At 42.9% G+C, this 136,199-nt stretch overlaps 6 protein-coding genes across 14 annotated transcripts; 3 read left to right on the top strand and 3 right to left on the bottom strand.

Annotated features, from left to right (window-relative positions):
• Window positions 1–4,000: 4,000 nt before the first annotated feature.
• Window positions 4,001–19,850, bottom strand: GPN1 (GPN-loop GTPase 1). The gene is made up of 14 exons (XM_081943135.1): window positions 19,689–19,850; window positions 19,480–19,573; window positions 17,806–17,845; window positions 17,532–17,598; window positions 16,667–16,704; window positions 14,797–14,875; window positions 14,611–14,705; window positions 13,091–13,136; window positions 9,938–10,084; window positions 9,648–9,730; window positions 8,316–8,355; window positions 6,902–6,995; window positions 5,464–5,583; window positions 4,001–4,403 (listed from the first exon to the last, which is right to left on the bottom strand). Exons 1-14 carry the CDS (start codon window positions 19,785–19,787, stop codon window positions 4,318–4,320), a joined length of 1,128 nt encoding a protein of 375 aa, XP_081799261.1. The 5' UTR covers window positions 19,788–19,850; the 3' UTR covers window positions 4,001–4,317.
• A 711-nt stretch (window positions 19,851–20,561) lies between these two features.
• ZNF512 (zinc finger protein 512) lies at window positions 20,562–36,573 on the top strand. Of its 2 annotated transcripts, XM_081943129.1 has the most exons (14): window positions 20,562–20,721; window positions 22,966–23,084; window positions 25,026–25,118; window positions 25,326–25,409; window positions 28,132–28,256; window positions 29,038–29,124; window positions 29,518–29,616; window positions 29,863–30,030; window positions 30,507–30,701; window positions 32,318–32,419; window positions 32,969–33,031; window positions 34,004–34,102; window positions 34,288–34,607; window positions 36,306–36,573. In XM_081943129.1, the coding sequence occupies exons 2-13, from the start codon at window positions 23,033–23,035 to the stop codon at window positions 34,573–34,575; spliced, it is 1,455 nt and encodes a 484-aa protein (XP_081799255.1). In that variant the 5' UTR covers window positions 20,562–20,721; window positions 22,966–23,032; the 3' UTR covers window positions 34,576–34,607; window positions 36,306–36,573. The 2 variants fall into 2 exon arrangements, with proteins under 2 accessions (XP_081799255.1, XP_081799256.1); XM_081943130.1 differs by lacking the exon at window positions 22,966–23,084 and having other exon boundaries at window positions 20,564–20,721.
• A 7,234-nt stretch (window positions 36,574–43,807) lies between these two features.
• CCDC121 (coiled-coil domain containing 121) lies at window positions 43,808–46,809 on the bottom strand. The gene is made up of 2 exons (XM_081940056.1): window positions 46,786–46,809; window positions 43,808–45,498 (listed from the first exon to the last, which is right to left on the bottom strand). The coding sequence occupies exon 2, from the start codon at window positions 45,486–45,488 to the stop codon at window positions 44,613–44,615; it is 876 nt and encodes a 291-aa protein (XP_081796182.1). The 5' UTR covers window positions 45,489–45,498; window positions 46,786–46,809; the 3' UTR covers window positions 43,808–44,612.
• Window positions 46,810–58,360: 11,551 nt separating this feature from the next.
• FNDC4 (fibronectin type III domain containing 4) lies at window positions 58,361–86,320 on the top strand. 3 transcript variants are annotated; one of them, XM_081942389.1, is made up of 7 exons: window positions 58,361–58,867; window positions 67,690–67,767; window positions 68,635–68,750; window positions 69,033–69,237; window positions 69,790–69,879; window positions 77,062–77,195; window positions 83,747–86,320. In XM_081942389.1, exons 1-7 carry the CDS (start codon window positions 58,789–58,791, stop codon window positions 83,780–83,782), a joined length of 738 nt encoding a protein of 245 aa, XP_081798515.1. In that variant the 5' UTR covers window positions 58,361–58,788; the 3' UTR covers window positions 83,783–86,320. The 3 variants fall into 3 exon arrangements, with proteins under 3 accessions (XP_081798515.1, XP_081798516.1, XP_081798517.1); XM_081942390.1 differs by lacking the exon at window positions 67,690–67,767; XM_081942391.1 differs by lacking the exon at window positions 69,790–69,879.
• A 139-nt stretch (window positions 86,321–86,459) lies between these two features.
• On the bottom strand, window positions 86,460–95,064 carry LOC309386704 (low density lipoprotein receptor adapter protein 1-like). 5 transcript variants are annotated; one of them, XM_081942387.1, is made up of 9 exons: window positions 93,767–94,360; window positions 91,783–91,925; window positions 90,168–90,280; window positions 88,750–88,864; window positions 88,481–88,553; window positions 88,101–88,210; window positions 87,870–87,913; window positions 87,674–87,705; window positions 86,460–87,092 (listed from the first exon to the last, which is right to left on the bottom strand). In XM_081942387.1, exons 1-9 carry the CDS (start codon window positions 93,861–93,863, stop codon window positions 86,983–86,985), a joined length of 837 nt encoding a protein of 278 aa, XP_081798513.1. In that variant the 5' UTR covers window positions 93,864–94,360; the 3' UTR covers window positions 86,460–86,982. The 5 variants fall into 5 exon arrangements, with proteins under 5 accessions (XP_081798513.1, XP_081798514.1, XP_081798512.1 ...); XM_081942386.1 differs by lacking the exons at window positions 86,460–87,092; window positions 87,674–87,705 and adding exons at window positions 87,099–87,630; window positions 92,023–92,103 and having other exon boundaries at window positions 93,763–93,809; XM_081942388.1 differs by lacking the exon at window positions 87,674–87,705 and having other exon boundaries at window positions 93,767–94,354.
• Window positions 95,065–98,782: 3,718 nt separating this feature from the next.
• IFT172 (intraflagellar transport 172) lies at window positions 98,783–134,299 on the top strand. Of its 2 annotated transcripts, none has more exons than XR_014174475.1 (48): window positions 98,783–98,917; window positions 99,152–99,295; window positions 101,254–101,366; window positions 101,691–101,730; window positions 102,102–102,167; window positions 102,378–102,457; window positions 102,998–103,085; window positions 104,609–104,823; window positions 104,909–105,032; window positions 105,170–105,265; window positions 106,420–106,581; window positions 107,733–107,786; window positions 107,988–108,091; window positions 108,193–108,278; window positions 108,374–108,486; window positions 108,630–108,797; window positions 108,991–109,127; window positions 109,407–109,514; window positions 110,575–110,659; window positions 111,087–111,179; window positions 111,274–111,351; window positions 111,443–111,691; window positions 117,455–117,533; window positions 118,329–118,449; window positions 118,916–119,060; window positions 119,138–119,227; window positions 121,171–121,268; window positions 121,529–121,664; window positions 121,734–121,850; window positions 122,603–122,745; window positions 123,087–123,180; window positions 123,263–123,327; window positions 123,415–123,595; window positions 124,715–124,824; window positions 125,116–125,245; window positions 125,739–125,837; window positions 126,631–126,740; window positions 126,910–126,973; window positions 127,376–127,462; window positions 128,501–128,617; window positions 128,697–128,807; window positions 129,142–129,261; window positions 130,133–130,228; window positions 131,722–131,781; window positions 131,869–131,967; window positions 132,173–132,238; window positions 133,889–133,980; window positions 134,128–134,299. XR_014174475.1 is itself a non-coding variant. In XM_081942383.1 (48 exons), the coding sequence occupies exons 1-48, from the start codon at window positions 98,879–98,881 to the stop codon at window positions 134,215–134,217; spliced, it is 5,250 nt and encodes a 1,749-aa protein (XP_081798509.1). In that variant the 5' UTR covers window positions 98,783–98,878; the 3' UTR covers window positions 134,218–134,299. The 2 variants fall into 2 exon arrangements, 1 of the variants encoding a protein (XP_081798509.1); XM_081942383.1 differs by having other exon boundaries at window positions 132,173–132,326.
• The last annotated feature ends 1,900 nt before the right edge of the window (window positions 134,300–136,199 follow it).

The raw sequence follows: 136,199 nt of genomic DNA, 5'->3' as shown, positions 1-136,199 counted from the left end.
TCAGCAGGTTCTGACAGGTTGTGGAGAACCGGTAGCGGAAATTTTGAGTAGCTCCGAGAACCCGCAAATATAATCTCTGGCTGGTCCCAGAGTGGGGAGGGAATGGAGATTTTGCAGTATCCTTCCCCTTCGCCATGCCCACCAAGCCACGCCCACAGAACCTGTAGTTAAAAAAAATGAATTTCCCCACTGGTACTAATACTTCACGTGATCTCATCCAAAACACTTTTGACATTCCTGCTCCACCCCTCCCCTCCCCGAAAGGATTTTGAGCAAGAAAAGTCACGGAATAAGAGGAAGGAGAGCGGGCTAAGGGCTTGCGAAGCTGAGACGCGAGACCTCCGGATGGTGAGATGGAAACAGCCCAGTGCCCTTTGGGGAGGGATGGCGAAGGCTGGAAGGGATCGCCTGCACTGCAACTGGGGGCTGTGCCAGGGATCGCCTCTCCCCCCCCTCCCCTTCACCTCATTCTTCCTGCTTTCGGCAAGTCCCGACCCAGAAGGATGGGGGGGAGGTTTTCTCTCCGAGGAGCCGCTGCACCGGGCTTGTCACCTCCGGAGTTTGGGGGGGGGGGGGGACTAGAGACGCAGCCTGGCCTTGTTGGGATGCAGCAGAGGTGTGGCTCGTTGCAGAAGCTCCCAATCTCAAGCCAGCACTCTTACAGCTTTGTCTCCTTCGGGAACCGTCTCTGATCTCCAGCTCAGGATAAAGCGGTAACCCGGCGACCGGCAGCCGGATAACCGCCTCCAATGCTTCGATTTCGGAGACGGGGAAGAGAGGCCATCAGCGCACAGGGGAATGCAAGAAGAAGCACCTGCCCTCAGGGCCCACCAGCTCTTCCTGGCGCCCTGTGTTGCTCAAGCGTTTATAAGGACCCAGTTCTGGGAGGCCTCTAGGCTGGCTGCAGGGACAAGGAATGGGCTCCTCTGGGCTGCTGGCCTCCTGGTCCTTTGGTTTTGCTCCTCTCCCTCCCAGGGTCTCCAGGAGTTCCCCTTGTTGAAGTAGGGGGCGGTCAACAGTATACAACTCTAAGGCTTACCTTCTCGGTATCAGCATCTCTCCTTAGTGGCTCTGAACCGCAATGTGTCCAGAGGGAACGTTTTCTGGGTCACAAGGATGTACACTACCAGGAGACAAGTGGCGCCACTGAGATCCAGCTGCTCCTCTCTCACCCTGCAAAGTCACCTAGGATGTCAGCTGGATCCCCTCTTCTACCAGGAACAGGCAGAATCTAAAGATGAGGCTGAAAGTTCATAGTCCAAGCTTGTGGGTTGGTTTCTGAATGTTTCATTACCAGACTAGATAATATCTTCGGGGTTTAGGTGGTGTCAGTGTTCTTCCATTTATAAGGATTTTATGTGGTCAGTAGGTCTTGGGATGGGTCAGGTGTGGTTGTGTCGATTGAGGGTCTTGGGATGGGTCAGGTGTGGTTGTGTCAAGTGAGGGTCTTGTGGTGGGTCAGGTGAGTCATCAGTGACAGTTTTGTGATGCGTCTTGTGATGGGGAGGTTACATCAGGTGAAGTGCTGGTGGGGGGATTTGCTTGAGTGTCAATGCTATCTCTGGTTAGCTGTGGGTGGTTGATTTGGATTCTGGGGGCTTCGTAGGATGGCCGTAGGTCAATGTGTCTGTTGATGGAATTGCTTGTGGAGTGCCAGGCTTTGATGAACTCATGAGCGTGGCGGGTGGTTAGCACAACCAATGATTTTTTTTGTGTTGCTCCAATCGAACTGGTGCTGCTTGGTGTCGGTGTGGTTCAAGGTCAAGGATTTGGGATCGTGGCCTTTGACTGCCAGCTGATGTTCATGGATCCTGTTTGTCCCCAGGTAGAATTGGTTGCAATGGTTACAGCTGATTTTGTAGAGTACATTGTTCCTTTTATCCTACCTTGCCTTTGGCTCTGGATAATTCCTGGCAGAGTGTGGGCGTGTTGGCTATTGCTATTCCAAGAGGTTGGAGAATTCTGGCGGTCATTTCCTACATCCCTTTTGTGTATGGTAGGGTTTGTTTTTGTGTGGTGGTTGGCTGTGGTGTAGCTTGGATGTCGCCTGTCAGAATGTGAAGTTTTTTGGATAGCCGTTACGGAGAAAGACCTCAAGCAACCATTTCTCTTCCGTTTTTCTTAGTGTTGTGGTGCTGTAGTGTATCCTGGCCCTTCGGAACAGGGCCTGGACACAGCTTCTTTTGTGTGCAGTGGGGTGATTGCTTGCGAAGCTAAAGAGCCTGGAGAGTAGCGTTTGGCATCCAAAGGAGATCCTTCTCAGGGAAGGCTGCAGCAACAAACTTGAAATTCCTCCCCCCACACACCCCAAAAATTGTCCTAAGGGCAGGTGAGTAGCTATTGTCCCCCGTTTCAAGTAGCATATTTAGGGATACTTAAACTACACCCCTAGTTTCATTTCCGGTGTGTATTTCACTAAGAGGTTACAAAGCTTTGCCACTATTGTTCTGGAAGCACCACTGCAACAGGAACTCCCCTCCACTTACTCCAGAGGGAGGGAGCAAGAAAAAAAGAATCACTTCGTTCCTTCATCTAAGCAGCAAAAAGACCCTTTAGCAGACAACGTACATGTAAAAAGACAATAGTAAGAAAAGGAACACCCTTGCAAAAAAAAAAGCTAAATAAACCTAAAATGTATTTCACTAAATCTAATTTATATGAAGCTATCATTCAATATTGCACTCTGTACCTTTCTGTCCTTGCAAATATTGATTACCCCAGCCATATCCATGCCCTGCTTTATAAATGGCCTTTTCTATTTTCTCTATTTTATTTTTTCTATTTGTCTACTTTTTGCCTGCTTCTGAAGATGTTATAAAACATCACCACTTTCTCAACCTTCTCCTTTTTTCCTCTTCCTTCATGTGTTTGGTTCTCATTCATTTTGCCTAAATAATTGCATTGCGTTTACATTCATTCGGCACCATTTAGTTCTGAGCCTGCCTCTTTCAGCATTCTCAATGGATTTAAATAGTCCATTCCCATTGCAATCCACTTTCCTATGGATCAAACTCTCATTTCCATATTACAAAGGGATAGAAGCATACTCATTCATACAGTACCCTTTTTTCCCAGTAAAGGTTCAGTCCTAACTCAAACCCCATACTTGCAGCCTTTCGTTTTGTAAGCTTTCAAAGTTACATCACTGAAAAATGTGACAGGACCGTTTTTCACACTTACGACCATTGCAGCACCCCGTGGTCACATGATCAAAATTCAGATGCTTGGCAATGGAATCATATTTATGACAGCCGCAGTGTCCCGGGGTCATGTGATCACTTTTTGAGACCTTCTGAGAAGCAGAGTCAATGGGGAAGCCAAGTTCAGTTAACACCCGTGTTTACTGATTTAACAACTGCAGTGATTCCCTTAACCCAGGGGTGTCCAAACTTGGGAACTTTAAGACTTGTGGACTTCAACTCCCAGAATTCCCCAGCCAGCATGGGGAATTCTGGGGAATTCTGGGAGTTGAAGTCCACAAGTCTTAAAGTTCCCAAGTTTGGACACCCCTGCCTTAACCACTGTGGCAGGAAAGATCATAAAATGGGACAAAATTCACTTACCTGTCTTGCTTAGCAACAGAAATTTTGGATTCCGTTATGGTCATAAGTCAATGACTACTTATAGCCTCTCTGGCTTTTTCTATGAAGAAATCAACCCCCTGCCCCCATCCTCCTTTTACAGAATCCAGCAGAAGTATTTTGTCTTTTGTATTTACAGTAGTTTTTTGGAAGAACTCTCCATGATTGCATGGGTGAGGATGTAAAGGCACCCACGTGATCAGAAGTAATTTTCCAGCCTTTTTTTGTGTTTTGTGTCTTTTTCCAGTGAATGCACCCTCAAAATGCTTAGCAAAATGACCTATCATCTCATCTCATGTTCTTGATGTCTCTAAACTCCCATGCCAGTTGTGTCTTCTCTTACTCCAGCACATACAGGTGGTGGGGGAAAGTGAAGTGCCAATAATTAAGCTAGAAGAAAAGATCAGCCACCAAGAAAATGTAGTAGAATAGATATTTGCTAATAATTTACAAAACAGTAACAGACATGATAGGTAAAATTCACAACAGAGACAAGATCCCTCAAAGTCATATTTCTTTTGCCAACAAGTGATGATGTCTCATCTGTGAAAATGATCATCCGGTTTTGGCAAACTGCTTTAGTCTCCCACTGAAAAAAGTTGCCATGGAAAGAAGTCGATAGCCTTGGGTCAAGGGAACCAGACGGGTTGCCTTAGATGGCAAAGAGTTGGGGCTGTTTCATAGCTCTGGGTTCTTCAGTTTCTGCATCCAAGCATGCAACTGTCCTTGTTCTCTTCTACTGGTTGCTTCTGGTCGAATAGTGCAGCTTAGCTTCTTGCAAGAAGTTTTGGAAGGCAGGTTCTTCATGGCTTTCCTCCGTCACTGTAGCAGAAAACAGAAGAGATTTGTCTGAAACGGTATAGGGTTTCCTGCCTAGGCAGGGGGTTGGACTAGAAGACCTCCAAGGTCCCTTCCAACTCTACTATTGTATTGTATTGTTAGCAAAGAGAGTCTCATCAATGCCTTGGGACCCAAAATGCCCTCGTAGAAACCAGCACCACCATGTCCCAAAGGTGCTTTTTCAAGAGGCCACTGGACCTTCTGTTTTTTTTTTTAAATTTGGAGACGTTTCGCTTCTGTTTTTTTATTTGGAGACATTTCGCTTCTCATCCAAGAAGCTTCTCCAGCTCAGTCATTCCCCACAATGCTGTCAGAGCTGAAGAAGCTTCTTGGATGAGAAGCGAAGCGTCTTCAAAGAAAAACCAGAAAGACCCATGGCCTCTTGAAAACGCACCTTTGGGACAACCATGACCTGGATGACTGAGAATCTCCATAGACATTCAGCATCCACATAATCCTTCGCTGGATTGTAGAATGAATATAAAACAGAGTATCTATTTATTTATTGAATTTCTACACTACCCATCTTTCTAATACAGTAACTCTGGGCAGCTTACAGTATAAGAAGTTAAAAAGGGCAAAAAAAGAATTAAAATAAAAAGTTACAACTTAAAAACCAAGATGATGGGCAGCCCTGGGTGGGGAATCTTCTCTATCCCATCAGCCATTCCAGATGTAGTGGGTCCCTGTTGAGCCCCAGGCCAAGAAGCAGAGCCACGTTTTTAGGCCAGGAGTTTGGAGGTGGATCTCACCTCTGATAGGAGAATATTCCAGAGGGTAGGGACCATAGCAAAAAAGGCTCTTCACCTGGACTCCACCAGCCCAAGGTTTTGGGCCACTGGGATACAAAGTAGGTCCTTTCCACTGGAACAAGTGGGGCAGGTTAATGCCAACCCCAGATATCCTGGACCCATGCCATACGTGGGTTTTAAAGGCAATGACTTTACTATAAAAAACTCCATGTAAAGCAACTGATGGAAAAATCTGCCCACCGTCCCTCTTAACTTGCAATTTTTATTTCCTCCTATTCCTTCCGAATTACCTTTATGATCAATGTCATCGGTATCACTGTCTTGGGCCTCTTCCTCCTCCTCCTCTGGATCCAAAGTTCCTCGTGTCAAAATCAGTTCTGATGGGCCTAATGAAGATTCTGCCACTGAACCTTTGGACCAAAATCAAACCCAAAAGCAATTATTCCATTTTCTTCCTGTGCAGTAGGATGAACACCCTGCCCTGGAGTTCCTCAAACACTACAAGGTCAGGAGGCTGTGTGTCAATGCCTAAATGAGGGCTCTGGGCAGTTTTAGAAAGTTAGCAAGGCAGCAACAATAGTTGCTTAAGTCCTACAGCTATGGCATAAGACCTTGCCAGATCCCTTAGGTAAGTACCATAAGTAAGCCAACGTATATAAATTCTACCAGTAGCCCCTCCTTTTCTTCTTCGGTGCTTCCCTGTGCAACCCAACTATTTCCCAAACTATATCCTCAAATATTGAGTGGAGCAGATAAAATGATCAGGTTGCTCCCAGTTCGGCCGAACCGGTAGTGGAATTCAGGCCTGGGTCACAGAACCAGCACCAACCCAGGCCTGCCATGCTCCCGAACCAGTTCCCTCGCCACCACTGGGCCGCCGCCATTTTGTGTCCTAGTGACTGCGTGTGCGCAGTTCACTGTAAATCGTTCTGCGCATGCATGAAGAACAATGTACATTTAACTGCACACATGCGCAGCGCGCGCCTGGCGCGCGCCTTGCAAACCGGTAGTAAAACCAGAGCAACCCACCCCTGAAAATGATGAGCCTGAACCTACTTTTAAATACTGCTTTATGGCTTGTTGGCTTATTTATTAATCAAAGTTATATAGGTGTCCATCTCACCAAAAGTGACTCCGGACAGCACACAACGAAACAAAATAATGTAAAAAATTACAGATAAAAGAATCCACGCTGATAAAAATCATTAAAGAATAAGATACAAACCGTAGGTGATGAGAGGGATAAAAATGCCGACCACAACATTTGAACCATATTGGCGAGTCTCCTGTACCTTGGGAATCCCAGGCTTGATAACATAATGAGGTCTTGAGGCCTATCAAAAGGGATGGGGCTAATCTAATTTTGGGGGGGGGGATGGATGGCAGCCGCATGGCAGAGATAGCACATCTTCTGGGGCCAACCAAATGTAGTGGGACCCTAGTTGATAGGGTCCCACAACATGCCAGATCTGCTGGGGGTAGGGCTGACATAACCAGGGAGAGGCAGTCCTTCAGAGAGCCTGATCTCATGCCATTAGGGGCTTTAAAGGTTAAAAATGGCACCTTGAATTGGACTTGGAAGCAAACTGGCAGCCAACGCAGCTCACATAGTAGAGGTGTAACATGCTGTTCTAGGAGTGCACCTAACTGCCCATTCCACTGTATTCTGTACAAGCTGAAGCTTAAAATTGTTTTTCAGGGACAGCCTCTGTAGAAGTACTCATGTACCTGAAACCGCTGGGCTGTTCTCCATAGCAATAGGCTCCATATCTCTCCGTAAACTTTTCAGTTGTTCTTCCTGCTGCTGCTTCTGAGCTCTTTCCTGTAAATGAAGAGAGAGCATTCCAGTAACACGTTTCCCCCCCCCCCCCTATGCGTTTGTATCTCAATTTGCTCTCACGCTGGAACATAATACGACATGAATGTAGTTTTCAGATTACCTCCTAGCGTCTTCATTTCAGTAAAATTCTCTTGGATCCTTTAAGTTGTAATTGTATCCCACCCCTCTCTTGCCTTTCAAGAGAGGCAAAAAAAAATGAACAGAAACCCAACCCTGCCTTAAGGACTAAAACTAAGAAGGAAGATGTTTGGAATGCTTAAGGAGTTGTCAGTGAGAAATGGCGAGAAACACAGTTATCTTACGTACTGCATTGAGCATGTTACTTTGATTTCTTTATTTACAACATTGTTCAAACTTAGCTAATTAGGTTTATTTAATACATCTACATTAAATGAAGAACTGTGGTTTGATACATTCAGACTCCGTCATCGTGGTTTATTTAGCATGTCATGAATAAGTAAAATAACTGCTTACCACTATCTTCTTATTATTCATAGAAAAGAGATCTGGGTTCTTCCATAATTGTACATTAACCCTCATCACTGCTTTGAATTAATTTAACAATGGAAAAAGAAAGGGCTCCTGGGCCTCAGAGATTTTGGTCTCTTCACCTTAGCCCTAGGATTACTTGCTTGATTTCCTTTCCTTACACTTCTTTTATCATCGGATAGGCGAATTCGTATTTACATCTGAAGAAATGCCTTTTGGGACTGTCTATGGAGATTCTCAGTCATCCGGGTCGTGGTTGTCCCAAAGCTGCTTTTTCAAGAGGCAACTGGACTTTCTGGTTTTTCTTTGGAGACGCGTTGCCAACTAGAGGCACTAATGAGATGGTTGAATATTTTGCAAGGTTGTAGGTGACAAGAGTTGATGCTGCTAACAATTGGAGCTGAAGAAGCTTCTGGGGTGAGAAGCGATATGTCTTTAAAGAAAAACCAGGAAGTCCAGTTGCCTCTTGAAAAAAACACCTTTGGGACCTTTTAGAACTCCAATGTCAGGTATGAACAACCAGACCAATGTAGAGTTTAAACTAGCTACTCGGTGGTTCTCTTCCTATCACACAGAATCTCCCCATATTGGCAGCTTTTGTCTGGGAAAGACCAGGTAAAGCTCAAAGGTATTTGGGGGTGTTCAGACCTCTTATGTTTATATAGGAAATCCAAGCTAATTCCCTGCTTGAGCCCTCCTTCCAGCTGGGGCAGTTACTCTCCAACATCCAGCAACAAGTATGCAGACACAATTGGGGGTGGGAGAACTTACATCAGTACATCTCAGAGCATCAAAGTATATGCATGTACTTACCAATTGCTTTCTTAGGCGCTCATATTCTGGTCGATATTCTCTGAAAGAAGGAAAAAAGGGGCTTCATGTATTTACTACTGAGCACTATTTTATAGATACATACATATATAAGTGCATACATTCCAACAGACAATGTGTTTATTTGTTGAACATATATGCTGCCCATCTCGTCTGGTGGCAACTCTAGACAGCTTACAAACCATTAAAACCATTTCACATAATAAAGTTCTTCTCACATGATCAGCAGTACCGAACGGACATCACTGTTACAAGTAATCATATCAGTTTTATTGAATGCTATAGAAAGAGAGGGATTTTCCCTATAAGCCTAATATCTGCACCAAGGATGAATTATTTGGTGGTGCCCGTGAAAAGTCATTGGATCTACCTACTCTACAGTACAGCAAAAGACGTGATATGGAACTGCTCAACGGTTGAGGTCTCTAATACAAACAGCAAATAATTGATTTCTGAAGATTGTTGTGAAATCTAGTATATCCACAGGGTACAAATAACTGGAAGCGTTATTTGCCGAAACTCACTCTTTCTTTCTTTTTGCGCCTTTGAGTCAGTATGATTCCTGGTGACTGCCTGGACTAATCCTTGCAGTTTTCTTGACAAGATGTTTTGGAAATGGTTTGCCATTGCTTCCTGGGGCTGACACAATTTGACTGGCCCAAGGTCATCCAGATGCCTCAGGGCGTAAGACAGAACTAGAACTCCAGAAACTCCCAGTTTCTAGCCTGATGCCTTCATCACTACAACAAACTGGCTCTCTCTAGAGCAGTGTTTCTCAAACTTGGCGACTTTAAGTCCTGTGGACTTCAACTCCCAGAATCCCCCAGCCAGCTGGCTGGGGAATTCTGGGAGTTGAAGTCCACAGGACTTAAAGTCGCCAAGTTTGAGAAACACTGCTCTAGAGTTTCTAAGCAACCTCAAATTCAGTTGAGGTTTGCAGAGTGCAAATTCCCACTTGCTCTCTGATTCAGGTGACCTAAGTGCACAGATAAAACCCTAAGAGACCTCAATGGCTCTCAGAGAGTGCTAATGACCAGATGACTGCAAAGAAATATGATCCTTCCATTTCCTTGCCCTCATCCTGTCAGAGCTAATCCTTCCATCCTCCCACCATCCTGTCAGAACCAATGAGGCTTCTTGGGTGAGAAGTAAAATGTCTTCAAGGAAAAAAAAAAAAACCAGTTGCCTTTTGAAAAAGTTATCTTAGAAACTCAGATTCAGTATGCCCCAAAACTCGAAATATCCCTAAAGATAATGTATATTATGCCAGGCTGCTCTTGCTATTTCCTTTCCTTTCCTGAAAAAAAACCTCACCTTTCATATTCATCAACAGCTTTGGATAAATGTTCAAAAAATTCATCCATCCCTGTTCCTTGTACAGCAGAAACACCCACCACCTGCAAGAGAAAGTTGTTGATAAATTGGGTGGCTTTAGAAATATGGATTCAAATGAATTAAAAGCGCTGTCTTGCTTGACTTGCTTAACTTCAACCCATCTCTTCCTATTCAATACCAAAAACTGCATTACTCAATAACATTTTTAACAAACCCGCCTGCAGACAGAACATACTTGCACCCTTTACAGCACAAAAGAGAGCACCCACCTGAAGCGAGTTGTAGAACTCATCTAAAACAAGACTCATAGACCGAGTTAAATTACTGGCATAGCTGGTCTCCTGACTGAGGGCATCTTGAAAAGCGTCAAAGTCCTGCATCCATTCGAGTGCGAAGCTATGGTCAATGATATCTGTCTGAAAAAGAAAAATAGATAGGGCGTCTTAAGTATACATTTAAGCAAAACATAGAAACAGCTTCTGCCAAAGAAGTCTTGCCAGAATCTTAGCCATTATACTTCGTTAGCTACTGGCCCAGGAACAAGGACCAATGGCCTCATTGTACCTGCTGGTTCTCTAGAAGTGTAGGGAAAGCAGACTGATGGCTCTTCATTTCATTTGCACAGAAAAACCATGGTAAAAAAATGAAAGATTGCAGTATTATCAAAACCCAACAGGCCATCTATGAACTATTGTGATCAATTCAAAACTTTACCTTTTAAGAAGGAAGGAAACAAACAAACCGGAGCATGTTTTAGAAGCATAAAGAAAATACTGGGAAGCCTGAAAATTCCCTTTTGTAAATAGTGGTAAAAAGATACGGTTATTCAGCACAATCGGGAGAAGCAAAATTAAACCACTGGAAGGATTGACATTGGAAAACTTTTTCTCTGTGCTCCAAAGGACAGTTTTTTAAGATTAATGGCTGAGAATCTCAGCAGAGTTTAGTGGAATATTAAGACAGCAAGCTTTCATGGCTCTAGTTATATTGGAACCTGGATTCTTCAGATACTTGATTACTTTGGTATCGTTCTCAAAAAAAAAAAATTCTGACTTTCTTGATGAGATGGATAGATGAATGCAGTATTTCAAATTTTATTTATTTATTAAATTCATTGGCCATCCATCTTACCACAGAGTAACTCTGGGCAGTTTACAATAGTAAAAGGATAAAATTATATAAATCTATATACACAATACAAACAAAATACTATAAAATATAAACTCATTCCTAACTAAAAGATGGGGAGGGAGGAAATGGGATGAGCAGTGGGGGAGGGGAGGTAGTCTTTGTATTTAATATGTCAACCATTCCCCAATGTGAGCCCCCCCCCCCCCATTGGGGCCCCAAGCCAACTGGCAGAGCCAGGTCTTTAAGCTCTTGTGAAAGGTCGGGGGGATTGGAGCTCACTCCAGGGGGGGCAAGATGTTCCAAGGGGCAGGAGCAATGGCAGAGAAGGCGCTTCTCCTGGACCCACCTGCAGGAATACCCTAGCCAATGGGGCCCGCAGCATGCCTTCTCTACCGGCATGGGTGTGGTGGGCCAATCCCACTGGGATGTGATGGTCCCTCGAATGTGGTTACACAACAGTTATCTAACAACACTGTGTTACTGATAGTTTTTCTGTCCCTGCTCAAATGTTGAAATCTGGCCTTTTCACAATATTTATATATTGTTGACATTTCATAAATATGTCTAAAACAATATCAAGGTTGTTGGGAGTATACTCCTAGTGTTGGGCAGGCAATATGTCTATCTACCATGACAAAAGGTTGCTGATACTTTAAATGAGTGGATGTACTTAACAGATGCAATTATCTTTGCTTTAAGAGGAAGTCAGGAGAGCTCATTCTCTCTCTGATTCTCTCTCTGCTTGTTCTATGATTGATGACTTGATGACTGGAACATGAACTGCGACTATAAGCAATTGTTGGTTCTTTGAGTTGTATTTGGACTAATATCTACTATCACTGCTTGTGAAGCAAATTTAGTAGTAAAGCTACTTGTTTTTACTAGCAGTGTCTGTGACTCTATTCGTGTGCTTCTACTAGCAACGTTTTTCTCTCCGGCTGCACATTCCACTGTGCTATTTTCTGTCTCCCAACGGAGATACCCCCTAACAAAGGTGTTTGTCCTGATTACTCAATATCAAAGAAGATTCCAATGGTGGGATCCATTATTTTGCCCTATTCCATCTCATTTTGTATTCACTGAACTGTTTGCCATTTAATGACCACTTCAACTGTAATTTCTCTTCAAAACCATTTTCTTTTTCTTGGGAGATAACGGAAAACATGAGAGTAGCAAAAATAGCACTTAGACTTATATACCGCTTTACAGTGCTTTACAGCCAGTGGTGGTTGGAACGGGCTTGCCGGTGTCCATGTGGATGCGCGCAGCGCGTGCATGTGTCTTGGCACTTCCCCAAGCCTCCACGACACTCCAGCTGCTCAGCGGAGCGTTGCGCTGTGCATGTAAGCGCTGAAGGCCTAAAAGGACGGTATGGAGCGAGGGCGGGCAGGCCCTCCGGAGCACCGTACTGGAACGGTATCCAGTGCTTCAGGCAGGCTCCATACACTCGTACCGGGGTGTACCTCCTGCAACCCACAACTGTTTACAGCCCTCTCTAAGCGGTTTACAGTCAGCCTATTGCCCCAACAGTCTGGATCCTCATTTTACCCACCTCGGAAAGATGGAAGTCTGAGTCAACTTTGAGCCTGGTGAGATTTGAACTGCCCAAATTGCAGGCAGCCAGCAGTCAGCAGAAGTAGCCTGCAGTACTGCACTCTAACCACTGCACCACCACGGCTCATATCATATCAACGTATCATACCCTAAATATAAGTTGGATATCACAATTTAGCCTTACATTCTTGGTTGCTTCTTTGAAGAAAAAAGTCACAGAAGGTCGCAGCACTTTAAACTGAACTTCTGATCTCAAAAGAGCTAAATAAGACTAAATCTGATTAATATTTCAATGGGAGACAACCTGGAAATCCCATAGCTCAGGGGTGTCCAAACTTGGCAACTTTAAGACTTGTGGATTTCAACTCCCAGAATTCCCCAGCCAGCAGAGCTCTGCTGGCTGGGGAATTCTGGGAGTTGAAGTCCACAAGTCTTAAAGTTGCCAAGTTTGGACACCCCTGCCATAGCTACAATTAAAATGAAGTTTTCCTCCCCAACACACCTTTAATTCTGGAACAAGGCTATACAGAACATCTGTTATGCTGCCAAAACTATACAACCATCTCTACATCCTCATCAGGAGTCAAGTTTGAATAGATAGCCTTCACTTTAAAAAAAAAAAAAGAGAGAGAGAGAGAAACAAGAAGGCCTGGCAGAAAGACAGTGTTTGTTTAATATTAACAGATGATCTCATTGAGATCTAGCATGTAATTTGGGCTCTGGGACACCCCACTCACCTTGTTCATGACCACTATGAATGGGAGCTTCGTTTTGTATAGGATGCTGAAAAAAGAGCGGATAATCAGAGATAAAAAGGTGTCTCAGGCATGAAACAGTTTGTTGTTTTAGTATTTTTACTGAAAGAAAATTTTACACCATCCAAAACTACAGAAACATAAGCAAAAGAGGAAAAATGATATGAAATAAAAGGTTAGAGACAGCAAAAGACAGAGGAAAGATAGCTAAGGAAGAAGCTGCAATGTAGACGTCATGATTACTATTTCCATCTTCCAAATGATACTCCACAATATCCTTCCTGCCATAAATAATCCCTTTTAATCAGTTCATCCCCAAATCACCAGTTTGTCCATTTACAGCAAAAAGTTTATAAAGAGTCTCCAGTCTTTTTTACAAAATTGTTGTTCCCTCCTTAATCAAAGGCATGCAACTGTTAACATCCCACAATTCTGTCTTTTAATCCTTGAGGCTAGAGTATGGGGTTTTTAGTATTTGGTATTCATGGTTATCACAGGTAGTATTTTAGTGAGAGTTTACCAAGATCAGAACTTATGAAGTTCATCAAAGTTGCTACATCATTTGCCTTCAGGATACCTAACTAATTACCATTAGTTATCTTGGTAAGCCCTGGCCAAAATACTATCTGTGATAGCCATGAATGCTGCTTTTGGTTTCATGTTTATGGCATAAATGAAAAAATGAAAGATGAACTAACAATAAAAGTTGCCAATCAGAATATAGGAATTTGCTCAATACATAATGGCTTTTACTGAAGCACCACTTGTGAGAATTATTAATAAATATAGCAATAGCAGTAGCACTTAGACTTATATACCACTTCACAGTGCTTTACAGCCCTCTCTAAGCGGTTTACAGAGTCAGCCTATTGCCCCCAACAATCTGGGTCCTCATTTTACCCACCTCGGAAGGATGAAAGACTGAGTTAACCTTGAGCCTGGTGAGATTTGAACTGCCGAATTGCTGGCAGCCAGTGATCAGCAGAAATAGCCTGCAGTACTGCACTCTAACCACTGCGTCACTGTGGCTCAAATATGTTGATAACAGATAACAAATTGGGCTGTAATACTTCACCACATTCTGTTCTTAACTACAATTTAACACACTTATGTTGTCTTGGCTCTGTTGTGAAGGGCTCTACAATTATTTTAAAGATTAGTCCTTCCCATACAACCAAATTTACACCTTTCTCTGCCAGATTCTTCTGCAAGACCAAAAGGAGGAGCTTTTGGGGACAACACACAATCTGAGCAACACCCCCCCCCCCCAGCCCCCTTTTGAAGTCAGCTTTCCTGGTGTGAATGCTTGGATTTTCCCTGGCTTTTAAATTTATAATATACTTTTCTAAATACAAAGAACGTTTGTGCTGGGAAAGCCGGTTGGTGCATGTAAATAAAAAGTCTGGGAGAACAAGAACTACATTAGAATTTTTTTTAAAAACAGACCTTTATCCCACAAAGAAAAAGGGGAATTGTAAGGAAAGTGGGAAAGTGCCTCCTACCTGCAAGCATACAGCATGTTAGACATGAAGGTGACAGGATTAGTGCTGCGAGATGTGTCCATCACATAAACCACCACCGATGGGAATGAGGAAGCCTAAAACAGACATATCAGGATTATTGTTAACAAAGCATGTTTCCCCCATCCTTAATTAACTCCCAACATCAGATGAATAGAAGTCACTAACCAGGGCTTCTGTGATGATAGTGCCAGAGGCAGACCAAGTAAACACTTCAATCTGCCCAGGTGTATCTATTAGGACATACCTGCAAGAAAAAAGATTTGCTCTCTCACACACTCAGAATATACAGAAGACATTTTATTCAGATTGCGCACACAGGAGTTAGACAGTAGTGCAGGGGTGTCCAAACTTGGGAACTTTAAGACTTGTGGACTTCAACTCCCAGAATCCCCCATGCTGGCTGGGGAATTCTGGGAGTTGAAGTCCACAAGTCTTAAAGTTCCCAAGTTTGGACACCCCTGCAGTAGTGTATACTTGTCCATTGCTGTCTCTGAAATTCAAGACAGAGCCACTACCCACAGAGACAAGAACCGAGTCGAGGGTTTATGATTTCTTTTCAGAACAAAGGATGAATTTGTGAACTATTCTCTTTATCAAATCAATATAAGTGACCATTTCAGTCCAAGACTGCTGTTTTAGGAGCGATGAGGCATAATTAGTTGCTCAAAGAAATATTTCTAAAATATTTCATATGCCACTCCAGCCCTGTTTAAATCTTTTTTTAAAATTCATTTAGGAATTGAAAATACTGAGCACTCATTTCAAAATATTCCAAATCACACACACAAAAAATAAAACCCACCAAATGTTTACACCTGTGCGAGGGGGAAAAAAATGTGGGACTTCTCTCAGTATTTTGTGACTGAACATGCAATAATTTCAAATGTATCCATAGCTTTCCAAAAAGTTTGAGTTTGAGTTTATTAAATTTATAAACCGCCCCCTCTCCCCGCAGGGACTTGGGGCGGTGTACAGACATCACATATATAAAACAACAAAGCACAACACGAAAACCCAGACAAACAATGTAAACATACAGTCTGTATATTAACCCAAACTAATTAATAGTTAAAAACAATCTAAAACCAATTAAAACCCCAAAATTTAAAATTTAAAAAGCCAAAAAGGTTGGAGAACCCCATCATTTGTTAGGTCATCACAATTGATGGCTGAACTGCTTCTTTTCCAAAGAGGACTTGCCACATGCTTTGCCAGTATTTGAATCTCATTTTAAAATAATGCTGAACGCCTTCTTTTTCACCATGCCTTAGTTTTAGAACCCTGGGTCCCTTTGATAGACCCATCCAAATAGGCTTTTGACATGTTGGGTATGTCAGGCCTGCAGCGGTTCCTTTAAGAATCTTTGGCCTGCCACACTCTCTCTTCTAGCTTCATCTTTAGTATGCATATTCATTAGGGGGGGGGATAGCAATGGGTAGAATGTGTTGTTTTCAAAATAAAAAATTCCTTTCTAGAAGATCCAAGGTTATTCTTTGTCTCTGCACTTTGGCACCTGACCGGAACCAGTGGAGTGGAGAAGATAGTGTGGAAGAAGAAGATTGGACCATGTGATGGATTAGTGGGTGTGGGAACAAGATCATGAACTTTAAACTGGGTGGGAATCCTAGGTAACTTCCAGAATTGGGATTCCACAGTACGATGCCAACATGTCTGTCTTATTAAATTGGAACTTTAAGGATAGCTCTGCCTTGGACTCTGATTTAATTCTGCATGATATTTGGAACGCTGACAGGGTATTTGAGAATATACCATTTTAAATTCTAATTCTAGACCTAGAGTTCTGAGCAATATCACCGGATTATTTCTTCCAATTTACTGTTTTGCCATTTTATCATTTTGTGAGTTGCACAAGTTAAACACTAAGATAACGTTAACAAGAGCTATAAATAAAACAAAAGGTAACTTTTCCTACGTAAAGCAGGTCTATTTAAAATAAGGAATGTATGTATGTCCCTTCTTAAAAAGGGGCCTCCCAGTGGCCACCCCCTCCCTCCCAACATCAGATTTGACTCACTGGGATGCAGTCTGTCTTTTTTCAATGAACTTCATCACCTGATAAAAATTAAAGAGAAAATACAGTTTGCATACAGAAATAAAACTGGACTTTGCAGAAGAGGTACTAAAAAAGTGGCTCAGTATCACAAAATTACTGTAAGTGACAAGGCTTCAATTGTGCAGCTATAGCAATTAGACTTATATACCGCTTCACAGTGCTTTATAGCCCTCTCTAGGTGGCTTACAGAGCCAGTATATTGCTCCCAATAATTTGGGTCATTTTACTGACTTCAAAAGGATGGAATATATTACAATGGCAGTGAACATCTCCAAACTTCAGCAACGAGTAGACAACCCATGATCCCTTGGGTCATCACTTCAGAGATATATCTTTACCAGATTCCTCAACATCTTCAATGCCTTCAATAAATGTAGAGATTTATCTGCCTTGAAAATAGCCCATGAACTGTGTAGCACAGTCAAATATAGCACAGGAAATGTTTTATGACATTTTGTAATATATAATGTTTTATAAAATTTGCCGAATTTCAATTCCACAGGAATCATTGGTTTCATATTTTGGACACATTTTGTAAGTTAGCACATTTGAAGATGCCTTGGTTCAAAAGTTGTCCTCTGAAGCAAGTTGTTGATGGCAATAAGCTGATCTGTAAACCAGGAGTGTCAAACTCGTGTCGTCATGGCATCATCACATGACTTTTTTTTTTACCCTTTGCTAAACCGGCCCAAGGGCTGCGAGTTTGACACCCCTGCTGTAAACTGTTTAGTGTGTGCTGTAAAGCTCAATGGGAAAGCTTTGCTATCCCAGAATATTGAATTTTTCAGAAAAGCACACCAGCAAAATCAGTTAAGCAAACATGTACCTGGTCAAATCTTGTAGCAAAAAGATTGAGGGACGTCACAATGCCACCATTTGGGCCCAGTGCATATCTGGAGTTAAGTCAGGAAAAGTTGGAGAAATCCAATTCACTGGGTCAGCATATTCCCCAGCACAATCCCACCAGAGATCAATAGAAAGCTATACTACAGAGTCAGACACAAATGGAACAGCATGAACATCCAGCAATACACACACACAAATAAATAAAAAGTGATAATGTTACATTTTGAAGAAATAGCCAAATAAGGCAAGGATACTGCTTCATCACTTCTTTGTAATTCACTGTGTCCCGGATATCTTAAAAAGAAAAAGGAAAACAGAGAGGATGGAATTTTTACAAAGTATGATTTTAAAACAAATTTAAAAGGAGCATATTGTTGGCTTACTGTTCTTCTTGAATGTATAAACAGAACATAATTTACCTTTAAATGTAACATCCTCCCCAATGTTTCCTACTTTCTCAACACTTGTTCATCTTCTTATGTGCAGCTCTAATATTTCCACAAGACTCTCTAGTTTAGAGGTGTCAATGCGGCATCACATTGTCATCACGTGATGTATCCTGACTTTTCCCTCCTTCGCTAAATGGGGGTGGGCGTGGCCAGTGTGTGACGCATCTACTTCATGGGTCGCGAGTTTGACAGCTGTGCTCTAAGTCATGGTGTCAAACTCAATTGTGTCATGAGACGTATCACGACGCATTGCGACATTTTTTGCGTTTGAGGGGCCAGGCTGGGCGTGGCTTGCATGTGACACATCCGGCCTCAGGGCCACTAGTTTGACACCCTTGCTCTAGGTAATTTCATGTCAGGTAAACATGGAAATCATAATCTAAACACACAGATGTACAATCGATCCTAAGCAACTTTCAGCAAAGATTTAATTAATATAGGACTATAGACTAATGTATGCAAGTCTAATCAGGTGTACTCATCCATTCATATTAATGAGATCCAATTCAATATGATTTCAATTCTTTAAAACAGAATAAAACCTACCATTTATTCCTTTGTTATATACAGAACAAGCCTGCAAATACTGAGCTGCTCCAATTATGCTCTGCAATCATAAGGAGAACTATTATCTTCTCACATCTGATAGCAACTCCATTTAGTTGACAATAGTGAAGGTACTTGGAATAATAGCATCCCTGTGCGGGATACACTCTGCTTGATTTATGGCACCTAGAACTAAGGAAAGGTGAAGGAGCCACCATGCCCATATTGGTGGCCATATGGGATAAACGTGTGGCAGCTTACATACTGTGCAGTTGCTTGGATATCTGCACTCCCTAAATTTTACCCTGAACCAAAGATTTGCATGTTTGTGTGTTGTCCCCAGTTCGGGTCTGAGGCTGGTGCCGAAGCCAATGAAGGATTTTTATTGCTTTTTATTGGGATTCCCCAGGGAAAAGGACTCCTGGCCAAAATGCCAAGAACAAAGAATTAAGCAAGCTTTATACATTTTCACTATAGGAGGAGCCAGGACAAGGCAAGATAATAAGAAATATCATCCACTAAACATTTTAGTAATAATTCTACAATTTGTTCTATTGGTCCTAGGCCTTGACTAATGAATGCCCCAGAAGTTATCTAAATACACATTTCATTTGCTGCAGGTCATCTCTATTCCCAACTTTTAGCTGAAGTCTGCAAGTTGTCTAACTTGTTACTTTTACCAGCTTTCTAACTACCCATAATTGTTACAAGCTTTACACATGCATATTTCCTGTGGATAAGCATTCTTGATTCTTGCCAGACACACCCCACAATTACAGTCTTCCTGATTTACTTTCAAGTGTGTGCCATGGACCTTGCTTTATTTTAGAAGACAGCCCTTCATGTGCTTTATAGCAAAACCAATAAATACTCTCACGTTTTTCTGAAGAAAATAACTGGCCAAGCACAGAGACAACCACCGTATGTACTCACCGATATTGGCCTGGAAAGGCAGCTCGTAAACGGCGGGGTCCAGATTGATGACATACGGAGGAGAATTCTTACTATGCAGGTAGGCAATCAGCCTCTATGGAAAACAAGCCATAGGTCAGCTCAAAGGAAGCCAGCAAGGGGGGACCAAGCAGCCCTCTTAAAGGCCTCCTTCCTCCGGGGCCGATTCCCCCTTCCCGCTCCGCCCGCACCTGCACCAGCGCCGTCTTGCCAGAGCCAGCCATGCCCAGCACCAGGACGCATATTGGGGCTCCGGATGCAGAACTCGCTGCCCCGCCGGCAGCTGCCATTTTGCCGCCGTCTCATCCGTTTTCTTTGACTTCCGGGGCTTTCTCTAGCTCAAAAAAAAAGCGGGGGGGGGGAGGAAGCCGAGTTTTGACCATAGAGATACAAAAGAGAAAGAGAGAGAGGTTGGAAAAGAAGAACGGCTCCCTAAACATCGCCTCCATTGGTGGGGCATGGGAACTATTCGAATACTTTTCCTCCACTCAACGGGCTTCTCTTAAAATTAGGCTGCCGAACAATACCGCCATATTATTCTGCTACCCTGTACCGTCGCTTAGAGAACATTTTCAAAGATGCCACCCTGACATCGGCACCGGCCTGAGTCTTGCCCGAGAGGAGATCATGGCCGTTCCGGCTTTTCTCTGTCCACAGCGCAGGGTGGGGGAAACGATGGACCTAGGATTGACTTGTGGAACTTCAACTCCCAGAATTCCTGAGCCAGCATGGCTCAGCCATGGCTGGCTCAGGAATTCTGGGAGTTGAAGTTCCGCAAGTCATAAAAGGGCCATCGTTTCCCCCCACCTCCGCCCAGTATTCCTGGTGAACTTTGACCCAGCCATCCTTTTCGACATAGAGCTGCGATAGTTAGAGTGGGCGATTATTATCGTCACGGAGGCGTTTCTAATCGTCAGAGCCCCCCATTCTAAAGAAAAGCCTGACTATGTTCTTGGCGGGTAGCGAGAATGAAGGGGGGCAAAGCGGCGCTTGCGTAATAAAACTTTGCGTCACCTAGGCAACCAGGAAGGGGAAACAATCGCCTCTCCGCTTTCCGCTTCCTCCGAGGCTGGAAGTGGGAGGAGTCGGTCGGGCTGGGCGCTGCTTGAAGGACCTCCTCCTTTTTGCGTGGCTTCTCTAGCTTAAGATCCCTATTATTTCCTTGATCTCGGGATCCCGCGCCGAATCGCCGCCGCGCAGGAGAAAAAACAACCTGTCGCAAAGGTGAGTCATACGGGCGGCTGCCGGGGAAAAGAGGTCGGAGCTCCGCCGTCGCCTTATAACCGAGGGGGTCCGTTGGAGAGCGAGGCTCGTGGCCCTTTTGGAGCGGAGATTGCGTCGTCGTAGCCGGCCGCCCACTCGCTGTGCCCGTCGGTTTTCCGCGGTGCTTTCCCGCTTCTGTTAGGGACTGTTCGCTGGGCGCGTTTGTACGGTTTCCGCCTTATTTTTTTAACTGAATTTATTAGCCTCCTGTTAGATTTCGGCAGCTTCGAGGGGGTCTATAAACGTATTATTTACTCTGCGTTATTTTGCGCCTTCAGGTCGGTTTTTTAATTTTTATTTATGCATTTATTTATATAGTTCGTCACTCATGTACAAGGTGACAGGGATAAGAATAAACAGGGACGGTAGAACAGGGATGGTAGGCACGCTGGTGCGCTTATGCACGCCCTTCCTGACGTTCCTGGGGCCCCGCATGCAGGTTTTTTGTGGGAAGGTTTTTCCGGAAGTGGTTTGCCATCACACGTCGTCCTCGACTTACAACCCTTCGTTTAGTGACCGTTCAAAGCGACACCGGCACTGGGAGACGTGACTCAGGACCGTTTGTCACAGTTCCGACCTTTTGCAGTTCAATCGTGTGATCAAAACTCAGACGCTTGGCACCTGGTTCGTATTTATGACGGTTGCAGTGTCCCAGGGTCATGTGATTGCCTTTTGTGACCTCCTGACAGGCAAAGTTGATGGGGAAGCCAGGTTCACTTAACAACCAGGGTTACTAATGTATGAACGGTAGTGATTCGCTTAACAAGCGTGGCAAGAAGGGTCATAAAATGGGGCAAAACTCACAACAAACGTCTCACTTAGCAACAGAAATTTTGAGCTCAATTGTGTTTGTAAGTCGAGGACTACCTGTGCTTCTTTCCTAGGGAATGTGACTGACCCAAGGTTACCCCAGACGGCTTTGTGCCTGGGGTGGAATTAAAATTCATGGTCTTCCCATTTCCATCTTGATGCGTTAACCAGTGCATCAAAGTAGTTCTATCACATGTAGCTCTTGAAATTTTAGGTAATGTGGGTAAAACATTGTTTCTCAACCTCGGCAGCTTGAAGGTGGGTGGACTTCCAACTCCCAGAATTCTCCCACCAGCTAGCCTGGCATGGGGATTCTGGGAGTTGAAGTTCACCCATCTTCAAGCTGCCAAAGTTGACAAACACTGGCATAGAATAAATGGAGTAATCATTGGATATGTTCAAGCAGAGACTGGACAGCTATCTGTTAGGAATGCTTTCATTTGATATTATCAATAGCACTTACTTATATACCGCTTCATAATGCTTTATAGTCCTTTCTAAACGGTTTACAGAGTCAACATATTGCCCCCCTCCCCCCACAACAATCTGGATCCTCATTTTATCGACCTTGGAAGGATGCTAGGCTGAGTCTACCTTCCTCTGTTCATAATGATAACTTTCATAGCTTGTCTTTCAGCAAGGTGCACAACATGTATCTGATTGACAAATACTTAGAACTTAATATAACCAATAATTACATGCCTTTGTACAGTAAAAATTTAGAAAAAGCATAGCTAATGAAATCAATCAGTTTATGGCTACCAAAGCTCAGGTTCCATGCCCTTCCAAAATTGCCAATAAAATACATTGTTTAAAAAAATCTGTAAAATGGTAACAGTTAAAACCTACATGTAACCAGATGCTTTATGTCTGTTGAATAGGGGATGGGACTCTAGTTAAAAGGCCTCTTCTAAGTTCAAGGATTACATCAGCAATCAGTTCTGAAGGAACTGCATTTATTTAACTTCAGCTCCAATTCAAGGTGCTACTTAGTTAGAAATCAGTTGTTTCATTTGGGGGAGGGGGGGGGCTATGGAAAAGTTTTTTGAAGTCACCATGGAACTCAGTAAAGGATTGGAGAACTCAACTACTTATAATTTCTGCTTATATGCTCTTTCCAATAATAAACATACTGAGTATCACCTGAAGTTGTTTTGACACTTTGGCTGCAATGTTTTACCGGTCATCGAATTAAATCATTTTCTGAGCTTGCATGATAAATTGAATCACAAGTGGACCTCATGGTCTTAGTTCACTTACTCAATAGAACACACACAAAAAGCAGACCCCAATATTAAAAGTAATGAAGCTTAGCATGTGCAAATGGCATCTGACAGGTTTATATGTGGCTTAATGAGGTACTATATGAATAGTGATGCTTTCTCCTCTTCTCAGAGCCAGCAATTAAAGGGACAGGCCTTGGACAGAATGAAGCCATTCATGGGCTAGGTACTGATTTGAGATGAAAGGGATGAAGCCTTCTGTCAAGGCTGTTATGGAAGAGGAGAAGAAAGGTATGGATGAGTTTTGAAGACAAACAAAACTTAATTGTGTGGGCATAATGGAGCTTATGGATTTTATTTATTTGTGTATACTGTGTACTAGTTTTAATAATAATAATAATAATAATAATAATAATAATAATAATAATAATAATAATAATAATAATAATAATAATAATAAATTTGAATTTATTAGCCGCTCCCTTTCCAGACAGGACTCGGGGCGGCGTACAATAGAGCATATAAAACATAAAACATATGTACAAACACATAAACATACATATATACAAAGACATACATGCACGGAGGAGGTAACAAATTACAGCACATTTAGACAGTTAAAAATCACCATTAAAATACCCCAATTGTAAAAAACACAATTTAAAATTAAAAAATTTAAAAGGACAGTCAGGAGGAGTAAGAAAAATTACGGTTGAGCCAGGCCAGATAATTGAAAGAGGTGGGTCTTCAGCTGTACACGGAAGGAGCGGAGATCGGAAGTAATCCTGATGTCACGGGGGAGGTCATTCCACAGGGCTGGGCCCATCACAGAGAAGGCTCTGCTCCTGGGTGTCGCCCCCCGACACTGTTTGGCGGACGGCACCCGGAGAAGTCCCTCTCTGTGAGCGGATTGGTCATAGGGATGTATGGGGCAGGATGCGATCCTGCATGTAACTAGGTTTTATGTTTTTATTGGATATATTGTAAACCATTGGGAATGTTTGGGGGAATCTGGTGGTAAATTAGAACCATAAGTGAATGATGCTAATAATAATAATATAACAAATATATTTGGTGTCTCTCTCCTTAGAATTAGAAGGACATTTCTCCATTTGGAATATATTGTGTTTTCTAGCGCTCTCTTGATTAGAGAGTTGTAAGTTTCTAAGAATTTGTTCAAATCATATTCATATAACAGTCCCATGTAGCATCCTTTGTCTATGAGTGCAGGTGACATATTCTGTCAGTGCTTCTTTTTAATTCAGTAATTTTAAACTTAAATTTAATTATGTGCCAGAGCCTGATTATAAAAGGAAAGGAAGCAAAAGAAAACTGTGCCTTAAAAAAATGTATTTACAATGTAACTGCAGCAATGGATACTTTAGCTGGCTAACTAATTGTCCCAAACTTGAACTCATGAGCTTAAATATAAGATTGTTTCTTCTTGGCATTTTGAATAGCCACTTTGTAGTTTGTCTTACTTTGAGACACTGGATAAACAACTAGAAAATGTAAATATTATTTGATATTTTTATTAGGATCAGATTAGATTAGATTATTAGGATAGTTGGTTTAGTATAATGGATGAAGTTAGGGTTAGCTTTGTAAATTCTATGCCCATCTTGGGCATGATGCCACCTTGATGATTTTGGGCTAGTTACTTTTTTTCAGTCGTAGCAAAGGAGGAAGTGACCAGACCTAAAAATATTGCCAAGGAAGCTAAAGGGGCTAGTCCAAGAAGTCAACAAAAGTCAATATTGACTTGAAGGCACATACCTACACAAAAGCATTTAGGCCCGTGATGGCGAAACTATGGCACGTGTGCCACAGGTGGCATGCGGGGCCATATTTGCTGGCACACGAGCCGTCAGCTCCGGCATGCATGAGCATGCCGGCCAACTGATTTTCAGCCTTCCAGAGGGCTGGGGGAGGCCATTTTCGCCCTCCCCAGGCTTCAGGAAAGCCTCCGGAGCCTGGGGAGGGCGAAAACTTCCCTCCACGTGGGGAGGAGGGGTTTGTGCATGCATGTGCAGGGCAGGAGTCATGCACAGATGCACAGGTGGGCGGGGTGCATTCCATTGTGGCTGTGGGCACGCGCACGCACAATTTTGGCATACCTTTCCAAAAAGGTTCACCATCACTGATTTAGGCGATAGTTGCATATGTCTTGAACCTATATTTGCTTTTTAAAATCTATAAACATAAAAAAGCTATCTTGGTATCTCTCCCAAGCTGGTGATTCCCACTCCAAGGCAAAGCATAAGATGGAACAAGATGATGAAGAAGACTACAAACAACTTCCCAAAAAGAAGCAAAAAGTTTCTGGTGAGTAGAGTATCCCCCATTTTCTGCTTGGCATAGATTAGGAGACCACATATATTTATTTCCTTTGATGGATTCTCAGTTGATCCAGTCTCTGGATGCTACTTTTTCTTCTCTCTTTCCGTAATGCCAATTTGAGGATCTTCAGTATTTAGGTGAGTTTTTCTAAGGGTAAATGAAAAATCTCACACTTGCTTGCCTTTCTCCCAGGAAAAAGACAGTCGGTGGGAAAACAACCTAGTCCAAAGTCTAAAAAATGCTCTAGAAAGTCAGAACCATCAACATATGCGGCAGGTAAGATGCAGAATCCCATAAAAAATATTGTAAGAAAGCATATATGAGCATTGTAGAAACAACAATTCAGAGGTATCAGAATTTAGAACTTAACAGTATTGGAAAGGGCTCATACATCTTTCCGTTTTCCAGTAGAATTTAAAAAGGAGACTTGGCATTTTACATGTGCAGCCAAACAAAGGATAACTATAATGGATTTAGACTTAGTAATAGTATCTATATAAATGCAATACTAGAGACACCTACAGAAAGTGATAAGAAGAGAATCCTATCGAGTGCTTTTCAGGCAAAGGTCCATGGAGATTCTCTTGTCATTCAAGTCATGGTTGTCCCAAAGGAGCTTTTTTTCAAACAGCAACTGGACTTTCTTGATTTTTCTTGAAGACATTTCATTTCTCCTCCAAGGAGCTTCTTCAGTTCTAGTTAACTGATGGGGAAGGAAAGATTTACGATGCTCCTTCAATGGAATGGAATGACAAAAGTTGCTTCTCTGTCTGTAGTGAAAGTGCTCCTACTGCATCTTTTTGTGAATTTGACAAAGGCCCAGTTGGGATAGCCACAGGTTTTGAGTGCTTCGTTGATGTGTTTTTGTTCTTTCTCTTTTTCCTTTCGCTTCGAGAAAAGAGGTTGTCCACTCCAAATACAAAACACCCAGCGCAGTGTTGTATATGCAGTGTAATGCAGTGAGGCATGTGCAGAATTGTACACTGGGGAAACAAAATCTCTTATTTACAACGCAATCCTTTCGGCAGTCCCAAGATGGTTCCATACTCGTTTGCACTCTGATTCAGGTACTCTGGAAACACAGGTTAACCCACAAGTGATTTCAGTGCCTCTCAGGGTGTTAACAACTGGTTGATGGAAAGGAGTATAAATTCTTCCTTTCCCAGTTTGGACTGAAGAAGCTTCTTAGAGAAGTGAAACATCTTCAAGAAAAAGCAAGGGAATGTTCCAAGGGAAGTACATGTTAAATTTCTTAGGAAGACCACGAGGGATGAGATTCTAGGGGCTCAAAGGGGAGGACCACTAAAATATAAAGATAAAGAAATTGCCATTCTTAAGCAAATTCCGAAAAAAATAAGAGATAAGAAGAGGAAGTATTCCTCCTTATCAAAGAAATTATATAATAAAGGAATTTGGTTTAGATGGTTATTGCCAGAAGGAATGCTGATCATCTGGGAGGGAAACAGAATTAGAATTAATACAGTTGTGGAGGCAGAGGCCTTCATTAAAAAACATAGTGCCCTCCTAGAGGACGGAAATATAAGAAGTAGTGAAAAAGGCGACAATACAAAAGACATGAAGGAGGGAGGGGCTGCGGCTCCGCCTGGGGACAGGGGGGAGGGAACAATAATGGAAAGACTCAGGTCACAAAAATAAATATATCTGGAATATTGTAATTGTTGATATATTAGAAAGTGGTAAAAGAGATGATTGAACACATGGTTGATACAATGTATAATAAAATGCTGTTTCTGCTTATCTTTTATCTTTTGTTTTTGTTTTTTTCTGTAAAAAGTTGTGAGAATTGGAGAGATTCCTACCTCTAGCACAATGGAGCTGCCAAAAAATTTTTTGTATGTCCACCTTCCCTTTTCCCACAAATTTTAAAAACCAATAAAATTCTTTAAAACAAAAGAAAAAGCAAGGAAGTCCAGTTGCCATTCAAAAAAAAAAAAAAGCACCTTTGGGACATTTTCAGAAAAAGCTATTTTTGCAGATAATGGCAAAGCAATTTTATTTTGGAAAGAAAGATGCTCTAGAGCAGAGGTATCAAACTTGATTTCATTGAGGGCCACATCAGGGTTATGTTTGACCTGGGAGGGGGGGGCAGCTCAGCATCACTCATGTTGGGCCACCTGTGGTGGCCCAAGCGCTCTGCCAGAAAAAGCGCAACCCTCCTGAGCTCTGTTTTCACTGACAGAGGGTTGCAAGACTGTCGCAGCTGAAAACGGAGCTTGGGAGGGCCGCGTGCACAGTTTTCACTGGCAGAGGCACCACGGGCCGGTCCTTTGCTGTTTCAGGGTGGCCCCACTCCAGAGAGGCAAATGGAGCCAATACAAATGTCTATGATGTTCATTACAACTTCTCCCTCTGCATAGCAAATTGCAGCCCAAATCTTTCTGAGAGAATAGCCTCACTTCTAAGCACCTTGTAGCTGACTTAGACAAAAGACATATTGAGTCCAATAATGCTTTACCAAACTCTTGTTTGATAGAGGAACACATTGGGAGATACTGGGTTGTCTTGCTGGAAATTATTTGACAAAAACTGGCTGGCTGTCTTATTAAGAATGCTATAAGTTGGATCCTGTATTCATCAAGGTTTGATTTAGACCACTTCCAAGATCATCCAAAACTCATTGGCTCTGCTTCCATAAGCAGCACATGAACTTTGTTCCTCTGCAGTGGCTGGAATGTAGACGCACTCGGCCTCTAATCCAGGAAGTAGCCCATTCCAGCATAATGAATATATGCTTCCTTTGCCTGTCCTCGATCGCCCAGTCTACTGCCTTGCCTGATTTTGTATCCATATCCCCCTCTTCTCTAAACTAAATTGCCCCTCCCCCCGCACACCCCATTTTGATTGTGCTGGAGGTGCTTTAACCCTGCCATTTTGGTGGTTCTGTTCTGACCTTGTCGCTCTTCAAAAGGAAGGCCCAGTTGGGTTACCTACAGAGAAGATTAAAATGTTGAATCACCACCATCCTGTGCTCTGGCAGGAAGCTTGGAAGAGCAGTGGTACTTGGAGATTCTGGACAAGGGCCGTGTCACTTGCCCAATCTGCCGATGCGTAGTGAGGAAGACGGTGGAAGGATTGAAAAAGCATATGGCAAACTGCCACCAGGTGAGGAGATGGGAAACGCAGCCCCCGTGAATTCTGTTAGGACATCCATAGAAGGGCCAGCTACTCCGACATGTCATCTTTAGTCTGGGTGATCAGGCAGTTATTTCCCTCACATATCCCAGGCCCCCGTTTCCTTTGTCTTTTGAAGTTCTGGTTAGGGCACACCAGCTTATCTACAGTGAAATGGTCAGAATGAGATGATCTTATTCAAATTTTAATTTTATATGTATTTCTATATGCCCCTTCCTCTTTATTGATCTTTCATCCAACTAAAAAATACCAAATATGTATTTCCTCATGCAGAAGAGACCCAAAAGTGCTTTCATTTTGAGTGCTTATTTCCAGTTTTACAATATTTCAGCGTTATTTTAAACAATTCTTCCTTAAATATTTAAAATTTCTCCAAAGCGAAATTCCATTGTATTGTTGTTGCGTAGTGAATGAATATTCCATGGTCAGACATCATTAGTTCAGATTCAACAATGCAATTATTGTAAGACCGGAAATTCCCCCCCCCCACCCTTTTTTTTTGTACTGTTTCTTTATTGAGTTGTATTTGCCTTTTGGTTTAGTTCAAAATCCTTTTTTTTTTAAACGTACACATGTGTGCAAGAAAAGTGCTTTAGGTGAAACCCCCCTAAATTGTCTAGATTCGAATGAGGATATTCTAGAACGCTAAGAGCAGACATCGTTCAGTACCATTGAATGGAGGGAGAGCTGGGATAGCACATAACCATTGCATCTTAAACTCTCGGCCCTCTTAAACACACTCTGTTCCTAGGAGATGTTCACATGTCAGCACTGCGGGAAACAGCTGCGATCTCTTGCAGGAATGAAGTATCACATCATGGCAGATCACAACAGCCTGGTATGGTGCAAAGTATATATGTCCATAAAAAAGTCTTGTCTAAGAAGGACCTTGGGGCTCCCAGGATAGTCCACTTGAACATTTAGGCTATCTAGCACTTGGGAATCGGGTGTGACCCTTCTGCAACAACGTGTTGCGTTGCTAAAATAATAGCTTAGTGCTTTGCTCAGAAACCCCTGTCAGTTCCCCTGCCTCAGCAGCACTGAAAAACAAGAAATTCCTCATGGAGCCCACTGGGGAGAACGGACTGAGATCCAAGGTCCTCCTCTGACTGATGTGCAGGATTTTAAACTTCCATTGCCTATCTTGTTTGTTCTTTGTAAGGTAAACTTCTTTTGATTTGCTGGAAATAACAGCCTTGGGTTAGTCTTTCTCTTCTCTGCTTTTATGCAGCCAATTAGGAAGGAAGCCAGCCAGTTGGATAAGCAGAGCGAGCGAGAGTGTTTGCGGAGAGTCCTGAAGCGCATGGGGAAGCTCAAGTGCACAAGAGAGGTGAGCTTCAGCTATACTAAGGCACATCTTTACAGCTCAAATGGACTTTCCCAAGTCCCAAGAAGAGTACCTTTGCCTGTTCTTGGGGAGTGGTGGGCTGGTGGGTTAGGCTTGTCTTCTGGATTTCTGACCATAGGTAAGGAAAAAATAATGCATCTATTATTTTCTCTCTCTCTCTCTCTCTCTCTCTCTCTCTCTCTTGGGACTCAGGAACTGACCACCGTTTTTCTCTACCTGCTTCTACAGGGCTGCACAGGCAGCTTCACCAGCATAATGGGGTATCTCTACCACACACAGAAATGTGGCAAAGCGGCTGCCGAACTGGAGAAGATGGCCTTAAAATGCCATCACTGCAATAAAGCATATCGGTCCAAGGCAGGCCTTGTCTACCACTTGAAATCTGAGCATGGACCTGTGAGTTCTTTGGATACTGAACCTGGGGAGAATGGCTGGGGGATCAGATAAGCTTCTGAGCATCTTTTTAGCCTGTCTCTTGACTTCTTCACCTTCACAAGTCATCACAAGGATTTCAAGTCCTTTTTTTTTCTAAAAAGGACATACTAGGGCACAAGATAATTGTGGCATGGGGAGGAAAAAGCCAAGGCCCACGGCAATATTCAGAAATGCTGTTGTGTCATAATATTTCTGATTGTATAACACGGGTGTCAAACTCACCATGTCACATGACCTATCATGACATTTTTTCCCCTTCGTGGAGCTGGGGTAGGCATGGCCTATGCGTGACACCTCCAGCCCATAGGCCACGAGTTTACCACCCCTGCTCTATAATACAAATCAATTCTTATTGTTCGATTCTCTTGCCAAGTCTTTGAATAGTGTAAACGGGCAGTGACGGAAAAAAGAAATGTTGCCTTGTCTTTTCCTGTCAGGTGTCATTTCTCCATGAAGACAGCAGGACAACTCCTCTGAAGGACCCAAGCATGGAATCAAGCAGCATAGGCCGAATCCAGAGGAAGTCGGCTAAGGTGGCTGCCTACTACCTGCATGAATTGGCTAATGAAGAACTTGTCAAAGAGTGGCCAAAGAGGAAGGTCTTGCAGGATCTTGTTCCTGATGATCGGAAGGTACAAGAGTTGCATGTTCTATAAAGAGGGAAATGTCCAAGGTCTGTGTAAGCCAGTGTTTCTCAACCTTGGGAACTTGAAGATGTCTGGACTTCAACTCCCAGAATTACCCAGCCAGCAAATGCTGGCTGGGGCATTCTGGGAGTTGAAGTCCAGACATCTTCAAGTTGAGAAGCTTGAGAAACACTGGTGTAAGCTAAGAAACTGAAATACCACAAGTAAAAATTCTAACTGTTTGAGAGGAGCAAATTGGTGCTTGGGGCACGTAGGTTTATTGCAGTTTTGTGACTTCAGATTAGTGGAGCATCCATGGCAATGGTGGAATTCAAATTTTTTTACTACAGGTTCTGTGGGCGGTGTAGGGCTTGGTGGGGCATGGCAGGGGAAGGATACTGCAAAATCCCCATTCCCTTCCCACCCCACTCCAGGGGAAGGATTTACTGCAAAAAAATCTCCATTTCCACCCCACTCCAAGGCAAGGATGCTGTAAATTCTCCATTCCCTCCCCACCCCACTAACCTGCTTTCCAGCTCCGTTCTCCTGAGCAGGGCAACAGAAGAAGAACCAGCTGATCAGCTGGGACTCAGGAGGCAGTGAATAGATGAGGGTGGAGCCAGCCAGAGGTGGTATTGCCGGTTCTCCAAACTACTCAAAATTTCCACTACCAGTTCTGGAGAACCAGTCAGAACTGGCTGAATACCACCTCTGATCCATGGCAACAGTTCTATTACTAGCTATGACTGTATATAAAGTTCTGGGAAGAGCTACCTTTCCTTATTCCTTCAGACAATGATTGAGCCATTCTAGGATGAGAGGGACATTTGCAGTTCTTGAGGTATAATTTGCCCTGTTTTTGAGATTATGAAATAATCCCAAGTCTTTGTTCATGACTGGGTATCCAATATGACTTATTTACATCCTTCTTGGAATGTTGCATGCCTGGAGAGAAGCAAAGAGGCACTATGGATTAGCTGTATAATCCTCGGGAACTAGACCTGAACTAAATAGAAGCGTCTGGAAGATTGTTAAATTATTAAATCAGCACAGAGTTAGTGCAAGACAAGCTTTGTTTAAATTATATGTACAAAAGCAGCTCTTCTATATCTTGACGTAACGTTTATGATTAGAATTTGTCATTGGAAGGACTTTGTGCATCATTCCCAAGTCTCTGGGGACCAGCAGCTATCTGTCCCTTTTATACAGGAAATTGGAAGTTCTTTGTGTGATTTTGTCAGGGTACTCATGATTTTTTGGAATGTATTTTTTTAGAATTGTAAATTACCAGAGTCTTTTTACAAGTTGGGCGTCCTTGACATGTGATCAATAACCCATTCCAGTTGGCTTTAGCCTTGCTAACAGTTTGCCTTTTATGTCAGATTTTTCTAACCCTAACCTAACCCTAATAAGTAGAGTTGCTGGCAAATTGAGACTTGTCTGCCTGCTGTGCGCTTGATTAGGCATTGATCTTGCCTGACATCAAAGCTCTTTTAAGAGGGGATGATTGGCTCGAACACTGTAGGTAGAAAAGGGCAGCTTCATTTAAAAAGAATATACAGAGATGACTGCGCCAGCCCCTGAACTCTAGTTTTTGCTTTTGTTCTGTTCTCCTATCTCAGCTCAAATATACTCGACCAGGGATGCCTGCTGTGAGCCAGGAGGTTCTGTGCAAGTGGAGGTCAGAAATAAAGACCTACAGGCGGGTCCATTGCCCCAACCAGGTAAACTATACCCCCCACCAGGTAAGATTGGATTTAGTGAGCAGGGAGTTTGGTTTGCAGTTAAAACTAGTGCATTTCCCCATCGCAATTTCGTTAGAAATGTGGTCCTGGTTAACTGATTCAATGGGACAGTTTCATCCTATTTCCAAGCTGGCCCAATATATAAGACCCATCTGTGAAGTCCTCCTTGGAGTTTGTGGCATAGTCTGCAGATCTTTGAACCTTTGATATCTCTTTTTCTGCCGTATATCCTCTATAGCAGGGGTGTCCAAACTTGGCAACTTTAAGACTTGTGGACTTCAACTCCCAGAATTCCCCAGCCAGCAGAGCTGGCTGGGGAATTCTGGGAGTTAAAGTCCACAAGTTTTAAAGTTGCCAAGTTTGGACACCCCTGCTCTATAGGCACAAAGGAAAGCCTCTTTCCCAAAAGCACACCAACTGATGAATGGTTGTTATAACTTGTGTGAAATCCTTTTCTCCTCATAGTTATCAGCCTCGGTCATTTGACCTTTACATAGTGACCTTATTTCTTGTTTTGTTTCTCCCAAGGGTTGTGAGTGTGTCTACGGCAGCATCTCTGGTCTTAAGGCCCATCTGGGCAATTGCACCCTGGTATGTATCAGTTGACATATGGCTGTGTGGAGGCCTTCTCAGTTGTTGCCAGGAAAAGCCCTAGGAAGCAGGGGAAATTAGGCATACGGTCAATTCCAATGTATTTTCTGCCATATCTGTCCTCTCCAAAAGATTCATATTTTGTATGGAAGACTTTGCCCCCGTAAGTGATATCAGCATGGCTCCCTCACTTACTGTATGTTTCGAAGTATAAGATGCTCCTTTTTCCCTCAAAAAAGAGGCTGAAAATCTGGGTGCGTCTTATACCCTGAATACAGCATTTTTGGCCTCCTGAAACCCTGCCCCCTTCACCAAAATGGCTGTGCATAGCCTTTAGGAGGCTTCCAGAGTGCTCCTGGGGGCTGGGGAGGGCAGAAATGAGTGAAAAACGGGCTGTGTTTTGTTTAGTTTTGCCCCCAGCCCCCAGGAGCACTCCACAAGCCGCCTAAGGGCTATGTATGACCATTTTTTTTTTGACAAAAACCGGGCCTGTTTTCGCAAAAAACTGACAGTTTTGGGGAGGTCTGCAGAGTGCAAAAACTTTTTTCTAATTTGCCTTTTAAAAATCTTGGTGCGTCCTATACTCCAGTGCGTCTTATACTCCGAAAAATATGGTAGTTTGTGGAAAACATTATTTTTGAGGACAGAAAGAACATTTTGTTTTTCCTCCCGACCGTTTCATTCTGATTTTTCCATGAATAGGAAAAGATTATGATGTTTTAGATGTATTCAGCATGACCCAGAGCAGGAGTCTTTAACCTTGGCAACTTTTAAGACTTGTTGACTTCAAGCCCCAGAATTCTGGGAGTTGAAGTCCACAAGTCTTAAAGTTGCCAAGGTTGGAGACCCCCCTGAGCTAGAGGAAAGCCACAATATTACAAAATTCCCCAGAATAAAATTTCTCACTTCTTTTCCTTAATGCTCACTGTCATTGCTAGGAATGCTAAGGATTTTGTCTTTCCTTAATTACAGGGCGAGTTTGTGGCGGGGAAGTACAAGTGCTTGATTTGTGAGAAGGAGTTTGTGTCTGAGAGTGGGGTCAAATACCACATAAACACGGTGCACTCTGAGGTGAGGAGCTGGTCTCAAAAGCATGGACCTGTCTACACAAACTCCATGGTTTTAGGCCTATTTTCCTGCCTATTCTTCAGGGGCGGTGGGGAGAGGGACAAAGGTTCAAACATTTTCCTGTGCTGAGAATCAAAGTCATCAGTGTCCACAAGTCCCAGCATTTGTATTGTGCCTCTTCCCCTCAGGACTGGTTTGATAACACAAACCCCACTAAGAGCTTTGAAAAACTGGTGAAGCTGCAGCAAAAGGAGGCTGAGCAAAAAAGGCAGCGCAAGAAGCACGTCTCCAGTCGGAGCCGTAAGAAGAAGCTGCGAAGCGTCACTGCAAAGAAGTCACCAAGGCTAGGACCAGATCAGAACCAACGGCAGGGGGTCAAAGTCAGCCACTCTAAGATGGCAGACTGTGAAACTAGGAGCCTGGAAGAAGAGGATTCTCTCCCTTTGAAATACAGTCACAGAAGGGGGAAGAAATAGCCTCTTGCAGGGATTTCTGCATTGCAGGACAGGTACAGCTGGAGTATCTTATACCTAGAGAGCATGTACTTAGCAAAACTTGTGGGGGGGAGGAAGGTAGTGGTAGGATTCAATTTTTTTACTACCGTTCTCTGGGCGTGGCTTGGTGGGCATGGCAGGGGAAGAATATTGTAAAATCTCTATTGCCTCTCCACTCCAGGGGAACGTTACTGCAAAATCCCCATTTCCTCCTGATCAGCTGGGACTCGGGAGGCAGAGACTAGATGGGGGTGGAACCAAAGATGGTATTCAGCCAATTCTGACAGGTTCGGGAGTGATGTAGGAAGAGGGAAGGACACAGGCCAAGCACTCTAGTGTAGGAAACAGTTTATTATGCATAAGGACCGAACAAAGAAAAAACAGCTTATCATGAATGATTATCATAAACAGGGTTTTATACCCCACATTACGTATACAGTTGCTGATTGCTACATTTGACATAGATGGTCCTAAGAGGAACTGGAAAATGCTTCATACAGATATTTGGTTACAGTTAATGACAGAAAAGAGAGTTACATGCATCTCAAGAATTGTGCAAACCTTATCACATTCTAACTATTGCATTTGGGGAGGAAAGCAGAAGTGAACAACAGGATATATCCGTCTGGGTCTGCCCGGCTATAGATAAAAATACCATATGTCATCTCAGCAAACCCCTTCCCGGCAGAAGGAGGAACTATTGCCTTGACCAGGATTTCACGGGCCTTTAGTATTGCAGCTTGGCTTTTATGCCTGAACCAAAGTTATAGCCCATCTCAGGAGAACTGGTAGCGGAAATTTTGAGTAGTTCGGAGAACCAACAAATAGGCTGGCCCTGCCCCTGCTGCCTCCCAGCTGATCTTCTTTTATTGTCCTGAACAGGAGAAGGTAGCTGGAAAGCAGATTAGAGAGGTGGAGAGGGTATGGGGATTTTGCAGTATCCTTCCCCTGCCACACCCACAAAGCCACACCATGCCCACAAAGCCACGCCCACAGAACAGGTAGTAAAAAAATTTGAATCCCACCACTGGGCGGAGCCAGTCAGAGGTGGTATTTACCGATTCTCCAAACTGCTCAAAATTTCTGCTAGTGGTTCTTCAGAACTGGTCAGAACCTGCTGAATGCCACCTCTGAGAGAGGGGATTGGTTTGAGGAGCGAAATCGAACTACTAATAATCCTGCTAGTTACTAGTTGGCAACTTTAAGAGATATGGATTTGCTGGCTGAAGAATTTTGGGAGTTGAAGTCCACCCCTCTTAAAATTGCTAAGATTGAAAAATGCTGTCCTAGATGAAATCTGGCCATAGAAGTTTTCCCGAGCCTTTCAGAGTCATTCCATTGCATGCTACAGGAGAAAATGTATTTAAGTTCTCAAATGTAATATGTAAAAATTTAGCAGGGACAGGACTTGGGAGTCAGTTGATCTCAAATTGCTCCCCAAATCCTGACTTCAACTATTTGAGGCTTTTTCTCCTCCTTTGTAATGTTTCAGCATCTGCAATTCCAAATGCTGAAAAGAGACCCATCTTGGAAAGGAGGGGTGTGGGGTAGCATTTTCCATCTTCCCTAAGGAACAGATATCAATAAATTGGATCAGATACAAGATTTTTTCATAGCAATCAGCCCACATTTTCTTTTTAAAGAACTGTAAAAGTGACTGCAGCTATAATTTTGTCACTTGGAAATAAGAAATACATGCTTCTTAATCACAGGAAACAGGAAAGGGAAGAAATTCTTGGCTTGAATTCACCTCTTGCAAGTTCAGTGAAGATGGAGAGTAGAGTGTCTGTGAGAAGAAACTGGTCAACAGCATGAGTAAGAAGATTTTCCTGAAATTCCACTGTTCCAGTCTAGTTGCAGTAAAACAAGATCTGTTATATACTGTTACATACTGAGCCAAGAGCTTGCATAGGATTAAGTTTGCAACATATGCTTATGACATATTATACCACATAGAAAATAAAATTACTAATCACTCTGGTTATGTGTGTTTTTTTGTGTCAAAATTATCATTTACCATTACTATATAATAAAAAGCAAAGAAGAGCTGAATTCCTTCCAGTGAATTTAACACAAGAGTGGAGAACCTGCACAAATGGGCTGGACTCATCTAGCGAGCGATTACATTGAACTTAAATTGATCTGGCCTTGCTTGTGGCTAAATTAAGTCCCCTTGTATTGTGCAAAAGTATTTCCAGAATAATTAATTGACTAAGCCTTTTTAGGAACTCCTTTCTCTTCCCACCTCACTGGGTCCCACACCCTCCTCCCTATCCCTTTTAACATGGCTCAGTCATTTTCCCTATAGTTCTCCTTCGGGAAGCAGCCAATCCACATCATGGCCTTCCTATGTGGAAGCTGTGGTGCCAACCTGGAAGTGGGTGCCATTTTGGAAGCAAGCCCCGTGTCAAGGGGGAAGATGCACTAGGCCTCCCTGGATTTTCCCCACCACTGAGGCACTCCGTGCTCCACCTAACAACCTGCACAGTTGCTTAACAACCCCAATAGCAAAAGCAGGGTCATAAAGTGAGGCGATCACGCAAGCACTTCAGTTAATCAATACAACCTGCAACCTTAATTGGCAGGCTCCATTATGGACATATGTCATATGTTGTTAGCTCCGAAGTCGTGTCTACCCAACATGACACTATGGACAACATTCCTACAGGTCTTCCTGTCCTCTACTATCCCCTGGAGTCCATTTAAACTCACGCTGACTGCTTCGATTACTCCATCCAGCCACCTCATTCTCTGTCATCCCCCTTCTTCTTTTGCCCTCAATCTTTCCCAGCATTAGGCTCTTCTCCAGTGAATCCTTCCTTCTCATTAGATGGCCAAAGTATTTGAGTTTCATCTTCAGGATCTGGCCTTCTAAAGAGCAGTCAGGGTTGATCTCCTTTAGGACTGACCGGTTTGATCTCCTTGCAGTCCAAGAGACTCGCAGGAGTCTTCTCCAGCACCATAGCTCCAAGGCCTCAATTCTTTGGCATTCAGTCTTTCTTATGGTCCAATTTTCACAGCCATACACCACAACTGGGAAAACCACAGCCTTGACTATACGCACTTTTGTTGGCAGTGTGATGTCTCTGCTTTTTAGCATGCTGTCCAGATTTGCCATAGCTTTCCTCCCCAGGAGCAAGCATCTTTTAATTTTTTGGCTGCAGTCCTCATCTGTGGTGATCTTGGAGCCCAGGAAAATAAAATCTGTCATATGTAGTAAAGCTAATAAAGCTTCTCAAGGGAGCATACAATGGGATTATTTCTCTGACAGACCATTGTAACGCATAAGAGGTTTTTATTCTGGACTGCTTGCAGATTGAGCCTCAAGGTAAGGAGTTCCAAAACACGGCATTGGGAAGACTGTCGTTTGGGATGGTTAAAATGTAATGAAAGCATTAACCTCACCCAGGTCTGACCTTACTTTCCCCTTTCTGTAAAACAGTCCCCAACTGGACTGCTATTTCGGCTTTATCCCTCAGCCTCCATGGATTATATATTAACCTGTCGTTCCCTTTGTATACGGAGTCTTTCTCTGGCAATGTGAAACTATAGTCATGCAGTAGGACAAATTCTCTTGGGCAAATTAGTCAGTCAAGCCCAATTGGTTCATATTAACATTTTATTAGCCTCGGGGAAAATAAAATAATCAGACAACAAAATAATTGAACAAGTTAAACACTAAATGATCTAAACAGAGAGCTATTAAATCTATTAGTGTATGCAGGCTGCATGAATCAGTGTCAATACTCAGAAGAATTCCATTTAAAAAATGACTCCTATGATGATTGGAAAGAAGAATTTGATCCCCACTCATATTCACACATGCTTAACTTGATCTCTGAATGAATACATTTTTTAAAAAGTTTGTATAATACAACCTCTCATCAATTGGCCAAATTTGCTACATTTGGAAAGCCAAAGGTGGATACCCCACATCGTATGCTCTGTCAATGCATTTTCTAGTTTTTATTGACTTAATAGCAGCTGGGACACTTTTGGAGGGCAGGTTGCTGAAATTGAGATACTTGCATGCATACTATTTGACATGGGAGATGAAGAGCAATGGTATCGAAGAGATAAATTTGAGGATATTTTCAATGCTGTCCTGGTAGGAGATGCTCATCCTGCTTGTATGCCTGGAGGATGCTTGGTAGTCTGTCATTGTTCAGGTTGCAGAATCCTAAGTGAGGGAATGAGAGGGCTGGTTTCACAGCAGTTATGAATGGGGGTGGTGATCCATATTCCAATCACTTTCTTTGATTTTTTTTTATCAATGTTTATCATAAAAGTTATAACCTCAAATTTTTGCTTTACATTTTTATTAATTCAAAACATTTCTATAACAACAAAAGTCAAAACTTAAAATGGAAATTTCATTATTTTTTGTTTTGAGAGTGAAGTCCAGAAGTAGTTTCCAAATGGAAACAAAACTAGATAAATTATTCTTTTTAATTAAAGTAGTCAATTAATTGCCTCCCGTTTTGGTCACCATGATGTAAAAAAGATGTGGAGACTCTAGAAAGAGTGCAGAGAAGAGCAAGAAAGATGATTAGGGGACTGGAGGCTAAAACATATGAAGAATGGTTGCAGGAACTGGGTAGGTCTAGTTTAATGAAAGAAGGACTAGGGGAGACATGATAGCAGTGTTCCAATATCTCAGGGGTTGCCACAAAGAAGAGGGAGTCAAGCTATTCTCCAAAGCACCTGAGGACACGACAAAAAGCAATGGATGGAAACTAATCAAGGAGACAAGCAACCTAAGGAGAAATTTCTTGACAACAATTACCGTATTTTTTGGAGTATAAGATGCACCGGAATATAAGACACACCAAAGTTTTGAAGAGGCAAATAAAAAAAATAGTAGGTAGGTAGATAGAGGGATAGAGAGGGAGAGAAGGAGAGAGAAATACAGTAGGTAGAGAGAGAGAGAAAAAGTAGGTAGGTAGGTAGGTAGGTAGGTAGGTAGATAGGTAGGTACATAAAGGGGGAGAGAGAGAAAGAGAGAAATAGAGAAATACAGGAGGGAGGGAGAGAGAGTGTTGGTAGGTACGTAGGTAGGTAGAGGGATAGAGAGAGAGAAATAGAGAGAGGGAGAGAAATATAGTAGATAGGTAGGGGGAGAGAGAGAGAGTAGGTAGGTACGTAGGTAGGTAGATAGAGGGGGAGAGAGAGAAAAATACAATAGATAGGTAGGGACCTGTTTTTCGTCAAAATAATTGCATGCATAGCCTTATATAGGCTTAAAGAATGCTGCTGGGTGCTGGGGGGCAAAACCAGCCCGTTTTTCTCTCATTTCTGCCCTCCCCAGCCCTCAGGAGCTCTCTGAAAGCCTCCATAAGGGTATGCACGGCCATTATGGTGAAGGGGGCGGGGCTTCAGGAGACAAAAAATGCGGTATTCGGTGTATAAGATGCACCCAGATTTTCAGCCTCTTTTTTGGGGGGAAAAGGTGCGTCTTATACTTTGAAAAATACGGTAATCAGTGGAACAACTTGCCTCCAGAAGTTGTGAATTCTCCAACACTGAAAGTTTTAAAGAACAGATTGGACAACCATTTATCTGAAATGGTATAGTGCTTCCTGCCTGAGCAGGGGGTTGGACTAGAAGACCTCTAAGGTCCCTCCCAACTGCTAGTCTAGTCTAGTCTAATCTAATCTAATTTTGCCATCTCAATTCCATCACTTATTTACCATTTGTCCTTTCATTGCGGAAATTGATAGATCTTTCCATCTTTGTGTAAATAAAAGTTTTGCTGCTGTCAACATACATAGCAACAAAATTCCATCTCCCGAGATGGTCCGAGACCGCCGTTGATTCTTATACCAGCTGCACGGTCCATATGGACCTAAACCGTCCGGATCGACCCAAGGGAAGTTCTCCAAGCCGGCGGTAAACAGACAGCCCCCAGGCTGACAAAGTCGGAGATGGCTCTGGAAAGAAGGCAGTGAAAGTGAGTCCAGCTGGTGAGATTTTTTCTTTGAGAATGATTGCCCAAAGAAAATTTTTTTTAAAGATAAATTAATCCTTTAAGTAAAAGAATAAAGCAGCTAAATTTATCGTTATTGGACTGCCTTAGAAAGTTTTTTTTCCTTTTCTATGTAATAGTGTTTTGTGGATTGAAGTGATTGGAACGCTTCCCGTTTCTCCTCTTAAGTGAATGAATTGATTTTTTCTCCTATTCTGTGCTACCTTTATTTTTTGGTTGATCTAAAACTTTTTTTTATTTTAATAATCCTTCCTCTTACTGTTATTAAATTTTATTCAAGACACTTAGAGATTTTTGCTTTCCTTAAGTTTGATACAAATAAGAGAAAGTTGAATCTGCCACTCGGAAGTCAGAACTATTTTTTTTTAAACAAAGTATCCTTTGCTCTATTTTCTCTGATTCTGTTGACGTCGTAACTAGAGGGTTTGCAGCTTGTCTGTAGAGACTGATAACAACTCAAGGACACGGACTGCTCTCTTGCAGGTATCTTTGTGGAATATTTTGGACAAGGGAAAGGAAAGGAAAGAAAAGATAGAACCCTCACTTTTTTGAAAAAATTAAAAGGATCTTATATTTAAGCAAATTCAAAACAAAAATATTTTTATACATAAAAGAGACATTGAAGGCGAGAGTGGCAGTGGATTTTAAACTTTTTCTTCTCTTCTGGGAAATATGTATTTATATACAGATGAAGAAATCCTAAGTTACCAGGATTTTGGGGGTGGAATTCTAAAGATATTGGAAGGATTTGAGAGATTTGATAAGAAGTTGGATAGATTATTGTCTGGCTCAATAAAAGATGAAGGAACTGGAGCCTCAAAAATTAAAGAAGAGAGTGAAGATATAGAAGATAAAGACAAGATAACAGATGAACCTAATAATGGAGCACCTATGAGTGAAAGTGGAAAGGAGGGAACATGGAAAAGTGAATCTGAGTATTATTACATACTTGATGATCTGGAGCTCTACTCCTCCTGTCAAGATATGGATTTGATGATGGAATTAAGAAGAGAAACAGCTTTAGAAAGACATCTGATAATCAAAGACATGTTAATTTTAATACCAGTTCAAGGGCAACAAGACTATATGAGAGATCTTTCAAGCAAAAAAGTGTGGAGAGAAGTTTTTAAAAACTTTCTAAAGAAGTTCATAAGAGAATTGATGCAACAACTGGCTAAAGAGATAAGGTGGTTTTGTTACTGGAAAGACACAGGCTGATAATGAAGGTTGATAACTCAAAATTTAGTTAACCTTTGGTGATTAATAAGTAGGATTTTCTAGACACTTTTAGAATGTTTTCTTTAAAATGTTTATTTGTTAATTAATAAATCATTTTGATAATAATAATGAAATAATAATCCCAATTAGTAAAATAATTTGGATATAAACTGTAAATTGATATAGTTGATATAGTTTACTTGGACTTCAGTAAGGCTTTTGATAAGGTAGACCATAACCTACTACTAGATAAAGTAGAAGAATGTGGGTTAGACAGCATCACCACCAGATGGATTGGTAACTGGCTGACCAACCGCACTCAACGTGTAGTTCTCAATGGAACTGCATCTACATGGAAGGAAGTATGCAGTGGAGTACCCCAAGGCTCTGTTTTAGGCCCAGTACTCTTCAACATCTTCATCAATGATTTGGATGAGGGAATAAATGGGGAACTCATCAAATTTGCAGATGATACCAAGCTGGCAGGAATAGCCAACACTCCAGAAGATAGGCTTAAGATACAGAAGGATCTTGACAAACTTGAACATTGGGCACTATCTAATAAAATGAAATTCAATGGTGAAAAGAGTAAGGTTCTACATTTAGGCAACAAAAACGGAATGCACAGGTACAGTATAGGTGATACCATACTCAGTAGTAGTAACTGTGAAAGGGATCTTGGAGTCCTAGTGGACAACCATTTAAATATGAGCCAGCAGTGTGCAGCAGCTGCCAAAAAAGCCAACACAGTTCTAGGCTGCATCAACAGAGGGATAGAATCAAGATCACGTGAAGTGTTAATACCACTTTATAATGCCTTGGTAAGGCCGCACTTGGAATACTGCATTCAGTTCTGGTCGCCACGATGTAAAAAAGATGTGGAGACTCTAGAAAGAGTGCAGAGAAGAGCAACAAAGATGATTAGGGGCCTGGAGTCTAAAACATATGAAGAACGGTTGCAGGAACTGGGTATGTTTAGCTTAAGAGAAAGAAGGACTAGGGGAGACATGATAGCATTATTCCAATATCTCAGAGGTTGCCACAAAGAAGAGGGAGTCAAACTATTCTCCAAAGCACCTGAGGGTAGAACAAGAAGCAATGGGTGGAAACTAATCAAGGAGAGAAGCAATTTAGAACTGAGGAGGAATTTCCTGACAGTGAGAACAATTAATCAGTGGAACAGCTTGCCTCCAGAAGTTGTGAATGCCCCAACACTGGAAGTCTTTAAGAAGATGTTGGATAGCTATTTGTCTGAAACGGTATAGGGTTTCCTGCCTAGGCAGGGGGTTGGACTAGAAGACCTCCAAGGTCCCTTCCAACTCTACTATTGTATTGTATTGTATTGTATTGTAAATTGGGACCTGGAGAAAAGATTTATCAATTTCACTAATACATTTTTGTTTAGATTTTGTTATAAAGATGTAATTTCTCTTGGGCACTTATAAACTTTACTAACAAACTTTTGTTTAGATTTTATTATAAAGATGTAATTTTTCATGGGTCGGAGGGGAGGAGATATTCCTTTTTTCTTTAGATAACTATAATAATAATAAGGACATGTTAATGGATAATGTTTAATGATTTTTACATGTCTTGGCATTGGTAAAAGCAATTAGATATAAGCCTTAAATAGTGAGTTGGGAAAAAAAAAGAGAATATGCTATAAAAGGGTAATTATTGGAGGTTTATAGGAATAGCTAATGAATGCCAGTAGGTGGTTGTGTCTTTAAATACAAATGATTCTAGATAAAAGCATGTTTAAATAATTATAGCTAAATGAGAATGATGGTACATTGATGGCAAAATACATAAAAAATTTCAATTTTAAAATGTAAATTAAAAATATGAAGGATGTATAGTAATGCACAAAATTTATTTGTAACCAATCGACATGCATTCTACAAGATGTAATGAAGAATGTTTTTTGTGGTTTTGTTTAATTAAAACAATAAAAAATCCCCCCCCCCCCAAAATCCATCTCCCCACCCCCCAAGTTCTTTTTCCAGCAAACCAAAAGACTTCTGGTTTCAGTTTTACATTTGTTTTAAGAATCTTCTGAATTAAAACAAAGATCTGATCTCAATATTTCTTCGTTTTGTCACAGTCTACCAAACATGGTAGAAAGTACCCTTTTTACAAATACATTTCCAACATGCATTTGATTTTTTAAAAACACATCTTTTACCATTTCTCAGGCATTAAGTACCAATGAGACATCATTTTAAAACAGTTTTCTTTCAGATTGTAGTTCAACATGAACAATTTGTCCACATTTACTCCTATTGATCAAGCATTATATTGCAACCAAAGTTCTTTGCCCATTGAGCCATAGTCTTTTCAACAGTTCACATTTTGGCTACTTTCTAATTGGATTACTGCAAGGGATTTATAAACTAATTCCTCCTTCCAAAAATAATCCAAACCACACCAGAGGTGGCATTCAGCAAGTTCTGACCAGTTCTGGAGAACCGGTAGCAGAAATTTTGAGTATTTCGGAGAACTGGTAAAGCAGACCACCTGTGACTGGCCCCGCCCCCATCTATTCTCTGCCTTCTGAGTCCCATCTGATCGGGAGGAAGAAATGGGGATTTTGCGATAACCTTCCCCTGGAGTGGGGAGAGAATGGAGATTTTACAGTATCCTTCCCATGCCATGCCCACCAAGCCAAGCCACGCCCACATAACCAGTAGTAAAAATGTTTGAATCCCACCACTGAACCACACCAACTAATCAATGCTGTGCCAGTCCCTCTGTTAAGTGTTCAAGTGTCCTAGTTGGCTTCTTGGCTGAATACAGTTTCTCTGACCATTGCAATTCACTCCTCCTGCAGCGCGAGGCCCGAGCCTCTACCACTCAACCGGCCACGCAGCTGGGCCAAGTCCTGCAAACAGCCATGCTCCTGCCACAGCTGCTCCATTTGTTTCTGCAGTCGATGCTTGTGCTCCTGCAACTTCTGGACTCGCTGGACCAGCTGCTGCAGCTCCTTCTTCAGCTCCTTATTCTGCTGGCAGACTGTCTGGCTGTGCTCCTGCAGGCACCTCAAGGCCAACTCCTCCACCTGCTGAGCCAAGCCCTCCACTTCCTGCCCTGCCACCTGTTCCTGGGCCATCTTCTCTTTCAAGGCTCGTATCTTGGCTGCCTCCAGGTGCTGCGTATGCTGCTTCCGCGCAGCCGCCAACTCCTTCTCCAGCTCCTGAATGTGGGAGGTCTGCTTTTCTCTCAGGGCTTGGACCTCGCGCAGCCCCTCCAATTCAGAGCTGAGGCGGGCCAGCTCATCTTCCTTCTGAAACAGCTGTTCCCGCAGGGCGGCCTCTTGCTCCTGGGACTGGGCAATCACCTCTTGGTGCTGCTTCTGGATTTGGTGCAGCAACTCCTTGTTCTCTTCGCTTAGAGAAACCACTAGATCTTGGCGCCTTCGGGCTCGCTTGGCTAGGTAGCCGGCAAACTCCCGGCTCTCATTCTGGAGATCCTGTGCCTCTTGCTGGAGGAAATCATTTTGTGCCCTCAGCTGTGCCCTCCTCCATCTCAAATCCTCCAGGTTTCGGCAGATGTTCTCATATTCCTGTTGTACTGGCAGAGGCAAGGCATTGTCTGGCATGGGTTCCACAGTGTCCTTGAGAGCGGCCCTTGAAGCTGTGAGCTTGGACCCGGCTGGCTGTGCTTTCTTTTTCTTTCGGGGCTTCGGAGCCATCACTGGAGAGCTGGAAAGCAGATGGACATTGTGTGAAGGTCAAGGGAGTGTTGGAACTAAAATGCATCCGGTTCAGTTCCAAGCTGGGAGAAAAATGCTGGAAACAACATGGAGGCTGCCTGGAAAGAAAGGGTCTCTTTATTGAGGAAGCAGAACCACCAACCACAGGTGATTCTGGGCAGCTGACAAAATGGAGTTGAGAGTGGGTGGGTTTTATACCTTCTTTGGGCTTTGCATTTGAGCTTCCTGTTCCTGTGCAAGGACATGTCCTTTAATATTCTATTGGCTGTTGTCAGATTCCTATGGGGTGATGGCTGGCTCTATAGCAGTGATGGCAAACCTTTTATCCACCAAGTGCCCAAACTGTGTGCATGCGCATGCCCAAACTGAAAGGCGCGAATGTATGCATGCACAAACATGCATGCACGCATGTGCAAATATATGTGCATGCGCAGCAGAAACCTGAAGGCAGTGGACTGGCGGGAAACAGGGCATCCCAACACCGGCAGTGCCGCAAGAGGCAAGATCTTTTTCTTTTGGGAGCTTTTGTTTTGTCATTTGCAGAGAAACCGAAGCTCACAAAAGAAACACCACGGAGATCTGACGTGGAGCAGCGAGGGCTCTGTGTGCCACCTCTGGCACATGTGCCATAGGCTCACCATCACAGTTCTACAGGCAAAATGGGAACTGCAAATCCTAGGTGCTTGTCTGAGCTAATTTTGTCAGCCTTTTGTTTGTTGCTTATATGAGTTTCTGTCTTGACTCGGTTTTTCTGCATGGACTACCCAATCTGCATTTCTAAAAGCTGGCCTCCTCAGTTTCTGCTTGGGGGGGAGGGAAACTGGGGCTGGCTTCTGCCTCCCTTAATCTTTTTTTTTTATTTCTCCCTTAAGGTAAATATTTTATCCTGCTTTTTAATATTTCATTCTTCGGGGGGCGGGGGGACTTCCTACAAAAGAAAGCAGAGAGAGGAAACTTGACCGAGATTACCTTCAGAGAAGAGAAGAACAAGGGCATTTGCTCCAACTCCCCCCAGGAGGCCAGATCAGCCTAAGGCTCCAGCTGATGCAGAAATCCTTTTCTACTTTCTGTGGGACTCAGGCTCAGCAGTGGAAAAGCTGGGCCAGGAAGAACTAAAGGGATTCTAAAGATGGAAACAGATATGAGTGAAAATCCAGAGGGCTTCATGCAGGAGCTTATGAAGGAGGCAGTAAGTGTGAAGGGGGTGATATGGAAGGGGTTTTTTGCTGTAGGAGGGAGGGGGGGAAACTCAACAAAAAGTGTGTAGGGAGCCTACCTGAAAGTTCTTTTGCAGCTTTGAACAAATCCCCTGTGTGTTTTCTTGTTGCTTGGAGCCTGGGAGTGGGTGGAGCCAGGGGGAGGAGGGAAGAGTGGCTTTCTTTCATACCCATCTGGTGACTCGGGAGCCGAGACTGAAAATTCAGCCTTCCAAGCTGTTTGGCTCACTGCAGCAGCTGCTCCTAAGCTGAGGAGTTGCGTGACAATACATTTCTGCACATACACAATAGATATTCAGCCCGGCCAGCTCTTACTGCTACTGCAACGTTGAGGATGAAAGCTTCGTGTTCTTCTTGAAGATTCTCCATTTGAGTGGTTGGTTGCTTTCTTGCAGAGGTTTCGTTATCTAAATTACCGTAGGTAAAATTGTCAGTGCTGCACTGCACAGCCCTGGTGATGTTACCTAATTTGGGTAATGAAATGCCTGCAAGAAAATAACCAAAGGCCCCTCATTTCAGCTCTGAGCTACCAATATCCTCCTTTATAGGCTTCTCCATCTGCTCAGCCTTTTGTTGGAAGGTGGAGTGAAAATCCCCAGTTTTAGTAATCTTTGATGAGGTGTTGGCAATGAGAGTAAGTGAGTGCTTTGATTATATACTGTATTTAACCAGATCAACTTACACATATGCATGATCCCCCTCTCTCCCTCTCCCCCTCTTTCCCTTCCCCTTATCTCTCTGTCTCTCTCATATCTCTGTGTGGGTTTCTGTCTCCCTCTCTCTCTTTCTCTCTCTTTCTCTTTCTCTCTCTCTCTCTCTCTCTCTCTCTCTCTGTATATCTCTTTCTCCTTCTCTCTTTCCCTTCCCCCTCTCTCACCTCTCTCTCTGTCCCTCTCTTTCTCCTTCTCCCTCTCCTCTCCCTCTCTTTCCCTTCCTCTCTCTCTTATCTCTATGTCTCTGTCTCTCTCATCTCTCTGTGTCTCCCCTTCTCCTTCTCCCTCTTCTCTCCCTCTTTCCCTTCCCCTCTCTCTTATCTGTCTCTGTCTCTCATATATCTCTCTGTGTCTCACTCTTTCTCCTTCTCCCTCTCCTCCCCCTCTCTTTCCCTTCCCCCTCTCTCTTATCTCTCTGTCTCTCTCATCTCTTTGTGTGTGTTTCTGTCTCCCTCTCTCATATCTCTCTCTCTGTGTGCCTCTCTCTTTCTCTTTCTCCCACTCCTCTCCCTCTCTTTCCCTTCCTCCTCATCTCTCTGTGTGTGTTTCTGTCTCCCTCTCTCATGTCTTTCTCTGTGCCCCTCCCTCCCTCCCCTCCTTCTCTGTCTTTCTATCTCTCTGCTTCTGGGAGTTGTTGAGAGTAGAGTTTTAGGGCCCTCTTTCTTCCAAGAGGTACTCTATATTGCAGGACCTTTTTAAATATGGATATTTAAGACTCCCGTGAATATTTAGGGTTCAAATGATTACTGGAAAGAAAATTGTAAGCCCCCGTGACTGTGGAGTAAAGACTTGTGCAAAGTTGACAAAGGGATTTGAAGGGCACCGTATGTCACAATAGGTAGTGGATAAATCAATATAATCCTTCCATCTTTGACATTTACAGTCTTGGATTGCAGTGTGTTTTTCCTTTTTGCTAAAGTGCTGGAGTTCGGCTCCCTGTAGGCTGGCAGAAGAGATATTCCATTTGCAAATTGCAATTATTCTAGCCACCAGGTGATAATTCTTATAGTTAATTTATATTCCTGTTCTAATTTATTCCTAACAGCAGATTACGCATTTACTTTATTCTGTTATTTAAGAGCATTGGCATTTTCTTGAGCTTGTTATCTGATTTAATATTTGATGTAATTTTATCTAAGCCTCTTTTGTGGTGGTTTTAAATAACCTCCAGCTACTCAGGAGAAATGTCAATCTTTTAACTCTCCTTTTCTTTCTTTTGAAGCAAGTACTTTAAGAAGTTCCTTCTAACTATGATTAGCAATCACATTAATCATGGCTGGTCCCACCATGGGGTGGCAAAGATCTCTTCTAGTAGAAATACTTAAACAATTCCACTATCAGCTGATGCAGCCATCAAAGACCCTCCTGCCAAAACTTCCATTTGCTGTTTCAGAAGAAACTAGGTGTCCAGAATGAGCTTCAGATTACATACAAACTCTCTTATAATTATTTTTAAGTCAATTTGCCTTTTGGACAGACCTGTTCTACCTCATTTCTTAATGTTCCATTCATACATAAGGAGACCTATTTTTAGTAACCATAACTATCCCGTTCAGAGTGGGGTCCCATGCCTTAGCCCAGCCTGTGAAATCTCTACGGCCCGGAACCCTCCCTCCCTACTTGTTTTTTAAGCAGAAGACATGAGATTGTTTTGCTACTGGAAAGATACAGGTTGATAGATGGAAGAGTATAATTTAAAACTAGTTAAACTTAGTGAAATTTAGTGATAATAGTTAAACAAATAATTGATAATGATAATAATGTATACAATGTGTAGTGTCATGATAAGCAATAATGAATATTGAATGGTACCCATGAAAGGAAGATTAGAAATTCTTTTGGATTATATATAAAGGTTAATAAAAAAGAACTAAGTTAGATATAGTTAAGTTTTGAATATTAGGGGGAAAATGTTATGATACAGGATATAGTTAAATAAAGGAGGGATAATGATAATAATGTATATATAGGTATGGGTACAACATAAGGAAATTGGATGTAAATTGCAAATAATGATTTGGAAAGAAGGATTAGAAAATTTTGTTATTGAATATTATGGATGTTTAGCAAGAATAGGATATAAAGATTCAGTGTTATTGGAGGATTTTAGAAATAGTAAATGAAATGCCAGTATGTGGTTATGTATTAAATCTTGGTATATTTTATGATGAAGGACGTTTAAACAATTATAGTCAAATGAAAATGGAGGTATGATGATGGTAACATGTATAAATATCTGAGTTAAAGCACTTGAGTTAATATGAAGTATGTTTGCTGACTGTGGAAGAGATGCACGTAAGCTTTTTTGTAACCAACTGATACACTTTCTACAGTATGCAAAGGAGGATATGTTGTGTTTGTCTTGAAAACTAAAAAAAAAAACGTAAAAAAAAGATTACATACAAACTCCTTCTGGGCAACACTTCCCCCATTACCTACACTACAAACTTCATCAGAAAAGAGATATTGGAAACTAGATGGAAATTGGTCAGGAATGGCTGAAGGTTCTTCAGGAGGTGTGCTACTTTCTTCTTCAAGGCAAACAATATTATTCAAAGAAGCATTAACAGCCTCCTGAATCCAGCTTACCCACAGTCTACCTGGAAGAGACAAGAAAGGCAGGAGTCAAGCCAAGTTGAATGTGGCAACATTCAAACCATAAGAGAACCTCTCTGCTTCTTCTGATACTTCATGTTCAAAAGAACCACAGATCATTCTACAGGACATTGTTCCATGCATCACAGGAGACTCTGTCCAGCTTGTTTCCAAATGACAATGGATATGAGCATCTTTATCTGCTAAGAAACCAGCAACATTAACTGTGGTTTGGAATTGTGGTTTGTTGCCCATCCTTCTCCAGAAGGGTCTGGGTTTCATGGAACAGGTTTGTGGGTCCAGAGTCTGTGGATGCAATGAGTGCAAAGAATTAATATTTTTTGCTCTTTATTCTACTTTATAGACTCAGACATGAGCTAGTACCAGTGTTCAGTGTCCACTTCTGGTTGTAAAGAACCAGAACCACTTCTGGCGGTACAGTGGTTGGAATGCAGTACTGCAGGCTACCTGCTAAATTCTGACTGCCAGCACTTTGGAAGTTCAATTCTCACCAAGCTCAAGGTGGTCTCAGCCTTCCGAGGTGTGTAAAATGAGGACCCAGATTGTTGGGGGCAATAGGCTGACTCTGTAAACCGCTTAGAGAGGGCTGTAGAATCACTATAAGTCTAAGTGCTATTGTATTGCTACATTTGGTTTGATGTCCACCTTCAAAAATCTAAAATTGCCCAATAACTTACCAAAGTCACATTTTAAAAGAAGTCCTTTTGCTTAGAGTTTAATAGCTCACACCATTCTAGATTCACTTTGCATAAATTTGCAGTAATGTTCGTGCTTTTTAATCAAGAGGCATACAAAGGAGGCTTAAAATACTCTCAGACTCTCTCTCTCTCTCTTCTGCAAGGAACTCTGTATATGCCAGTGACGTGCAGTCAGTAGAGGCAAGGGAGGCAGGGCCTCACCTCTCTTCATGGAATAATAGTATATAATATTATATACTATATATATATAATATTATATACATCCGTCCGGCCGCGCCTGGGAGCTGCGGAGGCAGAAATGTTGTCTGCGCCTCCGGATGACGAACCAGTTGCTTGCTTTCATCATCGGGAGGCCGACAACATTTCTGCCTCCGCATCTCCCGGGCGCGGATGGACGAAGGTAGCCAGAATGGCGCCGAAGCAGTCCGGCGAGCGAGCGAGCGAGCGAGCGAGCGAGGCAGCGAGATCTTCGGTCATTCGTCCACCGGACTGCCTCGGCGCCATTCTGGCTACCTTCGTCCATCCGCGCCCGGGAGATGTGGAGGCAGAAATGTTATCGGCCTCCCGATGAGGAAAGCAAGCGACTGGTTCGTCATCTGGAGGCGCCGACAACATTTCTGCCTCCGCATCTCCCGGGCGCGGATGGACGAAGGTAGCCAGAATGGCGCGGAAGCAGTCCGGCGAGCGAGCGAGCGAGGCAGCGAGATCTTCGGTCACTAGTCCACCGGACTACTTCGGCGCCATTCTGGCTACCTTCGTCCATCCGCGCCCGGGAGATGCGGAGGCAGAAATGTTATCGGCCTCCCGATGACGAAAGCAAGCGACTGGTTCGTCATCTGGAGGCGCCAACAACATTTCTGCCTCCGCATCTCCCGGGCGCGGATGGACGAAGGTAGCCAGAATGGCGCCGAAGCAGTCCGGCGAGCGAGCGAGCGAGGCAGCGAGATCTTCGGTCACTCGTCCACCGGACTGCCTCGGCGCCATTCTGGCTACCTCCGTCCATCCGCGCCCGGGAGATGCGGAGGCAGAAATGTTATCGGCCTCCCAATGACGAAAGCAAGCGACTGGTTCGTCATCTGGAGGCGCCGACAACATTTCTGCCTCCGCATCTCCCGGGCGCGGATGGATGAAGGTAGCCAGAATGGTGCCAAAGCAGTCCGCAGAGCGAGCGAGCGACGCAGCCTGATCTTCGGTCGCTTCCAGAGCCGGAGCGGGATGGAGCAGCCACCGCCTTGGAAGTGAGTCGCGCGGACGGAGCTTTGGGGCTGAGGAGAGAGGCAGGGACGGAGGGAGTGGGGGGAGAGGAGCCGCCCCCCTCACCCCCCAGGCAATGGGGAAAGCTTTCCCGAAATGGGGGTGGGTGTCGCGGGAAATAAAAAGGGCGCGCGCTGGGGGGGAGACGAAGGAGGCTTTGGCGTGCCTTAGAGGCGGGCGGGCAAGCAACGAAAGGAGCAGCGAGGGCGGGCGGTGGCTGCAGGCGGCAAGGCTTGAGCGGGGTGAAAGGGACTGGTGCCGGTGGAGGAAGCAATGCTACGCCGCGGTCCCCTTAATGTTCACTCAGGAAGGCGGAGAATGAGACCACGTGGTCTGCACACGTGGTCCCATTCCCCGCCTTCCTGATGACGTCACCAGCCTCCCCAGCCATAACCCTCACCGCACGTCACTGGTATATGCACACACTAAAACAAGTTTCAATTCAAGTAGCTAATGTGCAATTAAATTTGTTTTCCATGTGCTATTGGCTTTCCCTAATTCTCCTGCTTTACCTTGTTTTCTGTAGAAAATTCCTTTTAATATTTGGATATGTCCAAATTATTTCAAGCTAGAATTCCTTAAGTTCAGGAAGACCCTCTTAGCTGTGGCAGGAGCAGCATCCATAAAAACAGCATCATACAGGCAGCACTGCAACATATAAGGCACTGAATCCCTGCCTCTTTCGTGCTTTGCTTTGTGGCACCGTCATACAGTATATTCAAAAGGGACAAAGCTTGCATCCCAGGACTGTTCTTTCATTACTCTGAGAAAAACAGCAGCTCCTGCAGCTTCTCATGCATGGCAATTCATCATGATGATTTTTTTTCCAGCTTCATGTCCAACACAAGGTGGTTGTTATGTAGATAAAAGTGGAGGAGTGATGTTATGTTGTTGTGGAGGAATGATATTATGTTGATATAAAAAGATATTGAGACTCTAGAAAGAGTGCAGAGAAGAGCAACAAAGATGATTAGGGACTGGAGGATAAAACTAGAGGTGGATTGCTCCTGGTTTGACCAGGATCAGCCAAACCGGTAGTAGCAGCAGTGGGAGGCTCTGCCCACAGGCCAGGATGCTTCTGCGCATACGCCGAAGAATCACACGGCTGGGCGCGAGCGTACCTATACCAGTAGTTTAAAAATTGGCAACCCACTTCTGGCTAAAACATATGAAGAACGGTTGCAGGAACTGGGTATGTCTAGTTTAATGAAAAGAAGGACTCAGGAGACATGATAGCAGTGTTCCAATATCTCTTATTGCCACAAAGAAGAGGGAGTCAAGCTATTCTCCAAAGCACCTGAGGACAGGACAAAAAGCAATGGGTGGAAATTAATCAAGGAGAGAAGCAATTTAGAACTAAGGAGAAATTTCCTGACAGTTAGAACAATTAATCAGTGGAACAGCTTGCCTCCAGAAGTTGTAAATGCTCCAACACTGGATGTTTTTAAGAATATGTTGGATAACCATTTGTCTGAAGTGGTGTAGGGTTTCCTGCCTAGGCAGGGGGTTGGACTACAAGACCTCCAAGGTCCCTTCCAACTCTGTTATTCTATTTTATTATAGTCTTCATTTACCAATGGTAATTGGGACCAGGAATTCTGTCACCAAGCAACACAGCAATAAGGTGTATGATGTCACGAATACTTGATAATTTGTGACAGCAATTCTGGGAGTTGCAATTGCTATTATTAGAGAACTATGAGAACTCACTGTAAGTACCACTAATTCAATGTCTTTTTTAATCTTGAAATGTTCAGTGACTGAGTGGATAATAAATGAGGACAACCATACACTGTAGATGTCTTAAAATCATACATTCTGCTAAAAAAACAAATGCACCCCATATCACAGCTATCGCTTGTATTTTTAAGATATTTCCTAAAACTTTATATTCAGTTATATACCCGTGTTTCCCCGAAAATAAGACAGGGTCTTATTTTCTTTTGACCCCCTGAAATAAGCACTTGGCCTTATTTTTGGGGAGGTCTTATTATTTTTGAGATGCAGGAGGCAGCGAGGGTGGTCACTTCATGGCTGCTGCTGTGTTGCAATATTTTGGGGGAGGGCTTATTTTGGGGGAAGGCTTAATTTAGCACATGTGCTCAAAAGCCCAATTGGGCTTATTATCCGGGGAGGTCTTGTTTGGGGGAAAACAGGGTACATACAGAGTTTTGGACAAGAGCATTCAAAACATGTACATTTTCTGAGCTGAAAAGTTGGTATGTTTGTTGGAGGACTTTGAACCAAGCAACTATTTGTTTGTTTGTTTATTATAGTTATATAGTGTGCTACCAATCAAAAGAGCAGACCAGATTAGGGTATTTCAGCAAGGGCTGGCCTATAACTGTGTTGGGAGTGTGTACGCACATGGGCTGGGCCGAAATCCAGAAGAGGAGCTGCCCTGGAGCATGCACCAGAAAATGAACTTCCGGTTTCTGGCATGCGCATGCGCACCATCCAGTTAGTCTTCTGGTTACTGGTGCACATATGTGCACGATGATCAGCTGGCCAGTGCGCATGCTCATGCTGGAAAATGGAAGACCAGCTCAACCAATTTCCAGCACTGCCACATGCCAGAAGGCCAGCCGATAGTCGCATGCACATGCGCGCCAGAAACCTGGAAGAGGAACGGACAACATCATACGTGCCAGGCAACATGGCTACATGTGCCACTTTGGGCATGGATGCCATAGGTTTCCCATTATGGGCCTGTAATAACAATTTATGAGTAATCTGTATTCAGGGAATTCTAGTAAATGAAGAGCTTACTAATAAGGTATTTGTCACATCTGAAATGTAAACTCAGAACTGACTCGGGACATTTTTATGCCTAAGACAGAGTGGTAAATGGTGTCTCTATCCCTCCAACATTAAAGTAACTAGTAACTATAAAGTTACTAAATATAACTAAATATATACTAAATATAAATAATAATAATAATAAAATTTTATTTGTTAGCCGCACCCTCTCCCGAAGGACTCGGGGCGGTGTACAATAAAAAACACATAAAATACAAATATGAACAATACATACACAAGAATATAGACGTATACGTGTACGTGGAGGAGGTAGACAGATGAATGGAAACAGTTAAAATCGCAATTTAAAATCCCCTAAATAAAATTACAAAATTAAAAACCCGTCAGGAGCGATATGATCAAATTATGGTTGAGCCAGGCCAGCTACTTGGAATAGGTGGGTCTTGAGCTTTACACGGAAGGAGCGGAGGTCAGAGGTAGTCCTAATATCCGGAGGGAGGTCATTCCACAGGGCTGGGCCCGCTACAGAGAAGGCTCTGCTCCTAGGCGCCGCCCCTCGGCACTGTCTGGTGGACGGCACCTGGTGTGCACACACATAATGTGCACACACCTCATGTGTGTGTGTGTGTGACGGCACACACCTAATGTGTGTGTGTGTGTATGTATATGTATATGTATATGTGTGTATATATATATATATATATATATATATATATATATATATATATATATATATATATATATAATATTATATTATATTCAGTATCTTTACAGTTTACAATTACAGTTGTAATTGTGGTATACATAATAAATAAATAAATAATAAATAAATAAATAAATAAATAAATAAATAAATAAATAAATAAATAATAAATAAATATTACATGCTTAGCCGATTTTATCATGATGAGTTTGCAACAAAGCAAAGCACCACAAGCCCATTACAAGGGAATCTTGTACTGCTACTGGACAATCACCACCACATGGTGCCCTGATTCCATAATGCTCCAAGAGGTGATTTGAGGCAAACAGCATATTATAGAAACTGGGACTTCACACAGACATGGAAGGGTTGTGTAAATATAGAAAACTCAGTAGGCCTTTTTGCCTTTTAAATTAAGTATAATTGCAACAGTCATAATTAACAATTTGCTGTCTTTTATCTGTTAGGTCTTTCATTACGCAAAGTTGTCATTTTAATGTGTCAGAAGAGGGGGAAATATTAAATACTTGTGGAGTTTTTAAACTGTATTAAGAGAGCCTGAAATCCATGGAGCCTGAAATAACTTATAGTTTTGTTAACCTTCTTAAAGCTTTCATTGATCACTAACAGATGCTGACACAACAGCTCCCCCAATCATTCTTTGCATTGAACTCTCCAAAGTCCTGAAAGTGTTCCCTTCTGCTGAATATTTTTTTATTTAAGCCACTCTGTGGCTGGGTTCACATATATTACATCCTAAAACTGGCTGAATGAAACACTTTATCTGTGTCAATATAACAAACTAAGCCACCCCCTAAATAATTGTAATAGCGGCTTGATATATACAGCATGCCAAGATAACAGCTGGATTCTCACAGCATATTGAATCATGAACTACCCAAACCTATTTCAGCCTAGTCTCATGTGCAGTGTAAATCCATGATGCAAGAATCCAAATTATTGATAGCTGAGCTACCTCTGACTCCTCAGCCACGCCAGGCCGTTATTTCTTAATGATGTCTCTGCACCAGCTTGCTAATATAACTATTTGTTGTTGTTGTTGTCAGCAGAGGGCGCAATACACCCAAAATTACTGTTTATCCAACAAGGTAGGATTGATCAAGAGAGAGAATGAAAATGATTTGAGCAACCAGAGATCTACCCTGCTAGCTTAAGCAAGAAAATAGATAAATTCTCCTAAATAAGTAACAAAGGAAGGAAGGAAGAAAGGAAGGAAAAGAAGAAAGAAAGAAAGAAAGAAAGAAAGAAAGAAAGAAAGAAAGAAAGAGGAAAGGAAAAGAAAGGAAAGGAAAGGAAACAAGAAAGAAAGAGTAGAACTGTCATCATGTCAGTCTTTGCAGGGCAAAGCATTTTCCTTACCTCCAGTCAGCTGACCAAAGGGAAAAAGGATCATATCACTAAGCCACTTCTTGATTAATCATTGATGCTTTGAAAGATACAGATCAGAAATCATGTCCTTTCAGCTGCCGCTTAAAGGAGGATTGGGCAACTGAGAAGACCTGTGGAAGCCAGACTAAATAAGACAATGGCTTTTAAATGTCTGATTTATTTCCTGCCTTTCTGCCTTCCTTCCTTCCTGCCTGCCTGCCTGCCTGCCTTAATTTGCTTTAGCCTAATAGTTATTAGAGGCATAATATCAGTTGCTGAAACTTCCTTAGCAGCTCAATTGCCTCTAAGCAAGAAACAAACTGTACTGATGGAGACCTCAAAAATCATGTAATAGTTTACATAGGTGGGGAAATGTATCCATGTACAATATCCAGGGGGATAACTGCTGGAGGTGTACTACATTCTGACAAGAAGCACAGGTACATAACACATTTGTGTACATGTGTACATACACCACACCACCTTCACACAAATGTACATATAAAATTTTGGAAAGATGTGTATATGTGTAGGCAACACCTTTTAAAAATAAAGTTGCTATAAAATGGCAGAGAAAGAGAAAGATATACAGCTGTCAAATGTAACAAAGAACAGGGTTTCTTCATTGAGAATATTGTCAGAAGAGACAAATGTGTTTTGATGAAGCTTTTCACTTACAGTATATGTCTTGAACTGTTAGGATAACTTGCCTAAGGTTATTTCATTACTGGATATAAATGCTTTATCTGTTACACTACTTTGCATGGTTTTTCTTTTTGCTGATCTCATTTCTCAAATAATGCTATCTTATCTTATTTCTTCACATATTTGTGTCCATGTGTGCAATTGTGTTTTTTTTAAATTCCTCTATAGTTCTTTGGCGTCTCAGAAAAATCTAGTGTGAAATCAATAGAGAACATGTGCAGCTCAGTGCCAGGTCCTAGGAGCTCTCTGAGCTTCGTTGTTTACTTGCAGATGTTTCATAACCCAACTAGGTAACACGGTGTAAATCTTTGGTGTTAAACAAACCTGTGCCTTGCTTTAAGAGTTTCCATGCGACACCTCCCACTAGCTGATAACAGCTACAGAGAGGGCAGAAACAGATGGTAGGTAGGGCATCAAGGTAAAGACAGACAGTCTGCCCCTTTTCCCCCCTCCGGGCATCTTTGCCTTCCAGAGTGCAGGTCTCAACAAGTGAGCCTCCCCTGACACTTCTCTCATCTCAAACGGAGCTCAGGATTTCTCCCCATTCCCGACGCCTACTCCAGATGTGTCCTGCTGCAAAACAAAATACTCCAAGAACGCCTCAGACACGAACTGCAGGTGTCGCTTTGCTCCATAGGCGGCGTCTTCTCCAGTGCAGCCCAGCCTAGCTCAGCCCTGCTTGTCAGGGACGGGCTCCTGCCGCCTGGGTCTCCCGCAGACTCGGACGAACCATTGATTCCCGGGGGCCGAGGGCGGAGCGCCGGCGTGGAGCCAGGAGGAAGAGGGGGGCGTCCAAAACGACAGTATTCAGCGGTTCATGACTTGGCGTGGCTGGCAGGAGCGGCGGAGTTGAGTCGACGACGCCTCCTCCACAGACCTTGTAGCGGATTTGGGTTGCAACAGCAGCATCAACAGCAGCAGGAGCAGCGCGGAGCTCCGCGGAGATTCCCGGCGGCTTTGGGCCCGCCTGATGGAGCCGCCAAGCGGCGGCGGAGCAGGTGGCGGTTCGGCGCCGAGCTCCGGCGCCGCTGCTGACTGGGGGAGCGTGGCGCTCATCCCTGCGGCGGACATTGCGGTTCCCTCCGCGCGTCCCTCGCCACCTTGAGCGCCCCGGAGACGGCCGTCCAGACCCCTTGGTCTCGGAGAGGGGGCTCCCGACGAACCCGAAGCCGCGCCGACACTCCCGCTCGACTCGATGAGCAGCTGCTGCATCTGGCCGCGGTCATGGCTCCGATTCCCACGTACCTCAATCCGGCCGCCGTTCTGGTCCTGGTCAGCTGCGACCTGTGCCTTGTGCGCGCAAGTAAGTGTAGGGGATGGTGGTGGGGGTGGAAGAATCTCCCCAGTGGATCCAGACCGAGATCCCCACCCTGAGATTCCCCTCCCTCCCCCAATGGCCACTTCTTCCAAAGCTTCCTCTTTCGGCGTCCTTTCGGATCAGCCCACTTCTCCGACACTGGCCTTGGTGCTGAAGTAGGTCTCCCGTGACTTCCTGTTTCAGGGACCACTTATATAGTGTGACTCTGGTTTAGGGAGGGGGGCTCAGGCCTATCGGCCTGCCCGTGCTTCTACAGTGGCATGGTGAAAGACAGCTGTGTCACTGGACAAAAGAACAAAGTCCCTTTGGGACAATTCAGTTGTGTGAGGTTTGGAAGCAAGAAAGACCCTCAATGCTTGAGTTGCGTTGTTCTCTTCTCAAAACTTCCCCACAACACCTTTCCTTCTGCCCAACATCAAAATCCCAGCCAATTTCATTAGAATAAAAGCTTGACTCAAGGTTGTTGCCATTTGGCCTTGCTAGATCTTCTCTGAGGTCCTCGTCCAAGTGCTCTTGCTCTGCCAGCTGCAAAGTTTTTTTTTTAAGAAGTATGTACTTGGCACCTTGCAACAAACACCAAAGCGCATTCCCCCATTCATTTCAATTCTTGAGCCACACAGAGTAAGAGAATCTGGCACTTGATAGAAAGGAAGCAATCATTTGCTCCACTACACTAGCCTGAGATGCTAGCTCAAGGCGCCCATGGATCACAACCTCACTCACATACATAGTAGTACATATTAGTGGTGCTGACTAACTTGTATTTTTTATAGATGCAATGCTACTTGCTGCCTTTAAAAGGTGGGAATGGGGTGGGGTGGGAAAGCAGAAGTATGTGTTAAGTTAACAGCTCAGGCAGTGGAGGAAAAAATGTCTAAATGGTATATCAATGCATTCTCCCTATGTAGGGACATAGAGGCTGAGGCCAAAGTCCTGGCTCTGTCAATGGATAGGTCATGCATAGCCTTTTATATCTCAGAGCAGCATTTGGCTTAAAGGGTGCCCACTCCCATTCAAACAAATATATTCTGGAGTTATTCTTCTTGCTTGTTCTGTGCTCATTGCCAAATATATCTTCTTGACAGTGTTAACATTTTTATGAATGCAACTAAGGTAAAGTAGCACTATTTATATGGTTTTATAGCTTACAATAAACCATATGCAATCTGCTAGGAAGCTATTGATTTTGGTTTTCTAGCATAGCCATGTGGAAGGGATACACACACATTTAGATAAAATTGCAAAGCATCTACATTAGCAAAGCAATTATACCCCTGGCTGCTGCCAGCCAGGAACCTAGTACAATTTTCCGGATTTCTGGTCCACCTTAACTGCCCCAAAACTCTGGAAGTTTTAGTAATACACATCTGGAGATCACAATGTTGCAGAAATAACTGCATTGACAGTAAAAAACTAAGAAATCTAATTCCCAATTATTTATTTTGTAAATCATTATGTTGTAGAAATAACTGAATTGACAATAATAACTTAATTCCCAGGTATTAATTTTTGGATAGTTATATTCCACTTTACAATTGGTGTCTTCAAATGCTTTCTATTTATAAAAAATAGAGTTAAAAACCAGACATTTACAAGCCTTGCAAATTTGGCCAGCTAAGCCAAGGATTCAGTGAAAATGACCACATGGTGAGATTGAGAAATTCAGATGGACAGGAGCTGGTAATTTAAGTGATCAAGGAGGAATAGGACAAGGACCAGCAAAGGGACAAAGCTGGACAGAATAGTGATGCCAATAGCTTCGTTAATGAAACGTGTGAAATATGAGAGTGTAGCAGAGTTCAAGTAACAGAGCTAATGGGTGTGTTGCCCCATTTGTCAGAAAATCAGCAACAGATAATAAAGTGAAAACAGCTGATGCAGTAAATGTGCTACAGGCCAAATTTGCAAAGGTTCTTGGTGTTAGTATATTTCCATTAGGAGATGTGGAAAGGAGCCAAACTAAGAAGCAGATGAAAAGAGGCATTTCTAACCAACATATTGGATCTCTCTCACACACACAAAACACACAAAACACACACACACACACACAAGCAGTGTGAAGCCTTTATATAGTTTCCTCCCAGCATTTCCTTCCTTAGCTTTCACTTACCTCTAAAGCAGGGGTGTCCAAACTTGAGAACTTTAAGACTTGTGGACTTCAACTCCCAGAATTCCCCATCCACAAGTCTTAAATTTCCCAAGTTTGGACACCCCTGCTCTAAAGAATGTTGACATCTGCTGCATTTGGTTACTTCTTCTGTCTTTCCAAGCAAATGAATTAGAAAACTAAATGAATTAGAAAACAAAAAGTAGCTAGAAACATTTTGATCTTTGGGATTCAATGATACAATGTGATTCGTAGGATAAAATTTTGAAGGATACTCTTAAAAGGGCTGTTCTGATCCAGGGTTCAAATTAGACAGATAGTCAAGCTCTCCTTCGCCCACCCACCCTGTGCCCACCAATCTATTCACATTCAAGTTTTCAAACTCATACTGAACAATATGATTACTAAGCACATTCAATGCTCATCGTTTTTTATGAATTTAGAATTTAGGAAGAAAGGATTTTACTGGTTCTGTCCATTTCTGCTCTCAGTAGACAATGTTCTTGCTTAGCTTCTATGTTTCTAAGCGTTTATCACATTAATCTACTGTTAAAGGGATATATTTAAATAATGTGATTTGCTTTTAAAGCAAAAAAATGTGCTGTTAAATGTATATCCTGGGTTTCACAGTCACAAAGCAGCCTTCCTTGTGACAAAAGAAACCTTTTCCATTGAGGATCTGCCCTCTGGAATGTTCTCTCCTGCCATCACCCCAAATAGGCTTTTAAAAAAGGTTAAAAACTCAGGTTTTTCCTTGGTGTTGGGGCAAGGTTGATTGGAGATACTGCTGGAAGGATGTAATGTATCTTCTGAGTTCCTGATTACCTAATAATTACAGGTGACGTCTTAACTACATTTGTTTGGCTTCTTGTACATTTCCTAGAGTTTCAGTTGTCCAAGTTGACTAGCCATATAAATCCCTTAAAAAATAAAAATGTAACTTAAAAAACAAAAACAGAACGTCCCCCAAAATAAGGAAATCAATTCCATCAGATGTTGCCTTTCCCTCGGAAGTTCCTTTGTGGGCCCTGGCAGAGGGAACTCCATTACCTTGCTTTTAAGGCAGTTTAATCAGACTTTGCTGCTTCTCCTCTCCAAACTCCATCTGTCTTTGACAAGGAGGTGTCAGAGGAAGAGATACAATCAGAAGTGGTATTCAGCCAGTTCAGTTTGCCTGAACTGGTAATGGAAATCATGGGTCCCACCCACCCACCCCAGGTCTATGCCATCCTATTTAGGCACGTTTTCAAACTGCACTCACGCATGCAAGCCACGTACATGGTCAAAGCGCATGCACGGAAGGCCAAGCACATGCATTGATGCGTGCACGCTCACATTTGTGAACCGATAGGGAAAGTAAGTTAATACCACCCCTGGATACAATTCATTGAGACATTAAGAATGGGCACCCGCACATTTTTTATGAGCCTCACAGAAGCCTCTCTGGCAGAAGGGTAGGAAAAAAATGCGGCAAATAAATAGAAACTACCCTGTTTTTCAGAATATAAGACGCACTGGAGTATAAGACACACGGATATTTTGAAGAGGTAAATTTAAAAAAATTCAATTCAATTCAATTTCAATTTATTAGCGCTTATAGACCGCCCCCTCTCCCAAAAGGGACTCGGGGCGGTGTACAGTCCATGTCAAAGAACACAATTAAAACAGTTAAAATTACTACATGGGGAATATATATATACAAATATAAAATGCATGGATGGATAAGAGGAGGATAAAAGATGTGCAGGACTGTATTGCTAATAAATAATTAAAATAAACAGACATTAAGATCCCAATACCCAATAAAATTAAGACTATAGAATAATACCCTTAAAAACCAGTAAAATATAAATGCCAGGAGATAGGTGTTGAAATTATGCCAGGCCAGCCAGTCGAAACAGGTGAGTCTTTAGTTTCTGCTGGAAGGAGCGGAAGTCGGTGGTGGTTCTAATGTCGGGGGGGAGGTCATTCCAGAGGGTTGGGCCCATCACAGAGAAGGCCCTACTCCTTGGCGTCGCCCGCTGGCATTGCCTGGCGGACGGCACCAGGAGAAGCCCCTCTCTGTGAGAGCGAATTGGCCGCAGGGATGTATGTGGGAGGACGCGATCCCGCAGGTAACTGGGCCCTATGCCATGGAGCGCTTTAAAGATGGTGGCCAAAACCTTGAAACGCACCCGAAAGACCACAGGCAGCCAGTGCAGCTCACGCAGGAGCGGTGTCACATGGGAGTACCTGGTACTCCCCATGACCGCCCGCGCGGCTGCGTTCTGGACTAGCTGCAGTCTTCGGGCGCGTCCCAAGGGAAGCCCCATGTAGAGAGCGTTACAGTAGTCCAGGCGAGACGTCACCAGTGCATGAGTGACCGTGCGTAGGGCATCCCGGTCCAGGAGGGGGCGCAATTGGCGCACCAGGCGAACCTGGTGGAACGCCCCCCTTGCCACGGCTGCCACATGATCATCCATTGACAGCCGGGCATCTAGGAGGACGCCCAAATTGCGCGCCCGTTCCACAGGGGGCAGCTGCTCGCCCCCTATGGCCAGCGTTGGAATTAGCTGACTGAACCGAGGTGCCGGTAGCCACAGCCACTCAGTCTTGGAGGGGTTGAGTTTGAGTCTGTTGTCCCCCATCCAGACCCCGACGGCTTCCAAACACCGGGACATCACTTCGACAGCCTCACTGGGGTGGTTTGGGGTTGAAACGTACAGCTGAGTATCATCAGCGTAGAGGTGGTACTCAACCCCAAAACCACGAATGATCTCACCCAGCGGCTTCACATATGTGTTGAACAGGAGAGGCGAGAGGACCGACCCCTGTGGCACCCCACAAGTGAGTGACCTCAGGGTCGACCTCTGCCCCCCCGTCAACACACATTGCGACCGGTCGGAGAGGTAGGAGCCGAACCACCGTAAAACGGTGCCTCCGACTCCCATCCCCTCCAGCCGGCGCAATAGGATACCATGGTCGATGGTATCAAAAGCCGCTGAGAGATCTAATAGGACCAGGATAGAGGAGCAACCTCTATCTCTGGCCCTCCAGAGATCATCAACCAGCGCGACCAAGGCTGTCTCTGTGCTGTGTCCGTGTCGGAAGCCGGACTGGCGTGGGTCTAGATATTCGGATTCGTCAAGGTGTTGCGGAAATTGCTGCGCCACCACATTCTCAACAACCTTCGCTAAAAAAGGAAGGTTGGAGACTGGACGATAATTAGCCAGCTCCATTGGGTCCAGTGAAGGCCTCTTGAGTAAGGGCCTCACCACCGCCTCTTTCAAGGCAGTTGGTAAGGATCCCTCACCCAATGAAGCGTTCACCAGGCCCAGAAGCCAGCCTCGTGTCACCTCCCAGGATGCCAGTACCAGCCAGGAGGGACACGGGTCCATTAAACATGTGGTGGGCCGCAGCCGTCCACGCAACCTGTCCAAATCCTCGGGGGCAACTGAGTCAAACTCCTCCCAGAGTGGTCTTACAAGACTCACTGTTGACGGCTCGTCCGGGCCACTGGAGGGGGCCCATCCGCTCCGGATCTGAGCGACTTTGTCCTGCAGATATTCTCCAAACTCCTCTGCTCTACCCTGCAAGGGCGCCACCCGCGCCCCCTGTGATAGGAGAGAGCGGGTTACCCTAAACAGGGCGGCAGGGCGGTTATCCGCGGACGCAATAAGAGCGGCACAATGTCTACGTTTGGCCGCTCTCAATGCCACAAGGTAGGTCCGTAAATAGGATCTTACCTGTGTTCGATCAGACTCGGAGCGTGAGGACCTCCACCTGCTCTCTAGACGTCTCCTATGGCGCTTCATCGCCCTCAGCTCCTCGGTGTACCAAGGAGTTCGGGCGGATCGCTGCCGCAGGAGAGGTCGCAAAGGTGCAACCCGGTCCAAGGCCCCAGCCACCGCCATATTCCAGGCGGCCACTAGGTCCTCCGACCGAGCGCGGGTCAGGGCTACAGGTAGCGGCCCAAGCTCCGTCTGGAACCTCTCCGGTTCCATCAGGTGCTTGGGGCGGTACCAGCTTGGACGAGCTGGCTCCGCCTCCTCGCGGTGAGGGGTAGCGACAGGGAAGTCGAGCCGGAGACATGAGTGATCTGACCATGACAGGGGAGTGATAACTAGGTCCCCTATTCCCAGATCACTCGTCCACTGTTCAGATACAAAAACAAGGTCCAGTGTGTGACCACCCTCGTGTGTGGGGCCCTGAATTAGTTGGGTCAGGCCCATGGCTGTCATGGAAGCCATGAACTCCCGAGCCACCTCAGATGCTGCTCCCGTCGACGGCAGGTTGAAGTCCCCCATGACCATAAGCCTGGGGATCTCAACCGCCGTCTCTGAGATCAGCTCGAGGAGCTCGGGCAGGGCCGCTGATGTATAGCGAGGAGCCAAGTATACAATCAGCAGGCCCAACTGCCTCCCTGGGCCCCATTTAACACCTAGGGACTCACAACCGGGTATCTGAGGGACAGTGAACTCTCTCGGTTCTAGACTCTCCCGAATAACTACCGCCACCCCGCCACCCTTACCCAGGGCCCGGGGCTGATGGAATGCACGGAAACCCGGTGGGCACATTTCCACGAGGGGTAAGCCACCCTCGTGGCCCAACCAGGTCTCCGTTATCCCTGCAAGGTCCAGCTCCCCCTCGGAGATCAGCTCACTAATGAGGGGGGCCTTGTTGGTTACGGACCTTGCGTTGCACAGCATCAGCCGCATGCCCTGGCCCTGTAGTTCCTGACCACCCAGTCTGCGGGGGTTGGTACAAACGACCGGGCGTAGCCAACAGCCACGGTCTCCCAACCAACCTCGTGATTTTCTCCTGTCCTCGCATCCCCCCCTCCCCACGACCGATGTAATAAAACAACCCTCTACTGGAATAGCTTGTTCCCTCTCCCCCCCCACCCCGCTCGCTCCCCTCCTTGACTCACCTGTTCGACTGGTGCTGGCTTCTCTCCCGGCCTGGTTAACCCACCCACCCCTCCCTGGAACCCCCTAAGAACAGTGTAAAACATTTCGATAAAAAGCCCCTCAGCTTCCGTTTCTTCCACCTCTCGGGGTTCGCAAACCCGTCATCAAGGCAGGCCCTTGAAAGCGCCAAGGGCCATACCTGCGAGAGAGGGGCCTCTCGCAGGCGGAGCAGGTCTAGCCTTGAGTAGATTGGTAAAATATTAAAACCCAATTGGGTAAGGTGCAGATGGTAATAGTTAATAGTTTTTGCACTCTTCAGACGTCCCAAACAATCTGCATGCCTCATTTTTTGTGAAAAATGGGGCATGCAGAGAGTTTGAGAGGCCTGCAAAATGCTCCTGTAGGCCGGGGGAGGCCAAAACGAGCAAAAAACGGCCCATTTTTCATGAAAACGGGCCCGTTTTTTGCAAAACAAAAGGGCATGCATAGCCTTTAGGAGGCTTGTAGAATGCTCCTGCGGGCTGGGGGGGCAAAAACAGCCCATCTTTTGCTCTTTTTTGCCCTCCCAGCCCCCAGGAGCACTTTGCAGGCCTCCGAAACCCTCTGCGTGTCCATTTTTGTGAAGGAGGCAGGATTTCGGGAAGTCAGAAATGCTGTATTCAGTGTATAACATGCACCCAGATTTTCATCCTCCTTTTTGGGGAGAAAGGTGCGACTTATACTCCGAAAAATAAGGTACATACTCAGTATGACAATATGAAATGCAGTATCATTTATTGACATTCATAATCAATTCCTGCCACTGCTATTTCCAGGCGGGCAATATTTCTGGAACTCAGCTTCACACCTGCTCAAATGGCAGAAGCTCCTGAGAATGCCTAGGTGAGAGACATCTAAGAAAGGCATCCCTGTTCCCCATGGAAACAAGGGAGGGGCACCCTCCTCTGGCCTGGATTGGCTAGTGAAGAAAAGCCCAAAGTTTTCTTCTTCTGGGAGCTGGGAAGGGTCCAGACATTCACCAGTAGCCCTACTTCAGGTTCTCAAGGTCAGCAGTCCCATGTCCTGAGAAGCTTTAGCATTCCTTCAGTGAAGAAAAATCTCCTTCTCCTTTGCTCCAGCCACAGCATCTTTCTCATCTGAAAAGAGGGGAGAGAAGGAACAGCCACCCAAGCCCAGTGATGGCTGTTGGTACAACTTGGCTGCCAGCACTGCTGCATCCCTGGCTGGCACACCATATGCTGCTGCCAGCCTCCCATTAGCAAATTAACACTTGCCGGAGAATAGAGTTGATCCCTCCACCTATGTCCTTGGCCTGGCAGGCTTGCACTGGCTGCTATGGGCTCCTAGCCAGGCTGATGGATCTTGGCCATGTGCAGAAAAGCTGAATGCCATGAATATCAAGTAACTTTTGATAGCAGCCAGATGGGTGGGATCTTTAAAAACTTTTCTTAAGGAACCATGAGGCCGGCCCTTACTTCTGGATCAGTTCAAGAACGCTGTGTTTGCACATCTTGCTAAAGTTGGCTAGTGTTAGCCTTGGTTAGGCTTTCTCGTGGCTTATTGTGTGGTGCAAACCCACCCTGATTCATTACTTTATAATTGTGCAAATCTAGAAACTGGGTTAATCCAATAACCAGGTTAAGCATGCTGTGCTGAGTTGCATGGGGCAGAAAGGAAATTGCACCTCTGCTCAGACTGCAGCATTCTGAAGCTAAGTAGAGCCATGGTGGCTCAGTGGTTAGAGGGCAGTACTGCAGGCTACTTCTGCTGACTGCTGGCTGACTACAATTTGGCAGTTTGAATCTCACCAGGCTCAAGGTTGACTCAGCCTTCCATCCAGAGGTGGTATTCAGCCGGTTCAGACTGGTTCGGGCAAACTGAGATCGCAGGTAGGCTTGCCCACCCGCCCCGGCTCTATGCCATCCTCTTTAGCCAAATTTTTGAGACTGGGTGCATGTGCAGAAGGTGCGCGTGCAAGCAAAATAGATGGGCGGGAGGTGCACATGCGCACAAACTGAGCATGCACGCATGCAGCGAACCAGTGGTAAAAATAAGGGAACCCCGCCGCTGCTTCCATACTTCCAAAGTCAGTAAAATGAGGACCCAGATTGTTGGGGGCAATATGCTGACTCTGTAAACCGCTTAGAGTGGGCTGAAAAATGCTGTAAAGCAGCATATAACCTGTTTCCCTAAAAATAAGACCTCCTGGATAATAATCCCAATTGGGCTTTTGAGTGCATGCGCTAAAATAAGCCCTCCCCCCAAAATAAGCCCTCCCCTGAAATATTTAACTGCATGCACAGCTGGTCCCTGCCATTTCCTGTGGGGGGGAAGTGTGGGACATGCCACATGTGCCCCACATGCACCTGCCATCCATATGGAATGGCCTTACGGAGGCTGCTCCTGCAAACTCTAGCTACCATACCCCTTCTCTTAGTGGTGGCCGCAAAAAGAATTGCCAGCGATACTAGGGCTGGCAAGAGTGTGCCAGAAACAGAGACAGAATGTCCGGCCCTCTCTGGATCAGCTGATTCGCAGGCAGCAGGCCAAGATTAAGGGGCGTTCTCCACCACAAAAATAATAAGACCTCCCCCAAAGTAAGCCCAAACGCTTGTTTGGGGAGTCAAAAGAAAATAAAACTCTGTCTTATTTTTGGGGAAACACGGTAAGTCTAAGTGCTATTGCTATTCATTATGAGCAATGGAAGAGAGCAGCCAGTAAGGGTTCTCCCCCCATCACTTTCTTGCAACCCACAGATCGGCCCCCATCGCCTGTCAACGTGACTGTTACACAGCTCAAGGCAAACTCGGCCACCGTCTCCTGGGATGTGCCAGAAGGAGACGTCATCATTGGCTATGCTATTTCACAGCAGGTGAGCTTGCGTTGAGGCGCTCCTGGAAGAAAGCCTGTCAGGGGACCAAGTAGCATCAAACCTTTACACCCCAACCCAGCCAGAACCTCCCATTTCTAACCCCTCTATGGGCTATCCCTTCCTTCCGTTCAGATGCATCCCTTCCAGATTAGGACTAAACCGTCCCTTAGAGTAGCAGTAACTCTCCTTAAGCCGCCTGGTGGAAGTAGGCAAGGTGAGCCTGAGGGCTTGTCCCACAGCCTGCCTGGCCTCCAGCTTTAACAACCTTCCTGGTTCTGGCAGCGACAAGATGGGCAAATGCAACGATTCATCCGGGAGGTGAACACCACAAACAGGGCCTGTGTGCTCTGGGATCTGGCAGAGGATGCAGACTACATCATCCAGGTCCAGAGCATTGGCCTCCACGGAGAGAGTCAGGCTAGCAAGAGAGTCCATTTTCGCACGTTAAAGCAAAGTGACCGACTTCCATCCAACAGCTCAAACCAAGGTAAGCAAGATCTTTTTGTTAATTAGTTTGGTGTCATCAAGCCAGGCTTTGCTCGTTATAAACAACCGTTTGCTGTATCAAACGTAATCCAGCAACACCTCCTATCTTATTCAAGGATATTTTGGCAATTTCTTTAATCCCCATCTGTCCACTTTATCCATTGTCTTCTTCTTTTTCTGCTTGCTTCAACTTGCTTAGCTTTTTTGATGTCAATCATTTGCTAAGGTTGGCCATGGGGCCAGTCTCTGTATTGGATTCTCTCACCAGCGTCCAGCTCATCCCAATGAGAAACAAAGCCCAGCAATGTCAGCCCCCTCGCCTCCATCGGCTACCTTGCACTGTTCTCCTCATCAGTCCCCAGTTGCATAGCCATAATTCTTACAAGCCAAAGGCTAGTTAGCGAAAGACTGTCTTTCCTAGCTCCCTGTCACTCCAGAGAGCCGACCTGCTCGAAATGTGAAACAAAGCAACCCTGGAGGTGCTGAGGAATTCTCGTCTAACTTAGTAACATGAATGATCCCCTTGCCAAGTTCCAGCCTTGTGTTTCTACAGGAGACATCACAGTGGAGGGGCTGGACAAAGAGCGGCAGCTGCAGACCGGGGAGATAATTATCATTGTGGTTGTGCTGCTTATGTGGGCAGGTGAGTTCTCTTGGGTTCTCTGGATTTAGGCAGGATTGTGGCTGGAAGACTTGGCATGCACAAAAAAGGTACTTTTCTTCAGCGTGTCTTTAGGATTGGCTACTACTTTGGTCCATGGCTTTTGGAGCAGCAAAAGAAATGTCTTCTACAAGTTCCTGAGGGCAAATGCTTGCAAAATTATTAAGGCATTTGATGTAGGCCTTAAATTATGACCAAAATTGAGCTCAAAATTTCTATCGCTAAGCAAGACAATGGTTAAGTGAGCTTTGCCCTATTTTATCACCTTTCTTGCCACAGTTAAGTGAATCACCGCAATTGTTAATTAGTAACACACTAAAGTGAATCTGACTTTCGCATTGACTTTGCTTGTCAGAAGGTTGCAAAAGGTGATCACATGACCTCAGGGGATTGCAACCATGATAAATCCATGCCAGTTGCCAAGCGTCCGAGTTTTTTTTTAATATATATATATATATATTATTTTTAAACAAACAAAAAACATAAAACACATACAACCTTCTTCTATTTCATATAGTGTGTCGTTTGGTTACAAGATTTTGTGCGTCCTTCCCATGGTCACCACTTACAATTATATATCGAATCACAAATTGTTCATTAGATAAATATAAGTACATTATTATTAAATGTCAATTTTTCAACTGCAATGATTATTCCTTAATTTTAAACAAAATATTCTGAATATTGAATCCTTACATACAACATCATTTTGCATCAATAATTCAACTCCAATTATTATTCCTACATTCTAAACAAAATATTCTATATATTGAAATCATACATACGACATTATAGTGTTAGACCCTTATAGTATTGCAGATATCATACTATTATTCTTAAAATATAAAAAGTTATCCCACCTGTTCCATTACCATGATTTTTTATCTAACCATTGATAAAACAAATCCCAAACCTTGTAAAATTGTTCATCTTCTTGTTCTCTAATTTCAAATGTAAATTTACTCATTTCTGCACATTCCATAATTTTTTGAATAGTTTCCTCCTGCGTTGGTATTTTCTCATTTTTCCAAGTTTTTGCAAATACAATTCTAGCTGCTGGTAAAACATTTAAAATCAAGTATTTCAAGTCTCTATTATATATTTCTGGTAAAAAATTACAATAAAAAAGTCTCTGGTTTAAAGTCTATATGTTTTTGGATCTTAGTCCAATATCTTTTAGCTTCTGCACAAGTCTACCACATATGTCAGGGGTGTCCAAACTTGGGAACTTTAAGACTTGTGGACTTCAACTCCCAGAATTCCCCAACTGGCTGGGGAATTCTGGGAGTTGAAGTCCACAAGTCTTAAAGTTCCCTAGTTTGGACACCCCTGACATATGGTAATATGAACTCGGTGTCTGATGACATTTCCAACACTTTTCTGATTTATTCTTGAACATTCTTGCTATTCTTGTTGGGGGTAGATGCTACCTGTAAAACATCTTATACAAATTTTCTTTATATGCTGTTGACATTGTCATTTTGTAATTTTGGGACAACAATTTCTGCCACTTCTCTAATTCAATCCCATGCCCAAAATCCCCCCCCCCCAAAGCTATCATAGTTCCTTTAACTTGTTCTTCTTCTAACTTAACCTCTGGTAAGTGTCCATAAAGTTTTTTAATTACTTTTTCATCAGTACCCATCAAAATCTTATCTAACTCAGTCATTTTATCATAAAAACCTTCCTCTTTATGGTCCTTGTCATATCTAGATTGTATTTGCACATATGAAAACCAGTTCATCTTTATACTTTTCTTTTCCAGTTCTTGCATAGATTTAAGTTCACCCTCTGCATTCAATATTTCACCATATCTAACTCTTTGTTCCTTTTTGTATATTATTGCGTATGAAAAGACTTCGATAGTTGATAGCCAGACTGGAATTTTTAAATAATATTGTCTTTTAATCTTCTCCCAATTTAGTAACAAAGCCTCCCGTAGGTAATGTCTTCTAAAATACCCCTGTGTTTTAGTTCCCTTCTCCATAAAAAGGCATGCCATCCCAACAATAGATCATGCCCTTCAAGAATCAAGAATCTGGTATTCCTTAGTGTTATCCATTCTTTAACCCACATCAAACTTGCTGCCTGGTGATATAGTTCCCAATTGGGCAGGCCCAATCCTCCTCTTGTTCTTGCATCTTGTAACAATTTTAGTTTTATTCTTGCTTTTCCCCCCTGCCATATGTACTTCAACACTTATTTTATTTAAGTCATCAAAATATTCCTTCCCTAGTCTAATTGGAATCGACTGGAACAGATATAAAATTCTAGGTAGGATATTCATTTTAATTGTAGATATTCTCCCTATCATCGAAAGTTGTAGATTTTCCCATTTCTTCAGGTCCATCGTGATCTGTTTATAGTAGTTGTTGTCTTTAAGAGCACTGCATCTTGCTGTTAAATATATCCCCAAATATTTAACCTTGTTCGTAACTTGCATCTCAAGGTTTTTGCCAACTCTTCTTTTGGCTTGTTGGCATATTCTTTGTCAAGATCTTCTTTTTGTCTTTATTTATTTTTAATCCTGCAACTTTTCCATATTCTTCTATTCTTTCTATCAAGTTAGGTGCTGTTTCTAATGGAACCTCTAGAATGAAGACCAAGTCATCTGTGAATGCTTGTAACTTGTATTCTTCCTTTTTGATTTTCATTCCTTTTATTTCTTTTCCTTCTCTGACATTTCTATTTAAAACTTCTAACATTAAGACAAAACGTAATGGTGATGATGGGCACCCTTGTCTCGTCCCTTTCTTTATTTCAATAGACTCTGTCAAATCTCCATTTATCATTATCTTAGCTCTTTGTTTATAATATATAGTTTGTATGGCTTGAGTAAATTTCTCACCAAAGCCTGTCTGTTCCAGTTATAACAGGATAAAGCGCCAATTCACATTGTCAAATGCCTTCTGAGCATCCAAGAACATCAATGCCAATTGTTTTTCAGGATGTGCCTCATAATATTCCAAAGTATCTAAGATTATCCTCATAGTATCTTTAATTTGTCTCTTTGGCAGAAACCCATTTTGATCAGAGTGAATGAAACTACTTAAGTATTTTTTAAGTTGTTCTGCCAATATTGAAGCAAACAACTTATAATCTGAATTTAACAGGGAGATTGGTCTGTAATTCTTAATTTGTAGTAAATTGACCTCCTCCTTTGGTAAAAGTGTAATATATGCTTCTGACCATGATTTGGGTATTCTCCTCTCTGACATCACCTCATTCATAACTTCTAATAATGGAAGAGACAACGATTCCTGCAGAGTCTTATAAAATTCCTCTGGACAAGCGTCCGAGTTTTGATCATGTGACCATGGGGCTGCTGCAACTGTGATGTGAAAAACAGTCATAAGTCACTTTTTCATTGCTATTGTAGTTTCAAATGGCTACTAAGTGAATGGTTGTAAGTTGAGGACTAACCGTATCTGTCAACTCCTAAAGTTGTCATGGTGAGGAAAGGAGGGGAGCACATTCCACGCATACTTTCGGCTAGAGTCGGATCTCACATTACAGCAGCAGGCTTGGGAGGGGTACACCTCATTGGTGAATGTGATTTGTAATACAGACTGAGGGGAGGGAAGGAACAGAGGTAAAGTTCAGCTATAATTCAAATAAGGCTAAGATCTGATTGCGAAAAGATCTTGCCAAAAATAAATGCTCCTAATAAATGACTAATTTTCTTTTGAAGTTTGGTCCGAGGCTCATGAATCAATTAGGGCATTTTTTGGTAACCTGACAGTATCAATATTTGATATCTCATGAATTTTGCTCACCCTGCCAACATTCCACATTTATCATTGCTATGAGTTCTGGCCCATCAGATACTCATGGACACATTTGAAATCTATAACATACCATAGAAACTTTAGATCAAAGGTATCCGAAGGCTTAGATTATTCACAACACACTAAGAAAAATTATCATAACTATTAGATGCATTTGACCAATTTAGATGCTAAACCTAGAACTATAAAACCCATTATTAAAGCACAGAAAACAAAAAGGAGTAGCTGACTGTTAAATTATGAGTTCTCATTATTGTGTTCTATACAAATTCCAGCTCTAGATTTAATTCTGTCATAATATATAACAGTGGACGATATTGTTTGTGTGTGGGGGGGGGGTCTGTGTGAGTGTGTGTGTGAGAGAGAGAGAATGAGAGGCTTAGAGTACTGCGCAAACCAAATCTGCTCAATTAATTTGTGGTTTAATGTATTGTGCAAAACCCAGAAAAAAATGGGTAAATTCAGTAATGAGGATAATAACATTGACAGAGTTGATAAGCAATGTTTTTCCAGGCTGACTACACTGCTTTAATTCAGTGCATTTTTGTTCAAGGAGTATTTTTCCATAACATTTTAATGCTTATTCACGTACTTAGTTTGCAAATTAAGTAATTTGAATTCTTGAAGCATCTCCATGTGTTTCTTTTGTTTTCCCTTAGTTGCTTAATTTCTCCCCAAACTGTCAGATCCTATTTGAAGAGCATGTTTGTTCTTTTCTCTCTAGTACATGGTCCTTGTATGGCTTTTTGCATATTTTTACCCTTATTTATTATATTAGCCAACCTTATATACAATTGTCTGTGTATGAACAACGATGTTACCCGTCATGATCAAACATTATTAAATGCTTATCTGACTTTTACTAAACATTGCAAATGTTATTTTTATAGCAATTCATTATATTTGCATTTTGAAAGAACATGGGTAATTTGAAGAAATACGATTGAACCTTGGAAATTGCACATGAATCCCCAGATCCATCTTCTATTATTTCTGCATGCTTTTCGTATTATTTCTGCATGCTTTTTGTGCATGTTCAGTACTTGCATCCTTGTTCCAAACATTAATCCATTGTTTACATTTGTATTACACATCCTTTAAATGGGCAAATTACTATTTAGCTAGCCATTAGCAACTCTGTCCAGTATAATACTTCATGTCGATTTCTTGTGATTGCATCCACATCACAATAGGTCTTATTTGGTCTCCCCAGTTTTGAAGGGTGACATTTTCCTGTGTCACACAATTCATTCATTGTCTTATGAAAAGAAGGACTAGGGGGTGACATGATAGCAGTGTTCCAATATCTCAGGGGTTGCCACAAAGAAGAGGGAGTCAAACTATTCTCCAGGGCACCTGAGGGTAAAACAAGAAGCAATGGGTGAAAACTAATCAAGGAGAGAAGCAACTTAGAACTGAGGAGAAATTTCCTGACCGTTAGAACAATGAATCAGTGGAACAGAAGTTGCCTCCAGAAGTTGTGAATGCCCCAAAATTGGAAGTCTTTAAGAAGATGTTGGATATCCATTTGTCTGAAACGGTATAGGGTTTCCTGCCTAGGCAGGGGGTTGGAATAGAAGACCTCCAAGGTCCCTTCCAACTCTGCTATTGCATTGTATTGTATTGTATAAATGGTGCAAAACTCACTTAACAACTGTACTGCTTAGCAACAGAAATTTTGGGCTCAATTCTGGTCATAAGCCGAGGACTACCTGTATGCATATCATGCTTCTAACTTACAGTACTGCACTCTAAAAGCTTCTTTGTTCTTTAAGATGTCATCAACTCATTTCCCAGGTAACAGAGACAGGGGAAGAGAAAAACTAGGCTAAAGGTTTTGAACTCATAACTTGGTAATACGTAATGGAAATAAAATTAATACGGGTGATAATTCCCCATCTTCTTATTCAAGACCATGCCAATTTTTTACGCTCCAAGATTCTCTTTAAATGAGAAGCGAAACAATTCTCAAGGGTTATAGAAGCAGATGGATTTTCCTTCTTCTAAAACATTTTCAGTTTAAAACTGCTTCCACGGAAACAGATATGTGATGGGGGAAGGTATTTATCCCCATTCAATTTCTGTTTTCACATCATTTACTCGCTGCTCTGTTATAATGCTTGTGTACTTGCCCCTTGAAAGATTAGTTTGTGAAACAGGGGATGAAGATTGGGGTATCACGCAGACCCATGGTTTGTGTTTCTCTCTGCCCATTTCTAAATAATTATTACAGGATTTTTAAAAAGTATTTACAATCATGATCACTAACCTCTACATTTCTGTCTAAAAAAACAGGTGCATAAGCAGTTTTATAAACAGACTAGCTGATAACCCAGCATTGCCTGGGTAGTTATAGACGTCGAAGTGTTTGTCTGACGGAGAACCTATGCGCTCCTATTTCCCGCCCTGTCTACGATCCTGGATCTCCCATGCGCTCCTCTTTCCCGCCCCCTCTACAATCCTGACACTTTGCCCCAAAGTTTGTCTGTCAGGGGGCCATTGAGAGGGGCCTTTCTTCCCCCTACTCCCATGCCCATCATCCCTGCCCTCTCCTTTCCTCCTCCCATGCGCGCCTCTTTCCAGTTTGCTTTGGGCAAACTGTTAACATTTTAAAAAGAAGAGTAAAGCAATACTGTATATTCAGGTAGGAATATACCGTATATGATAAATGAAAGTTCTAGGGGAATCAGTTATCAGGTTTTGCTCTCTCTATGACACTGTTCTATCAATTAACACCATGGAGGGCATGATTGTACCTACTCTTGACTGGCAACATTTAAAAGAAAGAAACAGGTGAACTCTCAAAAGAGCTTTCACCATTTCAAATTCCTCACCTGAGACAGGCTCAAGTGTCTTTCCATATCGCACTAAGCTATAATATTGGCTTTGAACATCTGGAGAACCTGGCCATTGTAGTTGGGACACATTGGATGTGAATGTTAATAAGCCAAGGTTACAATTATAATTCAGTGTAATACATGAGTCCAGCCACAGCTTGGCTAACATTTCCCCCTCTTCACTACATGACTGCACCACTTGTCCCCCTCTCCAGGCATTCTTAACAAATCACACACACACACACACACAAACATTTGGGGATGAAAGAATTACTCCAAAATTGGGGAGTGTAGTGTAGTGTGTGTGTGTGTGAGAGAGAGAGAGAGAGAGACAGACAGACAGACTCAGACACACAAAGAACCAGAGAAACACTAAAATATTTTAAAAGAGCATAGCTTTTCAAATAAAGAAAATGCTGGAATTTGAGTTTCCCATGTTCATCTTTCCTTCCTTCCTTCCTTCCTTCCTTCCTTCCTTCCTTCCTTCCTTCCTTTCCTCCCTCCCCCCTCCCTCCCTCCCTCCCGTCTTCCTTCCTCAGCTGTGATCGCACTCTTCTGCAAGCAATATGACATCATTAAGGACAATGATTCCAACAATAATAAAGAGAAGACCAAGCCTTCCTCAGAACATAGCACTCCAGAGCGGCCCACGGGGGGGCTACTACGTAGCAAGGTAAATACTGTTACTGGGCAAAGAAGGGGTGAATGAAGGGTACAAGGCTGATCTCATTTCAGATGGGCTGAAACTGGCTGGGAGAGATTCCCAAGCACACTGGACCATGAAGAGGACCTGTGACACAAGGTGAAAGGCTTTGCTAGAGGTACCAGCATCATTCTTCACTACAATTATTATATTCCACATTCTCAATCCTCACTTAAGCTACAATGCAGTTTTTCCCCTACTTAAGGATGTAATATGAACCTTATTGTATAAGGATACAAAGCTTTAAGGATTAACATTTATTGTCAATTAAATCTGTATAGCCGCCCATCTCACAAAAAAATGATTCTATGCCAATTCAAGATCAGCTGCCAGTTGGTGGCTAGAATTTTAAAGAATATAATAATGATAATAAATAATAACATACTCTCAAGAGCTGTTAGAATACCAGCATGGCAATATATTGAACGGAAGTGGACATCACATAGGACATGAGGGAACGAAATCACTCCATCTTTCTATTATTTGCAAGTAATTGGGCTACACCTAGTAACCCAATATTAATTATCAGGCTCTCTTTTATGAACTTAGGATCTGTGTTTCAAACTCAGCACCAGGAAGCGCTGTTGTGTTCTGCCTTTTGAAGTCAGGCATAGGAATCCGTTTTCGAACGACAAAGTTGCTGCAGTCAATTTCATAATAAAAAATGCACAACAATATTGGACAGTCATTTGTCCAGGATTCAATAACATCTCCTAACTTGGGCAGTGGGTTGGACTGGAAGACCTCCAAGGTCCCTTCTAGCCCTCTGATTCTATAATTCTATGAAATTCACAAGAAAACTTACGTTACCCAGAATTACAAATAGTTTGTACTGGTAGATAAAATGGATCATTTTGTTTATTAGAGTTACATTCCACCTTTCCACCAGTGTTTACAGCTTGCATATGTCATTTCTTCACAATAAAGCTAGGCTGAAAGGAAAGAATGGCTCAAAATCCCCTAGTGAATTTTCATGGCTCAGGGTGAAACTAAGTTGAACTCACGTTTTCCAGTCTCTGTTCAATAACATAACAATTATTTTTTCTATACAAAGCCCTGGTTGTCACATTCTTTTTCAAACTCGAAGGAAGTCAGAAACTGCATACCTGAATGCTTGAAAGCATTTTACTCATATTAAAAAGTTGTTCTAAATCTTATGTAAAAATATTAAAATGTAAATATCTGGTTATGTGAAACGATTCAGGCATTTTAACATCAAATGCAAATCTGTCAGTAAACAAAATAGGTTGTTGAAAGAATATTGACACACATATGTATATGACAGTGAGAAAAAGAACACAATGGTTAATGGTCTTATACATTAGAAATGAATTTTAACATTTTTAGTCCCAGGGAAAAATACCTTTAAATGGGCATCCCACCATTAGGAGAAATGTTAACCTAACCTTGATTCGCAAAACAATCGTAAGGGGGAAAGTTGTTGTTCACTGCGAAGTCGTGTACAGCTCATCGCGACCCCACGGACAATGTTCCTCCAGGACTTCCTGCCCTCTACCATCCCCTGGAATCCATTTAAGCTCACGCCTACTGCTTCAGTGACTCCATTCAGCCACCTTATTCTCTGTCGTCCCGTTCTTCTTTTGCCCTCAATCGTTTCCAGCATTAGGCTCTTCTCCAGTGAGCTAGTGCAACAATTTAACTTTCTGATCAGCTTAATTTCAATAGAAAGAACTGGTGTATCTAGAAAATATTTTTCTAAAATGAAGACAAAAAGATTACACAAGATTCCCTTTGGTAGAGAAATTTGGGACCTTTGTAGGGGAAATATAAAAGGGATGTGGTGGCTCACTGGCTAAGACACTAAGCTTGTCGATCAGAAAGGTTGGCAGTTCGGCAGTTCGAATCCCTGCATAACAGGGTGAGCTCCCATTACTTGTCCCAGCTTCTGCCAACCTAGCAGTTCGAAAGCACGTAAAAAATGCAAGTAAAAAAATAGGAACCACCTTTGGTAGGAAAGTAACGCCTTTGGTGTTTAGTCATGCCAGCCACATGACCATGGAGACATCTTCGGACAGCGCTGGCTCTTCGGCTTTGAAACGGAGATGAGCACCGCCCCCTAGAGTCAGGAACGGCTAGCACATATGTGTGATGGGCCCCTTTACCCTAGGAGAAATACAGCATCTAACCTGGGCTTAATGCATACAAAGGGAATTTTGTTCCCTATCCTCATTCTCTGACATAGGAAACAATTTTTAAGAAGTTAGTTCAATTATTGTTGAGAATCAGCATGCATATTTAATATATTATGATTGACTGCAGGCAAACAGATGTTTAGATTGGGCTTGGCATTTTTGTCCATCTATTGGGTCCTTTCCACAGATTTGGGATAGGCAGATTTTTAATAATATTAAGTGTTTGTTATGGGAACCAAGTAAATCTGCCTTTGCAATTGACTGATGGTGATTTCGTTCAAGTAGTGCCTCAGATGTTTTTGAATTGTACCAACGGCACCTATCCTGTTTCCCTGAAAATAAGACCTCCACAGATAATAAACCCAGTCAGGCTTTTGAGGGCATACACTAAAATAAACCCTCCCCCCCAAAATATTGAAACACAGCAGCAGCCACGAGGTGACCACATTCGCCACCTCCTGCACCTCAAAAATAATAAGACCTCCCTGAAAATAAGGCCAAGCGCTTATTTGGGGGGTCAAAAGAAAATAAGACTCGGTCTTATTTTCAAGGAAACATGGTATTACTTCAGTGACGTGCGGTGAGGTTTATGGCTGGTGAGGTCATCAGCGCGAGCCATGGTCCCCTTCATGTTGACTCAGGAAGGCGGGGAATGGGACCATGTGTGCAGGAGGGTAAAGCTGCCTCAGCCTCCTGCACACGTGGTCCCATTCCCCTCCTTCCTGACTCCTGAGTCAACATGAAGGGGACCACGGAGCGCGCTCCGCGGGACCTTGGCTCACGCTCCGTGGTCCCCTTCATGTTGACTCAGGAAGGCGGGGAATGGGACCTCGTGTGCAGGAGGGAGTCTGAGGCTAGAGGAGCCTCCTGCACACGTGGTCCCATTCCCGGACCACGTGTGCAGAAGGCTCCTCAGTGCCTTTTCCCTTTTTTTTTATTTTCATGATGAGAGGGGTGAGGCTCTGCCTCCCCTGCCTCCCCTGACCACACGTCCCTGCATTGGTACTACCTTTGTTTTCTTTTGCAATAGTCATTCTATTTCTACCTCTATATGTTTTGTGATATTTATCTGTGTTTTCTCCAATTCTTTCTCTTCTATTATTATTCAGTTAAAATATGGTATGATATGTTGTAGGAGAGAAAAAGAAATGTTGCCTAAAAATGAACTGTCAGAAAACTTCTCTGGCCAACCTTAGAGCAAGCAATATATGGTTCAATATTATATAATATGCTGGTTTGGAGAGTTAAAAAAATGTATCATATGTTATCAGAGTAATCTACAGAAATACAGGAAATTGTGTTATATCAAGGTAGACTGTTGTGTTGCCATTGTGGTTAAACATCTGAATGGTCACTTTTCAGCTTGGATGAGTCCTCCAGTCATTGAGCAACTTGTTCTGACCTATAGGCTTCTTCAGCAGCACAAAGCCGAGTCCTCGTCCCAATAAATCCCCTTTATTTAATTTACAGTGAATTGTTCTCCAGCAAAGTCTTTCCTCTCCCACAGTCTTTCAAGATAGCACACAATTACTGACCTTTATCAGGCTTGGAGAGTGGCCAGGCCAATATCTCTACAGCGCCACAAGAATGCAGGAATGAACTAATTGTCTCCTGCAAACACCCATCCTCTTTCTCTCCTCTTTTATTCCCTATGGGAAAGGCCAATCAGCCGCCCACCTGTGGCCTTACTCCCAAGTCGACCCTTGTTCCTTAGCTGTTCCCTTCATCTGGCAACACTGCACATGCACACACTGGAACAGGCTCCAGCTGTTCGTCTGCCTCACTGATGTCTGATTCTGAAGGCAGCTGATAACTGTCAGATGGCGCTGGCCCCCTCTCTGCCTCCAACACAAAGCACTCGTCAGAGCTTTCCCCAGACTCCAGGACTGGCCCATGTTCCTCCCCATCCTCCTCAATGTCCGAATCTGCTGCCAGCTCCATTGGCCACCATAACTTCCATCCGCCCAGTTCAGTGTGCCCAGTAATAATAATGGGTGATAAGAGTTGCTCTGATATGAATGGGCATAGTGGAAACAACTGAAGAATAGGAAAAGATTTAAAGTAAGAGGAAAGCATGACCCTTAGTATAAACAAGGCAAACATTTGTCTAGTTCTAAGGAAATGTAGTAAAGAATTCTCAGAAAAGATGAATTTTGAGAAGGAATCTGAAAATAGGAAGGTAACATTTCCAAAACAATACGGAGTGAAGGAGAAAGAGTGAAATCTCTCCTGAACCAATTTCTGGAGTGATTATCCAAACAGCTCCCACAGACTGGCAGTAGCAGTATGATGGAGGAGCAGATTTTTAAAAATGTCAGTTGTAAATAATTTACAAGTTTCCCTCCCCATCTTGAAGAAGTATTTGACTGATCATTATACTGTAACATTAAAATCACAGTTTAATTAGCCAAATATAATTAATTTTACCAGTATATAAAAAGAAATTCATACTCTACTCAGTTGCATTCTTTCGTTACCTTCTTGCCTCTTGGAAATAAGGAGGAAAGAATCTTTTCAATGTAGCGAGAGAGAGAGAAAAGGACAGCAAGATGGATACTTAAATGAACCAATGCAAGGTAAGAAAATGTATTATAGGAAGAAGTGGCAAAGGAGAGGAAAAAGAATAAAACTACAAAGGAAACGCTTCTTTGAACATTGCAAGATGAGAATGTACTCGCAGAGTGGAAAAACTGTTATTCTTTTCTTATTCATTATTTAACATTCTTCTTCTTAATTCTATCAAGATTGCTTGAAGAGAATCAAGAACCACCAGTATAGGAGAATAAAGGATAAGTTTTTGCTGGCACATGCTTTGCCTCGTATTTATACCTGTGGCCCATGTTCAGCCTTTCAGGTTAAGATAGCCTCTTACCCATACTTTTATACAGTTTTGAAAATTGTGCAGTCACTTTCCATTATCTATCATTAGTTTTACATTATCTATTATATCATCTATCATTATCTTTACCAGAGGTGGATTTCTTCCAGTTCAGCCCGGTTAGAGCGAAGTGGTAGTGGCAGCGGTGGGAGGCTCCGCCCACCTGCCCGGAAACTTCTGCGCTTACGCAGAAGCGTCGCAAGTGCACGAACACGAGCAAACTAGTAGTAAAATAAATTAAAGCCCACCAGTGCTCTTTACCTTAACTTACCCCGTATTATTTTAGTATTTGAATGCTTTCAAATGGTACAATCATTTTGTATCGGCCCAGAGAATATTAGCGACTGGATGGATAAATAAAATAGCATGAGAGAGACACTGGATCATATTAAGAGCCTTTTGTCCTGCATTCTGTTGCCAGAGCAGCCAGGCATATATATGAAACAGATAGCAGAATATGAGGACAAGCAAACACTTTCTCCCATCCATTTGAGTATACTGCTTCCCAAACTGGTTAGTTAGGTACAATCCTTAACAGCCATAGTTTAACATCTATGAATATGTAAAATCAATGTTATAAGTAATCTATGTTGGTAACAAATTGGTTCATATTTGTTTGAAAATTCCATGTTTTCATTTAGTAACTAATTAGTTAGGATATCATTGAATTGGGCTTGACTTCTGCTAGATATATACACAAACATTCCACATCTCAACTTGCTTTTAGTAACAGCATGCACATGATCCAGGGACATCATTGCAGCAAGCTAGCCATGTGATCGCCATTTGAAGCCTTCCCTGCCATCTTTTCACAAGTGAAGTCAATGGGGAAGCTGGCAGGGAAGATCATATTGCTCCTATAAGTCGCTCCCACCATTTTTCCCCCCAAGGACACCCACTATGGAATACAAGATCCCAGGAATTCTCTACCTGCCCACACTCTGTAGCAGCCCCTGCCAGCCAACCTGTATCTGTAGGGCCTGGCTGCAACCTCCACTCCAATGCTCAGATGTGCCCACCTACAGCCCCTGCCAGTCCACCCATGCTTCGCAGTGTCCAGCTACAACATCCCCACCCATGCTCCATGGTGTCTGTCCATGGCACCCCTTCGACACACACACACACACACCTTGCTTGAGACTCCCACCTTTTCCCACTTTAGCAACTTGAGATTTTGATGGCAACCGGGACTGCCAGGATTGCTGTCACTAAGCAATGAGGTTTATGACCGGATCTCTTAGCGTTGGAAATGCTTGGGTTACAATTGCCATTGTAACCCCAGGGCTCCTTTTATCCTGCAGTAGTAGTTTAGGTGGCTTTGACCCTTTGACAGACTCTCTTCATTCCAAACTCTTCTCTTGTTGAGCACAACAGAGGAACAGAATCAAAGAAATCAAATGGACAGAAAGGGAATAGAAAATGGAAGTTTAGAGGAGTTACCACTGCACACTTTTTTAACTTATTAGCATAAACATCTCTCTCTTGTACAGAAGAAATCACCATCTATCAATATCATTGAAGTATAGCTGTTGCCACACAGGCTCGAAGCACTCCAGAAGGCTGCTGGAACATTGCTGGGCCCTGGATCTGGCTCTTCACCTGCATGCAAAGAATTAAAGCTTCTTGCCCTGAAGGAGGGATCTGCATGGAGCCAGCTGCCAAGACAAGGTGCATGTAGAAGCTGGCCTCTAACTAACCTCTCGTCCTGAAGTTGTAACAGAAACAAGCCTGGGCCACAAGGAACAGCCAGCTGCAACGCCTTCAAACCAGCAGCAGGAAGCGCCGCAAAGTGCTAACCTGGGAACAGACTTGAGTGAAGACTTCCTCCCTGTTGACGTGGGAAGGAGCATTATACTGGGCCATATTTTCCTTCAACCCTGAATAAGAACCTCAAGCATGGCCTGCAGTCCTACAACCCAGGCTCCGTGTCTCCAGCAAGTGGCAGAGAAACAGACTGCATCTTGAAACGAATGGCGGATACAAAGAACCCAAAGGGGTCCAACCTGTCCCAGTAGTCTGCTTTCATCAAGGAGTGGAGAAAAAGATGAACTATAGACTGTACTTATGCCCCCATACCAAGCATTAATTCCAGAGCCTATTGGGAAAATATCATGTTGCTCTGAAGAGCAGTAGAAGAAAGCAGCATCATTGTGAGCTTCTAGAGCAGGGGTCCCCAAACTTGGCCACTTTAAGACTTGTGGACTTCAACTCTCAGAATTCTCCAGCCAGCATAGCTGGCTGGAGAATTCTGAGAGTTGAAGTCCACAAGTCTTAAAGTGGCCAAGTTTGAAGACCTCTGTTCTAGAGTTACCTTCTTTCAGAGTACCATCTACTATCAGAATTGCCGCAAGCTGCTATCAATTCTTTGTAAAGTCTTTTTGCTTCTGTAATCTCCCTTGTGCCAACAACTCTTCTGCCATCAATGTGCCAAACATCCCCAGATCTATACTCCAATTGAGAAGGCTATTCCCTGTCCCTGTCCCCCTATCCTTCCCTAGAACCACAAAGACATGAGCTGAAAGAATGTCGTCTTACGTACTAGTGGGAGAGCCACGTTGATACAACATTCTCATCAGCCAGCATTTCCTATCTGTAACAAGCTCTTAGTCAAATTGTTAATACCAGCAGAGAAGTAGGTCTCATTCCCAAAACCAAGCCTGAAATCAGGAAGTAGCCACATGAATCATCGGTGACAGAGAAATACAAAGCAGATCCTTTGTCTTCCAAGAATCCTAGCCTCTAGAGAGTAGACTCAAGGCATGATTACATAGGAGACCAGAAGAGCTATGGAGCCGACGCCCACTTATCCACATATTACTGACTGACTAGGGTCAGGAAAATGTGCCATTCTAGCATTTTCCCATTAAAAAAAAGCTATCCAGGCACCTGTGAAAAATGAGTTCGTACCTTGTACAATTACCTTGTACATTGGTAAGAATGAACTTTTTCACTGCTAATGAGTTCTCTGGGTAATGGTCATAGGTGAGCTGGTACCCAAAATCACATCAACATTTACATTTGACAAAACTAAGACAGTTGCATTGCCATAACACCCAGAATGATCACACGGTGCTTTTTATAGCATTGAAGCCATGGACATACTGTTATGCCCTCCCAACTTCTCTTTTGGCTACAAAATACTCTGTGGGGGATTTCTAGTGAATTAAAAACCTAAGAAGTAAAACCCACATCTGTGTTTAAACAACAGACACCGAAAATTACCAACATCATTTCATCCCGATCATTAATACAAAATCATATGATTAGTTTGTGGCTCATCAGGAAGAGCAAACCTTAAAAAATGAGGCTGAACCAGAGTTTGCTCAATCATGGGTGATCATATTCTTAGAACAGATTTAATGTAGATTCAAATAACTTTTATTTTCAAAAGGCAGGAGGAACTTTGGCTTTGGCTATGAGAGTCTACCTCAAACAAACCTCAAAACTGGAAAGAAAAAATATATATTTATTATCATGACCATACCTGTGCACACACTCTCCTCTTTAGAAATTGCTGCAAATGGTCCAACTGAAATGTATTGTGGCAGATGTAGGGGGTGGGATTGCTTGGTCCACAACATTCTCCTTTTAGTTCCAAACAGCTTGACCGAGCATCTCCTTTTTAGCTTCCAGGAATGAGAATGACTTGAAATCGAGACTTGATAAGGATGTTCATTATCAAACCCCATTCATTGTTTTATTGCTTCAAAGTACCCAGTAACATAGAGCTTATACAATTTCTTGATGATCCCCTCTTGGAAGGAGGCATCCATGCTGAGACTAGAGGATTTATCAGGACTCTGAAAAGACCCCCTAGGTTTCCTCTCCTGTAAAGACTCAGAAGACTACTACCTAAGAGGAGCAATTAGAGAGGGACTGTACAAAGAACTCACTGAAGAAGAATCAACTCTGCTTGGAGACACTAACAAAGACCAAACCATTTCATTTCATGTTGACCAAGAGATACCCATGACGCTGTCAAAGGCCAGATGCTGCTGCTTCCATCAGAATGGTCAAGAGACTAGAGAAGGGGGAATACATCCCTCAAAGTATTTGGTTTGGGGATAGAAAGCAATCTTTTGTGATATGGAATATTATGCAGGAATTGACTCCCAGGGGACAGTCTTCCCAACACACACACACCCTCTCCCTTGTTCATCAATCTAAGATGAAGCCATTGAAAGGAAAAAAAATGCCCCAAAATACAATTGTAGAAATATTTATTTACCTTTAAAAATGACATTAAAAATTAAATCTTTTGCTACACAGCTGTGGTTTGGCAGTGATGAGTAATTGGGGGCAAGGGATCACCCTGGCAAGTAAAACAGAAGCCAGAACTTTTCTACATCCACAAGGCTCCCCCCCCCTCCCAATTCGACGAGGCAAGAAATGAATTACAAATCTGATTGCTTTTGCTACAAAGCACCTACCTCTGCATTCAGGGCAATGCCCTAGTATAAAAAGTGTATCTATTGCCTTTATCAAGCACAGGAGTTCTGGCATCCTTGTAGAATATAGGTTTTTGAGTAGAACCAAGGAAGTCCCTGGAGAACTTTGCGCACCTTGATGCTTTCAGGAGGTATTGACTTATTAAATTCTGAACAATACAAAGTTATTCAAGGCAAGGGGGTCTGTGGCTGGAGAGAAGGAAACCAGCCTGGTTCTTTATGCATTGCAGATGACAAAATGGTGCTGGAGATGAATAGGGATGGCAGCAACAGGTGATTTAGAACAGTGTCCCTGGAGGCAGGCAGTTGCTAGGAGGACTGCATCCCCAGGCTGCCACTGAGTGGAACTGTGTGTCTGGGGAGCTCCCAAAGGTAAGGCTCCCTGAATCTGAAATACAAAAGTTAGCAGTAAAACGTCTGGAGGGAATGATGCCTTCTTCCAGTTCGGGCATACAGTGAGTAATACAAGGAAGAACAAACTTCAGAAAAAGGGATTAGAGCTCTTTCACTAAAGTCAAGTTAAGGCCAATTACGAACATCGTGGACATGTCAAAACATAAATGTTAGCAGGCTTCCATACTCCCAATTATTATAGAACAGTGATGGCAAAACTTTTTGATACCGAGTGCTGAAAAGGTCGTGTGGAAACATCGCACGCCCGCTCGTCAGGGCTACGCTCCAGAAAAGCTGAACTTCCAGGTTCTAGCGCGCATGTGCACCCAACGATCAGCTGGCTGGCACGCATGCACACGTCAGTTTTCGGCACTGCCACACACGAGAAGGACAAGCTGATCGTCACCCATGCATGCACACCAGAAAGCCGAAAGACAAAACAGGCAAGGCCATGCGCGCTGGGCGACATGGCTTCGTGTGCCACTTTGGGCATACGTGCCACAGGTTCGGCATCACGGTTGTAGAAGGTAAACCTGGGAATGTGGTGACAGCAAAGTTAGACGGAGAGATCATTACCTGCGGTGGGGCAGCCCCCCTCCTCCATGCAGCTTTGAAGTGGGAAACAAAGACATGTTAGGTCTAACCTACTCCTAGCCACCCAGGCCACTTAATATTGCAGCCACAGGGGATTCCATTACATATTTCCCAGCCATGAGACATGCTGGGCTCTGGCATCCCAGCCTGACCCTGACATGGGCTTCAAATTGCCTACCTAGAGAAGGTTTCATTAAGATCTCCTTCCTCGTCATCTTCATCCTAGAGAGAGAGATTATTATGAAACTTGGACTCTTCAATTCTGCCTATGAGGTAAGTCTGACCATGGATCCTTTCCTCTGACGTGCTCACCTGTTTCCAAAGCTGGGAATCTTTCTTGGCCATCATAGCCAATACACTGCATGCAAAATAAGGGGGAAACGAGCTAAGGACATGAACCATACAATACCTCAAAGTCTGTTTTGAATGGGGGGCTGTCCAGAGGTGTCCTGACTGGCTGACAAGTGGTTTCTATGGGGCACGTTGGCCTTGGAAGATGCTTTTCTTCCTCCCTGGATCCTGAAGAGAAAAGAAAGCCTGCAACTAATTTTCATTTCCAACTTAATAATAATACTGAAAGTTCCATTGAGGATGTGAAGATTCCCACTCCTCTCAACACCGTCCATCTTTTGGCTAGCCATCTAGCCAAATCTTACTCCTAGCCAAATCTTACTCCTGCATCTCACTTCCTTCTGCATTGGAGAAAGGCAAGGAGTTCAGTCAAAATGGGGTGTGGAGAGAGAGAGAGAGAAAATTGTAACTACAGGAATGTGTATCTATCAATCATACCTGCCTGTGTAGCTTGCCAGAGATCCAAGGCCACTTGGAAGGCCTGTGCCACAGTCAGAGTCACTGCCTGGGCCTACACAGTGAGATGAGGAGAGAAAGCATGACAAAAGAAAATACACAGGAGGAGCAGGTCAAGCAGAAATCAACATGAAAATTCCCCCTCCTGAGGAACAGGAATCCAGGGCTGTCTCCTCAAGGCAAACCACAGAATTCGGATGAGCCTGAGAACAAATCCTTCTCCCTCCCCACTTGAAGTCACAGGAACTCACAATCTTCTTCTTAGGTGATAGAAAAGCATGGCATTCAAGGGCACCGCTTTGAGGGTTCTGTGCCACATAGGCAAAAACCTTGTTCTGCAGCTTGTCTGTGGTACAATAGGAAATCCTGCAAAAAAGAAAAAGCTTGGGCTGGTTTCTTAAGAGCCTGCACAAAAAGGGTGGAGACAGTATCTGCCTAAATCAGGAAAGGGCTCAGAGTAAGACATATTTGCTAATAAAGACACAATCAGAATAGGAAGAAAGAACCACATGAATTGACGGGGTATGGATAATTTGCCAATTAAAGGTAAAGGTAAAGGTTCCCCTCGCAGGTATGTGCTAGTCGTTCCCGACTATAGGGGGCAGTGCTCATCTCCGTTTCAAAGCCGAAGAGCCAGCGCTGTCCGAAGACGTCTCCGTGGTCATGTGGCTGGCATGATTCAATGCCGAAGGTGCATGGAACACTGCTATCTTCCCACCAAAGGTGGTCCCTATTTTTCTACTTGCATTTTTACATGTTTTCGAACTACTAGATTGGCAGAAGCTGGGACAAGTAACGAGAGCTCACTCCGTTACATGGCACTAGGGATTCAAACTGCCAACCTTTCTAATCAACAAGCTCAGCATCTTAGCCACTGAGCCACCACGTCCCTTTCATTTGCCAGTTAGGCAAGAGCAAAAGTAGGCCTCCACAACTGACAGGAGGCCCAATGGTTTGCAGCAAGACCGTTCTTGAATTGCTACTGAGGTCTTGGGAGCAAACATTTGGGGGGGGGTATTTGTGGCTTTTTAGAAAATACATTAAAATAGTAACATTCTGAACCTGTTACGTTTAGCTGTGGCAGAGGTTAATACCGTGGAAGAGGGTTCTTTAGATTTAAAAAATCTTTTGGTAGAGCCTTGCCTGTTTTTCAGCCCTGGCTTGACCCACTTCTCACAGCGCATCTCCTATTATGCCATTTTAACATCAAATACAGCCCTCAGCATAAAAAAAAGTAGGTCACTTCTTGCAACAGCAAAGGATTCCTGGCAGAAATGAGCAACAGAAGTTGAAATGCAGGAAGCCCATGAAAAAAATGGAGAGGGAAAGAATTTGCAAGTATGCAGCTATAAAAATCATATTTCCTAAATTAGCAATAAGAAAGGTGGCAAGTCCAGCCAATAAGCTCCTCTGCATAGAAATGCATTTTTAATGGAAAGGATATGCTTGTGGGCAGGCCCAGGAGAGCTTCCAAATTAGCCCCAATTTAGTTTCTTATACTGTACAACATGCCCTGATTCATGTAGTTTCTGCATGAACTTTAGCCAGTCACTGATGCTTCTTGATACATCGCAGAGGAACAATTAGAACCAATGAGCCATTTAGTCATCTCTCTCTGTCCATTGGCAGTGTTCTACCAGGAATTCAGTCTTCCTGCATGAACTCATACCTGTAAATGGAGATGGTTTCAATGGTTTCCTTGGTCTCAGCATCTTGCAAAGAGAGGCCCCTAGGCGACACAGTCAGAATCATCTTCTGGAACTTCTTAGGTCCCACCCGAGCCTAAGGATAAGAAGTGGAACAAGAAACAGTGGTGGATGTGAATATAGACCTCTCTCTTTCTGGGTCAAATCCAGAATTCAAATCCAGAAAACTGTTATGAAGTTATGCATCCACAAAGCCCATGTCCAGATTTAATTACATTTACAGCTAGTCCTTGACTTACAACTGATCCTTAGCGACCATTTGAAGTTAAAATGGACCCCGAAAAAGGGACATGATCCAGATTCGAAGTTCTGATGTCCACCACCACCCCCCACTTACCACAGTCACGTGACTACATTTTGGATGTTCAGCAAACAGCCTGCACTTACGGTCATTTGCCACATTCTGCAGCTCCATGGCCACAATTTATGTTTCCAGCAGAAAGTGCTCCATAGTGAACAATGGATTCACTTAATTATTATTTTGTTCGCTTTACAACCACAACGTTCGCTCAACAAGCAACACATAAAAAACATAAAATAGGTGCAATCATGTAGTGACCCACTTTACCACTATCAGGACTTAATTACAGGCTCAATTATTTATTTATAAAATGCATTGGCTGCCCATCTTACCATAAGATAACTCTGGGCAGCATACAGACATAGAAATACGTTGTGGCCCAGCAGGATCCGGTTGAGCTGCTTGGATAGCGAGGAACCATATGAGTCTGCCCTGGACGATGTGGAGGACCCTGTGCAGGGTTCAGACTCAGAGCAGGGCCCGGGGAGGCTGGTTGGCCACCAGGAGGTGCCAGAGGCATGGAGCAGTGGGGAGGATTAAAGGCAGTTTGTCCCTGATGCTAGATTGAGAAGGGCTGAGAAACGGAAACAGCAACTCCGTAGCCAGACTCACAGAAGATTAAGTACAGGTGGTTGTGGATTGGCCTCTCCCAAGAGAGATTATAGGTGAGGCGTTGGGAGGGGACATTTGCAGGAAACAACTGTTCGAATTAGTAGTTAAGAAAATCTATCTGTGTATTCTAGTCGTGTCTGTTCATTTGGACTATCTGCGTTGCTTCATTTGAATTATCTGGGTTGCTCTATTGAACGTGAGTTGTCTGGGCCCTCAGCCAAAGGATTCGTTATCTCAGTAATTAAACAGTGGCAAACAGCCAAGCCTGTGTTCTAGTTTATTCACAGGCATGAGAGAGTGGGGAGGGGGGTCAGAACAGAAATACATCTACATTAAAACAAGAGCAAATTAAATTATGATCATAACTCGAGGACTTCCGGTATTCACCGCTACCCTTCAAATTCTATTCATACATTATATGTGAATTCAGATCTGTTTAGCTAAAACAGCTAATATTTTACTTCTAAACTTATAAAGAATTTAAAACATCAAAACAGTAATCTACAAAGCTGATAAAAAGAATGGGAGCTGCCACCCATTTTCTCCTTCACAGTTTGAAGAGTCAAGCTTTAATCATCCCACCTCTACATACAAGTCTTTGTAATTCTGCCAGCCAGCATTACAAGAAGAGAAGAACACGACAAGAAGAGAAATTCATCTTTTACCATGGCAATGATCCGGTGGATGGCAGCTGCTGCCATGTCCTCCCCTTTGGGTTTCTCCACCAATGTCATGCCTAGGTACTTCAGGGAAAAATTCATGCCCTCCAAGAGAGGTTCACGCATGTCAGCCCAGGATTCCGGGAGTTCTGCAAAGCAAGGCAAAAATAATTTAGTAGAGATGGAAGAAAAAATCAATGCCATGCCAACCTCTCAGTAGCAGCAGGTATTTTATCACGACCCTACCTATAAAATACAGAAGCTTTCTCTAGAGACTTTCTGGGTTTGGCAAACATTTGGGCCCTTCAATCTTCCTCATAGGTGGGGCTGCAAACAGAAAAACAATTATGTACTTCTTCGACAAATCATGCCAAGTTGGAACTGAAGGCTTCTGTAGAATCCACCATTTCCCTCAAAATAACAAAAGTAGTCTCAGGTTGCAAGGTCTAGCTTCCAACATTATGCACAGACAAAATGGATGACGCAGCACATCGACACATGCTACTTTTGACATCTGTAAATATTCACCTTGTGAACATCTCTGGTTGGAAATAACTAACAGCTGGACCAAATGAAAAGTATTTTAGGGGCTGTGTTTCTCTGTTTCCATTACTTGCAGGCCCATTTTCTACTGCCTATGAGGATACAGGGCAGATGAAGAAGCTCAATCAATCAGGTATAACTACCATCCGCAGATGGAAGCACTATCCTAAGTTTTAAAAATTAGAAAGCATCTTCCTGTCTTTGCTCCTACTTCCCTCTTCTGACCCTCCACAGAGTTTGGTTCCACTCTAAAAAAATCTTTTCCTTGGTGCAAGATAAAGCACCAAAGTCAGCCTTGATGAAATTTTGAAGGATGCCATTTATTCCACTGTTTGTGGAATCTAGGAACAAATATTAGTGCCTTTTGGATTTTAAAGTCGCAAACACGACAAGATAATAAAGTAGGTTAAAGTAAAGGTTCCCCTCAGACATTGTTCCCAACTCTAGGGGGGGTGCTCATCTCCGTTTCAAAGCCGAAGAGCCAGCGTTGTCTGAATATGTCTCTGTGGTCATGTGGCCGGCATGACTAAATGCCAAAGGCGCACGGAACGCTGTTACCTTCCCACCAAAGGTGGTTCCTATTTTTTCTACTTGCGTTTTTACATGCTTTCGAACTGCTCGGTTGGCAGAAGCTGGGACAAGTAACAGGAGCTCACTCCGTTACGCAGTGCTAGGGATTCGAACCACCGAACTTTCTGATCAGCAAGCTCAGCGTCATAGCCACTGAGTCACCGCCTGATAGGTTATATTAGTATTAATATATTATATTAGTAGGTCATATTAGTATTAGTTGTTTTCCTTAAAAACAAAAGCTATTGTAGCTCAGAAAGAAAAGTGATCTGAAATCAAAGCTAACCAAACTGTGCCTACTGAGCAAAAGTCCTGACCGATGGTGTCTTGTACGAACCTGGTACAACACTGAGTAGCCCAGTTATCCAGCCCAGGATACCAAACACTGAATAGGATCGGAAACCCCAGCAACAGGGTTAAGCCTTACTGTGTTGGGGAGGAGTCTGCCTTGGTTCTTCCATTCAGGTGGCCCAAGGGAGGGGAGGAGGGCTTAACGTCGGTAAGTAAAACGCCTCCTCCCTACCATCTCCTTCCCTCGGGGCTGCAGCTCAGCTGGGGAGGCTGGAGCGCCACTAATTAATTTCGCGCTCCAGAAAAAAGCAGCGCCCTCCCCTCCAACTCCAATCCCCACCACGAGGTCCTGGCAACGTTCCCTGCCCTTCCAGCCCCGTGGACATTGGCGTCGCCGGGGCAGGCTCTACGTGCGCGCGGCGGAGAGTCCCCCGAGTATCCCACGAGAAGGGAACCAAGGCAGCGCGGCCGTGGGGGAAGGAGCAGCAGCAGCAGCAGCACCTTCGTTGCGCGTCCTGCTGTCTCCTAGCAACCGCGGTGCTTGCACCTGCAACGCCCAGCAAGTAAGGCGCTTCCTCGCACTAACCTTGTCTGTGGCGACGGAGGCGGGCAACGCCCAAGCGGTGGCGGGCGAGGCTGGGACTCCGGAGCACCGCTCGTCCCGCAGCCCGGAGCGCTTCCATCACTAGAAAGAGAGGAGCCTCGGGCTGAGTCCGTGGACGCTCTACCGGCGGTGGGTGGGACTTCTCTTACGTCGATGCACCTTGCCTTCGGGTAGAGCCAGCACGCATGCGCTGCTATCGAGACCAGGGGACGCAGATACAGTAGCAGTCTTATGAAGAAGCACCTGGGGAAGTTGTGGTTGCATTTTTTTAGCCCCCCCTCCATGCCTATGCGAATCTTGGGAGCAAAATGGCAATTTTTAGTGCTGCGATTCGGTAACAGCGAGCAACCGGAGCAGATGGTGGTTGTATTTCACTCGCACTCTTGCCCCATGGAATTTAAAGAAGAATATAACACTCAGAACGTGTATCTTATTCCTATTTAAAAAATACAACATTTCCCAAACTAGTAATGCGATTGTTATGAACTGGTTTGCTGCTGCAGAATTGGAACATGTCATTTAGGCCACTATTTCTAAAGCAGGTTAACTTTAATATGTGTGGACTTCAACTTTCGGAATTCCCCAGTCAGCAAATGGATTTAGGTCATCAATTCCAACACCTTACTTTGGACAGGATCCTCCTTAAAGCATCCTAAAGAGTAGGAGCATTTTTACTCCATTTGAACAAATCCAATGAAGAGGAGTCCATCAATTCTGAATAATTGGTTTCACTATCAAGCTTACTATTAGGATGTTTTCCCCCCCACACACACACACATTTAATCAGAATTTGCCTCCTTGTAACTTTACTTTTCTCTGTCTTGTGCTCCAGAATCAGAGATAACAAATTGTGCCTCTGAGCTTCTTTTATATGATGTCCTTTCAAGTATTTGAAAAATGTTATCGTATCTCTTCTCAGTCATCTTTTCCTAAACTGTGTTCAATTTTTCTCCATTCAATAGTTTCCCATATCTTGGCTATCATCGTTTCCCCTTTGAAATGAACCCATTCCAATTTCTCTGAATATAGAACTGGACTCTGTTTCAAGTGGGATCTTACCTAAGTAGTACAGATAGTTGGGATTAAGGTTTCTTGTGGGAAACAGGGTAGTATGATAAAGATGAGGCTAATATAGACTTCAAGAATCATTATATTAGAAGTTTCATATTAAGAATATGGTACAGATATATATCCCTATTGTGCCAAATACTTTTATAGGTTCTCAGCACAAGAAGCATTTTATGTGAAAGAAAAATTGCTAACATCAAAAGAACAGCAACATGGAGAATATAAGATGAAACCAAAAGAGCAATTTGCTGAGAAGGATTTAGTTTTCAATGGCACACAGTCAATGTCCATATGCATATATGGTTAATAAAATATTTGGAATTGAACAGAAAACAAAATTTAAAGTTGAACTATGTACAAATGATGAACATTTATACATACAAATGTATAAATTTTCATCAAAATTTGAAATGGAAGAAGTAAAAGATAGTATGAACAAATGGGCTAAGAATTAGAGAAGATACATGAATCAACATCTTCAAAGAAATAAAATTCAGAAGGCAAGAAGAAAACATTAACCTTTGTAGATATCCTAATCAGCAGAGGAAATGGCAGCAAATTAGAAACAGAAGTCTGACTCACATTAGCCAAGCACTCCATGACCAAAGTAACAATCCAACTTCTGACCAGAAGAGCTGTATGTATAAGAACATTATCTGGACAAGCACAAATACAGTGCAACAGCCAAGAACATCAGAAAAAGTAAACAGACTGCTTATGCAACATCTTCCAACAAAATGGATACCCACAGAACCTTACCAAAAATGCCTGACCATTTAGCCCATTATAGCACTACCAACAAAATGGAAGATAATATTTGTAGCTAGGGTTGAACTGTCAGATGCTAGCATTGATGATATTACCTAATTAGGTGATGAAAAGTCTGCAAGAAAAGAACAAAGCTTAGAAAACTTCAAGGACCCCACAACCAATGCTAAGTATGGAAAGGATAACAATACCATGCATCAAAAACATCTCAAAAACAGTCAACAGACTATTATAACCACACAGCATCACCACAGCACACAAACCAACTAACATCCTCAAAAATATCTTAAGTAAATCAAAAGACCAAGTAAAAGAAAAAACAGGAGACATCTATAAAATACAGTGTAAGGACTATAACAACCATATAACAAACACACAGAAGGTGATGTGTAGTTATAATCACTAGCAGATGTAGTAGTAGTAGAGTGCATCCATGAACACCAATTAACAATCAAATATAAAGACTCCTTAATTTCCCAACACATGGACAGACAACTATAGTTTCAACTGGGAAACTATGAGTATCCTAGAATGAGCTAAATCCAGAAATGACAGGGATATCCTGGAAGCCTGGCACTGACACAATTGGATTTCAACTGACATATAGAGATAATTTACAATTACACGCCTTTCAAAAGGAAACAAAAGGAGCAGGACACATCTTCTCCAGCAGTCAACCTAGATAAGCAGGTGTAACACATCAGACAATCAAAGCAGATTAACAAGCATAAAACAATACACTAATCAAGGAAGAACCATGGAGAAAACCACACCCCCACCAATTTAGTAAGACAAGCTACTCTATGGGCAGGGAGGAAAAACTTCCTACAGCAATGAAGGGCTGCTGCTAATTATTGAAGACACTATGGGGTGAGAATGTCTGGCTTTATATATAACAGTTTCCAATTGTAGGAAGTTAGCATCCACCCCTCTCCTAGAAAAATGAAATATTCTAGGAAATATTAAAAAGGCAGAATATTATATTTTCCCTAAAAGAGAAACATGTTTCTAAAGACATAAACTCAGAGTCTCAGCTCCCTGCCTCCCTCCCCCCTCACCGGTAGATATTTTGGTGCCAACCTATCTAAAAGACAAAGTCTGGGCCATCTTATCTACAAAACAAAAGACATGGCCCTTAGGACATGATAGATTAGCCCTCACTCAAGATCCAAACCAGGACAAAGCCATTAACCCATAATAGGAACTGCCCAAAGCCCCTTCATTACATCATCACCCAGCAAGATTCAACCAAGCCTGGGACTCAAGACAACCTACAAAGTTACCTCTGCATGGCCCCCATGGGAGTCTGACAACCAATCAGAGTACATTTCTTACACGGGAACAGGAAGCTCCAAACCGGGGCCCAAGAGAGGGTATAAATCTCTCTCCCTCTCTCACCCATGTGGTCTTTTTTTTCCCCAGGACCTCAAACCATTTGGTCCTGTCCACCATTAAACCATCTTTCGAAGCAGTCTCCATGTTTCCAGTGTCTTTCTTCCCACTTGGAGCTGAACCCAGATGGCCATTTCTTCAACACAGTGTTCATATTTATCCCTTTTTATTTAGTGTCATGAAACTAGGATTTAACTTTATGGGGAAACTCTCCATTAGTGATAGAAAAAAAATATACTTTGTGGATTTTGGAGGGTTCCATCCTGGGCATCTCCAGTATAACTCAAACCCTAGCTCGTTTGATCAGTGGCAAGCAACTAAGAAATTATTTGAATGTGCCTGCTCGCTATTCTGAGGGAAGGTGAAAAGGGCTGCTTTGAGGCTGGGAGCCTGTCATTCAAGGGTGACAGAATTGGGTAATAGGAATAACAGAATAACAGGATAGTGTTGGAAGGGATCAGAGGTCATCAAATCCAACCCCGTGCTTGAACAGGACAATCTATATCATTTCAGACAAATGGCTGTCCAATCTCTTCTTGAAAGCCTCCAGTGTTGGAGCACCCATAAATTCTGAAGGCAAGCCATTCTACTGGTTGATTGTTCTCACCATTAGTAAACTTCTTCTTAGTTCTAGATTGCTGCTCTCCTTGATTAGTTTCCATCCATTGGTTCTTGTTTTGCCTTCAGGTGCATTGGAAAATAGTTTGACCCCTTTATCTTTGTGGCAACTCTTCAAATATTGGAACACTGCTATATCTCCCCTCGTCATTCTTTTCATTAGACTAGACATACCCAAACCCTATCACCGATTTTCATGTTTTTTTCTCTAGCCCACTAATTATCTTTGTTGCTCTTCTCTGCACTTTTTCCAGAGTCTCAACATTTTTTTTATATCTTAGTGACCAAAACTGGATGCAGTATTCCAGATGTGGTCTTCTAAGGCTTTGTAGAGTGGTACTAATACATCACATGATCTTGGTTCTATCTTTCTATTAATGCAGCCTAGGGATTGCATTGGTTTTTTGGCTGCTGCCACAACACTACAGATAGTCCTCAATTTATGACCACAATGGAGTCCAACATTTTCTGTTGTTAAGTGAAGTGAGACATTTGTTACATGAGTTTTGCCCCATTTTATAACCTTTCTTGCCACAGCTGTTAAGTGAAGCACTGCAGTGGATAAGTTAATAACACGGTTGTTAAGTGAATCTGGCTTCCCCATTGCCAGAAGGTCCCAAAAGGTGATCTTCGGACACAGCAGCAGTCATAAATATGAGTCAGTTGCCAAGCATCTGAATTTTGATCACAGGATCATGGGGATGCTGCCAAGGTCATAACTGTGAAAAAACGGTCATAAGTCACTTTTTTCAGTGTCATTGTTACTTTGAACTGTTACTGAATGAATTGTTGTAAGTCAAGGACTACCTGTACAAGCTCGTATTTAAGTGATTGTGCGCTTGGACTCCAAGATCCCTCTCAAAGTTACTGGCATTAAGGCAAGTATCACTAGTCTGTACCTGTACAGTTGATTATACTGAGTATATCTAGCTCAGTATATAGCAATTATATGTAGCTCAGTATATCTAGCTCTGTATATAGCAATTATAAGTTTTCCGCGAAGTCCTAAAAGGCGAGATCGAGTTCTGCAAACTAAGTTTCCAACGGTTTCTATGATCAGTTTCTCCTCCCCCCCCCCCCACTTCCTCAGTGGAGATTTGAAGACTGCTCCCACAAATAAGCGTCTACTTAGCGTATCTCTATGGTCCGCGTGGCTCTCCTTTACATTTCACGCGGAGCCGTGACGTCATCAGAAGGGGACGTTACTCGGGGTAACAAGAGGAGACGCGGCAACCTCCGGCGGTGGCGATGCAGCTGCGACACGTTCGGACTCTGCTTACTCCGCAGGTTACTTGAGCCGAAGGAAAACCCAGTTTGGGGAAGGAGAAGTTCGAGACCTGGGGAGAAATACCACACCTCCAGTCCCTCGCCCACAGCCTGAACCGTAGCATATTTTCCCTTCCCCGGGGAAAAGTTGGGTTGGCAAAACGGGTCATTAGACCTGAAGAAGTTCTCCTCTGACTTGGTGGAAGTCTGCCTGCATGTCCTACCTATAACTTTTCTTGCGTTTCTTTCTTCCAGGATGGGGCAGCCAAAGTTACCTGCATGGCCTGGGCCCCAAATAATGCCAAATTTGCCGTTTGCACTGTGGATCGCGTGGTTCTCTTATATGATGAACAGGGCGAGCGTAGGGACAAGTTTTCCACCAAGCCTGCAGATGCTAAGGTAAATTGTTATTTGAGTGGCTGAGCTGTATGAAATCGTATTTCAGAGTTTGTCCAAAGTGAAGGTTTTATAAAGGGAGTAATAGGTTGTTCATTTGGTATGTAAGACTCAACAAAGGGGAAGATTCATTCCCTCATTACATGCTGCCCTTCTGGATGTTGTTAGTCGTGAAGTCATGTCCCACCCATTGCGACCCCATGAACAACGTTCCTCCAAGCCTTCCTGCCCTCTGCCATCCTCTGGAGTCCATTTAAGCTGATGCCTACTGCTTCAGTGACTCCCTCCAGCCTCCTCATTCTCTGTCGTCCCCTTCTTCTTTTGCCCTCAGTCATTCCCAGTATTAGGCTCTTCTCCAATGAGTCTATTCATCCCTCTGGATGAATCAGTGTTAATTATTTAGTACAATACAATATAATACAATAGCAGAGTTGGAAGGGACCTTGGAGGCCTTCTAGTCCAACCCCCTGCCTAGGCAGGAAACCCTATACCGTTTCAGACAGATGGCTATCCAACATCTTCTTAAAGACTTCCAGTGTTGGGGCATTCACAACTTCTGGAGGCAAGCTGTTCCACTGATTAATTGTTCTTCATTGTTGAAGAACAATTAATAGTACTTCATTGTTGTAGAGCTATGCGTTGAGAGAGGAAAAATGCACTCTATTCTATGAAGATTTCTCCTAAACCGATCTTCAGAAGTTTTCAAAAATGCATTTACATTGGAATTGCCTGAGTAATGTTTTACAAGATAGTCATCAGATTATTCTTATACAAAATACTTATTAGAAATGATGAATGCAAATATGAAGGAAAGAGACACATTTTGTAACTGGCAGCAAGTAGCATAATTCAATATACCAGCATCATTTATGTATTGTGAGTTCTTGTACAGAAGCTCAATTATCTCCCAAAGATTTAAAAGTAAAGTAAAACTAGAAGAAATCATTTCAGGAAATAATTAAAAATCAGTTTCACAATGTTGCAATGAAGCAGAAACCATACTAAACCACAACTAAGGTCCCCCTCAAGGACGGAAACACTACTTGTTCCTTTTAGTCGGAGACCCAGCCGTAATTCAAACAAATGTCAATTTCCAACTTCTACAGTTGATTTTTTTTTTTGAACTAAAAACACCACTCCTTTACATATTTTTATATATATGTCAAAATCACAGTCCCAGAAAAATTGCAGATGCCCATGTAAGATACCTCTTTCTGGATGATGACTCCAAAGCACTACAGTTTCCACATGTTTTTATATTTTTAATGACTTGACCAGTCGATTAAATTGGGCCAGTTTCATTTTGGCATTTATCACAGACCTGGTAATTTTCTACAGAGTGTTTTCTCACTTGGTTCTAGAAAATAGCCTTTTTTGTAGGAATTATATAACCCCACAACTTTTGTCCTGAATAAACCTTTTCACATTTTTGGCCTAATTTGCTGGATTTGACATATTCCAGCTTTCATGTATGTCCATAATATGTGGCATAAAGCTACACATTACTTGTGACACATTGGCATCAATATATTGATACATGGTTGACATATTCTGGATATATTCTCAGCCTGTAGTAAATTGTATAATCTCATAGGTGTTTTTTGTTGGTCTTGTATATTATTTTTTGTTGGTCTATGTATATTATTGATATTATTTTTTAAATGCCCCAGAAATTTCTTTCATCACTTATTGTTTGTTTGTTTGTTTTATTGAATTTATATACACAAATATTGTTTGTATTTCTGTTTTGTAAATCTGGGTTCCTTTTTGCCTGCTTTGTTTGCAAAACGCTTCCTGCTTCCTCAATGAAATCACCTTTTCTTCTAATAGTTTTCTTGGTGCACTGATGAGTGACTTTTTCAGTCATGATGATACTCTTGATATACAATTTTTTTGGATTATGATTTTGAAAAAGTATCAGGCACATTATGTTACAGCCTTTATCTTTCTTCTTTTCCCAGTATGGCAGGAAGAGCTATGTGGTAAAAGGAATGGCATTTTCCCCAGATTCTACTAAGATTGCTGTTGGGCAGTCAGACAACATAATCTTTGTATACAAAATTGGGGAAGAATGGTAAGTGCCTTTGGGAGGATATAATGAAAATGGAAATTCATTCTTTTAAATAACAACAGATTGTGTTGAATTGATAGCCCTTCAGTTGCACACCTGGTGTTACTGTGGATATGGATGAAGAGGATTCATTTCCTGCTTCTTGGAGTTCTAAATTGCAAGGAACGTCACATTAACTTCAGGAGGCTATGGGCATACTCTGGGTGCCTGTCCCCTGCTTTACTGGCACTATTCCTATATGACTTCATCCATCTGGATCTCCTAGAGGAGCTTTGTAATGTTTGTTGGTCCTTGACAGTAATATTGTCTCTGTTTATTCCTGTCCAGGGGTGACAAAAAAGTGATCTGCAACAAGTTTATTCAGACGGTAAGTATCCTTGTAATGAGAGACCTTATACATCCTTGCCTACTGTCAGGTCTACTTTTTTTTTTGATTAATACAATACAGGTGCCTGAACTGAAGTTTGTGAGGGAGGGAAAGAGCTGGATATTGGATTTGCTACGCTGACCGAGATTTGTGAATGGAATAAACAGGAAGGGAAGACAATCATAATAGCTCTGCCTAATAGTACTATCATTTTTCACAGTTGCTAAGAGGAAGTTCAGCCATGGGAGGAGTCAGCATTGCAACTCCCATTTCAGAAACAGACCATTCAGTTGACAGATTTCTTTGTCTTCATGCAGAATAACTTTTTTTCTTCTGCTCCTGATTATCCTGTTTACTTTGTTCTTTATTAGAGCGCTGTGACATGTTTGCTATGGCCAGAGGAGAATACCATTGTGTTTGGGCTTGTTGAAGGCAAGGTGAGAGAAGCTGAGTCATGAAGTCTTTTTGAGAGAGGAATTGGGGGAAAATACACCCACATCTAGATGCTGCTGCAGATTGATTCATCTTAGATGTCATTGGCTGTCCCCAAATTCTCCCTAAGCAGTACAGATATTGACGGGTGTCTATTCTGATTCTCTTCTTGCTCCCTGATTGTTGGGATGACCTCATTTTTTTCTTTTCTGAAGATTCGTTTAGCTAACACCAAGACCAACAAATCCTCTACCATTTATGGAACAGATTCCTATGTGGTGTCATTGGCCTCCAAGTAAGTGAGGGAATGGGAGAGGTGCCTTGACTGCCTAGAAGTTGCTAGCTCTGATTCCTCTCCTGGCCAGGAGCGTAGAGCACAGGTCCCCAATCCCCAGTCCCTGGCCTGTCACTGGGCTGCGGCATGACAAAAGCCAGGCCATGCATGCAAGTGAAGCCCCATTGGCAGGATGCAGGCAGCACACAAAACCATGCCCCCTTCCAGTCTGCAGAAAAACCTCTCTACACAGAACTGGTCCCTGGTACTCAAAAGGTTGGGGGCTGCTGACATAGAGTACTAGTTTATTGTAAGTGCCTGTTTTTAGGCTGTAATTTAAGAGTATATTAGCTACATGATACTTAGCATGTTGTTTTGGTACATCATTGTAACACTGTTGTTATGTCATTGTAACCAGTGTTTACAAGCACTGTTGTTACATCATTGTAAACAGAATTACAAATGATTGCGGAGAATCTTTTCTCCACAATAAGTGAGTGGCTTAAAGAAATGATCCCCTGCGATGCCATATTGATCACTCCTTATATATCCCCTCTGCAGTGTCTCAGGGAAGGGTATCCTCTCTGGACATGCAGATGGAACCATTGTGCGTTACTTCTTTGATGATGAAGGCTCTGGGGAATCACAGGTATGAACAAGTTTGTTATCCTCCTCTAACCTAACTAAGCCTGTAAAGAGGTGAGTTTAACATGGAAAGCAATTATTCCTTCAAGATATAGTGTTACTCATGGAGTGGCAGCTTTTTTTTTAGCCTTATTTCATATTTCTGGAAAAGATGGATACTTCCCTAACAAGAATTTCCACTAAACTGGAGAGGTAGTTTAGAATAAGGTGAATGGAGCACCTCATATATGTATGTATGTATGTATGTATGTATGTATGTATGTATGTATGTATGTATGTATGTGTGTGTGTGTATATATATATATATATATATATATATATATATATATATATATATATATATATATATATATATATATATATATATATATATATATATATATATATATATATATATATATATATTTGTGTTACAACACCTGGTATGCCTAAATATGGGAGGAAGGTCACTACTCCCTCTTTCTGTCCTTCGGCTTCATCACAGAAGACCATGCAGGCAGAAAACCATATTCTTATTTATTTATTTATCAGTACAAATACAACACATATATATATATATATATATATATTACATTTATAAACCGCTCCCTCTCCCCGAAGGGGAGTTGGAGACACGAAGGTTTCTGTGATAATCTTCTTATATAGAGAGATATTTGTGTGCATACACACACACTGTACATTTTCTTTTCGATTTTGTGAAAGACTTTGTATACTGTTCCACACTTTCATATACTTTAAAGGCAGTGGAGTTGTATAGTTGATACAGTCTTCATTCTTTCTACCGGCATCATCTCTCTTCCTGATTTTCTGCCTTTCTTTCAAGATGATGCACTCTCCCTATTCTTCTTCCCCTGGCATGTGAAGAAGAAAGTAATTAAACATATCATGGTATTCCCCCCCCCCCCCATCTCCTCTACTTTGGCCTTTTCCCTGCTGTACTGGGTAGAACAGGAAAGCAATTTGTGTGTACTACTATACGCAGAAAAGGATATTTGTATGAGACAGCAAATGAAGGAAAGATTTTCCCCTGGTATTTTATGTTATGAGCAGGAAGTTCTGCTTAAAAAAAATGAAAGGGTTATCCTATCCTAATAAGATTATTATTCCTTATTGCATCTAGAACAAATCTGCACTTGGACCCCAAGCTAAATTAGGCTGCTGAAGCTTCCCACAGCAAAAAAAAATATTGCATTTCCTGTGCAGATCAATAAGCTTATACCTGGAAGTTAACAGAGAGAACAAGACTGCCTTTTTAAGCCAACCTGGTTGTGGAATTGGTTTTAAGAGGAATTAGTCTGATTAAAATAGTTTTTTTGTATAAATGTCTAGGAAAGGATATCTAAAATGCCATTGCGCATACAGTTAATGGACAGAAGAAAATGTCATGGGTCTCAGCAGCATGATATTTTTATGTTAGATTGCGTTGAGTATTTGCACAACCTTTGTTGAGAGCACTGTGCAGTGTTTGCTGTCTGTTGCCACCTGCCTCTTTCACCTTTCTCATTTTTGCTTCTGGATTTTCAACAGGGCAAATTGGTGATGCACCCCTGTCCCCCTTATGCCTTGGCATGGGCATCCAACAGCATTGTGGCTTGCGGCTGTGACAAAAAGATCGTAGCCTATGGGAAAGAAGGGCACGTGATCCAAACCTTTGACTACAGTCGAGATGCTTCAGAGAAGGAGTTCACTGTTGCAGCTGCCAGTCCAGGGGGCCAGTCAGTAGTAATTGGCAGTTTTGACAGGTGTGATGCTTGAGGATGGAGCAAGGGAACAGATTGAAGTAGGGCAAACCTCTCCTGGCTACTCATTCCATCTTTGATCTCCCAGGCTGAGAGTGTTGAACTGGAGTCCTCGTCGCAGTGCATGGGAGGAGGCCAAGCCCAAGGAGATTTCTCATCTATATACCATCACAGCCTTGGCCTGGAAACGAGATGGCTCACGACTCTGTGCGGTGTGTTTCCCCTCTCCATGGATACATGTATCACGTCCGTGGGTACAATTCCTGGATGGCCTTGTGTTCTGATCTCATGTTCTGGGTTGGAGGGCTGGTACACAAAGGATACCTGAAGGAAACTTCTGTTTGCACAGGGTACCCTGTGTGGTGGAGTGGAACAGTTTGACTGCTGCCTTCGCAGGAGCATTTACAAGAACAAATTTGAAATGACGTATGTGGGGCCAAGCCAGGTATGAGTGTGAAGTTTAAAATACAAGAACCTTTGCTCTTGAACAGCTGGCGTCAAATGCCAGCAGAACGGGAACTAAATAAATAAAAAAGAATTGTTTTCCAAGTGGTATGGACAGTGATAGTTCATTAGCACAAAATTGATGTTATTGCCTTAGAGAATTAACGCATACGATGTTATAACAACATATATGCGAATGTTGTATGTGTACCTGTTTTATAGCAATAGCACTTAGACTTATATACCGCTTCAGAGTGCTTTACAGCTGTCTCTAAGCGGTTTACAGAGCCAGCATATTGCCCCCAACAATCTGAGTCCTCATTTTACTGACCTCAGAAGGATGGAAGGCTGAGTCAACATTGAGCTGGTGAGAATCGAACTGCTGGCAGTTGGCAGAATTAGCTTGCAATTCTGCATTCTAATCACTGCGCCACCACAGCTCTTTTATGCCTAATATGTGCAGCACACATTTATGTTGTAGTAATGGCAATAGCACTTAGACTTGTATAGCGCCCCCTAGTGCTTTACAGTACACTCTGGCTGGTTTACAATGTCAGCGTATTGTCCCCAACAATCTCATTTTACTGACCTCAGAAGGATGGAAGGCTGAGTCAACATAATGATATACATAGTGCTACTAAAAATACATAACAGGACATATCCATTTCCACCCATACCCAGTACTCTCCCCCTAAAGTCTAAAAATCTTTGATTTCACCCGCCCTGTGACACTGACATATCACTTAATATATTCTGATTCCTACCTTTAATCAGGAAAATATGTTGTCTTTAAAGTATCTCTGGCAAACTAGTGATTTGTGGAGATAAAACTTGAAAATGTATTATTGGAAGGCAAAGGCAGAAATATTAGCGTGGTATGAGGCTGTGCTATTGATCTGGAAAGTCTTCCTAAAGTTAAATGTAATAGTGAGTGAATACAGAATGACAGAATTTGATGATTGCAACAATTTAGCTAATAATGCTAGGCTGTCTTACCCTCCGGGAAACGAATTTGGTTTTCTTAGGAGCAGCTAGTTTCTAATGAGCTGTCCTCATCTTTTTGTTCCACACATAATTCTACAGATATACATGTATATAGGTTGGGGAAAAGAGAATGCTGCTTTGCTATGATATCTTTTTATCTATATATGCCAGGTCATCGTGAAGAATTTGTCCACTGGTATGCGAGTAGTTTTGAAATCCCACTATGGCTATGAAATTGATGAGGTGAAAATCCTGGGAAAGGAACGCTACCTTGTTGCCCACACCTCAGATACGCTGCTTCTGGGTGACCTGAGTTCCACCAAACTCAGTGAGGTAACATGTTTTACATGTAAGATGGGGGGCCAATAGATTTTGGGAGGCTGGTCTGCATAAGGTCTGTTTCTGAATTAGTTGCTGCCCATTGCATTCAGTTAGATACAGTGATTTGTTCAAGCCATAGATTTAGGCTTCATGCATAAAAAAAAAACTTGAAACGAGCAAGGCCTTGATCGTATTGTTGTGGCTGCCATTTTGACTTTTTTGACCACACTCTGCAGACATCCCTGATTCAGATGTCTTTTTGGATTCTTCCAGCCAGGCTTGTTTCTGTATCTCCAACCAAGATCAAAGATCAAAGCTCTCCCTGAGTGCCTTTGGCTGTCCTTGGGCTTTCAGTTCCTTTCAATGTCCTCAGGCTTTTAATTCTGCTGTTTATCACTTTGGCTTGGATTGGCTTTTCTGAAGCATTTTTGGCCGGGAAGATGGTTGTTCATTCATTTTTGCTGGATAACCTTTAAAGAAATGGATGTGAATCTCTTTTTCCCCACCCTGTTCTCTCTTTTTCCAAATGTCAATCCTCAGTTCCTGGGACTTCACCATCTTCCTCTGATTTCCCAGGGAGAGACAATAGTTTATAAAAGTCAGCTTAACCCTTTTGAATACGTCTGTCTCTTTTCAGTCATGGCACCTTAAATTACTGGCAGTTGGGATATAAAGCCAGTCCTGACACTGCTTGAACAGGCTGGTTATTTATGTGGTGAGAGTCTGCAGTCTGGGGCTTGGCTGACAGAACTTAATCACTTTGTAGAAAGTTATAAATGATGTGAGCAGCATGCATGCTGAGAAATGGATATCAAACTGGATTTCTTCGAGGGCTGGATCAGCACTGTAGTTCTCCTCTGCAGGTGTGTGTGTGTGTGTGTGTGTGTAGACAGGTCAGCAGGAGGCCATCCAAGCCAAAAACGGGGTGAGCATGGGCCCCTGTGCCCTGTTTTGACTGCCAGCAGTACTGTGGGCTGGTCCTTTGCTATTTCCAGGGCGACCTTGCGGGCAGATTAAAGCTTGCGGGCCTTGAGTTTGACACCCCTGTGCTAGTGGAAACATATTATGTAAAGAACAATCTTGTCAAATTGTATCAGACAGGTGTGAATGGGGTGAGCAAGGTAAGATTGTCTGATTTCATGCACACTGTCTATTCTTCTCAGGTGGCCTGGCAGGGATCTGGTGGGAATGAGAAGTTTTTCTTTGACAATGAAAATGTAAGTCTGTATATGCTACCCATTCACATCTTGCCAGTGTTTCTGTTGCTTAACCTTTTGTCTGCAAGAGTGTGCTCTACTCTTCTGGTTGGCACTTCTATAATATTGGAAGGGGAAGAAGTATGAGAAACCATAACGTTTGAAGGCCCTTTGCCCCTTTTCTTTGCCATTCAAATGGTCATGCTTCCCATCTTACTCTAGGTCTGCATGATCTTCAATGCAGGAGAGTTGACTGTAGTGGAATACGGGAGTAATGAGATTTTGGGTTCTGTGCGCACCGAGTTTATGAACCCCCATCTCATCAGGTGAATAATGAGACCTTTTTCTGCTGTTGGAACTTGACGAGTAAAAGCACCTGCCCTCCCAACATGCACATACATGTTCCCATTTTTGTACTTTCTTTTAGTGTCCGACTTAATGAGAGGAGGCAACGAGGCACTGAGGAGAACAAACGCCTGGCTTATTTAGTTGACATTAAGACCATTGCAGCAGGTGAATGACATTCCTATTTTCTACCCAAGCTTTGACTGCTGGAGGTTGATCTCAACTTTAATTCTCAGCCTTGTACCTTTTTTTCCTGACTATAGTGGACCTTGTGGCCAGCTATAATATTGGCACGATCAGCCATGACAGCAAGATTGACTGGCTGGAGCTAAATGAAACTGGTCATAAATTGCTTTTCCGGGATAAAAAGATGAAGGTAACAGGAAGAGATAGAAGGGGAGGGAATTATATTGTGTAGGGAAACTAAAGGGAAAGAACAAGGAAGATAACATGAAAAACATGCCTCTGTTGATGCTGTGTTTCTTTTCTCCCACCCACCTCACCTGTTATAATTCCCAGCTGCATCTCTATGACATTGACAATGCTGTAAAGACCACCATCCTTAGCTACTGTTCCTATGTGCAGTGGGTTCCAGGGAGTGATGTGGTGGTAGCCCAGAATCGAAACAGTCTCTGTGTATGGTATAATATTGATACACCAGAACGAGTGACCATGTTCCCCATGAAGGTAATATTTGCTCTCCACCTGCTGGCATCAGGCCAACAGACTGGCTTAAGTGCTTAGTTGGTAAAGATTAGCTGGAGTTTGTGAGGCTGCAGTTGGTCACAATCTCTCAGCTAGTGAAGGGAAGGGAAGAGCTAGCCTGGCAGATTGTATAGTGTGGGGAAAGAACTAAGTTTAAAAATATTGGCTCCTGCAGGGTGATATTGTGGACTTGGAGAGGAGCAATGGGAAGACAGAGGTGATTGTGACTGAGGGTGTAAATACCGTGTCCTACACTCTGGATGAGGGTCTCATTGAGTTTGGCACAGCAATTGATGATGGTGACTACCACAGGTGAGAGGCTGAAATGGATTCCAGAGAGGCTTAAATTTCCAACCAGGTGAGCATCTGGAAGCAGCCACCAAGCAACATCCCCTGAAAAGCTTTGGTGGGGATCCATAAGCAAGCAATGTCGGTCACCCTTACTCTTGAAGGGAGGAACCTGCCCTTGCATGTGAAGCCTTGATGGCGTCTACAAAGAGTTTGAAGAAAATCTGATTTCTCATTCTTAATCGTTTAGTGTCCCATTGTCATGGCTGACTGGTATTGAGTCCCTTTGCTTTCTGCTTTTAGAGCTGTAGCTTTCTTAGAAACATTGGAGATGTCTGCTGAGACAGAGGCCATGTGGAAGACACTAAGTCGACTAGCATTGGAGGCCAAACAGCTGCATATTGCTGAAAGGTGAGTGGTTTGGTCCGGCAAGCTCCCTAAAAGTATCTGATAGAGCTGATCTGGCACTGTTAGCCAGAGAATCAGGAGTCTGGTTTTAGATAAACACATTTTCTAAAAAGGCACAACCTTTGGTCAGCTGCATTTCATTTCAGCTCCTGACATGCATAGTGGCAAGGCTGATGTAGGATTGAAATTGGGGTGAAGCAGAGGAGGTGATGGTGAAAGACAAATTGGTTATATGGATGCACGTTATAAAATAACTTAGTTGGAAAAGATGCTGACAGACTCCTGTTTTTTGGATACCATAGATCAGGGATGTCAAACTCGATTTCATTGAGGGCCGCATCAGGGTTGTGTTTGAGGTCCGGGAGGCAGGTGTGTGTGTGGCCAGGGTGTGTGTGGCCAGCTTGACAGCACTTATGTCAGGGGCGCCTGTGGCGGCACGAGTGCTTTGCCAGTGAAAACGGGCTCCCAATCTTCTTTTCCAGCTGGGACGGCCTCCTGAAACCCTCTGCCAGCGAAAATGGAGCTCAGAATAGAAATCCAATTTCGCTGGCAGGGGCACCATGGGCTGGTCCTTCGCTGTTTCCAGGGCAGACCCACAGATCAGAGCTAAGCACCCCGTGGGCCTGATCCAGCCCACGGGCCTTGAGTTTGACACCCCTGCCATAGATTAACCTAATTCTCCCACAGGGTCACTCAGAGAGCAATCCACTTAAACCAAGGAATTCTTTTTGATTCAGTCTGCCATCTTTCATGAAATACCTTGATTGGATTGTCATTCTGCTTGTTAACAGTCTTGTTTACTCACCTTTTTAATAGTTACATTTTTACAAATTTCCTTTAGCTCAGTTATGAGCTGGAAGACACTTTATTCTGCTTCCTATTCACTTTAGACCACCAAAAACCTGCATCCCTTTCAATTTATACATTGATTGTTTGCTGTTTGTATTATTATGTATTTTTGTTGTGCACCACCCAGAATCACCATGTCTTGAGTTGGGTGTCCTAATCTGGAAACAAATTTCTAAAATAAAATAAAATAAACCCTAAGAATATTTTCTTCTAGGTGTTTTGCTGCTCTTGGACAAGTATCCAAGGCTCGATTTCTCCATGAAACAAATGAGATTGCTGACCAAGTGGCCAAGGAATATGTGAGTGAAATGCAGAGCTTGCTTTTGCTCTTTTCCCTTTTCCTTCAATCTGGGATTCCTAAATTGGGAAGGTACAGGTAGAGTTCTGGGTGGGCTGAAGAACCTTTTAGTTACTTTGCTACCATAAATCCACCTTTCCCAAAGATTCATTGTATTGTTTACATTGTTCATTTTGGTGTTTGGGTTTTTAGGTGAGGTATATACATTAAGATTACTTTAAAGGGAGATGTGACGGCAAAAATGTTTAGGAACTCTTGCTTCAAAGGGAAAGAAGAGCCTACTAATCCAATAGGGCACTTGTCTCATTTGGGTTCTCCTTGCACTTGGTGGTTGTTTAACTTTCATGGATGGAGTTGGAGAGGGGGAATCTATTTTTCCCAACAGTTTGAGAATGACATTTCCTCCTCTGTTTAATTACTGGCTTCAGGGAGGGGATGGCACAGACTATTATCAGGTCCGAGTCCGCCTGGCAATGTTAGAAAAAAACTACAAACTGGCAGAGATGATCTTTCTGGAGCAGGTAAGTCTGGGAGCAGGGATTGCTTATTTTGAATACTTCCATCCCCTACGCCTCTCTGTACCCTAACCCATTATTGTTATTTCTCCTCTTTTAGAATGCTGTGGAGGAAGCCATGGAGATGTATCAAGAGCTTCACATGTGGGATGAATGCATCTCAGTGGCAGAGGCCAAAGTAAGTGAGGCACCGAAGACTTAAGAGCACGAGTTTCCTGGATGGTGTGGTATCTCCTCTGTTGTCCTGTCTCTCTCTCTCTTTCTCTTAGAACCATCCTGCACTAGAAAAATTGCGTCAAGGCTATTACGAGTGGCTGCTGCAGACACAGCAGGAGGAGAGGGCTGCTGAGGTGCAGGAGATCCAAGGAGACTTACAAGCAGCCATTGGCCTCTACCTGAAGGCTGGACTACCGGCTAAAGCAGCACAGCTGACCATGGACCGAGAGGAGCTGCTGGCTAATACTGACCTCATCAATCGTATTGCTACAGCCCTCGTTCGAGGAGAGCTTTTTGAGCAGGTGAGGCATCGATTACACTGTATACAGTAGATACAATATATCTACTGTATTCAATAGATATACAGCCTCTTTAATTACACTACATTCCTCTTTGGAAGGAGACGTGCATCACCCAGTGGCAATGGTGGGTATGCTTGTTAACTTCCTTTCATTTTCTTCAGGGCTGTAGTTGATAGCATTTTGGCAGATCTTCCCAGTGTTATCTAGGCCATAGATGATAACTTACACAGCAGTGAGCATAAAGAGTGGTAGGAGTGGCTAGATTGGCAAAGCTGGGAAGGGGATAGGGCTTATACAATAATACAGTAATACAATAGCAGAGTTGGAAGGGACCTTGGAGGTCTTCTAGTCCAACCCCCTGCTGGGCAGGAAACCTTATACCGTTTCAGACAAAGGGCTATCCAACATCTTCTTAAAGGCTTCCAGTGTTGGGGCATTCACAACTTCTGGAGGCAAGCTGTTCCACTGATTAATTGTTCTAACTGTCAGGAAGTTTCTCTTCAGTTCTAAGTTGCTTCTCCTTGATTAGTTTCCACTCATTGCTTCTTTTTTTATATATATAAAAAATGTTTATTGGTTTTTACAAATATTTTGGGGAAAAGGGTACATAAGTATGGAGAAAATTTTTGACAGCTACATCATACGGAAGGTGGTGCTTCCCCGGGATCTTACATCTCTCTCTTATTTTATGCATATCAAAGTATCATTATTACATACATATTAGCAGTTTAGATTTCAAATTCTTTAACATCTTCAATCATTTACTTCACGTCACTTGTAATCATTTCATTGTATTAACAATTGCAATGTACTTTTAATTCATTTCTGTGACCTGAGCCTCATTGCTGCCTCCTCTCCCCTGTCTGTTGGCAGAACCATGGCTCCTCCCTCTTTCATATCTTGCACACTGTCTCCTGTTCCGTCTAGAAGAGTCTTGTGTTTTTCCATGAAGGCTTCCGCCTCCACCACTGTATTAATTCTCACTCTACCTCCCTCCCAGAAAATTAACAACCCTTCTGGAATTAACCATCTAAACCAGATATTTTTTCCATACAATTTTTTAGTTAAAGAGTAAAATTTCTTCCTATCTCTTATTTTTTTTGGTATCTGTTTTAAAATGGTTATTTCTTTATCCTTATATCTTAAAGGTTCCCCCCTTTGAACTCTTAGAATCTCATCTCTTGTAGTCTTTCTAAAAAGATTAACGTGAACTTCCCTTGGAACATTGTGTATTCTAGCATATGCTGAATTAATTCTATATATCAAGTCAATATCCCACCCTAGCTGTTGTTTATCTCTTTTGATATAATCTGAGAACATTGTTGTCATAGTCTCCCTCAAATCTTCACCCTTCACTTCAGGTATATTTTGAAATCTAAGAAAGAAAGACATCCTTTCAAAGTCCATTTTTTCCATATAGTTTTCAATTCCAGCATTTTGTTTTTGTAGTGCCTTCACCTCTTCTCTCGTCCCCACAGCACCCTCCTCCAGGACGTCTATTTTCTGTCTATTTTGTGAAGTTTGTTGTTGGTTTTCTCTGAGTTGTTCCTTTAAATCTGCCAGCTGCTTTTTAATTTAGTCCTGTCCCTTTATAAGCGTCTGGAACATTTGTTGAAACATTTCTTGAGACAGCTGTTCCCCTTCAGAAGCTTTAGGTTGTAAAAAAGAAGATAGTTGTGTTTGTTGGGGAACAGGGCTTGAAACAGAAGATGTTGGAGCAGACCCCGGTTTAGGGGGAGGGGGTTTCTTCGCAGGCATTGCGAAACTCGGAGAAAGTTATAAGTCTAGACAAAAATATGGCGTCTATAGAAGTGCACCATCTGGCGAGATCCACAGGCAGGCAAAGTCCAATGTGGGATATTAGTCTTTCAATACAGCTCCCCGCCAATTAAAATCAATTTTTCCAGTCCAGGGAAGATTATACGAAGAGATGCCTCTGGGATTCACTGGGGTATAGTAATTCCAACCCAGAAAGTTTTTCAAAGGAGACAGTTCATTTGTAAAGGCAGTGAGAAAGGGGGAAGAAACACCATTTTGGCTCAGCCCTCCCAGAGGATCAGAGAGCAACAGTTCAGAAAGTTTCCATACATAGTTTATAAAGTCAGCTCACATTCTTTCTTTCGCAATTGTTCTAAAAAGTCCTTGCCCCATTGCTTAAAAGAAGTGAGTCTCAAAAGAGTTTTTTTTCCAATTCTCTCTCTCTCCTCCGAGAGTGAGATCGTTTAAAGCCGCTTTTCCAAGAGGGGGAGAAAAATCCCCCCTCTCCAATCTTAACACTTTTCCAGGATCGAAGAGTCTTAGGAAAACTGCTAATCCTTATTTAGAAGTTTATTCAAAAAAGAAAAGAAGAGACCCCGGGGGAACTCCCCTCTCACCGCATTTCAGCTATTGCCTTCACGTATAGCGTTTCTTCCGATCTCCTCAGGACGAAGGCGCGCGTGGCATTGCGCACCCCCTATGCCTCCCGGCGCCTAGGGCAAAGCTGGCAGCCCCTCTGTGGCTGCCGCCACTCCAGGGTGCTCCAGCAAGCTGTCCCTCCGGCAGGACACCCCTACAAGGCACCCTGCCCCCCCCTAAATCAGGGGGAGCCCGCCAAGATGGCGAACGGCGGACAGCATGTCCGTCGTCCTCAGAAACCGGAAGTGGAATCCCACTCATTGCTTCTTGTTCTACCCTCAGGTGCCTTGGAGAATAGTTTGACTCCCTCTTCTTTGTGGCAGCCTCTTTGTGGCTTGCAGTAAACAAGTTTGTTGCTTTTAGAGATCGAAAGAAAAGGGATCTATGTGACAATGAGGGTGAGGATGGAATAGGAGGAAGGCCTAAGCCAGTAGTCCCAAACCTGAGTGGCCTGGTTGGGGGGGGGGGAGGAGTGGAACTGGCCCGTGCAAGTGGCAGACTGACCCATGCTCACATGCGCACAGTTCAGTTCGCATGCAGCTGAACTTATAAGTGTGTGTGTGTGCATGAATGCATGCCAACCTGCCACTCACGCAAGTTAAGCTGCACGCATACGGGTCAACCCGCCACTCGCATGGCCCGGTTCCAAATAGGCCATAACCTGGTAATGGGCCGCAGCCTGGGGGTTGGGGAACTCTTGTCTCGGCTATCAGTTGCTTTTGCCTTCAGCTTATTAATTTCAATATGTTTCTAAGGACTACACGTATTAGTGTCTTTTTGTCTTGAGTGTCTTGAGTTTTGCCTCAAGTTGAAAAAAAGAACCTTTACTAAGAGGAAGGAAAGTTCTTCTACAGGTCAGTGTAGTAGAAATTATACCCTATATTTTAATTCATTAAATCTTGCAATTACTCTAAATTTGGTTACTCTTTTCCCCCAAACATCCTTTTTTAAAATTATAAATGGGCTATGAGTATGAGTCCATGTAGTTGTTCAATTTTCAAGGCACTTCAAAGTCTCCGGTTCTGCTGCAGTGATTTTCTTTTTTTTTTACAAAAAGTTTTATTGTTTTTTTTAAAAACATTTATACGGAAAAGGGTAAGTGGAATGGTTACAAATTTTGGCAGTTGCAAGTGTGGCAGACGCCCCCTCCCTCCAAACTCATAGGTTACATCTAAATATCAAACCTTGATACATAATCATAAAAAATCAGCATATTAATTCTAGAAAAAATAATTTTCGATCAGTTTATATCGTTATGATATATAGTCTAGATATAAATTCATTATTACTTTCGGTCTGTTTATAACATTGTGGTTTTCTTAATTCATTTTTGTGATCTGAGCTTTCTTGGTGTTGCCCCTTCACCCCCCGCTGGCAGAGCTCCGGCCCCTCCCGTGTCCTGTGTGACCGTTGTGGTGTCTTCTGTTTTTTCTAGGTTCACTTTATTTTTTTCCATAAAGGCCTGTGCCTCTATGGGTGTGTTGATTCTGATTCTTGTCTCCTCCCAGAATATCAGCATACCTTCAGGCATCAACCATCTAAACCACACCCCCTTCTGGTATAGTTTATTCGCCAATTGCGAATAGCTTTTCCTTTTTTCCCTAATTTTTTGGGGAATCTGCTTCAGAATGGTTATCTCCCTGTCGTGGTATGTCAGTGTTTGCCCCCTTTGTACACCCAGAATTTCATCTCTTGTGGTTTTCCTAAGGAATTTAATATGAACCTCCCTGGGTACATTGTGTGTTCTGGCATATGCTGAATTCACTCTATAAACTAGGTCTATCTCCCATTCCATCTGCTGTTTATCTTTGTGTATGTATTCAGCTAGAATATTAGTCATAATGTCCCTTATGTTTTCCCCATCTGTTTCTATTACATTTTGAAATCTAAGATAAAAGGACATTCTCTCAAACTCTGTTTTCATTTGTTGGATATCAAGTTCTTTGTTCCCCTTCTGTAAAGCCTCTACCCCCCCTTTCGCCTCCGCCACCCCACCCTCCACAAGGTCCAGTCTCTGTGAGTTCTTAAAAATTTGAGCTTGATTCTCTTTAATTTCATCTTTCATTTCCCTTAATTGTTTCTTAATTTCCTCCTGGCCCTGTAAAATTTGTTGAAGCATTTGTTGAAAGTCTGTCTCTGTAGTCTTAGGTTGCATCAGTTCTGTTATCTTTGACTGTGTAGCTGGACTGGACGTTGCAGACGCTGGAGCAGAAGTAGCAAAGCCAGGCTTTCCAGGAGGTGGTCTTTTTGGAGACATGGTTTATAAAACAAGGAGATCAGTCAGTGTAGGAACTGGGCAGCTGGAGAAGTAGAGCAGGCAGGCGAGTCCAGAAGGCAGAGGATCCAAACAGGTGGGAGTTTCTTTAGTTACTCTAGCAATAGATGAAAGTTTTTTCTCCAAAGAGTTCAGAAAATAACAATCCACAAGAGATTCCTCTGGGTGACTCGGAGACAAAGACCGGAAGCCTGAATTTTAAAGGTGGAGTCAGGTTTCACAGTTCATGAAGACAACGGAAGTGTGCCATCTTGCCCTGCCAGCTTTGGGCTCAGAGGCATAATAAAATTTAAAAGTTCAAAAAGTTCTCAGTTCACCCATAAGTTCTGGGGCTAAGTCCAATGAAAGACACTTTTAAAGGGGTGAGGCATCATTAGTTGGCTCTCCCCCCTCCTCCTTCCCCTGGGGGCGAAAGCAAAATCTTCTCAAGCCGCTTGTCCAAGGGGGGGGGAAATCCCCCTCCCTCTAGCCACACCTCTAGCAAGGATCCGAAAGTTTAGCTTTTTAAAAGCGCTGAAAAGTCCATTATTTCAAAAGGAAGGGAATGAAGAAAGGAAGCCTCTCACCATACCGCCGCTGCTTCCTTCAAAAGTACGTTGTCCGCTCGGCATGGAGCGAGACGCGTGCGCGCCCTCCAAAGCTGCTCCCCGGTGCCTAGAGCGAGGCGGAGAAGCCCCCACCAGCTGCCGCCGATGCAGGGGCCCTCCGCGAGCCGCTCCCTCGGCAGGACGCCTCTTTCAGGGCGTCCTGTGCCCCCCCAGAGGCGGGGGAAGCCCACCGGGAGAGTGGGAGCAGGCAAAGGCTTGCCTGTCGCCGTAGCCGCCGGAACCGGAAGTCCTGCTGCAGTGATTTTCAATCTAAGGACTTTTGTGGTGAGGCCTTGGAGCAGTGAGATGTCATCGTTCCATGAGAAAAATACAACGATGTTGGGAGTCGGTTGTGTCTTCTGACAGCAGGAGGGAGTTTGATAGACCTCACTTTGCTTACAAAATACTTCCCTGCAGTGATTGATCTGCCTTGGAAAATTGGGTATTGTTGGGCAGGTTTTCCTCTGGTAAACTTTCAACCAATGCGTTTCTCCCATTCTTCAGGCCGGGGAACTCTTTGAAAAAATCCGTAACCCACAAAGAGCTCTGGAGTGCTATCGCAAGGGCAACTCATTTCTGAAAGGTAAGAGAGGGAGGGAGGGAGGCTCCTCTCAGGTGGCACCTTGACTGTAAGTTCTCAGATGTTTTCATTTTATTTTGTATGGAGTTTTTATTGAAAAATGTTAATATTAGAAGGCAGAACAAAGTCATTTACAGGGAATCCTTGTTTAGCAACCACAATTGGAACCAGCAACTCAGGTTATTGAAGCAGTGACTAAATTAAAATCATGTGATGATTTGGGTGAGCATGCTTGTGATTTCACTTCAGCTTTCCTTGGCTTCTTGCTACGTCCTTCAGCCCAAACTGGGCTTCTTTCCTCCTTGAGGATATTTTGGTAGGAGATAAATAAGCAAGTGAAAATAAGAGCAGAGAGGCGACGTGAAGGTCTTAAATGGGAGGTCACTAGGTTGTTTTAGCACCGTTGTAACTTTGAAGGATCATTAACAAGGCAATCACTAAGTGAGGACTACTTATAGAGCAAATCTTGTTTATGGCAAAAAAAAAATATCTCAAAAAGGAAAAAGGACCAAGGGGAGAGATATTTAGAAAAGGGTACTGTTTCCCCCTCCCATCCTTGGATTGGCAAATTTAGGTTCTGCATACTTCCTAAGAGACTTGCTTGCCCCAGATCTGGTCCTTTTAGTTCATCTTACATCAGGGGTGTCCAAACTTGGGAACTTTAAGACTTGTGGACTTCAACTCCCAGAATTCCCCAGCCAGCATGGGGAATTCTGGGAGTTGAAGTCCACAAGTCTTAAAGTTCCCAAGTTTGGACACCCCTGTCTTACATGCTCTTTGTTCTTCCTTTCCCTGCAGCTGTAGAACTTTCTCGTTCAGTTTTTCCAGCAGAAGTGGTAAAGCTGGAGGAGGGCTGGGGAGACCACCTTGTACAACAGAAGCAACTCGATGCAGCTATCAACCACTACATTGAGGCCAGGTCTGTGGTGGGCATACTGACTAGACTCTTTGGGGCTACCTTTCTTGTAGTTACTGGTATCCTGAAAGTTGTATGTTAGACTGGCACTCAGGATCAGGGTGGGTCCTGTTGCAGCCTTGTTCTAAGGCCTGTGAGCTGGATCCAACCCGCGGGGCTGCCGTGTAAACAACAAAGGACTGGCCCGCGGTGCCTCTGCCAGCGACAATGGGCAACCAAGTTCCGTTTTCAGCTGGAGCGGTTGGTCCTGCAATGGTTTTAGCTGGCAAGAGGGTTGCAGGAGGCCATCCCAGCCGAAAACTGAGATTGGGAGCCTGTTTTTGCTGGCAGACCACCCAAGCAACCACAGGCGCCCCTGACACGAGTGACGTCAAGCTGGCCATGCTCCCTCCAGATCAAACAACCCTGATGCGGCCCTCAATGAAATCGAGTTTGATACCCCTGCTTTAAGGAATGTGATCTTTTCCAGGTGTGCTATCAAGGCCATTGAAGCAGCCATTGGGGCTCGGCAGTGGAAGAAAGCCATATACATTCTTGACATGCAGGATAGGAAAACAGCAGCCAACTATTACCCCAAAATTGCCCAACACTATGCAGCCTTGCAAGAGTATGAGGTAACAATTTTCTTCCTTCACACACACACTCATCCATTGACACGATCGAAAAAGTAACAAGCTGTTTGTCCCTTTAGATAGCAGAGGAGCTGTATGTCAAAGGAGACCACATCAAGGATGCCATTGATATGTACACCCAAGCTGGACATTGGGAAAAGGCACATAAGGTAAGAACATTCCAGGAAAATGCCCTTTTGTGTTCAGTGAATGCCAGAAGAGCATAGTAAACACTTCTCAACCCATTGTTTCTCCCATCAAAAAACCTTCAAGAAGTCTACCATAGAAACAATTACAGGTAGGCCTTGACTTACCATGGTCATACATTGAGGCACTCTCATATGACTGAATCCACTTTTACAACTGTTTTTATGGTGATTGTTAAGCGAATCACACAGTCCTAAGTCTAATCCATTCTCCCAAATGGGCTTTTTTTAAAACCATAAATTGGCAACAAGTTGTGGTCATAGGATAGCGATGGACAACCTTTCTTGGCTTGCGTGCCATAAATGGCGGGAGCGCAGGGTGTGTGTGTGCAGGCATGCCGCACCCATAATGCAATGCGCGACACCCCCCAGTGCACATGCGTGCACTACAGGCGCTCCCATTTTTACATGCTTTTTTCGCCCTCCCCAGGCTCCAGAGGCTTTATAGGATCCTGGGAAGGGCGAAAACAGCCTCCCCCCCCCCCCCCCCGGACGCCCTCCGGAGGCTTCAGGGACCTTCAGGAGGCTTCCCTGATGCCTTCGGAGCGCTCAAAATGACACTCCGAGCAAACCCGAAGTGACTTCCTGTTTGCTCAGAGGGTTGTTTTGAGCGCTCCGAAGGCTTCAGGAACCGTCCGGAGGCCTCCCAGACGCCTTCGGAGCGCTCAAAACGACCCTCTGAGCAAACAGGAAGTCACCTATTAAAGCCTGGGGAGGGCGAAAAATGGCTTTAAAAAAGGATGAACTCAGCTGGCCAGCACGCGCATGCGCGCTGGCCAGCTGACAGGGCAGCACCTCGCGTGCCCTGACATGGTTCCGCATGCCCCCTGTGGCACGTGTGCCATAGGTTCGCCATCACTGTCATAGGATCACGTGATGTTGCAGCCAGTAACTATATGAGCCAATTGCCAAGAGCCTGGAATATGGTCATGTGGCAACTTTTTACGTTTTACAATGGCCAGAAGTGCTTTATGATCTGTAATGCACCTTTTCCAAGGCCATCATGACTCCCGATTGGTCATTAAAGGATTTTCTTAACTGATATCAAACTGCAATATTTTTCATTGTATTTTAAACCTATTGTCTCTTCCCTTTCCTTCTGGAATAGCTCTGTCCTCCCTCAGCCTTCTCCTAGCTAAACAAAAATTAATGCCTCCAGGCATTGCAGGTAGTCCACAACTTGCTACAGTTCATTCAATGACCGTTCCCTGGTCACTAAATTACGACGGCACCGAAAAAAAGTGATTCGTGACTGTTTTTCATACTTTTAATGGCTGTAGCCTCCCCGTGGTCACATGATCAACATTCAGATGCTTGGTAACCAACTCGCACTTATGACCGTTGCTGTGTCCCGGCATCATGTGATCCCTTCTTGTGGCCTTCTGACAAGCAAAGTCAATGGGGAAATCAGATTCAATTAACAAAGGTGTTACTAATTTAAGAACTGCAGTGATTCACTTAACACGTGTTGAGAAAAGTTGTAAAAGGGGATAAAACTCACTTAATAAATTTCTCACTTAGCAACATAGATTTGGGCCTCAGTTGTGGACGTAAGTTGAGGACTACCTATATTCATACGTTTTTTCCTTTCAGGCACCTTATCAAGACACATTCTCACTAAATGCATTTCAGCTTGTCAATGTTCTTCCTAAAATGCACCTAGAATCAGATGCAATAATCCACTGTAGGTGTGTTCTGGTCAACCCAGAGCAGAGGCATCAAATGGCCATGTGTTCCCAGTTCCAGAAAGTGCATTTCAATAAAGCTTGCAATGGGAGGGTGTGAAGCAATTCGCTTAGGTTATCCTGAACGGTTCAAAATGGGGTATTATACATCTCTTGTGGGTATTTGGAGAAGGGGAGTTTATCCTTTCATGTCCATGGCCTTGCTCCCACTTCTCTTTGCAGCTGGCATCAAAATGCATGAAGCCAGAGGATGTGTCAGTGTTGTACATTACACAAGCTCAGGAGCTGGAGCGACAGGGAAAGTACAAGGAGGCTGAGAGGTGAGAGGTGTTTTGAGTTCTGTATCTTTTAAACCAGAAGAATGGAATTTGTAAGAGAGGCCGGGGGGAAGAAAGAGAAGAGAACCTTCCAACTGGTGTGAACAAACTATTAAGTAGAACTCTTGGGGACATGTCAGTGAATCCCACAGACAAAACTTTTTTTTTTTTTTGGCTAAGTTATATGTATCAGCACGGTAGTTCTAGGTGGGATCCTTATTTGGAGATGCAACATTTTCATCACCAATTTATGCTTTTTCCAGGCTCTATATAACTGTCGATGAAGCAGACTTGGCCATTACGATGTACAAGAATTGCAAGATGTATGATGAGATGATTCGCCTGCTGGCCAAATACCACAAGGATCTGCTGAGCGATACCCATTTGCACTTGGGCAAGGTAAAGCATTTGAGGAGAAGCAGCAGAAGAAAAGCAGGTTTGGTGTTGACCTTCTGACTTATTTTTCAGGAACTGGAAACTGATGGGCATCTGCAGGAGGCAGAATATCACTACCTTGAAGCCAAGGATTGGAAGGCAGTTGTTAACATGTATCGTGTGAACAATATGTGGGATGAGGCCTACAGGGTAAGAGCAGCATATATTATTCCTTTTGGTGCAACAGCTGGGGCATGAGCTCTCCAAGCTGTTCCAGGCTGAGCTTAGGAGCTAAGTATGTGGTCCAGAATCACATCACTAGCATACTTCCTACCTGTGTGCTTACTACATAGCCTTAAAGAGTAGAGCATTAGGGGGTGCCAGAAGTATGCATGCACGCACAAAGAAAAGACTGAAGGAAGGACATAACGTATTTTTGGGAGTATAAGACACACCTTTTTCCCTCAAAAAAGAGGATGAAAATCTGGGTGTGTCTTATACACTGAATACAGCATTTTTTGCCTCCCGAAACCCCGCCCTGTCACCAAAATGGCCGTGCATAGCCTTTAGGAGTCTTGCAGAGTGCTCCTGAGGGCTGGGGAGGGCAGAAATGAGCAAAAAATGTGCCGTTTTTTGCTCAATTTTGCCTCCCAGCCCCCAGGAGCACTCTATAAGCCTCCTAAAGGCTATGCATGCCCTTTTTTTGACAAAAAAACGGGCCCGTTTTCACGAAAAATGGGCCATTTTGGGGAGGTCTGCAAAGTGCAAAAGCTTTTTTTTTTTAAATTGCCTCTTCAAAACCTTGGTGGGTCTTATACTCCGGTTCATCTTATACTCCGGAGCGTGTTATACTCCGTAAAATATGGTACTCATTAGTCTTGGAAAAGTTACATTTGATGGGCAGCCACAGTAAGCTGCTTTAGGTTCGATTGTCTTTTCACTTCTGTTTTGATCTGAGACAGGTAGCAAAAGCTCACGGTGGAGCAAATTCTCACAAGCATGTGGCCTTCCTGTGGGCAAAGAGTCTTGGTGGAGAGGCTGCCGTGAAACTCCTCAACAAATTTGGACTTCTGGAAATGGCCATTGACCATGCAGCTGACAACAAGTGAGCAGCAAGGAGAGAAAGACTTACTGGTGTATCCAAGTAAGGTCTCCCATTGGAAAGGAGGCAAGATCCGCCAATGTCTTGGCTCATACCAGAGATTCTCAAGGGGTAGAACCTGCCCATAGATTTCCACAAGGCACGGGGTTCTGCAATAACTACGAGTGCCCTTTTTTGTGTGGCTTGAGTGGGGTTTTCTTGCTTGCTTCTTTTGTAATCAGGTTGGTTTTAACCTCATGTGACAGTTGTCCAATAGTGGTATGTAGTTTTCACCCTGCTGAAATTGAAGTGGTTTGGGATGGGAAACATAATTCCTCCTTCCATCTCCTTTTCTTCTTCCGTAGCATTTTTGATTTTGCCTTTGAGTTGGCTAGACTCTCCCTGAAGCAGAAACTCCCTGAGATCCACTTCAAATATGGCTCTTTCCTGGAAGATGAGGTAGAATCCCTTGTGTTTCTTAATGGTTGCTCTCCTTCCTGGAGTAGCGTGGTGGTGACTATGCCACTCTTGTTAAATGCAGGGCAAGTTTGAAGAGGCAGAGGTGGAGTTTGTGAAGGCCGGGAAGCCTAAAGAGGCAGTTCTAATGTGAGTGTACCTCCACCCTCCTATGATACTCTTTGATTTCTGCCTCTGTCCTATTCCAGTGGTTTCATGTGCTCCCCGCTCACTTAGGTATGCTCATGCCCAGAACTGGGCTGCTGCCCAGCGAGTAGCTGAAGTCCATGACCCAGAGAGTGTAGTCATTGTGCTAGTTGGTCAAGCTGATGCTGCCTTCAAGCAAAAAGAGTTCCAGAAAGCAGAAGCTTTGTTGCTGCGGGCTCAGCGACTTGACCTTGCTGTGAAACACTACAAGGTAAATAGTAAAAAAAAAAAAAAAACACGCCGGGACTGGTCTATTTGACAAAATGTTTTGGTTGGGTTGGGAGATATTTCGTAAACTCTGGTCCTGCATGAAATTTACCGTGGCTGTGAGGAAGCCATTCTATTTAGACCAAATACCATCTTATTAAAGCGATTTCCAAAGAAGTTCCATTTGACATTCTCTGCAACCAGATTGAAACATGATAGCCTTTCTTTGGTGATGGGAGCTGTAGATGAAATTGAATTTCAGAGAAGCATACTAGCTTCTCCTCCTCCTGTTTTCCCTAGCAGTGCCAAAGATGCTGGTGTCCAACAACATGGACATTGGCTTAGTAAAAAAAAACTGAATTATTTTGAGTGATAGATTGCAAATTAAATACGACCCCTTGCAAATTAAATGTGGTCTGATATATCCTTCAGTGATCTGGCAAGGCAAATTTCTGCTGGCTTCCCACAACCAATGTAATGGGAAAGCCAGCAGGAAGTTAAAAGGGCTAGGCCAGAAGGCAGGTAAGTAGCTGCTGCTGGGTGGGGGAAGTAAGAGGGTGCATGGGAAAGGCACTACAAGAGTTGGAGGTGGTGTGCAAGGGCATGCGTGAGCCCGTGAGTCAGGAAGGGTACATGGGGGTGCAATACAGATCAAGGAGGAAGCATGATGTACAGCACCAGTCCATGAGGGGGTGCAAATGGCTGGCTTTGCATGAGTGCAGAGGAGCTGGGGGAGACTGACCAGTGACCTGCAACCTTCCTGCTGGCTTTCCTATTGACTTTCTGGGGAAACTGATAGGGAAGATTGTTAATGGTGATCACAGGGCATTGTAACTGGTTGTAAGTGCAAACTGATTGCCAAGCACCAGATTGTGACCATGATCTACCAAGGATGCCATAACCTGTCATAACTGCCATTCATTCAGTACCATGGTCGCTTTAAACAGTTGCTGAATAAATAATCCTGTCAAGGACTATCTGTAGTTCCTAAGGATGGAAGTTATGACCATTATAATTATTACAATTGTTCTTTTTTTTTCTACGGGGAAAAAGAGATAACTAGAGGGGGTTTTCCCTTTCTCCTTTGCCGAGTGAGGATACTTTTCATGATTCTTTTCCCAAGGAAGCTGCTATGTGGACTGATGCTCTCCGAATCTGTAAAGAATTTCTACCTGGAGATCTGGAGGCTCTACAGGAAGAGTATGAACGGGAAGTGGCTAAAAAAGGACCCAGGTATATAGGTCATGAGAGGTATGGGAAAGTTGGCTTGCAAAAGTCACTAGGCAAGTCACTCAGCCCTAAGATTAAGGCCTGCTTTTTCAAAGACCTAATCACTTAGCCTTCTTTTATTGAGGTTTCTACAACTAATTGCTTCAAAGGACCAGGATCTCCTCAATCTTTAAGCAATCTCTGGGACTATCCTTCTAATTCTATGGGATGGGATAGATTGGAGTTTCCACATCAAGCTGTAGGGAATCTCCTGGTCCCTTTGTGGACATTGACTAAGATTCTGTTGATTGGTAGGGGCATCGAGGGCCTCCTGGAGCAGGCACGTGAGTGGGAGCAAGCAGGCGAATATGCCAGAGCTGTGGACTGCTATCTCAAGGTGCGGGACCCCAGCAACAGTGCACTGATGGAAAAATGTTCCATGAAGGTAGGAAATTGCTCGAGGTCTCCTCGCCTTCCCTGTTTATAGAATTTTAGTTCAGTTGGATGCACACAATGTACTTGAAGGACAGAAATGGAGAAAAGTTGGAAATTGAAAGAAGTGTCTGCGGGGGAATTCTTTTGGCAACTGAGACATTGAGCTTGTCGATCAGAAAGGTTGGCAGTTCGGCGGTTCAAATCCCTTCAATAGGTCTCCTGCATGAGCAGGGGGTTGGACTAGATGACCTCCAAGATCTCTCCCAACTCTGTTACTGTTGAATCAATTGCGCCTCTACTTCCTTCTTACATTCAAGCCAGATTTGACTTTTGATTGTCATTGATCAGTTGCTCATTTTCTAAAAGTTCATAATTCCCATTCCAACCGGTCTCTGATAAGAGTCTTGTAAGCTGTAAATCATTATGGCAGGAGTCTCTGCACAAAGAAAAAAATACTGTACAAGGGACATTTTTTCATTTGTGAATGCTTCTTTTCATGTCAGGCAGCTGAACTTTCTATCAAGTTTCTTGGCCAGTCTCGGAGCATTGAGGTGATGAGGACAGTGGGACCCCAGCTGGTCAGCATTGGCAAGTTCAGCGTGGTAAGAATAAATCTCTGAAGGGCAGTTCAGTCTCATCTGTGTTTGAACAAACAATTCTTTCCTGGTTGTTGTTTTTTAAAGATTAGAAAGAGGACAAGGGGGATAAAAATATTCCAATAAAACATTTTATTTTAGAATACTGAAAGAAAAGATACATGTTTTCTATTGTTATTGGAAAACTTTTATGTATACAGAAGACAAGCTGTGCAGCCCAGGTCTCCGATGCTAATAAAAAATGAATTTCTGTCCCCAGAGGGCAAAATGCTATTTTTACCAATGAAGAAAGGAGAATTCAGTTTCTGTGAAACTCTCAGTTTCTGTGAAAAGTCAGTATCTGTGGCTGACTTTTATATAGAGGTTGGTGGGTCAGTTGACTACCTCAAAGGATAAAAGAAGAATAAAGGAATGCCAGAACAAATGTTTTAAAAATCTTTAAAAGCAAATTCAGTTATTAAAAGTAGTCACTGATGAACTTACAGTTTTACATTTAATAAATATTCCAAGCGTAATTGTATGCAGAAACATGTCATACATATTCTCCTGTACGTTTTTAATTTAGCCAAGTGAATTTAAATTGATAAAATGTGGCGTGCAAATAAATATTGCATATATTTTAATTTTCCCCAACATTTCCATTTTTTGAAGATTTTTTTCTGTAGTTTCAAAACTCCTGGGAAGTTTATATCTTCTCAGGCCAGACATGCAATGTGCCTGCAACCTCTCTGTACAGTCCCAAACTTCATATCTACTTCTATTTTAATACACAATCGAAATTTTTCATTTCCATCCTCAGGCGGTAGAGCTATACCTCAACCTTGATCTAATCAAGGAAGCCATCGATGCCCTCATGGAGGGGGAAGAGTGGAACAAAGCTAAGTGTGTGGCCAAAGAACTTGACCCCAGGTACTAAACTCGGCTTCTGAGGGTGATTTGCAAATAATACACTTTGAATAAGAATATATAATGCTGCTTAGGTGGAAGGCTGTCAGTTTCTCAGGCCTCCTGATACATCACCTTATTACTAAGGTTGCTTTATTACTAGGACAGAAATGACAAACTTCCTTTCTGGCAGATATGAAGAATATGTGGATCAACACTATAAAGAATACCTCAAGAATCATGGCAAAGTAGATTCGGTGAGAAGGAATCTTGAATGGGATGAAGGGGAAAGTGGGGGCCACGGAAAGTTTGGAGAGAACTTCAAGTAAATTGTTTGAAGAACAATTTTTACATCTATATAAATAGAAATGTGACAGATTTTTGAAGTGCAGCTTAAATCGAATACATCTGTCATTCTTCTATCAATAATTATTTCCGAAAATGTTAGTAACTGTGACTGGGGAGTCAAAAATCAAAGGCTTATGAAAAAGTAGTGAAATTTAAATTGAAAAGTCTTGATGCAGCCAAACATATTATTTGGCAATTCTAGAAGGAGACTAGAGAATGTGACATTAGGTGTACAAAAGATAGAACAGGTTGGTACTGCTGTATCATTATTGTTTAAAGTGACTGACTTGTAACTGATCTCCCTTTGACAGCTTGTGGGCGTGGATGTTATGGCTGCCCTCGATATGTATGTGGAAAGGGGGCAGTGGGAAAAGTGCCTGGAGACAGCTGCCAAACAGGTATATGAAAAGTCCAAGTGGTTCTTCTATGAAAGGAGACAAATGTTGTCTGACTACACACCCTAAGCATCTTCCCAAAAGCTATCTAAAACATTGAGTTTGAAACTAGATGGAATTGAGTCCATTTTTTATTCACCACTGCTTTAGTTAGGGACCAAAGATCTGTCTGCAAAAGAGACTGAAAAGAAATTGTTATTCAACAATGAAAGCCAGTTTGGTCTAGTGGTTAAGGCACCAGAGTAGACAGTGGGAGACTGTGAGTTCAAGTTACACCTTAGCCATGAAAGCCAGCTGGGTTATCTTGGGCCAGTCACTCACTCTCAGCCCAACTCACTTCACAGAGTTGTTGTTGTGGGGAAAATAGGAGGTGGGAAGTGAGTTGGGTATATTTGTGGCCTTCAGTTATTTGTAAAAATAATAAAGGCAGCTTACAAATGAATAACAAGCATGAGATGGATACTTATGTAAACCAAATGTATAAATAAATATCCATGTAGCTATCACCCTGTTGGCACTCCAGAAAGCCTTAAAAGACCAGGCTGTTCTCTCAGGCTTTGGGTGGTTGCCTTTACTCCCCCGGATTGCACGTGGTTAGAAAAATGCACCATCACTTCTTGTTTTATTTTTATTCTGTTGGTTGTATGGTATGTTGCCCTGAGCCAGTTTGGAGATGGGCATTAAATTCATTTAATTGAATGAATTAAATCATCAATCAAGGCATCATGCCAAGCCTTACAGGATAAATATTTGGCATTTCTGTTGGAGTTATACTGACATTGCCTGTTCAATGTAGTGCTGCCTGCCTGCACAGGATTGGGATAAAATTGATTTCAGAACTGATGAATGGAGTATCAGTTTGTACAGAATGCAAACAAAGGCCTGATTAGTTTTTCCCACTAAGAAATGGGAAACACTAAAGATACATAGTTCACCCAGAAAGGAATTCTCCCACTTGACCAGATCATTTATCATAATGGAAAACTGCTATTTGTTTTACAGTTTTCCATATTATTTTGTTACTCTCTTGGCTTTTTATAGAACTATAAAGTGCTGCATAAATATGTGGCTCTTTATGCCACATACCTGATCCGCGAGAACAGTTGGGACAAAGTCTTGGGCCTCTATGTTCAGAATGGTGCTCCCGCCAATGCCCAGGTAAGATACAGTCCCAGCTGGTTAGGAAAACTTGCTTGCTTCTGTTGATAGCAAAGCTCTTCCCACATTTTCTCTTCAGAATTTCAATATCTATAAACGACTCTTTGTGGAGATGGTGAATGCAGCCAATATGAATCGGTCAGAGGCTTATCACAGCTGGGCTGATTTGCGGGACGTGCTTTTCAACCTGGTAAGTACGGCTGAAAAGTAAATGTATGATGTACCGTTGAATGTAAAGTGCCTGGTCTTCATTTTACTCCTCTGTGCACTGCTGCCAATACCACACAGAGGTTTTCCTAAGTAAAGCTGTAGTGCAAAATATCTGTGTGGCACCACTCTATATTTTCAGAGAGTAGCTTTTTCATTACTCCGTCTCTGGTGGGGTGAATAAAATGTTTAGATGGCCCTAAATGAGACCTGCTGTGTTTCTTTCTTTTTAACAAATATGTAAGATAAAGATCTTTTTTTTCGATTTCAAGTGATTAAGATTCCAGCAAACTTAACATGATTCCCTTTCTTAACAGTGTGAAAATTTAGGGAAATCAAGTGAAGCTAATTCACCAGCTCATGAGGAGTTTGAAACCATGTTGCTTATATCCCACTACTATGCTACACGATCTGCAGCCCAAAGCATCAAACAGCTGGTAAGAGAAGGATGGCAGCAGGTCAAAAGGACTTAACCAGTTTTCTAGTCTCTGGCTTGTTCCTGAACACCAGATTTCTTACTGTTTCACTACTCCCTGCATGGAGTTCTGATTGCATTATCTTTGATACAGTATTGGCCCTGCTAGTACAGCTCCTCTCACCTTCTCTCCCTTAGGCTTGCCACACAGAAGCCCCACCTATCCTATCACCTTCTCTCCCTCAGCCTTGCCCCACAGAAGCCCCACCTATCCTATCACCTTCTCTTCCTCAGCCTTGCCCCACAGAAGCCCTACCTATCTTATCACCTCCTCTCCGACAGATTCCTCTCCCAGCCAGCAGGCCAGATGAGTCACGCACTGGCCATGCCCCATGTCCAAGTTTTCAGGTTGGGAGGGAGAGTAGAACGTCTAACTTCTTAGCATCAGAGCGTGTTAATAATAATATACAAAATACTAAGATCTGATAGTCATTTCGAAAAATCCTTTGTTAACGAGCACCTAGAAGCCAAGAGGAACATATGTGCCAAATTCCAAGTTTGTAGGCTTTACGGTTCTGAGATTTTATTATTCCTGCGTGTTTTCGCGTTTATATATATAGATTTCACTCTGGGCAAATATCAAATTGCAATCCTTGATATCTAAGTTCTTTTTCTGAGACTTTGGAGGGAGAGGGCGACTCTCTCAACTCATTTAACTTATGACTTATAATTACAGGTAGTATTTTTAAAAAGAAGGCAAGGGTGGGGCAACTAGCTCCACTTGAATAGACTGCCTTTGTCTGAGAAGGGCTGGTTTGCCTGAAGACGTGTCATCTCTTAAGAATGGAAGCTAGGGAGCAGAGTTTGAGTTTGTGGTTTTTTTTCGCCTCCAGGAAACTGTGGCAGCCAAGCTGTCCATCTCTTTGTTGCGTCATACTGAGATCATTCCAGCAGACAAGGCCTTCTATGAAGCAGGAGCAGCAGCTAAGGTGAGGAGCAGGAAGCTCTTTGTTTTGTAGGTCACATCAACATAGTTGGTGGGGAAAATATGTGGTCAATGAATGCCAAATAAGGCAAAACGGAAAATGGCTGGCTCCTTGTATGCCTGGTAGGAATGTGACAAACTTGCTGTCTGAAATTGACCTGGCTGAAGCCATTTTTCTCGTGCCTCATAGTTGCCACAAACTTTGAAAGGGGGGAAAGTAGATAGACAGGCTACCGGTCAAAACAAAAAGTTTTCCTGTGGTAACCATGATCATCCCAGATGGCAGAGGAGTGACCAAGCAGCCTCCCAGTTACCTTCATAGAACAATGTGACCGGTGACACCTGGGGAGGGAATATTTGCTTTTTTAATTAGGGGGGGAAACCGTGGGAACCTTTAGAGTTGGTTTTCACTAGCTGTGCCGATTTGGAGTGACCCAATAAACATGTTCTTTGAGGAATATACCTGTCTCTGAGTTCTGCTTTTGGTGGATGCTATACTTGGAATCCTGACACTTGCACTGACTTCCTGAGGATTCCACCTCTTACATTCAGAATCACCTTTAGATTTTTACCTTTCAAACAAATGATCTCTAGAAAATCTTTAAAAGGGTTAAAACATTTTACAATATAAGAGTGACCAAATGATCAAGAGAACTGAAGCAGTGTATCTACCATCTCATTCCAGATGGACTCTAGGCAGAGACTCTAAGGCAGGGGTGTCCAAACTTGGGAACTTTAAGACTTGTGGACTTCAACTCCCAGAATTCCCCAGCCAGCCATGCTGGCTGGGGAATTCTGGGAGTTGAAGTCCACAAGTCTTAAAGTTCCCAAGTTTGGACACTGCTCTAAGGAATTACAGTTGGATTCTTGAGCATGGTAAAAAGAAAGATGGGATACGATACAATACAATACCATACACAGCACTAGTAAAGTGGAGAAGAATCATTGTTTTCCTTTCTCAAAATATTACTCATAGTCATCCCATTAAAGTTAAATGGTGACAGATGATTGACAGTGCTCATTTAAACTATGGAATTTGCTTTCACACTGTAACAATGCCTGCCAATTTAGGTACCTTAAAAAGAGGATTAAACAAGGTATTGTGATGTTTATAAGTTTCCCAATCAGTGTCCTTATTTTTTACGGGTCTTGCAGAAAAAAAGCCTTTATTGTTCATATTATGTTTGGCAGGCTTTATAGTTGCATCTATCCTATCAGATTACTGTTGAATGAGAACATTAGATTATCAAGTCTTCATCTAATCCCACAGATAAATGTGAGAGAGTGATTATCTGTCTCCTTCGATTCTAATTAAACTTTTGTTTTTTTAAAAAAAGTAGTACTTTTGTGGAGCACAATTTCCAATATGCCACTCAAAAGTCCAGCAATCATAGCTTGAAAACATTTGAACACTCTTGCCATGTTGAACTGAAATCAGAATTGAATTTTGGCAGAGAGCTGGGGAAGATAGTTTATCCTTCTCTTTCCTCTTTCCAGGGTGTTGGTTGGCAGAACATGGCTTTTATCTTCCTAAACCGTTTCCTTGATTTGACTGATGTGAGTTTTATCGGAGACTCTTGAGAGTGGTGGGGAGGGAAAAGGACTCCATGTTTTTTTCCTTTCTGATGCTATTTGCTCTCCTAGGCAATTGAAGAGGGCTCCCTTGATGCTTTAGACCACTCAGACTTCCAGAATACAGATATCCCTTTTGAAGTGCCGCTGCCTGCCAAGCCACATATCTCAGTGAGTGTGTTCTCATATGCATGCACAATTTCAATCCATTTGTATTTTGAGCAGAGAGACAATATTTCTAAGGGGCCTTGGAAAAAGGACATCCCTTGCCCAATTCCCAGTCCAATTGACTCGCGCACTTCCACCACCCATCCCAAGTATTACTACTGCTGCCACTTTTCTTTCATTCTGAGCGTCATATATCTATCTGTGCTAGGAAGACCAGCGTGAGGAGATCCGTGACTGGGTTCTCACTGTCTCCATGGATCAGCGGTTGGAACAGGTACTGCCACAAGATGAACGTGATACTTACGAAGCTTCTCTGGTAGCGGCGAGCACAGGTGTGCGCTCTCTGCCCTGCCTTATCACAGGTGAGCAGAGCAGTGTGGCATTTCAGCATGGCTGAAGCCATAACAGAACATGGTTCCATCTTTTTTCCTCCATAAGATTTTCTAATAGTGCCTCTCCCCCACCCCAATATAAACATCCATTTTTTCAGACCCTATTCTCATCCACTGTGGTAGAAACAGGAGAGAAAGAGTATTTTAATTTGTCCCATAGTGGTTTAGAAAGTCCCTCTTCTTCTAAACTCCTGACAGAAAAATATATGATGCTGCTTTGCTTACATTCAGAAGAATGTTAAACTTAACCTCTACTCTACATTTGATTTCTTTTAATATACTATGCCTTTAACTAAGACGTTTGTCACTATTCTGTTTTTTGTTTTGCCTACTATATATGTTAGCATTTACTTCTGAACATTTTAACTTATAAGTTTTTACCTTGAAAGATTATCATTTTAAGCATTTCATATTTTTAAAATCATATCTAGAGTTCTGACTAGTGATGAAGTTTCCTCACTAAAGAAAGCTAATTTGTCCTGGTTGAACCATGAGTCCATTTGTAGTTATCTGCAACTACCCTACTTCTCGTTTTTAAAATAGTTCATTGCGTTACGATAGGCAATAAAAAACAAGACAATTACGGCATTCAGAATGAATTAATCTAACTATAAGGATTACTCACAATTTTTCAAAACAAAGATATAAGAGTAAAATAATAAAACACAAGACACCATGTATAATTTAGGGGAGAGGTGAATTCCAGACCATGGGAGTAACCACGGAGGCGGCTTGACAGACCTTATTCACACCCTATGAATTTCACAACGGAGAGAATTTCATCAGGACATTCATAAATGTTTGAACTGGATTGGACAGAATCAATTTTTTAAGTGTTTGATATCTTAACCATTACACCAGACTGGTTCATTAGTCATGTCTGATATACTTTGTTTCATGGCTGATATAATTTTGTGCTGTGCCATATACTATATCATATGTATATACTAAGGCTACAAGGACATTTACAGCTAGTCCTCGACTTCATTTAGTGATCATTCAAAGTTACAGCGGCGCTGAAAAAAGTGGCAACAGCTTTTCACACTCAACCACTGCAGCATCCCCCGTGGACATGTGGTCAAAATATAGATGCTTGGAAACTGATCTATATTTATGTCAGTTGCAGTGTCCTGGGGTAATTGATTGTTTTTTGCAACCTTCTAAAAAGCAAAGTCAATGAGGAAGCCAGATTCCCTTAACAACTACGGCAAGAAAGATTGTAGCATGTGACAAAACTCAATAGCTGTCTTGTTTAGCAATGGGAATTTGGGGCTCAATTCTGATCTTAAGTTGAAGAGTACCCTGTATTAAGGCATTCAATATTTAAAATAGTCCAAATTAATCTCTAGTGTAATTAAGAAGCTACCCTGTGGTTCAACAGAATACATAGAAAGATTTTGTGTTTGCCAAAATTTGAACAGATAAATTATTTGCTGGCCAGGCAGGAACTTGCTCCTTCAGCTGAGTTTTACAATATGTGAGACCCTCTTTATGCCCTTTTAATATGTTTTGCTTTCCTTCTCCCCACTCAGGTTATCCTGTACTAAGAAATAAGGTGGAATTCAAGAGTCCTGGCAAAGAGGCAAACAAGGAAAGCTGGAATAAGTTTTTGATGGCAGTCAAGGTGAGGAAGAGAATGAAGGTATAAGAAAGAAAGCTACCAATCATAAGAGAAGAGGGCACAGGGCAAGAAAAGTAGGCAAGCTTGCCCTATAGCCTAAATCTATAAACTTTGATCTCAGCCCTAGCTTTACTCATGCCTTTCTTGCAGATGTCACACAGCCCCCCCTGCCAGGATGTTCTCAAGTTCATCAGCCAGTGGTGTGGAGGGCTGCCCAGCACCAGCTTCTCTTTCCAGTGACCAACTCAGCCAGAGCATTTCCTTAAGTCTTCAACCCCCTTTAGATATTTATTCTCCCATATTAAATATCTTGTTTATATAATGCCTGCTTTCTTTAATTGGTGTGGCATTTATTATACGTATGTCAAATGTCCTGCAACTCTAGAGACAAACTCAAGGGAGATGACAAAAGATAACAGCATGAAAGGGGAGACTGGAAAATTAGATTAATGGCCATGTTGCATTGGAACAAAGCTCACTTTCGCACAGGATTACATTTCAAATGGATTCAATAGGCAACTGCCTCCAATCTGTAATGACTATTATATCTATTTGGCTACTGTGAACTTTGTGGTTTTATTCCAATGGATCTAAAGGCATTAGATGAGGAAGACTATTTAAAGATTGTTTATTTTCTCTAAAAAGCTAAGCAGGGTCAAACCTGTTTGGTACTTGGAGTGGAGGCCACTAAGACATTTCAAGGCTATAAGCTAACTTGGAATTTTTTAAAAAACATCCTTCAAGAAAGCATTCATGAATGAATTCATGAAGGCATCTGGAGTTGAGTTCAATTTACCTTGTCTTGAAAAAGGTGGAAGGAAAGAGAAGATGATGACCAGGAGCAAGATCAATGAACTCTGTTACAGTACTGATGAACGCACCTTTGGAAGTTCCCAAAAAACAAGCATTGGTTGTCAGGGAAAATGTCATTAGGAGTCAAATGATTTGATCAATCAATCAAAGACATGTGTAAATATCAACCAGCACCATGAGTTGCAGTGGGAAGCTAACTGCAAAGACATAACATAAGTAAGGGTCCTTCTGGCATGGCTTCTTAAGAGATGCAAATTTACAAAGAGCTTCAGATGACAATACTTTTTCCCTCTGAGAAGGGGCAACCCCATCCAGATCTAAAGCTGGAAGGCTATTGGAGATAAAAGAACTTGGAATCCATATCCAGTGTTGCTTGGGTTGATTCCAAACCTGCTCCTCACTATTCAGATCTTAACAAGCTCCAAAGTATGAGAGAACTGTGAGCTGGTTAGCTGAAGCTACACATTTTCTTGATCCATTATTGTAAGTCAGGCATTGGAAGCCTTATCTGTAACTTTGTTTAGTCCCCACAACAAGTGTTTATGCCTCCTGGTGAGGCCAGTTCATCCTTCAGAAAGTTTCCAATTACTAAGCGACAGTACTGTCGTGCTATTCTTAAGATGGCAACAAAGTGCTTCCTACTGGTTGTAGGTGGTTGGAGAATACTGATGTGCTAATGAGAGTTAATGTTGTTCTGTGATTTCAAGGTGCAGAATGCAACAGAACTACTTTCCCCCCATGTTTAAATAATTCACCCATTTCACTTAGAAAGCAGTGATTATCATGCTATGAAGAATAAGTCTGAATTCAGCGCAAGTGTTTACATTCAAAATTCATTTTTTCATTCCAATCTGACCTTGTGTTCCAACCTTAGAACCCTTCCAAAAAGACTAAAATTTGCTCTTTCATTCTTGAAGTCACTTAAATTCAAACTCTTTTGCATACCAAGTGCTGATGCAATACTCCTAAGCCTCTTACACTAGAAGGAAGCTTGTGTTCTTACCTTTGAGGTTCCAATTAAACAGAATGATACAGGGAAGGAATTGACACCTGGTCCCCAAGTCAAATTCAGCTGACTGATGCAACCTATGTGATGTTGTACATTAAAAGGGAGCAGGAGCCTGCAACTCACAGTCTGCATATTCACCATTAGAATTATAAGTACCTTTTATCTGAATCAGGAACTGTCTAAGGTAAAAGTAATCAAGTACTTAGGAGCTGAGGATTTGGCAGCACAAGGAAACAACAACCAATTGCCGGCCATCACCATACCAATCAACCAATAGGAAAGCACCACATAAATAGGAAACAGAATAATTTAAAGTACATATTCTGGTAGAGAGGAGTTCCCTGAGGATGGGCTCTAACATGAATCTGAAAGCTCGGAAGACTAAACCTTTGGTCTCAGT

Source organism: Natrix helvetica (assembly GCF_964273705.1).
Source record: "Natrix helvetica genome assembly, chromosome: 2".
Classification (NCBI taxonomy): domain Eukaryota; kingdom Metazoa; phylum Chordata; class Lepidosauria; order Squamata; family Natricidae; genus Natrix; species Natrix helvetica.
The sequence above is the reverse complement of the archived record's forward strand: the minus strand, read 5'-3'. Positions and strand labels throughout refer to the sequence as shown.

What these genes read in the sequence shown, in the direction of transcription:
- GPN1 (XM_081943135.1), bottom strand. Translation starts at nt 19,787, where the DNA reads ATGGCAGCTGCCGGCGGGGCAGCGAGTTCTGCATCCGGAGCCCCAATA. An exon ending in GCAAGACGGCGCTGGTGCAG is followed by an intron (nt 19,574 to 19,688) that starts GTGCGGGCGGAG and finishes TGTTTTCCATAG; the next exon opens with AGGCTGATTGCCTACCTGCA. An exon ending in AGCGCCTAAGAAAGCAATTG is followed by an intron (nt 6,996 to 8,315) that starts GTAAGTACATGC and finishes CTTCATTTACAG; the next exon opens with GAAAGAGCTCAGAAGCAGCA.
- ZNF512 (XM_081943129.1), top strand. Translation starts at nt 23,033, where the DNA reads ATGAAAGGGATGAAGCCTTCTGTCAAGGCTGTTATGGAAGAGGAGAAG. An exon ending in AAAGAAGCAAAAAGTTTCTG is followed by an intron (nt 25,119 to 25,325) that starts GTGAGTAGAGTA and finishes CCTTTCTCCCAG; the next exon opens with GAAAAAGACAGTCGGTGGGA. An exon ending in GGGTCCATTGCCCCAACCAG is followed by an intron (nt 32,420 to 32,968) that starts GTAAACTATACC and finishes GTTTCTCCCAAG; the next exon opens with GGTTGTGAGTGTGTCTACGG.
- CCDC121 (XM_081940056.1), bottom strand. Translation starts at nt 45,488, where the DNA reads ATGGCTCCGAAGCCCCGAAAGAAAAAGAAAGCACAGCCAGCCGGGTCC.
- FNDC4 (XM_081942389.1), top strand. Translation starts at nt 58,789, where the DNA reads ATGGCTCCGATTCCCACGTACCTCAATCCGGCCGCCGTTCTGGTCCTG. An exon ending in CCTGTGCCTTGTGCGCGCAA is followed by an intron (nt 58,868 to 67,689) that starts GTAAGTGTAGGG and finishes GAATCTCACCAG; the next exon opens with GCTCAAGGTTGACTCAGCCT. An exon ending in GGGGGCTACTACGTAGCAAG is followed by an intron (nt 77,196 to 83,746) that starts GTAAATACTGTT and finishes TCTCTTGTACAG; the next exon opens with AAGAAATCACCATCTATCAA.
- LOC309386704 (XM_081942384.1), bottom strand. Translation starts at nt 93,863, where the DNA reads ATGGAAGCGCTCCGGGCTGCGGGACGAGCGGTGCTCCGGAGTCCCAGC. An exon ending in CCTCCGTCGCCACAGACAAG is followed by an intron (nt 91,926 to 93,766) that starts GTTAGTGCGAGG and finishes CTTGCTTTGCAG; the next exon opens with AACTCCCGGAATCCTGGGCT. An exon ending in CATTCAAAACAGACTTTGAG is followed by an intron (nt 87,914 to 88,100) that starts GTATTGTATGGT and finishes CTCTCTCTCTAG; the next exon opens with GATGAAGATGACGAGGAAGG.
- IFT172 (XM_081942383.1), top strand. Translation starts at nt 98,879, where the DNA reads ATGCAGCTGCGACACGTTCGGACTCTGCTTACTCCGCAG. An exon ending in GATGATGGTGACTACCACAG is followed by an intron (nt 109,128 to 109,406) that starts GTGAGAGGCTGA and finishes TTCTGCTTTTAG; the next exon opens with AGCTGTAGCTTTCTTAGAAA. An exon ending in AGATGATCTTTCTGGAGCAG is followed by an intron (nt 111,180 to 111,273) that starts GTAAGTCTGGGA and finishes CTCCTCTTTTAG; the next exon opens with AATGCTGTGGAGGAAGCCAT.